This window comes from Argentina silus (assembly GCF_951799395.1).
Source record: "Argentina silus genome assembly, chromosome: 14".
Taxonomy (NCBI): domain Eukaryota; kingdom Metazoa; phylum Chordata; class Actinopteri; order Argentiniformes; family Argentinidae; genus Argentina; species Argentina silus.
The window spans coordinates 11,029,876-11,146,093 of record NC_139668.1 but is presented as its reverse complement, the minus strand read 5'-3'; the positions used below and the strand labels follow the sequence as shown (position 1 = coordinate 11,146,093).

Below are 116,218 nucleotides of genomic sequence, written 5' to 3'. Positions count from 1 at the left end.
CTCTCTCTCTCTCTCTCTGAGTGAGCTAGTGAGCCACACTGTCTAAATAGACGTTTAATGTCGTTAAACTGTACGTCCTGAGATTAAATCCATTTCCAACAGCAAATAAAGAATAGAAAGAGAGAGTGATTCAGATATGAGTCTCTGCTCCTATTTCTGTTTGGTTGACGTCACTGAGGTACAAACTACTGTAATTGTTGTGCTGATTGCACTTCATATCTGTAGTTGGATGGAAAATCAATCCTCCTGGGCTTTGGACATGCACTGTACACAACAGGGGACGATGGTAACTAGGATAGGCAGGATTCACAGGAAGCACTCTGGCGACTTTTGACAAATATGACATGTCAGTTGTGATACTACAGTATCTATACCATCTACATGAGTAAATCATGAAACTAATTGATCATCATTTGTAGATGTTTACATTCACAATACAAGAAGTCGAGATTACAGCAGTTTGTGTGCTATTAGCCACATACTTTGTATTGACACACTTAGATGTATAGTAAGAAGAAGTCATTCTGAATGTATGGTATATATTGGGACAACCATTTGCGTAATTGCATTGCGGTGCTTCGTCAGGGCTTTCACCAGGCAAATGGGCATTAGCTTGAGAAGAAGCAGTTCCTTTAATTATTGGTTTGGATTTCACAGAGTGAAACCATCCCCGGGAGAGGGGGACAAAACAATTTATTCTGCACAAAATCAGCAATAAACAATTGTAATTAAGCCAGAGTAATTATTTAATTCATTTGATTGGCAACCTCCTATTAAAGCCCACTTAAGACAACCCCTTTAAATTGGTAACTGGAAAGATCTCTTTCTGCATACACCAGCTCTTTCTCATTCCAGTAAGTGATGTAGGATGTAGTCTTTAATTTACACCAGACACAGAACCACAGACAGAGAAGAGCTATCCTCTGGTCAAATACACAAAAACCTTTTACCTCAGCAGTGTAATTATGGGTCTGGACATGTAACATGTTCACTCACCAAATTAAAGGGTGAAGACAAACTGTACCTTGCACAGTATTGTAACAGGGTAGACTGGGCTGCTTGGCTTTGTGTAGAGGTCTGTTTGGAATTGGTTGAATATTGCTTGTTAACTGATTGTAATTAACAGGTTCCCTGAGCTATTAAAGCGCCCCTTAAAGCTGCAGTAGGTATATTTTCATTACAGTTTGGTGAAATTGTCACGACATGTCGTCAGCTATCATGTATGTAACTTCTGAGAGGAGATTCAGCTTACATGAATGGCCCTCGATCTGCAATCTCTCTCAAAAAATTGCTTTTTTGTCTGCAGGCAGAATGCATGGAAAGCTAGAAAGAGAGCATTTGTTTCTCCCTCAGTTACTGAGCACAAGGGGAGGGGCTGGGCCACTCACTCACACACACACACACACACACACACACACACACACACACACACACACACACACACACACACACACACACACACACACACACACACACACACAAAGTAGGTAGCAGAGTGGGGGATAAGCAACTTTTTCCTTTTTGCCTCTTTGTTGGTAACATGCCTGATGTTTTATCATTAACTTTACGTTTTGGATAATGAAGTTTGTAAAATGACTGAACAAAGCCTACTGCAGCTTAAAAGAGGCATGCCTTTTAGGAGAGAGGACAGAGATGCATAAAGCATGAGATGTTGAGGGTCATGTGTACTTATTGGAGCTTTAAGGTAAAAATTAAATAAAATGTAGCGTTACCCAAACCCATGGATATATAGTTGTCAGCTAATCCTTCTGGTGCACCACTTCAGACGCAGGGAGCACCCAGAGAGATGAGAGAATGAACCACAGACAGAGCTGTTCTGTTCTGTCAGCTCAGAGGCTGGATTACAATAAGAAGAAGAAGAACAAGAAGATTATACTCCAACAAACTGTAAGCAGCACACAAACAAAACCACTACAATGCCTCTCAATGTGTGGTGATTGATAGTGTCCTCTGACTATTACTTTCATAATAAATATTAGTGTTTACCAGACCCTAATAACACAGAGCCCCATGCTGTGCTAACGAAACGTCCTGTTCAGAGCTCCTTGTCAATTAGTTCAGACAGAGCTTCTGGCTAATTATTTGTTTTCTATCAAATTTGACTGTCTGGCACTGACGTCGGCAGGGTATTAAAGCAACTAGCTGTTTGACATATCGTAGATGTTTCCAGTGTTTCTGCAGGGTAGTGCTGTGACGGTGTGATAGAGGAATATGAGTTATGAGTATGCGTCTGTCTCATACATCTGACTGGAGCCCTCTGAGGTAGAGAGAATGATCAGCTGGTCTGCACCTCCAGCTACTCATAAATCTAATAATTACAGTGTGCCTCTTCAGGGTAGGAGGAAAACTTTTCCCATTAACCAACACTCATTAACCCACTTCCTAAATGTGCAAATGACTAACTTCAGGGCGCTGGGTAGCTAGCAGTAGCTATTTCCATATCCACACAGCCATATCAAACATGGCATATTTACCAGGCCATGGTTTACATGCAGATTATGCTGGGTCTCGGGCGCTGCGTGCCACAGTGGCTGTAAGGGATGGCATTTTGGTGTCAATATTTTATGATGTACATCAATTAACCTTGAACTGTCTGGTAACAAGCCAAACGCTCTCTGGTGTGTGTGTGTGTGTGTGTGGGTGTGTGTGTGTGTGTGTGTGTGGGTGTGGGTGTGTGTGTGTGTGTGTGTGTGTGTGTGTGTGTGTGTGTGTGTGGGTGTGTGTGTGTGTGTGTGTGGATGTGTGTGTGTGTGTGTGTGTGTGTGTGTGTGTGTGTGTGTGTGTATATGCCAGCCAGGAAAAGCTGTGCCAAGTCCACCCTATACCCAGTGGTGGTGGTGATTGACAAGCACATGATCCCCAGGCCATAGATGACGGGTGTTGTATGTGACGTGGTTTAGAAACCCAGTGTAGAGAGAGCATGTTTCATCCCATTACTACACGAGACACATTGCCTACCTCTTGTAGGAGAGGTGAGCTACCGTAACATCACCTCCGTCTCCATCACCTCACAGTGGGAATGGTTATTATATCACAGACAGAGCTGTCAGGATATGACAGAGGGAATACTTTAGTTCCCTGTCTACTTGAGAGATGGAGGGGGCACAAGGGTGTCTCTGATCACCCCAGGCTGCTGATTGGTCTGGAAGGCAGAGGGACAGGAGCAAAGGCAGGGGGGCTTCCATTGATCAAACAGATGCATTATGGGCCAGGAGGACAGACTGATAGGGCAAACTGCTTCTTTCCATCCCCTCCACACAGACAGCCTGGCTTGTTTGTACACAGACACTGCCCTGAGGGCTAGACCTCCTGGCTGCACAGACATTATCATACCTCTGTATGAAAGAAGCAGTGTCTGGGCATGGTCCATCAAATAAACATACAATAGTTCAAAGGTTGCATTGTGAGCACAATTGCATTGTGTCACGGAGGCATTCCTGAGTGATAGCAACCAAAAAAGGTTGTTTGTATGAAATTATGTTTGTATGACATTCAATTCAAATTGATAACATTGATGCCATACGTCCTCAGTACGCAGTACGTCCTGGTACATTCACAAGAACACTTCATACTTCATACCGTACTTACATATATAATTGCCCCTTGTGGGACAAATAAAATATTTAGAATTTAATTGAATTATGCTGTATACTATATTTTGTGTTTGTTATTCTTGTTTTACGGTTTCTCTGAGACCCTCATTACTTGACTAGTATGATTGACAGGCTGGATGATATTGGAAATAATATGCATCTGCTCAGACCATAATAACAATATTTCAATGACTTAACAGTTCCCTCTCACATCAATGAACACAGGCGAGACGAATAACAATACTTTTCGCCGGAAGAAATGGACGGATAGAAGTGCAAATGAGAGAGGTGATATTTCTTAAGGCTTTGAACCCTTTCCAATAACATTGGATTCCAGTGACCTTTCCTAGCAGGGGAACAGCTCACTGAGGGCTCCTATGGATTAAGCACACCATCATTAGAATGACCCTGGCTGGCAGATAGACTGCCCACATCAAAATGTGAGCCAAATACGACAGCGCCTTATGGAGTGTGAAAGGTTAACCAAGTGTGTGGGGGGGGGACTACATGGGGGGAAGAAAATGGAATGCAGCAAACCAATACATTCTAATTCTACACACAATATTGTTCAGAGACTACACAGTGGCAATTACATTTTGTGAGACATTCTTATAGTGCAATATTTTCAAAATTGCTCAGAATATGGAAGCTTGGTCAATTCAGATTTACATGAATAACTTTCCATGACATATTTCCATGCCTCGATTCTCCACATATCTGGTCCAGTATTCACTAGAAGAAATAAGGGCTTCTCGGCTGTTCCTGTGGATGAACCCGTTGTGTCACGCCCTCCACTTCCACCTAGCCCGTGCCAGTATCTCTCTCTCTCCTATCTGTCTCTGTCTGTCTGTGTGTGTATGTCTGTGTGTGTATGTCTGTGTGTGTATGTGTGTATGCGTGAAGCAGGCTCCAGCAATCAGTCTCGTCATCTTCTCCACTTGTTCGGTCTTCACACCTGTGGTTCATCACCTCATCTACTCCCAGTATTTAAACCCCGGCTTCCCGTCCACTCATTGCCAGATCGTTGTTTGTCGTTACAAGTCAGTCTTGCTATCGACCGCTTAGCAGTGCTTAGTTTCCTGTATATTCTCTGTGTCTAAGTATTTTGTCTTACCATGTTCTCTCTATGCTACAGGACCACTTCCCGGTTTCTGCCTGCATAACTGCCTGCCAGCCTGCCTGCCCCTCTGCCTACCCTGTCCTGCCTACCCTGTCCTGCCTACCTGCCCGCTCTGCCTGTCCTGTCTACCTGCCCTACCTGCCTTGTCTGCCTGTCCTGCCTGCCCTGCCTACCCTGTCCACTTGCCTGCCTGCCCTGCCTGTCTGCCCTGCCTGCCCTGTCTCCCTGCCCTACAAAACTGTCCTGACTCTGTGTTCTGCGCTTGGGTTCCTTAGCTCTGACCGGAACTTTGAGAAACTGTTTTTGGTTCCATGTACTGTTGAACCCTTTCCACCAGTTTTACATTTACATAAGCCAAAGAAAGAAAGAACCTCTTTGGTTCCAGGTAGAACCTTCTGAAGAGTGTAGTGCCTGCTGTGGCTGAAGAGGCTGTAGTCCTGTGGCCTGTTTTCTTTGTGTGGAGCTCAGGGAACAGCTCCAGATGGGGAGTCTATTAGTCAGAGCAGTGGAGCCTCTCTGGCAATGTAAATAGCCATGTCAGAGGCTCAATAATTGATATAGATGATAACAGTCTCTCTCTGGCTCCTAGGAATAAGGACCAGGAATACCCCACTAATTGTCAGTGAAGGATGCAAACTGGCTGTAGGTCATCATTTTTCCACAGGCAAGGGCCACTGCAGCCTCTTGTGCTCCAAGACACACTCCTCAGCCCAGGAAACGGAGGTTAATAATGCCATAGTGATATACTCATAGACTCAAGACTCTCGGAGGAAGACAGAAAATACTGTGGTTACAAAAGATTGTTCCGTCTATGTAGTACTGTACTGTAGCTTTTAATTTCTGAACCCAGAATCTCATCTCTCAATTGAATATGAATATTATATCATTGAATATGAACATTGAATATGTTGGTGGATAGAATGCATAGTGCTTGTCAAAATCACAGGACGCATAACCGCCTCCCAGCCCCACTTGGTTTATGGTTCGCCATCAGACTCTCCATTTAAATGGAGAATTTGACTAATTGAGACTATGTAGCTTCATACTCTAAAAAGCTGAAAATTGCAATGTATTCCAAGTATGAAAGTGTAATGTTTTGGTATAGTAAGAGGACCCAGGTGTAGTGCAGATAAAGGGAGGCAGGCGAGTTGGTAGCGGTACCAAACAAAAGGATCTTTACTTAAAGAAGTGCAGACAAAACAGGATACAAACACGGACTTAAATTCGAAAACAAAGGGGGAGAACACAGTCTCCAAAAACAGTATTCGTATATTCAATTAGCTTACGTTCTCGAAGCGACCAACACACGGTGAACACAGGGTGAAGACTCAGCGGGGAGTGAAGGGAAGTGAGGGTACATAAAGCATCAATGACAATTACACACAGGTGCAGGTGATAAGTCCGTGATTGAGGCGGCAGAGTTGATGGCCGGAGGGAGACACCTAGGGACTGCACTGGGGAGTGCGACCCCCATCCGTAACATGAAAGCTTTGACTTCACATGCCAATGTGTAAATGTACTGAGATAAGCTCTCTGTAATGTAATATGTAGGCATGGATGACTTTAAATTGACATTGACATGGATGACTTTAAATGGACATTGACATGGACATGGATGACTTTAAATGCTGCCAAATAGATGCTGAGTGAGCAGTGCCAACACTGAACATTAAACATAACCTGAAAAATACATCAATGCTAAAGAATAAAATGTAGAAAGGGAGAAGAAATCAATTTTAGGAAACATTTTTCTCTCTGTAATTGTACCGTTCAGCACTAAAATTCTGCACTTTTCATACGCCTTTCAGAACCCATCATTACATTGCTATTTTATGAAGCATAAAAATGGTCAGTTTATCTAAATGATCTGCATTTCATCTCTTAGAATTATATCAGTTGTCATGTTTTTGGCTCTCTGAGCTTTTAAACTCAGTGATCCTACTCACCACTGATGTATTGAGGACAAGGGGATATTAATCCAAGGAGGATCCTAAGGGTGTTTAACAATTGTAGACTACTGCGGGATTATCTGTGGCGTGATAGTTACTGTAGATGTGAGTGTTGTGTGTGTGTGTGTGTGTGTGTGTGTGTGTGTGTGTGTGTGTGTGTGTGTGTGTGTGTGTGTGTGTGTGTGTGTGGTAGAGTACATACAGTATGTATGTGCGTGGCTATCCATCCGTATCATCCCTGATTGAGAGGGCTCACAGACAGGGATTTGTTATCTAGGATACATGGGCCTCATACTCAGTGTATTCCATGTTAACTTGGTCTTCTACAGTATTTTGACAGTATCAGTACGGTAGTTTCAAAACAACACAAGTAGAACACAGCTAACACATCGACCAGATACAGCACATTAGCAGTAGTATGCAGTTCTCTCTATAGGTCTTAACTGTATCATCGCATTATATATTCCAGGTCACTGTCGTACGACAGGTGGCGTCATCCCTATGCGACAATCAAAGCTTCGACCGACTGATCAGTGCAGACGGAATCTGACGTGAAACAACGTATTCCAGGTGTATTATCAAGTCGGCCATGCTCAGTGACTATAGAGACCATGCTTTATCAATGGATGATTCTCAATTAACAAGCAAAGTCCTCAGTCGGGGCATCAGCTGGATGGGCATGAATTACAGAGGTTTGTTAAACAGTCAATGAATGGGCTATCAAAGTGTAATCACTGCTGTGAGTGATGGAGCCTGTGTTATTGGGTGGCTCTGCCATGGTATGCTCTGCTCTGCTGAGTGAATCCAGCCTGACTGTCTTCATCCTATCACTGAGACAGACCCTCTCACAGTCAATGATTCCATCTGGGGCTGACAGTGACAGAATACAGGCGTATCCCTCTCTGTCACTCGTAGAGCTCTGGAATGAGCAGTGTCACATGGTGTCTATGTCTGGGGGGAATGAGCCTGGCCAGTGATGGGACTGCACAGAGTTTCTCAAACAAAACCTGTCTTCACATACAAATGACTCTCAACGTCTCATTCTCTGGTTTTATTCTGGTGTTATTGAGATGTCTTACAGGTGAGAGAGCTACAGTATCCATCATTGTCACTTTTAACTTTGGCATTGTGAAGTATGTGCATATTTTTAAATCTTATGTCAGCATATAATCATGTTTCAAATTGCATATTGATGTGCAATGACACTTTTTGTTGATCCTGAGTTAGTTATGAACAGTGGTGATTCATAAAAGATAACATTAATCGTTTCTCATCATCGTATGATTCTAAAAGTATGTTAGGAAATGCAATAAAGTGTTTTTAACCATCTATATTCAAGGCAGTTTGGATAGGACAGCATCCTATTGGTATTGTATGGTGCTTTACACAATATAGTGCCAACCTAAACCATGCTGGCTTCAATATTTTCCTTTCACATGTCCTCTCTGGCACTGTTTCAGCAACTATGGTAACCAGGGCATCCCAGCACAGCTTAGCTTGGTTCAGCTCAGTAGTGTTATTTAGGGTTATGACATTGATGTTTTGTAATGACCGTGGTTATACATTATGTTGGCTGAGAAACTAGTTGGCCAAAAGAGAGCAAACCCTAGAAACTGGGCTTATCAGAAAACTGTCTCTGAGATGAAGCCATTCCTGACTTCACCAGTGACACACAAACAAGATTACCTGGCTGCGGATGCTGCAGCTGCTCCTTTCACTTTTGTTGATATCCAGCCTGTTACACAGGGAAGAACACAATCAACTATGGGCAAGTACACACATCTGGTTATGAAAGAAATCATATACTTTGCAACTGAAGTTGGATAAATGGATGAAGTCTACTTATTCATTTCATCACTGCAAGTATATGAGGTCTTTAAGCAATCTTATAGACTCCATTGCCATTGGTAAATTGCCCTCTATCTACCTCAGCACGTCTAAGTTCTGTCTTACTGCTATTGTTGTTCAAATGATTGTCTGACACCTTTGGAAAGAGAAGAAAGAGGCTTAGGGTGGGATGCTGCTGAGAAAGAAAGGACACAATTAGCTCTCCGATCAATTTGCTGGGGAGAGGAGCAAAAAAAATCAATGCTCTGATTATGCATGTGGACGTCATCTGTTTGCAATGGGTTCAAAGCATCAGTGAGCTCAGCATGAGGCATCCATGTATAGATGATCCATACCGTGTGTGTGGGGTAGGGCTGGGGGGCTGAAATGTACACAGAGGGAAAGCATGCAACAAGATATGTAAATGGAGACAACTTATCTTTACCCAAGAGTCCATGAAATCATGTTCACTTTTAGTATCTCATTTGTAATCAATAAAGTTGAAATTCTCAGTGGAAGCACTTAGAGGTCTCTGTGGGGAGTTAAATGTTTCAAAAAATGAATGAAAAGAGAGAGAGGTCAGGGTATTCTAAAATCTAATCTGTACAAAATTCACGAAAATGTTCTTATCAAGAGCACACTATGACAATATATGCACCACAGAGAAGATTCTCTCAATAGAGCCATGATGTTCTTTAACAAATTAGAAAATGTGATATGTTGGATTCAGGAATTACTACGATATACTGTATTCTGATACATCGTATGCTGATATCTCAGTTTTCATTAAGTAATAATGACAACGTTTTGTGTTTGGACTGACAGGGAACTTGCCAAATGGACATACCTACAGGTATCAATACAGCTACAGTGGGAAACCCAGCAGGCTGCCCCTCATACCCGTACTCATGCTTAGACCATTGCACTGTTGGGAAAGCGCACACAATAATATAAAAAAGGAAACAGAGATTGAAAGGGCTATGCCATTTTTTTTTTCTCCAGTCAGGTCAAAGGATTAAGCCAGTCTCCTTCTTTGTCTCCAGATCTAATCATGGGATGATCCAGATCTATCATCGGATTGTGTGTTGCCTTTATCACTCACATACTTTAATGATAACGATAAGCCCTAAATCACACCCAGTGAACCTTAAACTGATGGGGATTTATTTTTTGGGGGCGTGCATTTTTGTCCATAAATGATTACAGCTTACGTCAAGATATGGCAAGTCCTCTGGGCTTGAACAACATGGACTTCCAGTCTTTTGTTGATGGAGTGAAGAACAGTGTTTGAAAGCGAGCGAGGAAGCCTCACATTGTCCTGGTCCTTCATAGAGAGGTGGGGGGGACCACTCGACAGGGTGGGCCAGATTCTGTACAGAGATGAAAGAAAAGTGCACCTGGCAGACCTTGAGTCTATAACATCTTTGATCCACTGTAACCAACATCAAAGACCCTGTAGGGGGCTTTGTGGGGAAACCAGCCTGTGAAACACTCCAGATCCAAGTGGCAATCTACAATATAAAGAATCCCCACTCTCCAAGGGGTAAAATAGAGCTTGGATATAGTCCAGTGAAATTATAGCAATTGCAGTCTCTAAAGGCATTGCAACTCTGAATTGATCCATCAGTAATGATAGCGAGGGGATTTCACAGCAATTACCCTGAGAGCTGTTTGTGGACATAGAAAACATATTTTATATGGTTTGCTTGAACCATACAAACTAAGAGACTCTTGTACAGATTGTTATTACCATGTGCATACTGGCCTTCATGAATACTCCAGAATGCCTGTTCTAACACCCCACAATCTCTGACACGTCAGTCCATTCAATGAATTCTACAATATGTCGATTCAGTTATTTTCACAATGCCAATTTAAAATGTGATTTAATTAATTGAAGGAAGAGTACAGCCACTGTATTGGTTTTGTTCTTTTATTTGATTCCAATGTATTTGTCTTGATTGGTATGGACATACATTAGAAAGTAAAGAGCATACTGTGTAGAAAATGCAATAAACCACCAAACCCTTTGGGAACAGCGTGTGAGAATGCATTTACAGAACCCACAATGGGAGCAAACAGGGCCAGTTTATTCGACCTGTTGAAGTTTAAATTGCTGGGATACGTTCCATTTGCTGAGGCAGTGGAATTATCATAGAATATTGGATTTCCATATATCAAGGAGAGGGGATATCAAAGTGTTCTGTGGTTCCATCAGCATGGCACTGGGATTGGGTTGAAATACATTACATAAATCATGTTGGTTTGGTAGGTCGCAGGAAAACCATTGTTTACAGTTGAACAAGGTTACATTTGTATCTTCTATTTTGATAATTTAGTCGGCACTCCTTATCCATAGCGACTTGCAATAAGCACATTCAAGTAAAGGTGGTGAAACAGCAATGTTCAGCAAGTTTGGCCTCTCTCTCTAAGGATTAGTTATAATACTATGTTCTAAAGCTTTATCAAGGTTAACACAAAATAATATAAAATGCAGATGCGCATGGATTGAGCAGTGGATACATAGTGAGCAGGTAAATAATATACTCTGCAATGAGTGCCAAGGCTAAGCAGACTGTGATTTATAACATTTTGCTTTTTAAGTAATTAACCGTTCCCCAGGCAAATTGCAGGGCCAGAGTGGGTACTTCATTAAAACAGTTGTTTACATTAAATAACCTTAACCAGTGAGGATCAAGGGTGTCTTTCTGTGATGAATTCCATGCCCCAAAGCTAATTGTTGTTAAATTGCTATTACGAACCACAGAATTTAGGGACTTAATATACAATATTAGCTACTATTCTACTTTTGTTTTGGCCCTAGGCAAGGAAAAAGCTGTCTAAAACATTTACTCTACCTGTATTCCTGATTTCACTCCTATGAATTTCTTTCACGAGTCCTCTGCTGATCTGTGTGGTTTTGGGGGCCCATCTGGCCATGGGTAAGGGGAGATCTGCTGTTATCCCACACTGAGTGATAGAAGAATGGGAGAGAGATGATGAAAATATGCTGGGGGGAAGAGCGGAGAGTTCCCGAGTGTTGCAGAGTGTTCCCAAGTGTTGCAGAGTGTTCCCGAGTGTTCCCGAGTGTTTGATATCTGGAGAGAAATTCTCCAAACTGCTAACATTAACTAAAACAAAAGAATAGTGTCAGACAGTTTCAACATTGGCTTAACTGCAGGAGGACCACTGTCAATGTCAGAGTCATTGTTTCATCAGGTCAAGAGGACGAAACGTCCTCTGCATGCAAGGAAGATGTAAAACAATTCTGTGGTAAAGAATTAATGTCAATTTTATCATGATGACGTTTAGAGAGAAGGGTGTTGTATCAACTTTATTTCAAAGTGTCTACGTAGCTCATGTGAGCTAAAGTCTCTCCAGTCAACAATTAAATGGCTACCACTCTCTTGTAACTCACTGTGATAACATTAGAAAAAAAGGTCCAAGAGATTAATCTCAATTGGAACGTTTTTTTTCCTGAGAATGATCCTGTGATGGGTCACATGTTTATCGAACTGCTAAATGAAAGAGCTGACTACTGTCTCCTGTATAATTGGACATAGAAAAAACTAATCAATGGCATCAATAGCAAATTATAACATTTGTAATTGATCCCTGAATAAATGAAGCATACATTTCATGGCATTACCACAATATTCATGTTACATTGAGCATAATTAGGAACTAATTAAATATCCAAGGAGAGAATCGACTTTTTAACTTGCATGAGAGCACTCACTATTGATCCTTCATTGCTAAAGCAAGAGGTCCTGCTGATGATACAATCTGGATGATACTAAAATCTAATTTCACTGGTTTACAAGAAAGCAGGGGCAGCGAGAGTATGTAGTATAGTCAAACTGTTGGACATCTGTGCTGCAGCTATGGTGTGTATGGACCTGGCTGTCTGAGAGGATGACGCCTACGACACATGTTGAGGAGCCATGCTGTTTGTTCAGCGCCACCAGACAACGCAGGACCATGGACAGCACCTAGCAGGACCACGGAGAGCACATACTAAAGTAGGACCATGGAAAGCACATACCTGTAGCAGGACCATGTAAAGCACATACCTGTTGAAGTGTTTATTGCTTTTCTTACACACTGTGCCTCTATCACAGTGGTGAAGTTCAGGGTTTGTGTTGTTGGTCCAGCAGCTGGCATGTTCTATGCTTGTTGGCAAACCCTCACACTTTTTCATCAGGGTTCTCCTGAAATGATGCTGCACCCTTCACTCAATCCAGTAAATGGATATACGTGGACCCCTTAGATCAGGGGTCTCAAACTCAACTTACCTGGGGTAAAGGCTGGGTGAGGCTGGGCCGCATCAAATATTCCACAAAAAAAGGGTTTCAAGTATTCCAAAAACACCTGCCGTGAAGAGAAAGGTTGGCGACGAGCACAGACAATTTCAGGACAAAATCGCTAATTCGCGTTGGCTAACTTGTCAACAAACACCACCGGAAGCTGTCACGAGCCTGAGCTATGGTAGCCCATAAGTGACAAAAACATATAAAAGGGCAAAGACTCGCCAAAAAGGTGCGTGTGAGAAAAACGCGCGGGCCGCACTAACACTAAACTTTGATGTCAAGTAGGGGGCCACAAAATATCGTCCCGCGGGCCGCGAGATTGAGACCCCTGCCTTAGATTGAGGTTTCTAGCAATGAAAGTTATGGTAGCTATATGCTACCAATTACCAACAAAAGATTACTTTCTCGTTCTTCTCAGTGACAAAAAAAAACAATGTTGTACTTCAAAAGATTGCCTTATGCTAGCTGGCAGTCCTAACATTTAATCATCATCTATATTCAAAACATAAGAGATTACAAAGATAGTGAGTTTTGGGGGATGTGCTATTTATATGGTAATGTTGATTTATTTCAGATATTTTTCAAAGCAAGGTGCATTCAACATTATCATAGAACCATGTTGGCTTGCCGTTTGTTCAACTTTGACGATCAAAAACAACTCATGATTCACTGTGACATTTTTGGGGGGGGTAACACAGGGGTGACACTAGGCTTAAAAAGCATGCTTCTCTATACGTATAGCCTCTCTCTTTCATTCTAAGCCCATGTGTCATAGACACTATGGAGCATTTTGGTCACACTCCATCTCTTCCCAAATGAGGCCAACACAGGAACAGAATCAATGTGTTTTCCCCTGGTCACAGGAAACAGCTGTCAGACTGTCCTGTGGTACAGACCAGGCCTGAGTTAATGCCAGAGACAAGAGAGTCAGGAGGGAGGAACTCAGTCACGCATCCACTTCTACTAACCACATCACCTGAGTGAATTATATTATCCATCCCTTCCAGCTATATGGAGGAGGGAGAAAAACAAAGACCCAGCTGTACTTCATCAGAGTATCTGTTTGAAGCATAAGTGGCATATACTGTATATCTGCAGTAATTAAAACACTATCACAGAAATAATAAAGAGTTTACACCCTCATTTTTACAGCTACGTGTGATTTTCTGTGCAAATCAATTGACTAACTAACATTCAGATATGTTCAGATGCTGGACTGTTGGTGTTTGATATGGTGAAATGGTGAAATACAGGCCAAAGAAGGAGAAGCTGATGAGGATGAGATGAGAGGGGATAGGAAGAGAATGAGATGAGCTTGAGCAGAAAAGCCAAATGCAATTAAAAAATGGGGGACCTGCGTGTAAACCTCAGCCATGGTTTCATTAGTAGGACCAGTCTTGATCTCCCTGGACTCCCAGAAAACCCGCCAGCATGCATAATAGGAGGGAAGTCCTTTGTGACAAATGCTGGCGGCACAGCCAAGACCCCCCCTCCTAATGTAGACCACCGCCCTCCTCCTTTTAACACCAGCACACACCACACACCCGCCCCGCTGTGAGCCTTCCTCCCCTCCTCCTTCTTTCCTCCTCCTCTGTATCTGTATCCTTCTCCATCTCCCCCTCCTCCTCAGTCTCCTCCTCCTCCCCCATCTCCTCCTCCTCCTCTTCATACTCCCTAGTCACCACCCCCCTTGATGTCCCCCTCTCTTGTTGTTCTTTCATCATCTCCTGGTATCTCTGAGTCAGGAAGTGCTGTCTGTAATTGTAATCAGGCACACATCCGCAAACAGGGAGATGGGCTGGGCGGGGCCAAGGAGGCCTCAGTGAGGTTTGTTAACCAAACTACCAGGGAGCGAGGCTCTGTCAATCAACCAAATGAATGCATCATCAAAATGACTTTAATTGTTTTAATTGAAGACAGGGAGCGGTCGGGCGGGCGGGCGGGCGGCCGTGTGTGTGCGTGCTTGCGCGTGTGTGTGTGTGTGTGTGTGTGTGTGTGTGTGTGTGTGTGTGTGTGTGTGTGGAATATATGAGACGTTCATCTGCGAGAGTGAAGGCCATCTTATCCATATTCATACCCCCCCCACCCCCCCACCCCATGTGACCTTCAACTGTAAACAAAGAATATTAAGCAGTGTTACTCAGGAGTAGACTAAGAGTAGAGTAATGAATATATAAAACATCCTCTTTTATCTAAGTCACATATCAAATTAAAGTGATACAAATGTGACTAAAGTGAAACAAGTGTAGAATTTCAACCACTGCTTCAAACATTTGTGCAGAAGAGCCAAAAAGGAATTTAAATCATTTTTGTGTTTTGTTTTCAATAGGTACTATGAGCATGAGTTTTGGGAGAACAGGGATTCCTCTGCCCTTATGTTATAAACCCTTTACAGTTTCATTGTAAGGTAGTTTCTGTGTAGTCTTATACAGGAAGACTATTTAAATGTCAACATCTCCAAACCATCTGTCACAACAAACTTAAAAGCCCATTAATCTTAAAGAGGTGGTGGGGCTGGGGAGTGACTCCTGACTGTTGTGTGTATGGAGGAGTTACACATGATGACGCATAGCTTAATGCAGCCAAGGACACCAGCGTAGCATGACGGTATAGTGAGGTAACTAACGCTGAGGCAGTTATGAGCACAGTGCTAATAGAAAACCTCTGCGGCCCCTAGAAAGTCCTCTGGGACTTACCATTACCCCAGGCCCATGCAAACAGCTGACAGCCCCAGCCTGCCTGGAAGGCTCTGGAAGCTGGAAGTCCTTGAGGCAGACGTGTGGGTGAGTGACCACAGCCTCGTGCCAAGACAGCCCCTCGGACCTTCTCCTCCTACTCCTCCAGCCTCACTAGGCATCTGCTGAGACAGCTGTCTACTGCAGAGAGAGAGGGAGGGAGAGAGAGAGAAATAGCCCCTTCCTTGCTATTTCTTCCTCCCTTTCTCTCTCCATATCTCTATATCTCTATCCTGACTCTCTCTCTCTCTCTCTCTCTCTCTCTCTCTCTCTCTCTCTCTCTCCAAATGAATCCACGAGACAAGTTTAATTTTACTGTGTACAGTCATTTTGTATGTAAAGTATGTAAGTGAAGTTCCTGTCATTGGCCTTGTCTGTCGCTGGGTGAGGAGATATGGCTGTTGGGCTCCCTCTGTTGGTGTTCCTCTTGTCCAGTGTGGACGGATAAATAAGCTGACATGTAGAGTCATATGGGTTGGGCTTGTGGACATGTCTTGTTTTCTGGATGGCATTTACTTTTTTTCTGCCAAAGCTTTTCACAGTGCTTCAGCGTATATCCTCAGCGGGAATTTAAGCACATGTACATTGGCTGAAAAATAGACTCTAGTTATGAAAATGTAATCAAATGAACAAAGCCATGAAAATTAATTTGCACATTTTTGCCCCAAGCTTTAGACATTGTCGTAATGTAACAGCAATATCCATGGGCCACCATTTGGACTATTCCGTTCCCTAAGCAGGTAGTAGGACCACTCAATTCAATCATCTCATATGATACTGGTGTCCTGGTTTGATTAGATATGACCAATCCTCACAATTCCCTAATCATGATGCCACTCAAAGAGCCAACTTCCTAAACACATTTTCCTTGTGATGAATTATGCATGGCCTAAAGCAGCAAAACCCAAACTCATCCATCAGCATCAGAGATAAATAAATAAACAAACAAACCAATTCAGAAATAGTATGCCTTGAATTCTAGTTCAATCATTCAGCATCCATTAGCAATTTTAAGCGAGGTCCAACTTTTATCAGAGAGCCCTTAGGATTCAATTGTTCTTATTCAAAGGAAGTTGTGCATGTCCTTAGCTGAATTTGAGCAATTGAGCCAAGTTCAACAACAACTCTGTTATCAAGAAAAGTAAATAAAATATCTTTCCTTCCTAATTTGCACAAATGTGCCGGATAGGAAATGTGTGCCATGGTGACAAGGACTTGACTTACTGTTGTATTGGTAAAATCATTTAAAGCAGTCAGTCCTCAAAGGAGACTTTAAAGTGTTTGCTTAAGCAGCAAGATCTAAGATCAAAGAGGTGTTGATATAATAATATATTATATTATATAATATATATAACCATTTAGTTATATTTAATACTACCTGTTTTCAAACTGTCACTCCATAAGTAGGGGATTACTCCTATCCCTTTGGGGCCAACAGAAATTGCCAAACTGCAGCTTCTCGAATTTGACACAAAATCTATAGCTACGAGTCAGTGAGTAGATAGCAAGACAGACTTTGTATTTGATTCCTGTAGCGTGTCACAGTAGGACTGTCACAAACCACTTTCCCTTTTCTGATTTCGTTTTCTTTAACCTGCAGGCCAGTGAGACCAAACAAGCTGTGCTTCTGTAAGTACATATTCAGGGCACCTCTGATTGGGCAGGACTAGGAGATTAAGTAGCCAGACTTAATGGAGTCTCACGGCCAAAACAAACCGATTTTGGGTTCTTGTCAACAGCGTGCTGGGGCCTTCAGAGGTGTGGCTGACATTTCAAAAAGGACTGGTGGTTCACCTCTTGCCTCTAATACAAAGCCACCCATCTGCTGCAATATGTATGAATCAAGTGACTGCATGGGTGTGAGTGAATGTTTATCTAAACAGGGAAAGGCAGTTTGAAGAGGTGTTTGTGTGAACCCATAAATAACTTGACTTGGAAAGGTCAAGCAGCATCCATCAGTTTGACAGAGCAGTGTTGCGCATAGAAAAGTGTTAGGATGTGGCGTCTGGCTCGGTGAGGTCCAGAATTACCCTCACAATGACTCCCACCACCCACCACCCACCCAGACTCTTTCAGAAGACCATTTCATTGTTTCTTCATTCACCGTCTACTGCCTATAGAGAACGGCGCTAAATGGTGATTCCTAAGACATGGAAACTGTTTCCAATACTGGTACGAGCATGCAAGTAAGCCACTGGGAAAACCAGCAGGCTCCCAACACCCTTCAGTCTGTCTTTGACCTTTCCTGCCAAGATTGAGGGTGTGTGTGTGTGTGGGGGGGGGTCTTTCAGAGGAGGCCGAATGGGTGATGGAGCGATATCTTTAATGAGGTATGCTGGGGTTGTTGTCTCTCCGTTTAATTAGGCAATTATGCACCATCCTGGGGGAAAGGGAGCATCTGGGGTCACAGGAGAGGGGGCAGACGTCCCGGTCCCCCCCTGCCACCGTGCCACCCTGTCATATAGGTAAGGGGGGGATAAATCACAGGTGAATCCCTCTGGGGTGCCCACCAACCCATTTCTCCAACAGCAAGCCATTATGGGTTTATCCTCCTATTTATATGCAGTTCAAGTCTCTTTGCCTGGCTGTTAGCTGTATAAAATGAATGAGGTCCAATCACATTCAGGAGTTGTCATTTGGACATTAACATAACAGAGCAGTGGGCTAATGCCGTGAAACATTTACTTTAATTGAATTCCTTATTGTCCTGCCGTGACTGACAAAATGTGCCCATATAATCGGAGTAATTGCTCAACCTTTGGCTAGATAAACAAAGACTTTTGAGAGGGTGCCATTTGAAGCTGAGACAAGATCGCATTCCACCAGTCCTCCATTTCGCACCAGAGAATTGCGATTACAGATTCATTGCCATCTGGTCTCCATGCTTGTCGCTGCCCATTTTTCACTGGTGCCAAAGCAGGGTTCAGTTTCTTCCACACTGCTTCGCTTTAACCTCATATCAGCGGTCCCAAAGGATGTGTATAGCAGTGTTACATACTTACAAAAACAAACCCAAAACAACATTAGAGTCCATTGTATGTACAGCTATGCTGAGGTGAGGAGGAGCCTGGGGCAGGTACCGCTAGCTTGATTCTGCTCCTCATCACAACCATAACTCAAATAGATCAATTGAAAGCAATTCAAAGCAATCGATGAATTGATGAAATCGTTCAGAACGACTGAATTACTATTTCCTTTGTGTGTTTTTCTTTTCTTTCGCCCTCAGGTGGTGAGTGTGCCACGTCCCTGTCCAACACACACTAGCTGTCAGAGAAATCTGAAGAAGGATGACTCATAGCAATACAGTGTAGTGTAAAACATCTTGTGACTTACAAAACATGGAATTAACCCCCATGTGAATAACAATGATGGGAAAGCAATCAGCTATCCGAAGGCTGTAGGCTGTAGGTTGATATGACCTTATCTAAGTTTCCCACCAAAATCACAAGTGACAATGATGAAAGTGCCAATTCCTGAATCCCTATATAAGCTCTTGTTGGTGACCACTATACGTAGGAGTACAGGGGTTGTGAATATGCTGTGGGTGAAATTTATATTCTCATCTTGATCGAGAGCATGGTACATCCTCCCAGGTGACCATAAATCATCATCAGCCGCCAATCTTTCCCTGCACATATTCATATGCAATTCTGAAAATGAGCGACATCTCCCATGGAGGTGGTGGCCCAGCAGAAAGCTGTAGATCATTTCTCACTGCTGCCAGTGTGTTTAAAGCAAGGGGAGATACACAAAGCCAAGAACACTCAATCACTCAAACATGAAAACGTACTCATCCCATGATGAGTGAGGTAGAGACACACCCAGTGAAGAACACAATTCATCCATCATTATTCCTCTTTCATTCTCCCGATGTCAGGGTGGGATCTGGACACATCTTCACACACACACACACACACACGTTTATGCAAAACATAACATACAGGGTCCTCCTGGGTGAAAACAAGGGGAATGCCCACCATTTTAAGGCAGGCTGCCAGGAAAAAATACATATTTAAATTGCCACAGATGTGGTGTCACCTAAGCAGTGTATTATGGTCGCAGTGAAGGGAAGAAGCGGATTTGGTACACAACACTGTAGACACCAGCTGTTTCCCTCCACAGCGCCAAAGAGAGACACAGCGACCCATTTTTCTTTTGGCTGCATTACTGCTCACTAACTCATACAGTGGCTGCTGTTCTCACAAGCAGACATAGACGCAGCTCTGTCTGTGAGGATGCAGAGGAGACAGAGTGGAGAGATAGAGGGTTGATAGTCAGGCTCAATGGTTACGTAGCCACGCTTGGACTGCCTCACACACACTGATGAGTCTCCGGTTGTGATAAAAACTGCATGTGAACTAAAGATTTAACTTTAGTTTAAGTGCTGTCCTATTGTAACTATATACAATGACCTGTCCCTCTGTGTATCTCAACATATTTCGGCACTGAGTGACGAACATTTCATTTGAAAAGGTGAATATTGAGTGAGTGAAAAAGTCTTGCTATCTACTCACAAAACACAAAGAGCTACAGGATTTAAAAAATATTTTCAGCCACTAGTTCTAAAATTAGCGCTCACGGGCCAAAGAAACAGGTCCCTACTTTACCTAATTGGGGCATATCTCCCCACTCCCATGAGCATGTGGCATCTCTTTAATGACCAAACTTCTGTCCAATTATTTGTTTGAAAGCTCAGCACAGTTCCACTACTGTATGTCTACCATATGGTAGAACAATGTTGTGAAGACATATTCTCATACCTAAATAGCTGAGCAATTTAATGTAAGCTCACATCCAAAACAACATCAGCTGTTTTGGAGTAGTAGAAGGACAGAGACCCTTTAAGGATTCAATTCAAACAAATCTTACTTCTGCACCAAATGAACGGGCCTGGAACAGGCCAGGAGCGCTTTGCATTGCTGACCACACCCCAGCCCAGCCTATAAAGGCCACTGCAATGCACTGCCATTTCATTCTGTGAACCACCTCTTCACGAAAAGAGGGGCAACTCATCTCTTTCAGAAAATCGGGGTTACATGTTGTAACCCAAACTGGAATGCGCCCGGAACTGCTTTTAGAACTGTATGCCTCCACTATACACTGAGAAGGCACTGTCATGTAGACTTGCTGTGGAGGGGGCTCTAGCATCCTGTATCGTGCTGAAACAAGTTTAGGGCCAAGCCCTCCGAGTGTAAATTTGGACCTCTCATGGGCTAACCCATAGATCCATCAACTCGGGGTGCGGGTGGAATATTTGGCCATGCGATTGGGAAAGCAAGTCACTGTGCAATGGGAGGTGTAACGGTCGTGAAGCTATGCTATTGCCACCCACCGAGGTCTCCCTGGCCAATGTGGGGCAATCAGGAGATAGACCGTGCAACCTCATTCTGTTCAGAGTGGGAGAAATGAGGCCGACAGGAGGGAATGCATAAAGGGGCACGTCTGGTTACTAGTGAGGCAGCGGAACGTTACGATCCTTTATCACTAAAGACAGATGGCAATGCAAGTTGTCCTGTGAAGTGTAAAGATCTACGGTGGCCCTGCCGTGACGTCTCCACATCATCTGGACGACATCCGGGTGGAGTCTGCAAAGTAGCAGTTCCCGTGCTATGGCCAGGAGCTGCTAGGAGGACGTCCCCCCTTGGCGGTTGAAGTACGTCACTAAGGAAGCGTTGTCCAACCTGACCGGGATAAGAATTCCCTGGTGCAGAGCTTGAGAATGTGATATGGGCGGAGCTCATTGAGTCTGACCATATGCCACTTATTGAACATCCTTCGTGAACTTCCCCCCCCCGCATCCCTGTAATGACACATCTGACGTCACAACCCTGTGTGAGAGGACCTTCCACAGCTGTTGCGCCTTTAGGCACGTCTTGGAGATAAGCGCGCATCCATGCCGATGGAGACAACGATCCAGATGGAGTGCTATGACCCATTTTGGAATTCTCGCGTGAGAAGGATGCCAAGCTGGACTACCACTATCAGGAGGCCATTCGCCCAAGTAGCCTCATACAGTACAAGACATGGCTGGACGGAACGCCTCGAAGCATAGGTGAAAAGCCTCTTGTCTGTCCAAGGTGGGGAAAGCTTGAGCTGAGACTGAGACCAGAGTTACCGACAAGGTTTGTCCAACAAGGTTTGTGAGCAAGCTTTTGGCACTATTTATCCAGACGTCTAGGACGAGCAGGTGTGACACCAGGTGTGCTTTGTGCTCTGCTGCCTGAACCGAGGTGACCGCACATATCAACCAATCATTGATGTAAGTGAGGACCCTCAAGCCGTTATAATAATATTGCCCGAAGAAGGCTATCGCTGCTTTGTCATACTTTGTGAGTGTCTGTGGGGCCAGAGACAGACCTAATGATAAGTCGCGCCCTTGAAGGCAAATCTCCGAAATTGCCTGTGTGCAGGATAAACTCTCATGTGGAATAAAAACAGCCTGTTTTTTATTTTATATATATATATATATTTGAAGCGCGAGAGAAAGCAGTCAGGTAGTGGTTTGTAGTAATTACCTTGTGTGGGTTTATTACTAGCCAACCACTCTGTTGTTAGCCAGCTAGCATAGCGAATGCTGACGAGCCAGTCTAATAACAGTGAAGTGGGGGAAGCAGGCTAACAGTTGTGTACCATTGGCTAGGTAGTCAAGTTGTTCAATGCTGCAACCAAGTGTTCACTCATGCGGAAAACACAAGGGGGCAAACTAGAACTTCAATTTACTTGAACACATACACACGCACGCACGCACGCACGTATGCACACACACACATACGCACACACACACACACACACACACACACACACACACACACACACACACACACACACACACATGAACGAGCAGTCACCCATGGGATGATTTGGTTATAATAGTGATTCATAATCCAAATCTAAATGTTTTGCATTGCACAAGACCCTTTGTGGCATATAAATGACTGCATATATGAATATCAATTAGGGAAGGGTTATGATAAAAAAAATTAAAAAAAACACTCATTTGTTCATCGCTTCTTTCAATCCTGCAGCGCAGTATCCTGGGCATTCACAATAATTAATAAGGGGATGAATGTAATCCAGTTTAAGCAAAACACCATATGCCAATCAGTGCACCCATACCCTGGGCAGAGGGGGCCTGAGACCACACAGCTCAGTGGATAGATGTGTGTATTGTATCCTCACGGCTCAAGGTCGAGGTTCTCTCTTGCTCTGCCTGGCCTCGGTATTCCTGCAGCACACTGCATTCGCTCACAGACCGGGCCTTGCTGTCTCAGCTTTCTGTCCCCCAGTCTGCAGATGCTGCCCTCGCCCTCTCAACCTCCCAGAGCTCAGCCTGTCAACCCACATGCACTCACACCAGCCTCTCCACACTGCAGCATGGGAGGATGGAGGACGGAGGATGGAGGGAAAGAGGAAGAGGAGAGGAAAGCAAAAAAAAAATAGGGAGGGAAATGAGCAAAAACTGGTTAATAGAGCAAGAGAACAAACAACCAAAAAGAGGGAAAGATAGAACAAAAAGGAGAAGGGAGAGCGGTTCCTCGCATGTTCACTTTACACATCACCTCAGAGGGCAGACATCCTCACATCCCTTTCACATTCACTTCTTCACCCTTGGCTGCAGGTTAAAAGGAAAAGGCAATTTCCCCTCAGCCCCCAAGCATGCTGCCCCACTCCCCACTGATAAACTGTACTTTTAAAAGGTGTAGAAACCAGGGCATTCATCACCAGGGACTCGGAGGCTCGTCGTCCGCTGCTGCTCCCCTCTCCTCTCCTCTCCTCTCCTCTCAGTGGAACAGTAAAAGCTGGGAGATGCAAGCACCTCCTGATTAATGGGTTTCTCCTTGTGCAGTTAAAGAGCGCGGGGCATGCGTGGCGGGGATACTGTCTGTCAAAGAGGGCCAGCCAGCGATGGGCGCAGCACACAGCTAATTCGCTTACTGAGCACCGGGCAGCTTGCCCACCCACTGAAGACACAGAGCAGATTGTCTCAGGCTGTCAAGACTTTTATCTGTGAGATCCACCATGCGGGGCATGCCAATGAAGACACCAGGGGTCTTTTCCAACTTTAAGCACACTCACCACACACCAGCACAGTGATCTCACACACACACACCACACACCAGCACAGTGCTCTCACACACACCACACACCAGCACAGTGCTCTCACACACACCACACACCAGCACAGTGCTCTCACACACACCACACACCAGCACAGTGCCCTCACACACATGTCTATCTACGCAGGCTGAGGGAAGGAACCTACTGTAGTGTGGGAGTCGTGGGACCTGAGAGAACAAGAACATGTAAGCTGAGGTTTAAGGGTGCTTGTTGATCCTGAAGTATATGTTTTGATTTAAAATGCAAAGGCCAAAAAGGTATACCAGATGCATTGCTTTACTCCTTGCTGCTACCTTATACTGTACAGTATGTACCTCTATCAATAATTCCTTGAAGCTCTGGCAGAAATAAATATACCCAACCCCTGTGAGCCAGATAGCAAAATCAAGCCTGGGAACCACCATAAAACAAAACATGTAAGCATATATATCTCTCTCTCTATCTATTTTTCTCTATCTCTCTCTCTCTCTCTCTCTCTCTCTCTCTCTCCCTCTCTCTCAAACATCACTTCTACTTCAGAGATATGGAGAGAAGCAGTTGGGAGTATTGGAGTGTGATTATTCAGGCTCTCTCTCTCTTCTCTTTCTCTCCATTGATCCTGTCCCATCAGAGCAGGGGGCTTATACATATTTATAAGAGGGCTTTGTTTTAGGAACCTGTGTGAAGATCAGAGAACAGAACAATGGAGATTTCTGGACCTGCAGCCTGAGGAGCCCAGCCCCAGCCTCAGCCTCAGCCCCAGCCCCAGCCCCAGCCCCAGCCCCAGCCCCAGCCCCAGCCCCAGCCCCAGCCCCAGCCCCAGCCCCAGCCCCAGCCCAGCCCAGCCCAGCCCAGCCCCAGCCCCAGCCCCAGCCCCAGCCCCACCCATCTTACCGCATGGAATGGTTTCTCTGTTTTATGTGAAGCATGTGGTTTACAGTGTCACGTTTTCCTGCCCCCCCCCCCCCCCCCCCCCATCCTCCTCTTTCAATCTAGAAACAATACGTTAGTAACAATGGTCATTTCTAGAATAGGAACAGATCGATGATACTGTAGGGCCCTTTTTATGGGAACTTATGCTTGCTCAGCTACAGAGCTTGACTGAAGCATGGGGCCTGTCTCTATGATGTATAGGGCAGTGAGAGGGGGCCATGCTATAGGTAGAAGAGCTCTCTCTCCCTCTCTCTATCTCACTCTCGCTCTACAGGGACAGGAGCACAGCTTAGAGGCCAGGTTACAGGCTACAGGCTACTGGCTGCAGATACGGCCCCCCAGAGTCAGACACTCTGTTAAGATTATCCCCCTCCAACCTCCAACACTCTGACACACTGCAGTGCAGTGCAGTGCTTCACGTCACCGTGGATGAACAGCGTGGCTAAGAATGCTAACCAGGGATGTAGTGGAGGGTAAACTCTGTTTACGCACCTTTTTAATAGTGCTGAATAATAATAGCATATAACCACCTTTTTATGCAAATTAGCGGATTTTGACGTTAGCGTTTATGTTGTCCATATGAATCTGTAATCCATGGTTTAGAGTTGTTCATATAGCCAGTTCTAACTTCAGCTAACTTTAGCCATTTTTTTTGTTTCCCAACTGCCATTGTTTTTTTTGTTAGCGGTGGCTTATGTTAGCTGACGTTGGAAGTGGCTATTTAAACAGCCCTGAACAATGAATTACAGTTTATCGTGGACTACTTTCAAGATAAGGAACCATCTGAAACTATTGTTCAGATATTATATGTATGGACTGTGCTAGGAAGCACAGTGATTCATTTGTCACAACAGAATGCACCTCCTTTGATTTGACACATTTTTTGATTGACATTTGGAAAAGAGACAGATAAAAGAAAAAAAGATCATTGTATTACTGTAAAAACCAATGTAAAAACAATACTGTATGAAACACTCGGTCCTCCATCGTACAGACTGGCAGTTCACGACTGTGGAGATTGCCAACAAGAGATTGACTATATAGCCATGCATATATATACACCACACTGAGTCTGACTATATAAGGGGGGCTTTCCGGCTCTGGCTTAAAGGATCAACCCCATTGAGAGAGCCAGGCAAGGTGTGCACGTGCACTTGCATTTCATTGCGTCTGTGTGCGTGTGCCACTCAAGAACCCCCAGTACGACCTGTAAACAAGGTTCTCATCCGCATCCATCCAGCCTAGGCGTGTGTCCCTGATGCCTGCCATGCATGCGACACGCCAGTACCCAGACCAGTGTCATGCTCCGATAGCTCAATTTAAATGGAAATTGGATGAACTGCTTGGAAGTGATCCAGCCATCCAGAACAATTAACCCATATTACTGGCAGGCCTTGAAGGAGTAATTTGACTTTGAATGAGTATGGAGGGAGAGAGCCAGTGGTACAGTATTTAATACTGGTGGAGAGACAATAGCCTGCAGTGCGGAGATGATCTTATGCTCAGCTTTCTGTCTGCTACTGGATGTTTCTTTAATACTAAACTCTGGCTCTGAATTCTCTAAGCCCCTATTTTCATATTGTTGTGACACTAATCCATTGTAGGATAATATACAACTGTGATTCAAGAGCAAGATGCCCAACCTGGATTGTGACTCATTGTGTTGGTGGGTGTAATCTGACATGTGTACATGTTATAGTGTGTCATCATGGCTGAGAATTATCACGGTACAGTAGCTCTATTTAATATTGAAAAAAGGGTCCAATCAAATCTTCACAAATCAATGAGCACCAAAGAAATTGGAGTGATTGTTTTTTTCTGGAGTTTCAGAAGCACCAAACATACATGTATGATGTGTTGCTGCCTATCCAACCATGTTTATGTGTGCAGGTAGGATCTGTACACACTTCATCATCTTGTTTCCACATGGAAGCAGACTCATTGCACACGTGTATTAAGTCTGTTTAAACCATGATTAAACAATACAGTGAGTACACTGCAAAGAGGGAGCTCACATGCTTTCGAATTCTCACTCATTCCCAACTGATGCTCCAGTGGTACTGATTAGAACAACTACTAGAGTAGTCCCAGTGAGCAGTAGCAGTAGCAGTAGCAGTAGCAGTAGCAGTAGGAGTAGCAGTAGAAGTAGCAGTAGAAGTAGCAGTAGCTACACAGTAGGAAACACAGGTAGCTAGCTAGTGCACAATGCTACCCGTCTCTGAGAAGCCTTTCCTACCCCTGGTTTATAAAAAGCACTCTGGCGTATGTCAAGAGAAAGTCACTTGCGAATCATCAAGCTCCATCTCGATTTCAGAAACAATACACATGGTGTAATACCCTCGACAGGCCCCAATTCAGAGAGAAGTGTAATATCCCAGAGGTTGCCGCTGAGGGCATCCAGACACACTGTGGTAATATTTTAGAGATGGGAAAAATGAAACATGACTCGGACTCACATCAACTCTCGTCATAACAAAGAACCCATCTGATAGAGGGTGCCTAGAAGGGAATGTACTGTAACGTTACCAGTGCCTGCATTTCTGTTCTGCTCAAAAAGGAACAAATAAAGACCTGGGAGATGTTGTTTGATTTCTCTCTCACACACTGATATACACTGACAGACACAAGCACAAACCAAAACACACATGCATGCGCACACGCACACTTGCACGCAAACACACACACACACACACACACACACACACACACACACACACCAAAACATCATCTCCAATATATTTTTCCTTTGAGTGGAACATTTCAAATCAGAGCAGGACTAGATCAGCAGGGACAGAGGCTGGGTGTTGTCACCCTGTTGTGTGGACGAGGGAGAGGGAGAGGGAGAGGGAGAGGGAGAGGGAGAGGGAGGGGAAGAGGAGGCTGAAACCACCATGGTCTCTCTGAATGCAGGGGAACTCAGACCTGTGGGTTTGGTAGTGAGCCAGTAAGGTAATGGGTGAAATTGTGTCGGCTGCATAGCTTATAAATCGCAGTCCTGGGCCGGCAGTATTTATCTCTGTCTCAGACAATCCTACTGGGAGATGGAAACTGCGAAATGAGAATCAACAGCCTGGACCCCCTCCTCCTCACCTCCTGCCAGGTCATTTCATCTCCTCCTTCACCACAGCAACACGGAAAAGGAACCCAGAGATAAAAAGCAACTCCAGAGCTGCCCCTGGCATTCTTGTGGTCTTTTTAATGTATTTGGTCCAAATTGACCTTGTCTAAAGCAGCTTCCCTGCTGCATTTATATGCTAATATGTGATATGAAAGGTATTTGTGCCTCTTTAGAATAGTAAAAATAGTAAAGTACATCCACACACTTTAGGGCAATCCTCATCAGCGTTAATCCTTGGACACACTGGCTCAGACCTTCTTCATTCCTAATCCACAGTTTTCTATGTGGCCAATGGCAGGTCTTTATTCTAAAATACTGCAGATTTTTCCAGCCCCCATCCCAAAAAGATTGCACACAAAGACGCTATCACAACTGTTTGTACCAAAAGGATAGGAATCGGGGTGTGTTAAAACATTAGGATAGGTTTTTGGATGTGACTTGGGAAGGATAGGATGGATGGACACAACAGGGAAAGAACAAAACGGTAAAAAAATAATAATAAACAATTTCAAGCTTCATTGTCATTCTGTTCTCATTCTGGTCCCCCAGACACAGCCGGTGAAGCCGCCCAGGATCCTAATCATGCCTGTTGTCAGACAGCTATACCCCAAGTGAGATTGAGTTGATTGCTTGAACAAATTTGCAAAGTAACGATGCAATTTGCTGCAGCAGAGCCTTATGAGGATTGGAGGTGTATGTGAGTGGAAGCCTCTTTGGAGTCAGACACACCAGAGACTAGGGATGGAAGTCACTACCTTCATCTCAGAGGGCTTCTTGTTGTACTAGATTAATCTAACTCTTAATCAGTACACCTGTAAACCAATCAACAGGTTCATTTAGGCATGGACTCAAGCTTTCCTAGAACAGCAAGGACGTGAAGAGAACATGATTTATTTCCAATCTTTGATATGACATAGTCAGACAACAATGGGAAGTGGTGCACACTTTGTTTTCTTTGTGATTGGAAACGTCTCGGAAACAATTTGAGAGAGTAGTCGTTTATTTTGAACTAACGAGACATGTCATTTCCATTGACTGTAATCACAGACCATAACGGACTGACACTGCCCTCTGAACTGGTTAGATATAGGAATATGAATTAATTAGCAGTGTCTGTCATTTCAGCATAACGATTAAACATTCAGCTGACAGAGTGGAGTACCAAAGAAAAATGGCCATTCACTTACGAGCATGACAGTTCCTATTCTCCACAGTAATTATTCTATAATAGATTTTGACCAGTTTTAATACAGAACAGGTAATGAGGGTAGCGGAGGACCAAGGTGACGGAGAGAAATATATTTCTCTTGAAACAAAGGAACATTCTTAAGTGACAAGTCAATGACTCTTACTGTCTGAAAGACTCCTGACAGGTTGAGAGGATACTGAAAACACATTACTATTCATGCTTTCTATTATACTGTATAGTCGCTGGGCTACACACACTCATACATTATGTCTGAGCTTGGCCCTACACAGGCTGGATTTTAAGATAAATTGCAGGATGAAATGAAAATGACGACAAAGGGTACACATTGTCAATTTGTGTATGTTTTTTTTTTTAAATACACCATAATTGTTTCTCCTTTGCCTGCCGTTTCCTCTCACAGAGATTCAAGAATACATTCCATAGGGAGCTGTTTGTGTGTGTGTGTGTGTGTGTGTGTGTGTGTGTGTGTGTGTGTGTGTGTGTAGTGCAGCTGTAGCGCATGCTGTGGAGATATTTGACGTGTCCAGAAAGCATATCCAGTAATCAGATGTCTTTTTTATTTTATTCTATTATTGTACTGTCACTTTATTTTGTTGTTGTTGTTGTTGTTGTTGTTGTTGTTTGTGATGTGAGCTGCTGTAACGCCTTAATTTCCCCGCGGGGATCAATAAAGTACCTATTTATATATACATCTATCTTATTCTTCCATGTCTCCCCTGGATGAAAACATTTAGCATCCTGCCAGTCAGAGCTCATTCAGGAAACAAAATTAAACACAGCCTCCAGAAAAGCACAAAATAAAACAAGAGGCATGTTGAGAACAGGGAAATGCAGCTCCTAATAAATCTACGTAAAGATATGTCACACCCACTCCCAGAGCAGAGAGGGTTAAGGAACAGGTCCTTTGAACCATTCACTCCATACACATGGGATGAGAAACAAAAGACCAAAACCATGAGACAAACCTTACACTAACAGGAGCAGACACTTGCATTTGCATATGTATTCCCCATGAACATCACCAAAATCAAACTGAATCAATCAAGCAGTATCAGTCATATTGCATGTTATGTGCTGTGCATATAAAACATGTTTAAGTGTTTAAGGAAACATTACCATCAGGCCTGAAGTGACAATTACATATAAAACCCCTGATATTAAATGGAGCCTTACTATATGTTATCAATGTACAGTGATTTGTTGACTATTGACAAGTGCACCACTCATCAAAGTTGTAAAAAGACTACAATGCAAAATGACACATGATAGGATTAGAAAGAGAGACAACATCTTCATTTTGCCATGGAAAGGAGGAATTGTGAGAAAAAAACAAGTGAAAACAAACATGAAAATGTCCACATTAATTCATAGAAGCAGTATTATTTTCTATCCCTGTTTGTCATCTCTACAGTACATCCCAGTTTGGAAGCACAGCAGGGGAGGCTGCTGCTCGGCACGGCACGGTGCAGGCTTTTTTTCCCCATATTCCTGCCTTTCTTCCTCTCCCTCCTGATTGCTGTGTAGTTGATCCACCTGAGTGTGTTCCCACATCTCCTGTGAATGTGGTTGATTTGCTGTGACCTGACTGATGCTCAGAGCCCAACAATGTCTTAACTGATTACCACAAACCACAGATCTCCCAAAGACCCCAAGAGTGGATGAAACAATTAAATGATTTTTTATTTTATTTTTTTCATAAGAAAGGCTGGATAGGGGGGGGGATCATCATACAGAGAAGTGTATTTATGCAAAGCATGAGAAGCAGGGAAAACCAGGGGTATGTGATGTCCTATAGGGATTTATATCATCTCTCACAGACCTTGATACCTGGTTTAAGATGAAGCTCATGTTTGTTTCTTTTATCCAGCCTCCTACTGTAGATTGGTGATTAGATTGAAGGACCCGGCAGTGAAGATATGAGCCTCACTCTACGGAACTGCGAGAGGAAAAGCAATGTTCCACAAGACTACACATTCATTACTCAAAATAAATCTCCATTACACAAATGCCCTATGCATAATTATAGAAATAATTATAATTGTGATTATTTTCTCCGGGAGGCGAACTCTCGAAATTGTGATTGACACCCAGTAAATGTGGAAGACTACCATAGGCACATTAGAATAAATAAACCTCGTCACATACACTCACAAACACTGTATGTCCTTTAGAAATGTGTTAAAATGGAGTTAAATGGAGTCTGAACAGTTTTCTGATTGTACAGGATAGGCATGCTGCCAGTTTGTCGAGAGAAAGGTTTTCTTGTGTTAATAGCCTTTTCTGGTAAACTGTGTTTTATCCTGGTTTAATCTCATCCGTTTTTGAATAAATATATATTTATTTTACTTCCAGGCCAGTAGTGTTTTTAACCGCTTATGTGCATGGAGTCATGGCCAGCTTCATCAGAATTCGCAAAGTGACTGAAGGCAATATTAACGTGGAAGTTAGGAACTTAGATATACTGTATGTCAGGTGTGTGTCTGTCAAGTTGAGAGAGAGACATGCACTCACCCACGTCATCCAACTGCTGTTTTCAGACCTGCAGCGTTGAAACCCTCTAGGCCAGCCAGAACCCACCTTTAGTTTAGTTGTTTCGTTTTTAGTTAGTATTAGAGGTGGTAAACTATACTAAACAAAACTACTGAGGGTCCCTCAATGTCCAAACAGCACTTGCCATGTGTCAAGCCAACCTTGTTGGTGTCCAGGCCAGACTGGAGATACCAGACTCATTGATAATACAGCAGGGGCTCACACCCTTCTCTTTTATAACCTCCAGCCAGGAAGTACACCTGGTGGGAAACCACTTCTGAGCAACACTGCCACCTGGGGCCATGAGGTGTGTAGTCTGTTACGTAGTACCTAGCATAAATGCTTGATCTAATCAACCTAGAGACCTAGGGTTGTAACACCATAAAAATAAAAAAAACACCCAACCACCCCCACTTGAAAAACTGATTCCAGCACCCTTGCAAAGTCCATTACTCGCCAGGGTCTGTAGGATCTTAATCTCGTGGATGAGGTTAGCTGGATCTGGACTCCAAAGCTATCTCTCAGGGTAACAATGAGCAGCTTCCTTCCCTCTCCCTTCTTAACACACCGAGTGGCGGTGGCGATACATACATGAATGAACAGGTGACACAGGCTTCCTTTGCATTTTATTCATGTGCCAGCCCTGCTCCTCTGGCACAATACATATAGCAAAATCAATGTCAGCAGGTTTAATACATATGCAAACGACTAGTTTGCAGGGGTTCTTTTACATATTAATGGTTTTGCCAAGAATGTCAGATTAAACCACTGATTGAAAAATGAGGATTCAATTCAATGGTTCTTCTGGTCCAAATCCAGAATTGCTCTTTGGAATCCAATCTCTCGACCACATGGATGCATGCAAATCAGGCCAAAACCATGTACATTATGTCACTCAGGAAATAACACACACAAGACCAGGAAATTAGATATGTTCACATTTATTTATTGTGCAGTGACTTTTATATACATATACATTTTATACACCTAATTTACATAAAATGTGAAATAAATTAATCTGCTAGTGTTCAATATTCATCTTGCCTTAATGTTGACTTTGAAAGTGCTAACATAACAGAATTAGAAAAAGGAGCACAATGAATGAAGAGTGAACAGTTAAATACAGTAGGCCTATGATATACATTTCAGTTCAGTCTAATTTAGTGTTTCTATATTTTACATGTTTAAATTGTTATAGGTCAAATAACTATTGCACTAAATACATCTGACAAACACATACAAATAAAACATAAAAAACCCACTCATGTATATCTCATGTGTTCTCTATGACAGCATAATGAGCAAATGTGCAACAGCTCCTCAGTAGTGTATATTATAGTGTGTGCAAACAATACAAAACACATCAGAAGGCCCAGGGCCCAACCAGAGCAAAAACATGGGTTTAAAAAAAAAAGAAAAAGGAAAAGATAAATAAAAGCACAAATGCAAACCATTAGAGTGATCCTCTCAAGGTTCTCCCTGTCCCAGGGCTATGATTAAGGGAGACACACACCTGCTCTCAGCTATTCAGTGGATAGAAACGGACAGTCAAAACTGTGAAAACTAATCTACAGTTATCTTATAGTAGATACACACTGATACTGACACGTGTGACAACATGCCTCACAAACACTAAACAACAAGAAGAGATTTCAGCTCCCCTTCACCATACAGTAGCACATATCTACTATGATACAGTAACAAAGAGTTCAGCACTAAACCGCTGCAGTACAAGCAGCAAGTCCCCTTGTTATTACTCTAAGCTATTAAAACATGCAACGTGTGTGTGTGTGTGTGTGTGTGTGTGTGTGTGTGTGTGTGTGTGTGTGTGTGTGTGTGTTGGTGAGGTACTACAGTACTATTTGGTGGTGGTGGTGGTGGTACCACGCTGTGGTGGACTGACTGGATGGAAACTCCAGGACACTTATTTTCGAGGGGAAATTTAATTCTTAGGAATTACTGTTCCTGACCAAGAACCACTGGACCAATTTTTTTGCCAGGCCCCCTACATGAAGACAAACCGCCCCTACCCCTGTGGTCTGATCCCCCAGCAGCCATCTCACCACCACCACAAAAGGAAAATCTGATTATTGCACACAAGCACTGAACTTGCAAATGTTCATGCAAACGTATGGGGAACACCACTAGGTACACTCCAAAATCAGTGGCGCTTACTAATATGACAGAGGATCATACACTTCTTTGGAAGACTAAAATACATTGTTTGGGGGGGGGGGGGGGGGTTGGGATCATACAATTACATGACACAACTTAGGCAGGCCCCTAGATGGTTAGTGTTAAGAGTGAAGTTGGGGCAGGAGTTGAAGCTGAATACAGGGTAATGACGTGTTGGAAAACAAACCCCAGAACACTCGACTAGGTTCTCAACAGTGATTGCATTACCCTCTTGAGACTGTATGGGAAATAGTCGCCTATAATTGTACCGAGAAACAAATGAGATATGAATCATCGATTTGCAATCTCCTCTTTCCCCCTCCTTTTGTGTAGGAGCATTTGATTACATTTCATCTACGCCCACCATACCAGATGTAGTCTATGTTAAAACACCAAAATATTGACAGGTAGATACAGTAGATCCCAGTAAGAAAATAAAACACGGGTGCCAAGGCTCATTCATTTTGAGTATAAAGCAAAGGAGACTTATGCAGTACCAAAAAAATAGAAAAACGACTTAGCGATCACTAGAATGGTTTTTTCAGTAACAACTCCATGCACTAGTTAAAGGACACGTGGACAATCTTCACGGCAGGAACGTAAGGCCAAACAATGAGCTGGTTGGAGGGTGGGAGTGAGGAGTGAGTGGGGGGGGGGGGGGCAGGGTGATGGGTTAGCTTGGTGTGGATCCTCTCCTCTTCTCTTCTCTTCATGGGGACTGGGAGCCTGACCTGTAGTTCTTGAAGCTGCCCAGCAGGCTCTGGACCCCCAGCTTGACCCGGCGTGCCACAGAGTCAGCGGGGGGGGTGGGCAGACAGGAGCCCAGGCTGGGGGGCCGTGCATCCAGACATTTCTGGTAGCGGAGCTGTGGACAAGTACACAACAGCATGAGAAAATCACTCACAAGTCCGACCCATATTCATGTGATCATGGATGCCCTAAAGGTAAGGGGCAGGACTAGGCAATAGGACCAGGACATCTGATGAAATGAAATGACAGAGTTCTACAGGTCACAATTACACCGCTAGCAATGGATGTCAAATGAATCCTTTCAGATCTACACAAGCGTCTAGGGCGTTCGGGGGTTAGGGGTTGTTTCTGGATAGGACCCTATTCTCCTGACTCACCATGCAGGCAGCTTGCACGGCCTCACTCAGACTGGCAGCGTTGGGTTCACACCAGAACATGTGGCAGATGAAGTCCCCGGGGCCCTCGGCCATGATGAAAGCAAAGGTGTGGACGTCCTTCCCCACGCCCATGAAGGACAGGAAACGCACCCTGCACTCAGACAGCACTTCCTCCGTCTGGGAATAGTAGGACAAACAGCACAGTGAGGGACAGTGGGGTTCTTCCACCAGTTCTACGAACTGTCACAGTTGAACTGATGGGCTATACACACCGCAGAGTCAACCTAAACCATATTGCTTTGGTTTGGATATTTTGCTTTTCACATTGTATGTTCCAGCACAGTTACAGCAACTGTGGTAGATGCATAACCAGGCCAGCACAGTACAGCTCAGCTCGGCTTGGTAGTGTGAAAAGGGTATGAGGTGGAGTTGTTCTGGGTGGTTTACCTCTCGTGTGAGTATGGTGAGAGTGGCAGGGGCCACATTCACAGACACTGGTTTCCAATCGCGCTTGTCTTTGCCTTTCATAGCCACCTCCAGAGCGTCATTGACTGTGTCCATACCTGAGAGACACACCAACACAAGACGGCAAGACACTGTTAACAAAACAATACATGATGAATGGGAGGGGAGTAGTAAGATATTTACTAGGCATGAGATAAAATATATCAATACGCGTATCGTATTGTGTATTGTATCATATTGTGTATTGTATCGTATTGTGTATTGTATAGTATTGTGTATTGTATCGTATTGTGTATTGTATCGTATTGTGTATTGTATCGTATTGTGTATTGTATCGTGCATGGTATCGCAAACCCTGCATTGTGTCTTATCGTATGGTGAGCTCATTGCATCGTCCCACCCCTACTAATTTACACTACACAGCAAAGCAAACCAGAACACAGCAAAGCAAACCACCATCACACACAAAGCGCAGGAAGATGTTATATTTTTTTATTATTATTATTTATCCAACCTTTATTTAGCCAGGATGTCCCTTGAGATGAATTATTTTGATTTCAAAGGGAGACATAGCCACGACAGGAGCTTCTACAGTCAAATGCAATTACATAATACTGTTGAAGCTGCCATCTTGGCCTGCGACATTGGAAACCAGGCAAAGCCTAAGTGCTTTGTGAATAACTACTATGTAAAAAAAGGTTTTCCTTACCCATGCGTCCCTTACCTACTGGCTTAGCCACAGGCACGTTACCAAGGTAATACACAAGGAAGCGTTGGAAAAGCTCATTTTTTGGAACAGGAAACTCTGGAAGAGGAAGGTAGAGGAGGGGAATTCATGAGAGAGATAAAGCATGTTAATATCTTAGGCCAGTAATAACATAAAAATACAAAGAGCTTGTGGAAATCTTGTTACATCTCCATAAAGAGCATTACCTTGAACAGTAATCTCCATGGGTTTGCAGGAGTCAGAATTGAATGTGTTCAGGTAGGGCTTGGACGACTTCCTCTCTACCATGATCTAAGGACAAAGGAACAGAGAGAAACATGCGGTGTTCAGTAGGTGTTCAGAATCCATTGTGAAACCGGTCATTCCAGAGGATGAAGAGAAGAGCACACGAGAGATGTGGGTAACAACTGAGCTGAACACCACTTACAGAAGGACTTCATTATACATTCATAAGCCATTTTAACATATCTATAAAACATTACAGACTATAAGTATTTATGAGAGACTCCTGTCATCAACCAAGAACTTGTATGATGCTTTAATTGCGATCACCTCGGTTGTTGATATAAGTATTTCATAAATGCGTATGTATTGCTTATGAATGCGTTATAAAAACACTGTGTTACAGCTGACTCACCCTGGAGCACATCTCATGCAGGCTGGTGGCAATGTTCTTGGCAGGGGAGTCACAGCGGAACACGTGACACTTCAGGACTTGGGTCAAGTTGTCTCGTGCCACATAAGCAAAGTCTCTGTTGTAACAAACACACAACAACACACACACACGCCATAAACATGTGTGTATGTGAACACAACACATGCATTACAACGTAACAACCCTCAAGACAGACTGGCATGAACACAAAGCTTACAAGGCACTCTTGTTAGAGTGTAGGCCTGACAGGGAATCATTTAAACATGTTAACGAAACACAGGATAAACACCATAGAGCATAGAAGCATGAAGATGACATGACACCAAAGAAAATCTCCAAATAATCATCGTTGTACTTTACCTTTCCCTTTATATGACAGCGGAACGCAGCATGAGAGAAAATAAAGGTCAATTGAAATAAACCACAAAATTCCACATTAAGCACAGGAGATAATACATCAGCAAGGGCTTTGTGTTTCAGTCGAACCTGCAGCAGACAAAAATAACTGCCATACCATAAGACAACCACTAGAGGCCAGTGGTGTATCAAAGTTGGTAGAGCCATAAGTAATACCTATGGCTCTGAGAGTGGGGAGTGTTACAGCATGCCAACTGGGGATTGTAAAGAATGCAGAGCCTTGGCTATGACTCATAATGACTCACACAGCTGGCTATACATTACTGTTAATGGGGAAATAACAACTCTGTGCAAACTCAGCAGGAAAATAGTACCACATCAAGCAGTCCTGGATGAGGAAACTACCTAGAGGCGTATGTGGATTCAAATGTTTTAGTAATACTTCAGCATACAGAACTAATTACCACCATTATAGGCTTACTGGGCGCCTAATATCACTAAATGAGTTGTAAATGCATGATCTAGTAATTGTTAAGTAAATATTAATGCAGAATGTCATATAATGACTTGACTTGTAATTTGTGCCTTTTGAAAGTGTACAGAGTTAGTAGACTCTTCTGTTCCAGGGCCAGTACACTGGCCCCAACTCTCCTAAAACTTTGTCTGGGTCCAAATTATCCTTCTCTCTTCCCCAAAGTGTACACTTGTTCATTCCTCTACAATTGAAAGCTTATGATTGGTGTAAAAGCAGATGGTTATACCAATCCTACATGGGGAAGTGCAGATCTTCATGGAAAAAAGATGGCTAATTGGGACCCAAGTCTGACTGTGTGGCCTAACAGTGGCTGTGTTCCAAAATGCGTTCTTGCAGTCTATCTAGTGCGTATAGCGTAGATGGTATACTAGATAGAGTGCAAGAAGGCATCTTGGGACACAGCCAGCGTCTCTCCCAGGGCTGACGACTGACCTGCCGTTGTCTCTCCCCACACCCCAGACACGAATGCTGGCGATGGGCTGGGAGTGCAGAAGAGTCTGGCCCAGTGGGTCAATCAGGTTCATAGTGTCATTCTCCAGGACCATCAGCATGTCCTTACCCTATGGACACACACACACACACACACACACGTCACAATCCTCCGAACGCACAACCCTACACAATATGTAATATTGAAAACTAGACAAGCTTGTTTTTCTGAAATGAGGATTACCTATGCTATTACCTTCAGCTGAAGTTGCAATGTGTACATATCAAAGGACAGTGAAAAAAATCAGTTGAGAACCATTCACGTTCAACCAATTTACAATGAATTCGTAACTTCCCACAGCTGCAGAGAATAGCAGCAAATGTGAGAGACTATTTCTCAGTAAATTAAAAAGCGCTAAAAGCATAAAGAAATGCCATGTGGAATCCTTCTGGGTTCTATGTAGAACCCTTTCTGGCTGTAGGGAAGAAAAAAAGAATTCTAAGAGTGTATGCAGCCTGTTCTAGACATGAGCCCCGCCCCTAGACATGAGCCCCGCCCCCAGAGACTTTGCTGTGTGGTCCTCACCTCTCCCCAGATGCCTGCTGTGTCGTGGAGGTTGTGTTTGTGGTAGGACAGCTGTCTGATGCAGTTGTTGACAGCAACGCTGCTCTTCCCCGGTGTCATGTCCTTTTCAGACATCTCCACCCAGCCCAGAGAGCGAACAGCAAAACACTGGGAACAAGAATCCTTCATCAAGAACTGTCACTCCAATAAAAAAAGATTCTCGTGCTTGCTCTTTCTTAAAATATCTCTCGACCTGTATTTGTTGTCATGTTTTGTGTATTTTTAAGTCTGAGTGATTGCTCTTATTTCATTCCTCCCACTGATATTGTCCGTGTATTTCGGTTTTAATTTGTAAAACTGCCATGTCGGTATCGCTTAAGCTTGACAGAAAGCCCAGGCCATGGAGAACACAGGGTGTGCATTAGTGTTCGTACCTTGGCTTCCATGTCAGTGCAGAGTGGGCCGAGCTTCTCCTCTTCCTCAGATGGTTTACAACTATAACTGTGACGAGAGAGAGACAAGGACACATATTAGAACTTATGAGGATGTGAAAAAGACACGACTATCTGGCGGAGGGTATAAAGACGTGTGATCCGGGGCTAGGAGATCACCTACTTCAGGTTGATAGATGCATAGCGCAGGGTTGCTCCCTCAAACTCCTTCAGGCTCTGGTCAGAGGCCACCTCGCCTTCCTGAAACCACCAACAGGACACATGTAAGAGGAGACCAATTGTCTTATTCACAGCTGAACCTTCTACCAAAAAATCATGGTAGGTGATAATGATATTCTGCTAGGAATGTCTTTCTGAGTATCCTGCGTCGAACAATTAGTCATTTCAGTGTGTTGATGTGCAGAGGTATTTATTCTACAGGTCAAACTTTAGGATTGTTTTTTTTCATCGATTTCAATGGAGCACTTCCACTTCCTACCTCGCTGGAAAATGGGAACAATGGTGAATGAATGAACAATAGCCACGGTTTGAATAATGTAAAGAAATAACTGCCGCTGTCGTCAGATGTCGAAGGTCCAACAGATGTGTTGTTGGCTAAAAGCCACTGTTTCTCCACACCAAAGTATTGCAGAGTCAAAGGATTAAAATGGAGAAATATAAGATTGCTCTCTCATTGATCAAATTGTTTTACGGTTTTATGAAGGCTTTATAGCTTTACTTATATCCCTCAGCTAAGTAACAATGCCAAGACAGTAAAAACTCCTTCCAAGCCTCAGCCATACTTTGTCCTCTATGCCATTTTAACTATTTCACACTCAATCATTATTTATCTGCATTGAAACGTGATCATCTGGTGAGGGTTTACATTGAGTGTATGCTGCACAATGTTTTTTTTCAGTATTATCCAAGACATAAAATATCCAAGACTTTCATACCTACTAATAAGCTCATAAGAAAACATATTCTATTGAAGAAGCCTAGCTGTAATGTATTTTCATGTATGTAACCAGCAATTACAATACAATACAATATTATAACAATAACCAGCAATCCAATTGGACTTAATTCAAAGCAACTCATATGACATTTTCTTTAATACACTTGAACAACTCTGGATTAAGGTAGATAATGTTTCATATTTACTGTAGGGTCAGCTCAGCTATGCTCAATGGATATGGCAGATTTGAAGCATTTGACAATGTCTCCATTCTTATTAGGACCCATTGACTCTTACCTTCCACAGCTCTCCATCGCCAGTGACTTCATCTGGGTTAGAAAGGTCACCCCATGTCTCCTAGGAGAGTAAGACAGCGGTAAGAAAGCAACATGACATCTCTCTTTCTCTAGATATGTGAAATCAGAACACACAACTCACAACAACTCAGCCCTGAACCCAGGATGTTGCCACACTGACGCATCTGTTTATCTGTTCAAGTCATTTCTACTTTTGATGTACATAAAACAGACAAACAGGATAGCCAACAGTAGTTACAACAGCAATGCCGGATCGGCCATCTGACATTATCCATCCTTTTTTGGGAACGTCAAAAGTAGAACTGTTTCACAGATTAACCTTAACAGATCACCTCTGTCTGAATGGCGCCTTAGGCGTGTCGGTAAGGGGACCTCACCTCTGACTCCTCGCAGGGTGTGGTCTCCAGAGACATACTGGAGGACATGATGGAGTCCCCCACCTTGTCCAAGGGCGAGGGAGGCTCCCACTGAGTGGTGCCTGTAGGGATGTGCCAGTAGTAGGTGCCTGTGGTGTCCCGAACACGCATCCAGCCTGAGGGCAAGTCTGTGTCCGTCTCAAACGCATTGGAGTCCCAGAAGGCGTCTGAGAGGAAGCGAGTGAAGGGGAGGGGGGTTAGAATAAGGAGTTCCGATAAGAGACAGGAGCAGGTATGGAGAGGGCGACTCCCATTAAAGACGTCTAGTCATTTTCAATACAGAGGAATTGGTGAATTGGGAAAAGTTGATGAATTGGTCAAACATTGCGGTCACAACTGATTTCAATGAACCCCTCTGCCACCCACTTACCTTTGTTTCCGTTGGGAGAGCCATCCACAGTGCTTTCCTGAGACAGTGCTGGCCAGTTAGACTCTTCATCACTTGGTGTTCCATTCACATTAGAGAAGAGCAGACAGGCACTTCTAGTGCCCCCCCCAGCTCCCTCTCTCTGAGGTTCCACATCATCCTGCTCTGACTCTTTCTCCCCCCTGGTAGGATTTAAGCCATCTTCATCATCCTCACATTTCTCCTCCTTCTCTTTGTCATCCTCTTCATCCTCCTCTTTATCACCTGGGGACTCCAGTGTGTCGATGAGAAGCGGCTCGTTAAGGATGTTCTTGGCCTCCTCTTCCTCGTTCAAGCCAAGGCATCTCACAGACTTGGGAGACTTGGTCAGCACTTCGTTTCCCTGTTCCTCCACCTGAGAGGTGTTCTGGTGGGGGAATTCCCCCTCATTCCCGTTCTGGTTGAAGTTGCAGTTGTGGTCCGGGTCCTGATGTTTCTCTGCTACCTTTCGAAGTTGGTTCTGGCCCTCCTTGACCCACTTAGCATTGTTGCCGGTGGACTCTTGGTCACCCCAATGGCTGCTGCTGTCGTTCAATTTGTTCTTCAGGTCTTCATCCTGACGTTGGTTATTGACTACATAAGACATCTCCTCATCATCATGGCCACCCATGGTACAATGCAGCAGCTCTGTGGGGAAAGCATAATAAGGTTAGCTGACAGAGAGGAGATGGGCAAATGCCTTTCTTAGACCCGGCCTTAAAATAGGCATATTGTTGCCTAAAGTAGGCAGAATAGTTTAACATTGGCATGAACTAGCTATCCATGACATTCTAAATATACATTGCTTGGCAAATGCTAAAGTTTTGACGCAAGTAGCTGATAGTAGCTAGCTAGAAAGCAAGCTAGCGAACATTGCAGTTAGCTAGCAAGCTACTGTTAACTAGCTAGCCAGCTGAATACTTTACTGCATTAGATTGGATTGATGATGTATCTATTTTACCAGCTAGTATGTCAAGATAAACAAATCAAGTTAGACAGCTAGCAAGCTACACTAGCCTCCTTGCTAGCTAGCCTAGCCAGCAGGAATAACGGGGGTCCAGCATCATCATCCGCCATCATCAACACATATAAAAGATAGCAGGAATAGGAAAAGCACGACACTTTAAGTCACACTAATACTAAAACTTCCCACTTACGTGTGCTGTCTATGTCCTTCGTTCCAAGATATTGTTGTTAACGTTACATATTTCCACAATTAAAGAGAGTATTGAGGGGGTGTTTATCTGGATTACCAGACAGATTGCCTAGCTAGTGTTGTGGAGGAGGCTGGGTGGAAGATGGGATGGATGAGGTCGTCGGATTGTACGTCACGGATTTGTCACGCAGAGTTGCCACAACGGGAACATTCTTTGTTGGGAATGATTGCTGATCTAAATCGTCAAAACCATCACTTTATTAACGTTTTCCTGCGGTAATCTGACCAGTACACGAGTGACATATTATTAATATATCATAAACGTGGCTCAATTTAGATTAAATTAGACTTAAGTTTGCGGTATATTCTGCACAACTGGCAACCCTCTGTTCTCTGGCAGCCCACTGCCTTATCAAGTTCAAGTATCAGTATCATTTGACGGAGTCAGACTAGACTCATAGAAATCAAGTGCAATTTGAAACACACCAAAACAAGATGCAGAGTTTTTATTCTGTTCTTTTTAATATACTTATATATAAATTACATACACTTGTATAAGACATGCTTGGTTTTGGCTTTTACCGCTGTGATTCAGCACAAACAAGCAAGCCGGCGGAGGCACAGAAATAAGGCATGTTATAAAACAAAAACACAAATAAGTATGGGACAATAAACGTGGGAATAACCCAGAGGGATGGACACAGCATAACATTTAAATCGAATGCAAGCAGAAACAAACAAAGTGACAGATAGCAGAATGTTAACGTTATCCCCTTAATGTCCATTTTAATCTTCTTTCTCTCTCTCGAAATGTTGAGAGTTGCTTCTGGCATAAATATTGCCCCAGAATACCTCAACAAAACTGGGAGTGTATGAAAAAATAATTCCCAAGGATATGAGGACAGAATGTTTCTACACAGAGGAGCGTTAATCTAATGAAATATAAACAAACAACCAAAGTGAGCCAATGATGGCTAGATGGGCGATTTGGGCTACAAGCAGGTTGTCTCAGTTGGCCAGAAAAATACCCTAATCACACTAGAGCTGAACCGAGCTGTTCTGGCCTGGTTATGCATCCACACCAGATTTGCTGTAACAGTGCTGGAAAGGACAATACAGTATGAAAAAAAAAGTTCAAGCCAGCACAATACGGTGCGGGTCGGCCCTGGGACGTTTAATGGTCGGTTGATAAGAGGCTTACAGAAGAAGCAGTCATACAGTACAACCCCATTGCAGACTTAGGCTGACAAAATGCAAACAACTCCCATGAAACAACAAAACCAGAAAAACAGCCAGTTTTTTCACATGACAAGTTTCAGGATAATACAACATGTATTGTTTTCTTAAGAGTTTCCATTCTCTGTAATAATAGGGCACAGGTCTCTTTACAGTGTCTGACTGTTAGATAGTGAGCCCCTCCAGAGGTAAAGAAAGATCAAAGGTCAAAATCAAAGGAAGCAGTGCGACACAGACTGTCATCCTGACCTCCACAGGTTATTCAGTCACAGACAGAGAGACATATTTAGTACACATGATTACAACAGAACAGTCTTGACAGTCAATTCTTAGCTCCTGCAAGGACGTATGGTATGTGAAAATACAAATAAAACGTTGTCTTGATAAGTCAAGAGAAGATAACAAAAATAACATTAGAATCAAGAATAAAATAAGTGACTGTTGCTGTTTTTCAATTCAGGGGCTTAAGTTACAGTGGCGTTGAGAGCAGCGGTAAAGTAGTGAGAGTTAAAAGTTTAAGGCAATACTGGTAAGCACCACATCTCTGGAAGATATCTGGGGCAAGATATCCTGGGGTTTTGGGGGGGTTGGGGGGGTGGCAGGAGGGGTTGTCATTCAAGGGGAAGCAGAGGAGCGGTTTCACTTGTCCTGCATTTTCTCCAGGATGGGCACGATCATGTCAAATTTAGGCCTCTTGGCGGGATCTTCGTTCATGCAGATCTTCATGAGCTTGCAGATGTGGGGTGAGATGCCGGGGGGGATGGTGGGCCTCAAGCCTTCCAGGGCCACCTGAGAGCAGAACAGAGGGATAATAACCATGTAAGAGACACTCAGGGAAGGTTAAACCTGACCAAAAGCACTAATCAGCATGTGTGTAGAAATAGTTGTGAAATGTTCTGATTATTCCTGTGAAACAAAAACATGTTGTTATCTGGACCAGACCAAATATTTACAAATACTTTGAGCGTTTGCTTGAGTCTGGATGGATTGCCAGATAGGTGGGGATAAGGGATGTGAAAAATCATCGATTCCGCAACACGACTAATGGTCTATTTTCTTACTTTGTACTTTTCAAGTAAGGATTTTTCCTAATCGATTATGGAGTCCAGGTACTCATAATCGAGTACTCAAGTGCATGTTCACACCCCTTGTGGGGTTTACAACATGAAGACTATTTCATTGGTTCCTTTGTGCCAGGCAAACTCTATCAAGTACAGCAAAATATCAGAAATTATCTCAAATACTATTTGAACCCTGGACTGATCTGGTGCCCTTAATGCCAGCTCTCTCACCTTCATGCCAATCTCCATATTGGAGAGATCAGCAAAGGGCACCTCCCTGGTCACCAGCTCCCACAGCAGCACAGCGAAGCTCCACATGTCTGCTGACCGCCGGTTGATCTCCTCAGGCTTCTTCTGCAGGGCTGGACACAGAGGAAAAGGTAAAGAGTAGAGCCTCATTTACATTACAGAGCCGAACCAAGCTAACCCTAACCATAAAGATCCACAATGGAAGTTTCATTGCTATTTTCTTTACCTAATTTTTTTTTGGTGTTGACGATGGTTATCACACTCCGATGATATAATATCAGTCTGTCTTGCCTCATTAAACCACACAATCATTAGATATAGGCTAACAAACAATGAGGTAATTTCTCACTATTTAGGGGGACCCTTTTTTGTCTCAAGAGAACCCCCAGTTGCAAAATCTTCCATAATGTAACTTAAAAAAAGCAACTGTGACCAAAAACGTTTGTGTAAGGTTACCTTCAGGGGCGACCCATGCTGGAGAGTACATTCTGCCAGGACACTGGAAGGAGAACTTAACGTCTGACATGCTGATCCTGGCCGTCATGTCTTCATCAATCTATGAACACATATCACGTGTGTGAGTTTCACTCAAGTGAACACTAAGGATGTCACTCAAGGCAACAGAAGCTGTTTGAATAGAGCAAATAGTAAAGAGAATTACAAGGCATCAAGCATAACTATTTAGAGAGCTCTTGATATCACAAGACTTAGAGTTTGTGTACTCAAGCCGTTGTGAGTGAGAATGGATGTGTGTGTGTGTGTGTGTGTGTGTGTGTGTGTGTGTGTCTCACCATGACACTCTTGCTGTTGAGATAGTGTCGGGGGATCATGGGCTCCAGCGTGTGCAGGAAGGCCATCCCACAAGCGATGTCCAGGGCAAACTTCACCGCCTGAGTCTGATCCACCACAAAGTCTGACAGAGGGAGGAGGAGGACAAAGACAACACAACACACACATACAAGCAGGCACACACACACACACACACACACACAAAAACACAGGCAAACACTTGTCATTTCTGCACACGACAACAGCAGCTGCTGTAATAACACTGTCATTGTCCTCTAGTAAGCAGTCATAAGAATAGCTAGATCAAATTCCTAATCTACCTAGAACCCATCTACCCAGACTGCACTTTAAATAGATAGTCACATCATTGTAATAAGCGACCTATGCTGAAGGTAGCACTTCAGAAGGCTCGTGTGCATGTTTGTGTGGCCGTGATACTCACTGGTGCCCTCATGAAGTACATTGTAGAGGGAGCCATAGGGCATCCAGTGTGTGATGACGATGGGGTGAGGGGCAGGAGGAGACTGACACCCCCCCAACATGGGCAGCACATTCGGGTGGGAGAATATCCTGGGATGGGCCCAAGGAAGAGGGATACAGGGGGAAGGAGACAGACAGAAAAGGAGACAAACGTGCATATAGGATTGGACACAAAAAGAATGGCATGTACAGAATGTCAACAACGCAAATAAAAAGACAACAAAAGGGACAAGAGACAAATGGACTTCCACAGAACAGGACACAAATACCTTCATTACACTAGAGGGCCGAACAGAGCTAGGCTGTACTGTACAATACTGTGCTGGCCTAGTTATGCATCCACCATGGACACTGTAACAGCGCTGAAAAGGACAATGTCAATATAAAACATGCAATCAAGCACAGCATGGTTCTGGTCGGCCCTGTATTGTGTAAAGCCTAAATGAGGCCTGGACAGAGCCAACTGAATACCTTAGTTTGGGATACTCCTCGTTGAAGTCTCTGCTCTTCCTGGTAGTCCAGTCACGAACCTTCAGAACCTTCACCACTATCTCATTCCCTTGCCAGCGCCCTTGCCACAACTAAGGCAAAACAAAAAGGTGTGAAGTCAGTTCAACCACAGACTTGGCAGACACACACTGAGCCTATGCAAAATAAAATGTATTGTATGTCAAATGTAGCAGTTTTGCCACTGTCAGTGATATTCAGTATTTTAAAATAATGAAATATGCCCATTGCTTATGATGAAATGACTTCTAAATATTTTAATGGCAGTAGAACAACACACTATATAGTGGATATAATCATCAGAACTTGCATACTTCTCCAGACTGGTTCTCGTTGATCTTGGCCAGCAGGGAGAGCTGTTTGAAGTCAATGCCTGCATGTTTGTTCAAAGTGCCGTTACCTGTAAACATACACAGAAGACAGAGCTCAGGAGACTCACTAGCCTGACAAAAGCACATTATTCAGTGAGATTGTTCACACATCATTAGTTTCTTCAGGTGCTCAAAGGAAAAAGGAAAAAAACCCAAATACTAGTATTTCTGTGACATTTAGCATGCTGAAAGGCAGTGGAAATTTAGATTTTCCAGAAATACCTCAGTGGATCATTGTGCATTTGTTAATTCATACAGTGCCTCATATTGAGGACTAGTAATAAAAACTAGGCAGCTTGTAAATGACTTTATGGGTGAGGGGGGACTTACGGGGTCGAGTTCTGGTGGTGCCTTTCCAGAATGTGTCCTTGAAGGGAACCTTGGTCAAGCTCTGTCCCAGCTTCTCTGCCTTCTCTGAGAGGAGGGGGGGGAACATAACAGAGAGAGGTGAACACACGCAAAGCACATCATGAACAACAGTTTATTAAAAAAGTGAGTTCACAGCAGACCTGGGTTTTGCACATTGAAATAGTTTGTGCGTTTGCTTGAGCCTGCCTAGAGTGCCAGGTGGGCGTAATATTCCATTGCTTCCATTGTGCCAGGCAAACTCAATCGAGCACAGCTAAGTATTTCAAACGATTTCAAATGACTATTTGATCCCAGATCTGGTTTTAAGAGTGAAAGTTCGTATGTACCTTTGAGGAGTTCCCGAAGGTGAGGTTTGGCTTTGTCCAGAGGAGTCTCTCCATACTTGTTACAGATGCTCACCTGAGCCCCGTTAGTCACCAGGTCCTGGAGGAGAGGGAACATGTCATCAGTGTGATGCTGCGTCGTAAACTCCACACTTCCCTTCTTATGAAGTATGCACCTGTGCATTTCCCAACATGGATTTAAAAAGTATAGTTTTGGTCTCAGTCTGGACTCTTACACCAATCCATTCCCATCGAAAGAGTTAAGGGACACAGCATGGCTCAAGCCAGATACCGCTACACATTACAGGGTGATCAGAAACAGTGTCCAGCCAAAGACACCAGAGGGCGTACTGACCTCAGCAACTAGGTCCTGTCCCCAGAAGCAGGCATAATGCAGTGGTGTGTTGCCGTGCTCGTTGGCAGTGTTGGTGTCTGCTTTGCACTGGATCAGCTAGGAGACAGAAGAGAAAACCACAAGATGACATACAAAACAAGGCTGTCCAGAGATCCTGTTTGGATTACACACAATGACGGTAGCTAAGTAAGCCACCTATGGCAGGCCTGAAAATCACTTCTCCTGGCTGCCACCACATTCCAGAGGTATTGTGACATCATGTTGAATATTAAACCAAATAATAACCCTTGCCTGCAGCACTTCAATAAACAGACAACCTGAGACCGCAACCCTTCATTCCGCCATTGAGTACCGTCAAAGTTCTAGGTTTAAGCAGTGCTGAGAGACATTTCACTTTGATAACTTTGAGCAAATGTTCACGTTGCGTGGTAAGCTTCGGTAAGCAAAAAGAAAACACATTTGATTTTGAATTGCAACGGCATGAGTTTTGAGATAAACCCTGTGTTGGCAGTGGGCAACATTCAAAGCCAGGCTTCGAAAAACAATATCAACCCTCCGCCATCTGAGGACTGGTGCCAATGTTTCCCCCTCTGCGGCTGATCTCAGCGCTGCAAGAGCAGACACTTTTTGGTCATGCAGTTATGGGTGTTGGGCAGCCATCAATTAAGGTTTCATAAGATCTTGAGGTTTAAAAGGAACGCTAAAGGAATTGAGCAATAAAGCAATGAAGTCTCAATGAATCCCTGTGTGTGCATGTGTGTGTTGTGCATGTATTTGGTGTGTGTGTGTGTGTGTACTTGAACTGAGCCCCACCTTGCCTACGATGTCCCGGTGGCCGTGGCTGGAGGCCAGGTGCAGGGGCGTGTCGTCTCCGCGGTTCATGACGTTGATGCGGGCCCCTCTCATGATGAGCATGTCCACCACGCTGGAGCGGCCCTCCCTGCACGCCCAGTGGAGCGGGCTGAAGCCATGGTCATCCCTGAGGACAGAACAGCACTGCTTTAAAAAGGTGCACTGAGAAGTTTAGTTGTCGATTCAGAGTTCTCCCCAAAGAAGGTCGGAGGGACGCTGCCACCTTGTCGACTTGGTTCTGCCACTACAGTATGTCAACATTTCAGAGCAGCATAGCCCTGAACAATGCTTCACAGGAGATAATGTACATTACAGCATATTCCAAAACATAAAAGGTAGGTAAGAGTTAGGGTTTGCTTGCTAATGGCTTTGGAGTTGATGTCTAGGCCAAATAGCATAGATACAAACACAAAGTGCCTGTAAGCCTTCGAAAGGTTTCTATCGAGAGAAAAAAAAGCTGAAAATGACAATATCAGGTGGTGTGGGGCAATACAGTACAGCAATGTCCAGCAGTGTGTGGAGAATGGAGAACAACTGACAACAGTGGCTCCTGCCTGATACTGCAATTCCGTCAACGTCCAACATGAAAACAGGAACCACATGCCCAGTCAGGGACAGAGGGGATGTGTTGGCTACCATCCCTGTCCCACTGGCCTCAGTGACAGAGGGCAGTGTGGCTTCTCCCCGTCTGTGACCGGCTTGACAGAAACACATGTAGGACAGTGGCCTCAATGACAGGATGGAGTGACGCCTGCCTCCTCCGTCATGACCACAGCTGTGACAATGACAGCCCACCAGAAAGGTGGGAGAGACTCTGTGTGTGTGTGTGTGTGTGTGTGAGAGAGAGAGAGAGAGAGAGAGAATGTTAAAGTGAATGTTGCCTGTAGTGTAGAGGAAGTCAGGAAAGGGGAGGGGTAAAAAACAACAGCGGGCCAAGCATTCTCTGCAGGCCCTATAAGGATTGAGGAGACTTCCTTCACGATAGTGAACGCACGCACACACACACACGTGCACAATGACTCCCCAGCTGCTGTGTGTCATTATGTCATCCTGCATTTCTCTGGCTCCTGCCACCACTCACCTCTCACCGCTGGCCTTTGTCACACACACACACACACACACACACACACACACACACACACACACACACACACACACACACACACACACTTCTGCTCGCCAGACTCTTCAGTGCAGTCCCCTCCCCTTCCTCGACTACCAGCTCCTTCTCTCACGGTCTGAGAGCAACAGCTGGAGAGGAATTTGCATTTAATTTCAAATTCCATAGGGCTTGGTGTGCTATTTGTGATTTACATGCACGTCTGTGAGAGCTGAGGGGGGCATTTCGATTAGGAGCCATACACACACGCACGCGCACACGCACGCACGTACGCACACACACACACTGTGTTCCAGTAAAAACAGCATCAATGAGGCTCACAGAGTCCCTCCAGACACACACTCCATCTGTATGTCTGGGTGACCTGCAGACAGACATGGCCTAGATCTACTCTGAGAGCACCACGTCTTCTTCCAGGAGGCCTCTAGCAGACAATCACCTGAAAGAGAACAACAACAACCGTGACACGTTAAACCAATCAAATACCTTGCTTGGACAGAGCTTTAAAAAAAAATAAACAGAACAGAATTCAGTCTTTCCTTCAGGTCATCTTCTATTTTCTTCACTGTTGCAAACTAGTATAGGCAACAACTAGTAATAAAATAGTCCTACCCAGTCTGAAAAGACAACACAACAAGAAACAACCATTGTACAGGCATGTGGGCGGATGGTTTTGGGAATGTAACATCCAATGAAATTGCGAGCACATTCTCCCATCGCTCTGTCCAGTTTAATCCAAGCAAGATCTGCTAATCTTAAATTTCCCAGACCTCCAAAAGAGGTGTGAGGACAACACAATTTGGAGTTGAATTATGTATATGTATGTATAGAGAGAGAGATCTCTATCTATCTAGATATTGATATATAGATGAAGATAGGCATAGATATAAAATGGTATATATATCAAACTAAATCTAATCAAATATTATCATTAGTAGTCAATCAAACACAATCAAGAAGAATGGATAAACACTTTTCACAGTGGGCAGCCGCTCAGTAGGCCAGATGCCTAACTCTGTCCAATGAGTCAGTGGAGAGGAGAGGGGCTGTCTCTATCCTCGCAGCATGGCTGCTCCAGGGGGCTTTCTCTGGGTGGGGTTATTTCAGGCACATCCACCTGCCAACAGGGCTCAGACTGGCAGACGGAAGAGCCCCTGTCTGCACCCTGTAGGTTACTGCACTGAGCTCATATGACAGATAAGACAGATGGAACGGATGGATACAGATTCACTTCTTTCTAGCCTGGTTTCCCTAGATGTGTGTGCTGTGTAGCCTACTCCCACAGTAGTTTAGTAGTTTAGAATATGTAACATATCACAAACAGATCTGGGGCAACCAGGCTACCATCTATCCACTTGTCACACACTGGAAAACACCCATGTTCGTTTGAAGTCGCCAATTGAAGACGCCTTGTGTCATATGACCTTGATTTAAGAAACCTTGCAGACCTGCCTGTTAGTGTCCGTAGGATTAGTTGCAGCTGGCTGCAGTGGGAACAGTGAAGGCATGATACTCTAGTCTCTAGCCAGCTTCACATCCCACTTCCGGACCTGCCCCTCTCACACAGACACTACATAGTGACACCCCCCCCCCCGCCCGGACCACTGTCTGCCCAGTGAGATTCACTACAACCCCAACCCACCTACCCGGGGGGTTAAATATAAACAGGATTCTCCTTGTACACAATCCACCCTCCTCACCAAACATAGAGCCTCTAACTCAACAACATGGTATTCCACAGCACAGAATGTAGGGCTAATGACATGTTTTCCTACACAGTACAACTGCACAGAAATAGCCAAAAGAGTGAACTAAAACAGACATTCATGTTTGTCTAGGCTAGGGAATCTCTCTTGGATCTGATTTTACTATAAATACAGATACCACATACCACAAACATGGCTTTTCACACTCCCTTGCCACCCAGAACACTGGAAGAATCAGTCCACTATATTATACACACACACAGACACACAGACACACACACTATGAGGAGTGGGGGTTGGGCAAGAGGGTTCAGAGAGTCACATTTGTAATGTTTTATTCTGTTGTAGTAGGCTTTTTACATTCAAATTTAACCAAAACTACAGATAAATATAATTAAACAAACTATACTGTAACTTCACCTACACGTAAGTAGTACCTTAAGTTCATGAATGTTCATTAATAACATTAATTTACAGTTTTCAAAAAGGAGACCACTTAAAATGTTTTGGGAGGTTAGGGTCAGGACTAGGTGAGAGAGAGATACGAGAAAAGTCATAATCCTTTTTTTTTTAAACAATACAAATACTCTTTCCCTTGTTAGCTTCAGAATTTAATTATCTGCTCATGAAGAAACGTTGAGGGGAAATGAGTGGCACTATCTAAATACCACTGGGAGACGAGTACAGGAAACAGAAAAATGTTGAGAGGAAGGTGATATGCTCTGCCAATGCCTCTTGTGCATTCCTTCTGTTAAAAAGTCAGACACACATACTTCCCTCACACACACAGTGGAATTCTCTCTCTCTCTCTCTCTCTCTCTCTCCCTCTCTCTCTGGCGTCACACACATGCTCACACACATCCTCAGGTCCTGCCCACAACAATCCCCCTCACTCTCCTCCCCCTTTCTCTTGCTCATTTTTGGTGAGTTCAGTAGTAGACTGTTCCCTTGGGGCTTGCCGCGCGTTATTCCTTGTAAGGTGATGCAGCATTCCAATACTACGCTCTCTCGGTGTCCTGCAATTACATCTGCGCACATGTACGCACTGACACTGGCGTTGATCAACCCCCCCTACTTTCACTACCATGAAGTTATTGATACGTGATATGTTTTGGGGAAGGTAATACGGGATGGTGGGATTCAACAGGGAAGAAGTGTGTATTGTAGGCTATATAGTAGAGCCATATAGTACTCTCTCTATTATTCTCTATGTGACTGATAAAAACCAATGTAAATCACAGTTTTTGCAGGAGCTGAACCCCAGTATGGTTGCGTTTCTTCCACTGGTTAAAAAAAAAAATATCAGACCAGACCAGAAGAGTGAGGGAGAGATTTGACAGGTAATCAGCTAATGGAGGAGAGCAACGTATGGGCGTACATGCACTGCACTCACACAAATAGAAAGAGATTTTTTTTTTAAAACTAAAAACAATGAAGATGAAACAGTGAAAACAAGTTCGGCGAGGCATTCTCAAACCTGCATGTTCTCATACCGTCAACGAAGGTAGTAAACAATCAAGCCCATGCATGAAGGACAAGGCAGAAGAACAGCTTCAGAAAGCATGCCTCGGGGGCAATAATAAATGACCTCATTCTTTGCTCATTGTGGATGCCGCCAGAGACACCAGGCTAAAACTGGGACGGATGGGGGTTAAAAAAGACAACTTTCAACTTTCCACAAAAGTCTGGGAGACGAGCTCCATAGTGACAAGGTGTGCCATGCCAACCACTGGGTGCCAACGTGGTGCTGCTGTGGAGTCACCCGAGGATACAGGAGAGGAGATTAGGACTTCTGACATACTCTCCTTAACATAATGACTGGCCCTCTAAACACGGGCATTTGGGGGATAGCCTGTTCTACTTAGAGGTGGCACTGATATCATTTCTGCAAACCAATTAGACTACCATGGACTCTTTTGTTCATGATCGGCCGATACAAGCGCTTAAAAAAAAAAAAAGAAAAAGGAAAAAAAAATAGCTAAGAAGTTGCCAAATCTCTAAACAACAGAGAAGCGGTCACATGAAAAAAGAAGACAGCAGGCTTCCCATTCCGAGACATTTGCCATGCTTTTGCTGTACTTTAGGTTCACATTCCAGGCCAAGTCATGTGTCCGGAAGGAAATGGGTTCAAATCTTAGGTCATGATCACAAGAGTTGGGGATATGGGCACAGAGACGGCCTGCCCCTCGAAGCCCTCAACCCCATCATCAAAAGACACAACAATGGCAATTAAGCTTCAATGTTTGCCATCAGCTTTTGATGTTGTGTGTGTGTGTGTGTGTGTGTGTGTGTGTGTGTGTACACATATAAACCACAATAGATGTTGTTCTCTTGTGCATGGGGGAGCTGTGGTGGGTTCTCTGGAACCGTTCCTGTCTCATTTGTGTGGAACTAATTATCTGCAGAAGACTCAAGGCTCAAAACATTACAGGGAATTGGCAAAGAATAGGGTAAAAGGTATGAATAACCTACATGTACGATCTACAGTCCTCTATCCACCCGAGCACAATCTATTTGTAATTTTATCCAGTTATCGCCTATAACCTTGCCATATAATTTGCCTTGTCAGAGATTGAGCAACTGTCTGTGTCATTGGTGTTTCATACCATGCTGGAACAGTGAGTGGTTAGTACGACATTAGGGTGTGACATCCTGTTTTAACACTTCTACAAGAGGGTGTGTGTCCAACTGATCGGTCTAAAAGAAGATCACAAAACTGCGATACAGCAGAGACATGCAGCCATCATTCCTGTACGTGACACGACTATGACAGCATCCACGGACATGCACTTCAACACCTTAAACAGTTAGCCTACCTACGGCAATTATGAAGCTCTAAGTGTGCGTGTCGTACCATTTCAGCCTACTGAACATTCCTTTTCAAACAGGGCTGATGACAGACCGACTCACCCCTGATTGAGGTCGTTCTCTGTGTTGTCCAACCATAGACGAACAGCTACTGCGTTGCCTTCCCGACACTGGGTAAAGATATCATCCATGACGGCTCTTCACTGTTGTTCTTCTGTTAACTCACACTCTGGGATGCGGGTATAGGACTGGCGTGGGAGGACTGGGACAAACGAGGGAGGCAGCCAGAGGAATTTAGGGGTGGCCTGGAGAGCATTCGTCCCTCAGCACGGAGAGAAACAGCTACAGTCAGACAGGGACACAATGGGAGATGTCCAGCTACACTGTAGAAAGGCACTCACAAGATCCTGAAAGACATGAACATAAAGAAATATAAATACAGTGTGTTCAAGGAGTTCTCAGTCAAAATGTTTTTAAACTGATTCTAAAGTAAACATGATAAAAAGTTTTAAAACAGCTGTTGTGAAACCATTGCTGAAGAAATCAAATTCAGATAGTGAGACTAACTAATTATAGACCAATATCCAATCCCTCTTTTATTAGCAAGATACTTGACAGGTTTTGCACTTTTTAGTGGCCTCCCAAAGAAGTCCAACTAATTAAAAACTCTGCTGCGAGGCTACTGACAAAAACTAAGAGGAGAGAGCATACCACTCCAGTCTTAACTGCTCTGCACTGGCTCCCTGTATCGTTTAGAATTGACTTCAAAGTCCTTCTACTCCGTATTTAAAGCACTAAATGAGCCGGGACCATCCTACCTTACTGATTCGCAGACAATCTATACGCCCTCAAAAGCACTCAGGTCCTCAGCTGCTGGCTTATTGAAGGTTACTATCAAAACACAAAAGAAAGTTGGTGATGCAGCATTTATTAACTATGCCCCTAAACTGTGGAATACGGTACCTCAAGAAATCAGGGAAGCAAGTAAACATCTTTAAGCGCCAGTTGAAAACCTCTCTCTTCAATTTAGCATTTATCTATGCTGCTATCTCTGCTGATTTTATTGTATTGATCAACTATCTATGCAACTAGATTGAGTGATGCTACTTTTATTGTATTGCTTAATTATGTTATAGTTGTTTTTGTTTTTAATCTGCTCTTGCACTGTATTGTACAGCACTTTGCTGATGTTTTGGTTGTTCTTGTTTTCCTTTTTTATCTGTTCATTTTTTATCAGTTCCTTTTTTCTTTCTTTTGTGCAGTATTGTACAGCACTTTGAGCTGCATTATTATGTATTAAAGGTGCTATATCAATAAAAGGTTATCAGAGGCTGTCAGAGACACTCAACAGTCTCACAACAACACAGCTGTCCAGTAGTCTTGTCTAACTGTCAAGGGAGAGACACCCTTGAGGTATTAGCCAATCCTGTCTGCATCAATTGCACCGGGTGGGTAAGCTGTCCATAGGTTAGTGATTCATCTAACGCCTGGTCGTGACTCACTGACACCCACTGTTCTGGGACAGATGACAAACTCTGTTATAACTTACTCACTCCCTAGCTTCAAAGTTGACATGTTTGAGCCCAACTAACAATTTCCAAGTGAAGCTCAAAAAGTATAATGCTATCCTCACATCTGAATTACATTAGTTCTGCTATGAACATGAAACATGTTTTAATTGATGTTTGTTTAACATTTCCCATTCAGTATTATGTATTACAGCTAATAATATACATAATACATACAAAAACATAACCTAGCAATACTATATTCAGAATCAATTTCAGATGACCTGATGTTAGCCTATACGAGGAGAATGGATAGCTTGATTTACAGAACTGACTTAAATAGAACATGTTTCATTGATGAGTTTACATTAAGAGACACTCAACTGATTGTGTTGAAAATATTTCATTCATGCGAATTGAAAGTGCATTCTTGTTGGAAAAACTTAGCTATGCTACAAAGGTCTACTGTCTGATAACAGAAGGTATAGATCGTTAGCTTCAATCCTGTAATTCATGATTAAGCATCAGGACTGTAGGCAGCCCGGGGCAGCCAGATAACGTTATCCTGCAGTGCTAACTCTACCTACAAGCTAGTACTACCAGACGACTGCACTGAGGTGGTTAGCAAAGTACACACACTAGCTAGCTACTACTACTACTACTACATCTACTACATCTACAGGCTGGTCAAGTTAAAAACGCTCAACACTACAGCAGCGACTTAGTTCAAATTCTAAAAATATCCACAAGCCCCAGAGAAGAAAAGACAGTTTGTACTGTGGAAGTGATTTCAACCAGTTTGGGAGCTAGCTGACGCTTTGGCCATGGTCCTAATTTTCTCCTTCTTGACTTGAGAACCGGACGCATCGCATGAAGACTGGCTAGCAAACCAACCGGGAAATAGCAAGATTTCTTGGTTAGAACATAGCTGCGTAAATAATTGAAGACAATCGTTTAACTTACCGGATGGCTTTAAAAGGGCGTTTATGAATTATTGATATTGAAAAGAAGTTCGCCAGTTGGCTAAATCTGCTAAAGATTGTGTAGTTTACTAGAAGCTACGTCCCCAGTGTCCACACCCTCGTCGTCGCTCTTTTACGTGGGAGAGGAAAAAAAATGTTTTGCCTTCGGCCTCGTCCACTACCAAATTTCATATTCTATCGCCCTCTGTCGGAAAACACTTCACCGAACATTGTCATTCCTCCAGGGCATGTTTTCTTGCAAAAGCAATCTGGTCCAAGGCAACATGTTTCTCTCTCATACTTGCAGGATCATGTCTTTTTTTTTTTTTTTTTTTTAGAAAACAACATGACATGTTGATGCGCACATGTGGCTGGCTGAATAACCAGAACAAATATGGGCCAACAACATAAATATTGATCATTGTTGCTATGGTCTATGTAATAAATGAACAATCAATTTGGATTGGATGTTACTTACAGTAGACCTAACCATACTACCTAAAAAAAAAAGCTTAAAAAGAGACTGAGAATAACATCTTCTAAAATATTATTTATTTTAAAACTGCAGATGCAAGTAAAACACACAACATTGGCAGCTAAAAACTTAAAGACAAACTACAGTTTCAACGCATGTGTACAAGTAATAATATCCAATTGCTATCGCCTGCTGCAGGTAGTTAAGTTCTATAAATAAAGCTATCCATCCTCCTCGTATAGGCTACCATCAGGTCATCTGAAACTCATTTATTAAGCTCAGCCAATAGAAACACATTTCACCAATGCAGTGAATGAATTGTAGAGATTGAAACGGTTTTAAATGTACAAAGACTTTTGTTGAGGGTTTGAAATGATAGAACACATTATTGATAATTGAATAAAAAAAACATAAACTTGCTCTTAGCAGATCATAAAATTATGGATGTCTATGGTAAATGTCACTGCTTCACACTATGTTGCATTTATCAAAATTGTTTAATGTTAAAATAAGCCACACTGTATTTCTGCATAGCAGTATGGATACTCACCATAAACATAAAGAATTTCCACATGCAAATAGACATGCGCATAAAACTAAATTATGCAGAAATTGTGAGTTTACCCAAAAACTCATATCCCATCATCCTTTGCGGTAATGTTTTCGTCATTCTCCTGCGCTTGTGTTGCTCCTTCATCCATGCGTTGGAAAGAAAAAACAAACGTGGGTTGACGAAATAAAGTAATACAATAAAAACACATATTATCTCGAAAACCAAGATATTTGATCAAGTGCTGCAACTACTATCTTGTGTTAAGAAGTAATCTTACAGGTGAGTCATGTTGCTATTGCGTTGTAAGTAGCTTGATTGCAGTTTTGAAGGTACATGCCATGGTTTATGTGACTGGCTAGCTGCTACTAACTATTGTCAGCCTGTTCTCTAGAAGGTATTGCAGGCATTGCATGACATCTGTCAATTATTCATTGAATACATGAAGTTAATGCGTCACTTTGCCCGATCGCTCTGCATTACAGCTGTCAAAAGTAGCTATGTTCGCTGTGGAGGAGGAATGGAACGATGAGGAGGAAGCCAAAGCTCTGACAAAGGCGGTCATCGGCAGTAACAAACAGCCCGACAGCAATGTCAAGGTAATTTCATACCTCAATCAGTATTCGGCTATGATATTCACCTGTGTAGTTAACCAGAGCTCTGTTTGTGTCTTCAGCATCCAGAAAAGACACCGACAGAGCTACAGCTACTGATAACTAAGACATCACTCACACTGTTGTTGACCACACACTTTCAAGTTTAACTTTAGTTCTGAACAGAAAGTGTTGACACTCTAATTCTGCTCCTCTGCTGAACAGTTTGGAAAAAGGAGCAGCCTGATACGGACCCTCCAGGCACTAGGCTCAGTACCAGATTGGAGCAATGATGCCCCACAGGTGGGCAGTGACAGTGAAACCGAAAATGTCCCAGCAGTACACACCAAGAGGAAGAAGAAAAGAAGCAAAAAACGTAAACGGGGAGCTGCAACAGGAGAAAAGGCAGAGGACACTGTAGAGGACACTGTGGATGACACTGTGGAGCTGGGTGGTGAGGAGGAGCAAACACTGACAGTAGCTAAGAAGCCAAAGAAGAAACCGATACATTTAGGTCAGTGTTGTCACAAGCAAAAATGATTGCCCCTTGTTGAAAAGGTGAATAAAAACATTTAATTTAATGTTATTCCTTTCTTTTAAGGGTTCACGAAGATGAAGAACACACAGTTCAAGAAGGCGGGAGGCAAAGAAGATTCAGAGGCTGTGATGGAGGAAGGAAAAACTGGGGTGAATACAGTGAAACTAAACAGAAAGCAATGGAAAAACAAGATGAAGAACAAGAGAACATGTAAAAATAAATTTGTTGAAAATGGAAATCAAAAACAGAAAGTCAAAAAACCAGACAGTGCTCTGCAACAGAACCCAGAGGAAGTGGTGTCTGATTTGAACAGCAACAGTCCCAAAGTTGTCCAGTCCCAAACCCAGACAAAGACAAACAAACTGCAGAAGGAGGATGGCGGTAAAGCACAAAAAAGGAAAAAGGTCCAGGAGGGAAAAGAGAGTAGTACTTCCACTGTAGACACAGAAACTGTCCAAAATAAGAAGTTTACAGAGGTACAGAAAAAGACTAAGGGAGGCAACCAAGTTCAAACTGGCTCACTTAAGGCCTCAGGTAAAGAATTACCCAAGCCAGAAGTAGAGAGATCTCAGGAGGAGATGAGGGAGGAGAAGCATCCTGAGCCCAGTAAGAGAAGGAAACAGGAGAGTCAAGTGCAGGGTCGCAAAATGGAGAAGCTCAGAAGAATGCTCCATGGATCAGACAAGAAAGAGAATCCTGCAGAGCAGCAGGAGGAGGAGGGGACACACACCAAAGAGGAGGTTAAAGAGGTTCCTGAAGACCGCTCGGCTGCATTGAGGTCCCGCATGGAGCAACGCTTGGAGTCGGCTCGGTTCCGCTACATTAATGAGGTTCTGTATACGACATCCAGTGGGGAGGCCAAACGCATGTTCATACAGGACCCCCAGGCCTTTGGGATCTACCACAGGGGCTTCACTGCACAAGTCCAGCGCTGGCCAGCCAATCCTGTGGATGCTATCATTGCCTACATACACCACAAGTGAGTCATGTTTAATGAATTAAAACATTTTGTTTGTAAGGAATATTATTGTTTACAGTGTTCTAATGTCTTGCATGCTTTTTTGATCCACGCTAAAATTTTGTTCCAAGTTTCAAAATGTTTGTACAAGTTTCTTTGTCAGACCTTTTCTGTTTGTTCCAGGCCAGCCTCTCTGGTAGTGGCAGACTTTGGCTGTGGTGACTGCAAGATTGCACAAAGTGTCAAAAACAAAGTGCACAGCTTTGATTTGGCACCCATCTGTAAGCTTGTCACCGTCTGTGACATGGCCAATGTAAGTCTACCATATTTCTAATAGCCACGGAAATAGAAGAACATTAGTGTAAAGTGTTTAAATTACCTGGCAGGTCATTTAATAATTCTTTCTGTACTCTGTTCTTGACACCCCTCTGCAGGTCCCTCTTGGTGACGCCACAGTGCACATAGCTGTATTCTGTCTCTCTCTCATGGGGACCAACCTTGGCGACTTCCTAATGGAAGCCAACCGTGTGCTGGTGATGGGGTAAGAGATGTTATGCAGGAATAGCACTTCAGTTCACCTACGCTTGTCTCGTTCATAAACACGGTTTATTTAGCTATATTTATGTGCTAATGAACATTTTTGCACCCTTTTTTCCAGGGGTGTTCTTAAAATAGCAGAGGTGGCGAGTAGATTTGAGAATGTGCGGAGCTTTATGAGTGCGCTGTCTGGTCTGGGATTCAAGATGGTCACAAAGGTACGTCAGTAAACATGGAAAACAGTGATGAGCATCTGATCATTACATTCTGATTGATTGGAGTGAATTCCTTTTTAACTCTTGTTTGTTCTCATTAGGATGAAGAGAACAGCCACTTCTACTCATTTGAGTTCATCAAGACAGCTAATGCTCCAGACCATGCGAAGGCAGGACTGGAGCTGAGGCCGTGTGTGTACAAGAAACGATAGGTATAACAGTGACCAGGATAGGAGAGAAGACTCAGTGAAGAGTCCAGCAGGATGGACAGCTTGTGGAAATAGCTTGATGTGACTGTAAATATGAAAGGAACGTTTCACAGATTGCTTGTGATTTTGAACCTCAGGAAATGTACTAAAGATGATTATTTCACATTGTGCTTTCCACTGTCAGTTTAAAAGATGAATGTTCAATTGATTCATAACATACTTTTTTTAAGAAATGTCATTTTTAACCACAAACGTGGGTTTATGTACAAAACAATGTTCATATGAATCCGATTTCTTATATAAACATATGTTGTAAAACTGTCTTTTTAATGTCTCTTTTTCTGGATATAAGTGACCGAAAAATAAACCACATTATTGTGTCTGCTGGGCCCAGTATTTAGCCTCTGCTGTCAGAATAATGATGAACCTCAGTCATGACTCAAAGGGTACTCACTAGCCTGACTCTTCTCAGTGTACACAGTACAGGGTCTAACTTGGCCACAAGGGGGACACGGGTGATGATGTTAGCTTCAGCCAGACCCCAGTCTCCATTCTCATGCTCTTCAGCTCTATCCACATAGAGAGGACATTGGTAGAGGGGCAGGGAGGAGGCATTACAAGGGGGGCTGTCAGGGTCTTGTACAGTGTCAGTGTTCCTCACCCGCGCTCTGACCCAGAGAAGGGGGAGCAGACAGGGCTGGGGGGAGAGGGTGTCTTGGAGGGCCCCTAGCCGTGTGTCCCAGAGTGCCCCTCTCAGCTCCAGTCCACACAGGTACACACCGCTCAGGGGAAGAGAGGAGAGGGATGTTGCAGCACTCAGTACCTACAGGGAAGGAGAGACCATCAATGACTAATGACTCTCTTTCTCACAAGGCCTCTGCATCTGACTGCTCATATTGGTAGATCTGGGGGGGGGTAATGACAGATTAGATTTTCTAGTCTACTTTTTTGTTTTTATATATTAAGGCATCTGAAATACGTCAAGCAACAAGTCACATACAATATACAAGTTCTTCACCTGGAAATGCAGAGATACATTACTGCTGTCCCTATGCTTGGCATGGGCAGCCTCCCGTATGATAGCAGCCAGGAAGCCTTTAGCGTTGAGGAAAGCTGACAGGCAGTATGCATTGGGTGGCCCACTGGAGGCTTCATCCCACAGATATGCCCTGAGCAGCTCTGCTCTCCTCTCTAAGCCGGACAGGGTTGAGAGGGTGAGGGGGGAGGAGACGGTCGACTTGTGGTTTATGAGAGGCTGGTTAAGCTCTGAGAGGAGTGAGGACACCAAGTCTACAAGTCCGTCCCACTCAGCCTGGAGAAAGTGGCGTAGGGGACCCAGGGATGCGGTGCCCACACTCACAACCCTGCTATCCTCCTTGCGTCCAAGACTGTCTTTCAGGGCCTGTAGTCTGTCCCGGGCCTGGGTGAGGTCTGGTAGTATAGCAGGGTGAGTCAGTTCACTGGGGCCGCTCCTGACCCTGCCAATGGGCGTTTGGGTGTCTCGAAGCAGGATGTTCAGGGTGTGACTCTGTACCTTCACCAGCTCCCCTGCCATACCTGCGCTAAAGCCCAACACCAAGGGGTCACTGGTGTTGGCCAAGGCCTGAACACGGTGTTCCAGACTCTGTAGTAGGCCTGCTACGTCTGCGGACCAGACGAGACATGTCACGGAAATGCTCAAACTACTTATTTAGAACAGATTAATTCATATTCATATGAACTGCTGAAATCTGGACATGCAGTAAACAATACATAATCTTTCTGTATGATCTATAAACTAGAATGTACTCTACACACTGTAACAGGTTAGGAGTGGGTGGTGAAGTGGTGTTTCAGTACCAAAACGCCCAGGGGTGTGGATGATATCTGCCAGAGTGTGAGGGCCACTGCCCCAGAGAGGAGGTGCTGGTCTAAGGCAGGCTCTGGCCAGATTCTCCACTGCCTCCAAGTCTGCAGAGTCCTCAATATGGCCACCGTACACCAGGTTGGCTGGGAGTAGGATAGTGCATGAATTAATTAATTCTACATGAACATTCTAAAATACATATAAAGTTGCTTCCGCAATGTGAGTCAACAATAGTTAATGAATTACAGATACTCTCATTACTCTACTTGAGTAGATTCTTTAAGAATTGGTATATGATCAATATGATCTTTAATTTCCATAAAGTATCTTTCCACTGATAATGAAAAATAGACAATGTCATACTAACAGACTTTCGTCTCTATGTAAGACTACACTTGATTATAAAACCTGCTAAAAAGTGAGGCAGATAGCACAGCCATTTCACCAATTCCTGACGGGATACTTTACAAATGTTGTATTTGCCTAATATTAACCACATATACTGTCCTTGGAAATAAGTCAGAATGCCTTTTAATATCTTAAATCATTTCTGTAAGCCATTTCTTTGGAAAGCCCTGCTGATACAAAATAAAATATTTTATGGGACTGGGAGCTCTCCTGTATATAGATTATCTGATAATACACACATTGAAAATCATTGATTATAAAAACACAATAAAATAAACAGACTTGTGTCCATTGTGGTCCTCACAGGTAAAAAAAACATGTGAGGTAAACTAACAGTAGACAGGGTAATAGTAGCTAGAGTAATTTGACCTGTTATGTAGGTATAAGTGTGCAGCCTTACCTGCTATGTACTCCAGAGCCCCAGTCTGGTCGTCACAAAGTTTGGAGATGCAAACTTGGGCATCTACCAGTGCCAGGAGGTCCTCCTGCGTCCTTCAGAACAGAAAAAACCTGATACCATGCTACTGTATATTGAATTGGAGAATGATTGTACTGTCGTTTCTAATCTTACCCGCAACAGGATAGATGAAGACCAATAGTCTATATGTGTGTGTCTCTGGGTGGGGATTGGGGATTGATGTACATTTCCAGTGGACAATGTTGTTTAACACTAATGATAGCTGACATATCTCACCAGTAGTAGATGTTGCCCTGACCCAGGTATTTGTAGGTCTGTCGTTGCAGTAAGACAGAGTGCAGGATGGCACATCGTAGAAGGGGCTCCATGGTACAGGCCGTGACACTAGATGTGGAGACAGACAGTGCTGAGGCAGATACAACCTGGCGCAGGGAAGAGCACAGCTCCTCCTTCACATCCCAGGGAGAGTCACACACCAGGCGCAGGGCACACACACGCACCGCCGCTGGCCGGGGAGAGAGGGGGAATAGTATGTTTTAGTCATGAAGTCCCAAGCCAGAAGGCCAAGTCATGAAAAATGTGTTTAAAAAAATGAGAGGTGAGAGGTGTAAAATACTGGTTCTCAAGAGGTTGAGGATGGAGAGCTTTGCACACTCTACTCCCAATTGCATACAGTTATTGAATCTACTTTTCGGCACCCAGTGCCATAAGGCAATATTGATCCCATTCCAACTGTAATACCTGGGATGGAGAGTGGGGTATATCCTCGGGTGATAAACCACAGTCTGAAGCGGGGGTGCACCTGACTACCAGCACACAGCCCCACAGGGATGAGCCCCTCCTCAGCCTCCACATCTGTTTGGCGTCCTAGAGATTTACAATGGGAGAAAGCCTATCAATCCATGTCCGCTCTCCATTAAAACAAAGAATCTGGTGCAGCCAACTTTTTGTCAACTAATATATAATCCAACGTGATCTACACACATATTTTCAGTCGCTTGGCTTGGGTACCTTACCTTTGGCTGCACCAGATACCAATTGATTAAGTTGACACACCACTTCATTATCCCATTGTTCCAAAAGATGACAGTTGTTAAAGACCAGCCAGTGGCCCTCCTGAACAGCCATGTCTAATGCTGAGAGGATGGCCTCTTTCTGGAATCTGGCTCCAAGTGAGATGACTTCTACCTTCACCTAAATAATGATAATGATAATTAGAAGCATATTACTGTACATAAACACAGATGTTGGTTATGGCAGCCTTATTGAAATACGTAAAACATATTATGTATGATAAATCAAGTAAGACATAACTATTACCCCTTTCTTGTCTGCTTGGTACTGGGCCACTTGTTTCAACCAATGAAGAGGTTGGATGCTGGCCCAGCCCTCCTTGCTTGGGTTGGGGAGCGTGACCATGATCGGCCCCTCGTGTTTGGACAGGAAGCGGGAGAGGGCCTCGGGGGAACCAGTGTGAGGAGCTCCGGCTACTGCCGAGCGCACCGGCTGGCCCAGGTGACATGCTGCCAGGTCCTCGGCCACCGCCGCCAGCCAGTGGGGGAGCATGGTCTTCCAGAGGAGGGCCCGCTGCAGGGTGGAAAGATGGGAGTGGGAGCGACAGGGGACGGGCCCCACCACGGTGGAGGAGGGAAACCGCAGGTACTCCTGCCACTGCTGGGGAGAGCTGGCTAGTGAGGCTATCAGCCCTCTGAAGGCTGGGATGTTCTCCAGGCGGAGGAGCTCTGTATGGGTGGCGGGGGGCACCCAGCTAGGGAGCACAGGCTGAGATGTGAGTGGAGAGGAGGTGGAGGGTGAAGGAGGGAAGGCCTGTGTGGATGCAGCAGCGTCTACTTGTAGGTCGAGGTCTCCCAGGCCCTGGAGGAAGGCCACCCGCTCCACCTCGGAGCAGCTCTCGCTGTGCAGGAACAGGGCCACAGACACCAGGAGCCTTAGGAGCGTAGCATGGCCCTGGGACAGGCAGGGTCGGTACTGGGCCAGGACGTGAGATATCATCCTGTGGGTTATCTCTGCCATGACCGCCCCCGTCACCACCTCCCCGCCGCAGGTCACATCCAGTCGTCCCTTCAGAACTAAGGTCCCCCACACAGCAAAGAAGAAGTTGCGCAAGGGGAAGAAGTAGAAAGGGGAGAGGCGGGCGACCTCCTGCAGGGCCCGGTAGAGGGCGGTGGCCAGGCCTGCCACTCTGTGGAAGTCAGCCAGCAGGGGCTTGTGACGCTCCAGCTCCAGGCTCAGCTCCACAATCTTCATCTGAAGTATCTGGGAGGCTGTCTGACAGGCAGACACACGAGGGAGGAACTCAGGGTCCTGCAGCAGAGGGGTGAAGGACTGGAGGATGTACTCCATAAGACAGACCTGAGAAGACAGAGGGGGCCAGATGAATCATGATATGGTCACAAAGTGGTCAGTACTTGCGTTGTGGCCCCAGCAACCCTGTTTCAAAACCGGTTCATGACAATATGGGTTCATGACAAACAACAACAAAGCGGACACCCCATCACTTGTTTTGGTAAACAGCTGAGGTGTGGGGCTGGAGAAATGTAACCACTCTCAAATTCATAGACGGAGCTATGGATGCAAGGACTGACCATCAATGAGACCAAAGTGATAGTTTTAACAATGCTATACAGTGTTTGTTTACAATTAAGTAAACAAGTTTGAGTAAAACAAGCTTATATTTTGGGTTATGACAGGGTATGACAGTTGAACAAAGCTCATGAGGCATTCTTCAAGAATCAATAGCTATATACTGTATCATTCATTTAAGAGTAAACAAATTGATGCAACGCTACTGTACATGCTTTTCATCCAAGCAAACACAAAGCTTACTGCATGTAATTGAATTAAAAGCTGTTTCTTCTGATGACATAACGTACATGACCCCCAATTTATACAAACATTCCATAACAATATATCTCTGTCTCTTTCAATTTCCCAGTACCTTGTGACTATCAAAAGACATCTAAAAAAAAAAAAAAAAACAAGAGAAGAGAAGTACATGCAGTATGAACAAGAGAAGTACAGTTCAGGTCTTTTCATTGAGTTACCTCTTCCTGGTACAGTTTGTCCTGCAGTGCCTGTTTGTCAGTCTTGACCAGACAATGCTGAACCCACAGCTCCATACACTCGGCCTGCACAAGCTCTGTCAGCATGAGCTCCTGCACCTCAGCCGAGCTCAGAGAGAGGTCAATGATCCGCACCTCTGCCAGAATAGTCGGGTGGATCTCTATGGGAATAAGAGGGTCAGGGAGATAACCTTGGGCTCCATTTTGCTTGAACAAAACAGCAAATTACAGTGATATTTCAAATAGACAGGGTGGGATATTCCAATGGAAGTAATCATTGAGTTTCAAATACTGCAGCTAGCCATTTCACAACGGGCCATTATTTTACTTAAGCTCCATTAAATAATCACTTGTTTGTCAAAAAACATTGTTAAAGACAAGGCCCCAACCATATAAACGTGCTGCTGCTGTTTAGCTTAAGTAACATGGAGCCCTTCAGCTGTTCCCTCCTCCTCCTCCTCCTCCTCCTCCTCCTCTCCTCACCATTGAGCAGCAGTCTGACAGGCAGCGTGGTGCTTAGGAAGAGGCAGAACTCTGGATGGGCGGTCTGAACAGGCCGTCTCAGACCAGGGGAACGGCTACCCGCAGGCCGCACTAGCATGTCCATGAACTCTGGGGTAGGGACTGCTCGCTCCACATGAGTCACCAACACCCTCAAACCTGCACAGACACAGTGGGTGGAGTATGTGTCCCGTGCAAAAAAGAGAACAGTTAAGTCGTGTTCACATTGGCAGTAGACTGAAATCCTAATTTTTCCTATATCCGTTTCGAAACGGATTTCTTTCCTGCAATCAAGCAGTCAAAAAACACATGGAGTCGGATATTTCAAACCACATACATACGTAGATGGTTTGAAATCAGATACACGATTCCTGGCCATGTGACTTGTGTCTGAACAGTCAAATCCTATTTTTTTGCACTCCCTATGCAACAGTGTTGTCTGACATCAACACTTCATGACACAAACAACAAACATGGAGGACGAGTTTGTGGAGTACTGAAGAGGTGTGTTGCTTTCTGTCACTAGTCATGATTCTCCAGAGAAACAGAGAAAGCAACTGGGAAACCTCCATGGCAGACATTATTGTCACCCAACTGAGTTAGAGGAAGCACAAGCACCACACTGCACTATCATAGCCATGTCATCTTAAGACTACTCTGTCTGATCGCACACAAATCTGATTTGGTCACTTGTAAATGCTGTTTGAACAGTCAGTATTCCAAAACGTTTTTTTTTTTAAAAACAAAACAGATTTGAGCATTAAGGCCTGCAGTGTGAACAAAGCTTTAGATTAGACTACATTAGTTTAGATTAGATTACCTTTATTGTCCACTTACAAAAAAAATCATTTTGTTCAGGTCAGCATATACAGCCCAGTATACAAACAAATTCACAGAAATCACAGGCAACTTACAGTCACACACTAAATAATTCACAATGTCAATATGAACAGTTTCAAGTGTGAAATATGAAAATGTTACACTGGCTGGGCAACCAGACTATCAACATGTACGTCCAGTACTCTACTGTGGCCTCACCTTTGTCTGCACCCTGGCTCACTTTGTCCAGCAGGTTTGGGTCATCGGCACTGACCATCAGGCCATACTCTCCATCTCTCTGACATGCGGCATCCTCCCTGGGAAGCTGCCCTGGTAAGAGAACATATAGTACAGGGATAACAATACACAACATTCATTATTTGTATCGACTGTCAAGAGTTCATAGTGTTGACAACATGTAGCGTTGTCCACTGTAGTTGATGTTCACCTGCCAGCAGCATACCCTGAAAACTGATCTCTTCGTGCTGCTGCGCGTCGGCCAGTAGGGGCCAGTGTTGAGCCCAAGGCCCTCTATACCCCCACAACAGCAGTTTGAGCACCAGGCGGGGAGGCACACCCTGGACCAGGTGCTGGTCCACCCCTACAGCCCGAGCCAGCGCCATCTGAAATTCCGTACCCATGGGGATGGGCACATGGCTAGGGGGCGTGGGGGGCACAGGGGGCAGGGAGACAGGGTCAGAGAGTAGTAAAGTGGTTCTGGGGTCCTCAGGGTTGATGTTAATTTTTCCACATAGACACAGTTCCCGCCACTTCCCCAGTAGTTCTAAGCGCACACCTGGCACGAAGGGACCCAGGTAGGTAATGGTAGCAGCCAAGATCAGAGCATCCCCAGATATGGTCTGATTGTTCATCTCAGTCTCCTATAGAAAAGAAGATTATTAAAAGAACATTATCTGTTATTTCAAGCAGAACATAATATATGAAGATAATAGAAAAAAACAATAACTGCTAAAAGAATTGTGAATTGATTTCAACTATATTGCTAAGAAAGAAAGAAAATAATGGTTGATTCATTAATAATTTTGTTATTGTCTGTTGCTGTTTGATGTTGTATTCTTGTTGTATTGTTGTTATTTGTTTATTTACTCTGCACATAGTATTGCTTTTGTTTTTAAAACTCTGTTTTAAAACTTTGTTTTTTAACTGGTGTGTTACCTCTGCTGCAGCATTCCAGTCGGTGATGTGGCACTCCACCTGCTGGACGGCAGCTGCAGCCTCTCTTTCCAGGGTCTCAGCTATGCGTAGCTGTACGCTCAGCTCTTCCAGGTCCCGTTTGAGAAGCTGCTGATGCTTCTCCATGTTTTCCAGGCGCTCCCGGGTCTCCTCTTCCTGCAGCCTGGCCACTCGTAGCCGGGCTCGGCTCTCTGCCATGCGCGCCTCCAGCTGGTTCTTGCGAGCCTCCTGCGGGGCCATGTGGCGTTGGATACAGGCGTACTGGTACACTGCCCGCACCCAGCGGCACAGAGACTCAGCGGCCCTGCTCACTCCACGTATGGACTCCGGGAGGAATGCCGGTCTCTTCACGATCTGGCCCAGGTGATGGAACAGGTCGTCCTTCAACATGGAGCGGTCGAAGAACTCCAACTCCTGAAAAAAGAAAGCTCGTGAAAAAAGAAAAAGAATAACAAGGAATAACTCCTGAGCAACCTTCAACTTCAATATGAAGCTAAGCTGCAAAGTCAATGTGCAAACCATGAAGAGAATCCCCCTCAATCAAAATAACCTTTAGGCAGATCTGACTGGTACACAGTAAAATAAATCTCATTTGCCTCTGACCTGGAAGAAGTTGGCCTGGCCCAGCAATTGTTTACTGCTCTCCCAGTTGCGTGGCCGTTTGAACAAGAGACATATGGCATCCATGACAATGACCACTCCATCTGGGGGGAAGCGGTAGTGACGCACTTCATCCAGATCAGACTGGCTTAGGGACTGGAGAGCATCCAGGGCTGTCTGGTACAAAGGGCTCACCTAGAGTAGGTGTGAGATTAAACAGAACATATCATCTGCATCTACATATGTGCTTCCTTCCTTCTTCCTGCTTAATCTCCATATGACCTCACTGCTCAAATAAAGCATGAATACATAACATTGATACATAAGACTTCTTAGCCTAACAATCCATCCTAGTAGTCCTAAAGAGGTGAGGGGGTGAGTGGGACCTCCTTAAAGGTGTCGTCGGCCTGCTGCTGGGCCTGTTGGGCCTGGTCTTCCAGATGGGAGAGTCTGTTCTCCTCCACCAGACAGTGCTGCCGAGTGCGCTCACACAGGGTCCGCTCTGTTTCCACCGCTCGCTGCAGCTGGCACTGACACTGGAGGGCGGACAGACAGACAGACAGACAGACAGACAGACAGACAGACAGACAGACAGACAGACAGACAGACAGACAATGAGACAGGCAGGCAAGCAGATATGATATGGATAGGACACTGGTTAAGGTCACATCTATAATCATTTCCACACACATGTATATTTGATACTATATCATTTTCATTAATGTGGGTTTACATATCGTGGTGCAGTGCACACTAAAGAGATGTATGTATGTATGTATGTGTGTTCACTTAGTGCCTCACATAGAGCCCTTGTAGTAATTACAACTAAATGTTTAGGTTTACCTGTTGTGTTTCTGCAAATTTGGTCTTCAGTCTGACAACTTCCTGGCTGTACTGCTCAGCGGTGTCTGTCATGACTTTCACACGGGCCAAGATGGTTGCCACTCTGATACAGTCAGATGGATGAATATAAGACATATGAGTTAATTAATTAATAATTAATCTTATTAATTAATCATTTGACCATTCTAAAATACATATCAAGTTAAGTTAAATACAATAGGTGAAATAAACAATAAACACACATTAACATTTTATCCATCAAGGATAAAAACAGAATAAAGTCAACTTGATTTATTCTTTCAGGAATCTTTTGTACTTCAAATAATACTAATTCCTGACTCCTAACCTGTTGGCCTGACCCCGTCCCTGTTCACACAGGTGGCTGCAGAGGTGAAAGAAGTGTGCTATCAGCTCTACATAGGTCTGGGGGCTGACGGGCTGGAGGCTTTGGAGGAGGATCGAGGCATATTTCCATGTTGACTGATGGATGCCTGCCATGGCCTGGGCAACACTGGCCACTAAGCTATCTCTGTCTACTGCAGAAATCAGAAAAGAAACAAGAAGGATCATACAAATGAACAAGAAACCTGGAAATAGCCTGGTCACCCCAGATTGCTTTGTGCTACGTAGTCAAAACCAACAGTCGTTTCAGCACCATCCGTGACGCCATTTTGGAAATTCTTGCTTCTTATTGGTGCTGGTTTCACGGATCTCTACAGGAGTCTGAATAATGTCACACTGCACAGAGACATAAAATGTTAGGTGCTTGAGAGGGATGTCAGGATGATGAACCAACCTCTGCTCTCTGAGTCAGGTATCTGCAGGTTCTCTTTGAGACGACGAGAGGCTGCCTCTACCAGGGATCGGGTGGACCAAGGCTGGTACACCTCTACACAACAGCAAAGGCTGAGAGCCTTGGTCATGTGTGCCAGTGCCACTGAGGCATTTTCAGGCTGCATCTTGCTGTTGTCCGGGGAAACAGGCAGCAACAGGAATACATGCACATTCCTTTGGATCTGTCTGAAGTATCTGCGTAAAAAATAATAGCTTTCAAATATGTATCAAGAAAAATTATGAGAATTTAAGAAAACAATAATGGAAACAAGACTTAAAAAGTTAGCAGTAGCTAGTCTGTAGCAGTTAGTAGTCGTCGTTGAAAGATTTTGTTAATTACTTCTCAAGGGCCTGGTCATCTCGTAGGCGATTGCGTGAATTCTTGACGAGAGCGTTGATTCTCTGCACCAGATTCTTCAGCTCCTCATCAGTGTAGAGCCCTGGAAAGGTCCCGTTGGCCATCACAACCAGTAGTTCATTTCTGACCACCTGACTGGTCTCCTCATGGACCAGTATCACCACATTGCCACCATGCACACCAGCCTGACTGCCTGCCTCCCTCAGCATCTCACGTAGCTTACTCTCATTCCCAGGATGCACCTCCATCAGCTGGTAGCCTGTTAGATAGGCAGCTAAACGCACAGTGGTTTTCCGGCCTGTGCCCCTCACGGTACCTAACAGAACTCCGTGCCCACCAGGTATGAGCAAAGCTCGGAGGATATGCAGCAGCTGACGCACCCTCTGGCTGTGGACAGTGTAGCTGGAGGTACTGCTGTAGTTATCATCAAACTCCTCCTCTTCCTCCTCTTCTTTGCTTTTAACCACAAAAGCCAGCTGCTGCACCAGAAGCCCCAGGTCTCTCTCCTGATAGGCAGAGTTGCGTTTGAAATTGTGCTGCTGAGCCATGGAAGGCAGTGGCTCAAAAAGCTCAGGGCTGTAGACAACATTGTGTAGAGTAGACTCCATGTCCTGCAAAAGCTGCAATGGCACAAGGGGCTTGGCTGGGCTAGGCTCTGCTGGATCGGTGCTTTCAGTTTGTGGAGACTGTTCAGCAAGTTTATGGCCCCTCTTCCAGTCTGAATGGTTGGCTGGTTTGGGCCCTTTGGGTGGAGACGGGCTCAGGGCTTGTTGTGGGTTAGCAGTCATGTTATGTGAGGCTTGGGCATGAGACTTATCTTTCTTGGGGATTTTTTTCACTAGCTTTTTCTTTTTTGTTTTGTTTTCTTGTTTCTTGGGGTAGATCCCGTCAAATAAATCGTCCTCACTTCCACTGCCCCACGTGCTAGAGTCTGTGCTGCTCAGTGTATCAGACGTCTCCACCTCCTGTTTCGTGGGTGTCATAGGCAAGTGGGACTTGAGTTTAGGGGTTGAGGCCCCACTATCTCTTGTGTGTGGTGTGGGTGGATGCTGATGGGTACCCTTAGGGTAGCCTGTTGCTAGAGGAGACGATGTACATACACTGGGGGTTGCAGTGCTAGAGATGTCTTCCGCTTTCATAGTCTGGGGCTTATCTGTCATTTTACTGCTGTAATTTCTCGCTGACACCTTGGCTATCAGCAACACCAGTGCTTGGCTCTCGTCCTCCGAGCACAAACGGTCTCCAAAGGTGCGCAGGCACTCGTGCATCCAGAGGCGGGCTATGTTGAGGATGTTTGCTGCAGGGCCGAGAGTGGCCGGAGCAAAGCATGGCAGAGCAGTGGAGGAGTGATGGTTTCCCCTGAGGCTAACATTTTTCTGAAGCGGTTGCCTGTTTGATATGCGCGGCGCCCACAAGCACATTCCCTGAAACACCTTCTGCAGGTCATGCAGTGAGAATAGAAAGTGGGGCCTGTGCACGTTAGGTTGGAATCGCTCACACACTGCATTATAGAGATCTAGAGTTGCGGTGATGATGCAGTGTGCCATATCTGCATACCTAGGCATGCATGGGAACTCTTTGAGCCAGTGTTGTATACGTGGAGAGTGGATGGAGAATAGAACATCTACAGACAAACTGGGAAGCACCAGGACTGAGAAGTGGCGGGAAAGGCGGGACGAGATCCTGTTGCAGCTGCTGTTGCCAACGCCAGAAGTGCTGCAGGTACCCAGGTAGCTGATGGCTCCAGAACTGAAAAGCTTAAAGTGATAGCCGTCCGAGGTAAGAACGCCTCCCCTTGAGATACATTGTCGCAGAGTCTCCAGCGCCATGGACGTCTTTCCAAAAGCATCTAAAAACAAGATCAGAAGTTTAGAGATTGAGTCATCTATGAGGAAAAACTAAATTCAATCTACATTAGACATACCACAGGGGGCTTCATGTAGGTCATCCACAAAAAGCAGCAGCCCATGCTGTTTGATCATGGAGCCCATGGTGCCCATTCGGGTCTTGTGGCACCCCATGCTCTCCAGCACGTTGCGCAGGTCTGTGGATCTCAGATGTGGGCTGGCGGGCAGACGCATGTGTGGCCTGTCCTCACTCAGCAGAGATTGACACAGTATGGTCTTCCCTGAGCCTGCCTCTCCCACCAGCAACGCTGGCTGGTGGGCCTCCAACATGAAATCCATCAGATATGCATATTTCTCATACTGTGTAATTAGACAGAGGACAGACATTCATGTATTACAATACAGGTGGGATAGGGCTAAAATGTAAAAGTACTGCTGTGTCAACCCTCTGCTAAAACTAATTATATTTTTGTCACTAACAATTCTACTAATCTCTACTAACTTGTACTTCTACTAACCCTACGAAGACACAATGCCACTTGCCACTTATATCTGCACACAGTAGCTACATAAAACACAGAATACATGAAAACAATAGGATATGTACACATTGATTCATGTTTGACAGTACTGACAATGCCCTCTAATTGCCCCTCAGGGATTAATATTGTTGAATTTAATTGAATTAAAGGAAGGACAAACTTGGGGGATAGTCGGGTAGGACATCGCTGGGCTCTTGCTCCTGGAACAGTTAACAGTGTTGCTAGAGTCTCCCATCATCCCCTCACTCAGATTAAAGAAGTGCTCAAAAACAGTTCCCTCAGCTGGAACCTCCACTCTGTACCGGCTCTCAAACAGTGCCCCACGAGCTAGAAGGTCAAACTGTGACCAATGTCTATAAAGAAAAAAAGAGGATTATGCATCCACTATCATTACTGTAACATTGCTGGAGAGGACAATGTGAAAAGAAAAAAACGGAGGCAGCAAAGTACAGTTCAGGTCTGTCCTGTACTGTGTATAGCTCCTAACAACCTCTCACCTGGGATGTAGGTGTCCACCAAAGCCCCAGATGTAGGCCACCAGAAACAGGTTCCTGGACTGCAGCTCCTGCTGAGTGGAGGGGATCAGAGCATCTGTGCATGGTGGCTGGACTCCTACAGGGGTCACATCTATAAGAAGAGAGAGAGAGAATTTGGGGTGCACAGATTACACTAAATAGGATATTTGACTAAACTAAACAAACAGTTCATCTCAGTTCAAGTATTTAAATGGTTATCTGTACTTCTTATAGATGTATAGTCTGTTAAAATATAATTTACAATACCTCTTTTGTCTGTCTGCCTTGCTGTAGCTTTTGATCCACGTCCCTTCCCAAACTGTTCCAAAAGGGCATGGAGAATCCTGATGAATGACATCACTTCCTGCAGTCCATATGTGATGCCTTTACTGAATTTGTTGACTCCATCTCCCTCACTACTGTGCATTACAGGTGTGAGGGCCTTATGCCTGAGGAACGTGAGTGTGCTGGAGAAAAGGTCTTCGGCTAGACGGCTCCACATCTTCAGGGTCCCTTGATCCAGTGTGTGTTCCCTGTAGAGAGCATCCATTTCAACTTTCCATACAGCCTGCCACAGATCCTTCGAGGTGAGATACACCAGGTTGCAGCGCGTCACTGCAGAAGGGGCCGCATCCCCCAGGTCTGTAACCTCTGCCAGTAGTTTCAGTTCCTTGCGGGATGGTCGAACCTTTTCCCCCGATGAGAGGCAGAGAAACGGGTCCTCAGGATTGCACAGAGTGCTGAAGGGGTCCAACCAGCCAGGTTGCCCTAGAGGGTCCCCATCCATCACCAGCCACTTCACCTTTCGCATCTGACCTCTCTTCTTCTTCGTTTTGGAGGTGGCGGTGGCTGAGAAATCATGCCGCTCCGAGTCTCTCAGTACTTTAGTGAAAGCTCCATCCCACCAGGACCCCTGCTGTTCGTAGCAGCCTCCAAAGAGCTCGTCATGGGACAAAGCATTGGGGAAAATTACCACGGTGTCAACAGAGCTCCAGTTGGAAGTAGGGGATTGGTGGTATGTCTCTGCGATATCTGCTGCGTTGGTGATGTCCTCATCAAACTCAGCCTCCTCTGCCCTGGCTGCCAGTTTGCGTAATGCTCCAGCCAGAGCCCGGTAGCAGGTGGTCTTCCCACTGCCAGCAGGGCCCACCAGCAAAACCGCCTGTGACAGCTTCATGGCCTGATAGAGGCTGAGGGCATTGTGAAGCACTCGTGCATCAACATGGAACCCTGTTTGCTGCAGCTCCTCTGTAACAGCGGTATTGAGGAGGTTCTGCTCCCCCTCCTCTGTGTACTGTTGGAGATTAGGGAAGGATTGCGCCGTTGGGAAGATTTCATAAAAAATGGTGCGGAATTGCGATACTTTCTTTTGTACAAAGATGGCCGATAACAGTACTGATAAAACGCCTTTGACAATGGCTTGCTCCTCGACCACAGCTTGGATGTACGCGGCAGACTTAATAGCACGCTTGTAGCCAGAGGACTGGGGACCTCTGTCTTCCTCAGGCTTGAGAATCACATCAAGAGGAGGCTTTCCACTGTCAGGTTTGTCATGTAACACTTTCTCCTTATCGATCACCTCTTGACAGCTGGTGCTCTGTAAGTGTGTACCAGAGGCAGTGATGACGTTTCTGAGAAGAACAAGCCAGGAGGTCTGGTCACCACTAATTGAATCAGGCAGGCAGAGTGAGTCTTTGGCCAGGCTGAAGAGAGAGATGAGACGACGGCTTAAAGATATGGCCTCTGAGAACCCCAGGGAGGCTAGCAGGACTTCTGTGATGATCCTGTAGTTGGGGTGGGTCAACGAAATCGGCCTGGTCGACACACGAAGGTTCTCTGGAATCTCGGTTGTATACCCTCTTGATGAGATGATAACACAGCCATAGCTCAGTTTGGCAAACATGGTTTTCCCAGCAAAAGACATCTGGCACTCCAGCTCATCAGACTTCTTGTACCCTTTCCCCATGTCTTCACAGCTGTCCCTTGGTGAAACTGTATCTTCCCTATTTGGAAAGGAAAAATTGGTTGATAGGTCAGCAGTGTATTGGTCAAACACTTTGTGATGTGTACCTCTCTGCAGGAAGGAGAAGGATTGGTGGATGTCTGATAAATGCTGTCCCAGTAGCGACAGCACCCCTTGTGTCATCAAGTCTACAGAATCCAACACCAGCCAAGCCCCAGTCTGTAGTGTACCAAACAGCATCTGCTGGACCACAGAAGGGCTCGTATTGACACAACATCGTAAAGAGATGATCTGCCGCCCTAGTGCTCGTCCTAACTGAACCACTGTCTTCCTCTTTCCTGACATGCAAGGCCCACTCATCAAGCCGCATCTGTAGCTGGTCAGAGCCAGGAGAATTCCCAGTATGGCCCTATCTGTGGAGGGGGTGTTCACTATCAGCCAGTGCTCTGGACCAAGGTACTCATAACCATAGGGCAACTGAGTGCCCAAGATTTCCACATAGCACGACTGTTCCTTTGAGTCATTGACCTCTTGTGCTCGAGTTGACTGTGACTTACCCTGACTGTCTGAAATCAGGTGGTACTTCAGCAAACTCTGCCACTCAAAAGATGATTCAAGGTCACCTTTCACTTCCATGAGCCTTGATAGCTGCTGTGACTGATTCATTGTGAGCAGCACCAAAGCACGCAACACTGTCACCATGCGATGGGTGACCAACGATTTGTCAATGGCGTCTGTGACTCCATCCCGGATGACCTGACACAAGCTTAGAAGCTTGGAGGTGTTTCGTGCTTTCATGCGGGTCCACTTGACTGGGGCTGAGGCCTGGTGAGCCTTTTGAACTTCAGTGCACCATATAGCCTCCTCAGCCACTAGAAGGCATTGCAGGGGGTAGTCAGAGAGTACATTCCACAGAGTTGGCAACTCACTTACTCCTACTGCTTCTTTCCCCTCTTCCTTTCTAAGGAAGCCTGATGAGCTGGAGAAGCGAAAGGGATCAGGTGATGGGGTGTTGCCAGTTTTCGTCTCGCTCTCCGAGTCCCTGTCTAATGGCTCGACCTGTTGGCATGCCACGGCGCACTGCTTCATGAGCTGCATCATGGCTTGTTGTAGCTGCTGCTCCAGAAGACCGAGCCAAGCCAGGGGGTTGAGGTTGGGCTCCAGGGGACACAGAAAGGGCACATGCTCTCTGAGACTCCCATAGACACCCCGAACCCACATCTGGGTGTCTGAAAGATCCAGCCCACTACTCAGATCTGTCATGTTGTGGGCCGTGTCACTGTTGTTGTCCACTTCCAGCCAGCGCACGCCTCTGAAGCACTTACGCACTAGAGGGAGTAGTGCAGAGGGTGTAGGATGCAGAGAGAGGAGTTTGATCACCTCCCCATCACTCAGGAAGCAGAGTCTAGGGAACTCCCCACGGGGTGAGTCCAGGAGATAAAGAAGCTGGTTGGATATACCCTCCATTGTGGACAGACCCTCTATGAAGAGCACACGAAGGCTAAACCCGTAGAAGCGGCAGTTCTCCGGTTTAGTCTTCCTGAGCCGAACAATGTTTAACACATGCGGGTCACTCAATGTAGTCTGAATCATCTCCCTGAACGTCTTGTCCACAGGACAGAACCTCTCCAACTGTAGTAAAGAGAATGTGTAGCAATTTACATTAAAATTGCCCCTATACCTGTATAGTAACACTGTAATTACACTAGTCACAACACTGTACTGACATATTGTTACATAAGTACCTGCATGCTATATGGAGTGGAGTGGCTTGTTTTATTACACAATTGGTATAAGGTACATTCCTTATTATTCCACTTCAGTAATAACACAAACCTCTGAACTAATTTACTATGCAAGTACAAATGTACTATGTAACATCATACAATCAGGGATGGAATTATTATTTTGGGCATTGGCCAGCTGAAATTTCTACTAGAAATTAGTTTTTTTTCTAGTCCAGTTCTAAAACCCATATGTCGTAGTTTAAGCACACAAGTTAATCTTAATCATCACATCAATATAAGCTCTGCACATTGAACAGGGGACAAGTACGTGAGAGATTTCCCTCTCAACTCACCAATTCTGCTTTCTGAACACTGACGGTCTTCTCATAGAACATTTTGCTCAGGAAGACCCACTTCTGCTGGTACCTTTCACAGAAATCAAGCAGCTCCTCTACAAATGAAAATAATGCAAGGTGAAAAGCCAAAAGCAAGGTACAGTACATTTAGGCTAAACTATATGTCTCAATTTAATGTGTTACTGAAAGACAAAGGTTATGACATTGTCATTAAAGTGTCATAAAGTATCACTAAAATGATAGATGTCCATAACCATTAAGAAATTATGGATTTCTGGTCAAATCTAGTCATATATATTTAGATAAAAATGAATGAATGCTTTACTGAACTGTAAAAGCGTGGGATATGTTAATTACTGAACAAGCTTTTTACAAGGTAGATCAGTTAGGTCTCCCTTGTAAAAGAGGTCATCCGGCCTCAATGGGACTTCCTGGTAAAATAAGGGTTAAATAGATGAAAATGGGATTTTTTGTTTACTTCACATTACCAAGTTCTTGCAACAGCTGCACCCACAGTTCCACCTCCTGCCTGAACTCAGCAACATGAGGGGAGAGCAGCATGTTGGATAGAGTCATCACACTGTCTTCTGTCTGGGCAAGCAGCGTCTCCAGACCTAACAAACAAGGGGTCTCAGTAATATTGTGTCAGGAAAAATATTTCCAAAGACAGTCACTTGCTATAAGATCTCAAAACAAGTACCAATCCTGTTTTTGCTAAAATAGTAACAACATACCAATAGTAATGTTGAGTCTTACCAATTATGGTGAACGTGCCACTGTCACTGGAGTGCTGTTTAGGGGACTGGTGGTTAGACTCTAGGCCATTAGATGGCTTCTTTCTTCGTATGGCACCAAGTTGTGGCTCTTCCTTCTGCCACACTGTAACAATGAACTTGGCCAGTCGAAACAGAGCCCCCTCCCAGCTCCGCTGAAGCTTCCGGAAGGCTTGCTCCATGTCCGCCTCGGCCTTTGCTTCCCGGCAGACCTGAGAGGGTGCCACACAGATATAAAGCTTGAGTTTGCATGGCACAAGAGAAACAATAGAATAGTCCCAAAAATATCACCAATATGGCACTCCAGGGAGGCTCAAGCAAACGCAAATACTAATAATTAAAGGTACTTTTTATTTATACCCATGTCTGATATGAAGTGTGCAAGAAAAAGTTTGAAGAAAAAGTAAACACTGAGGGGCTTAGGATAGAGCTTGACTGTCCTCACCTTACTGATCATTTTATGGTGCTCTATCAGCTTTTTTGACATGAGGTCAGCCACAGTCAAGTTCCACTCTGGGGCATACAATAACCCCATGCCTACAGGAAGACAAGGAAGAAATGTGGTAATATGTACATTATGCAGTTGTGCAATGTTGACTGCTATCCAGGTAACTAGTCAGGTTTGTCATTAACACTCTAACCTTTGAAGATGTTCCTCCAGTGCTTGTGTTTGAGTGTCGGGCTGCTGAGTTTGACCAGGACTGCCAGTTGAAGGTTAAAGCGCTCCAGGACCTGCAGGGTCTCTTGCAACACAGCGTCACGGGAGGGGATTGTCCTGGCTAGAGATACTGCCTGCTGCAGCCACTCCTCTATCTTCTCTTGGGCCCTCGACACCACAAACTGGCACATAAGACAGAGGCTAAAGAGTTAGGCATTGCAATATCATGATCAGAGAGGCTCTTAAGTTAAAACTACTGCACAGTACATTATAAAGTTTGATTGAAACTGTTGAGTCACTTCTCTATGATTATAGTTTGCTGATCAGTAAAGAGGCCCTTTAGAACAGACACCTTGCTAAAGAGAAGCAGCTTCCACTCTTGGATCAGGGCGGTGGAAACACTCATCAGCTCCCACAGTCCCTTGCGAGCTTCAATCTTCTGCCTGGCAGTTGTCACAAAGGTCAAATCTAATGGATTTCCTGAGGAGAGAACACAGATGTAGTATTACATGGATAGTGTAGAACAAATTGGCATACAAAACACTTGTAGCTTTTGTCTGTACTGCATAATATATAATACAGTTAATATAGAATGGATATATAGTATATAAAAAAGCATACACAGGCAGCCTCCCTCTCTCTCACCTCTGAGACTTTTACTGGTCCTGCTCAGTTCTTTGAGTCGTGCAGAGATTGCATACACTTGTCTGCATACAATATTGAGCTTGGTAAGCATCTGTGCGGCATTCTGGGTAGGGTCCAGATAGGGCCCAGAGGTGGCTTTGGACACCATTTCATTCAGGCCATGGGCCAAGGAGGAGAAGGTATTGTCCAAGGTGTCAGCCATGGAGGGAAGGCGCTCACACACCATTTCTGCAGCTCGCTTCAGGAGTGGAACGAAGAGGTCCCATAGGTCCATCATCTAAACACAGAGAACATACACACAGAGCACGCACAAATGCACACACAGAAACACACACACACACACAGTGATAATTAAACAGTTTTTAAGTAAAGTATAGTAACAAAGTAAAAAGTGAAGTAACAGCTAACTGCAGTTTTCAAAACCACCAATATCCCGTCTATTTGAAATCTATGGTTATTTTGGGCACATTTTCTTACTGTTTTAACTTAGGGCCCTGAGCAGCTACATGTGCTGCCTGCTAACCTGTTCCTCCAGCTCCAGCTCCTCTGGCCTCATATGTCTGTAGTTCATGCGGATGGTCTCCTGAAGAGAGTGCAGATACTCTAGCTGTTGTTGCATGTCATCAGACATTTTCTCACATCGTTTCACCTGAGGCAAGAAAATATGACAGCAAGGGAAAAATTAATTTGCTACTTAAATTAATTAAATTTAAATGTTAATTAAAACATATATAACATTTTACTGTGTTCATATTACAAACAGTATCGAACAATACAATGATAAACTACTATAAATAGGAGAATATTAACATTGTACAGAAACATTGGACAGTACAGTATAAGGTAACTATTAGAAACACAGATACATGGGTTATACTTTGGCTGTCAGTAGGGTCCTGAGGGAGGTTTGGGGTCTGGTTTAAATCCTCTTATATAAAATAACAAGAAAACTGCACTGTGCAATACCATGCTGGCATAGTGGGTGAAGTCTTTGAAGTCTGTGGGTTCTGTCTTAAGCCCCTCCACAGCTCTCTTTAGCTCTGAAATCAAGTTTTCTGAGCGGAGCTTTAACTCCCCCACCAGAAGTGTCGAGACATCTTCCTCAATAGAGTTCAACAGAGGCCCTGGTGAAACAGACAAGCCAGTGAGGTAACACACAACTACAAAGGAATAGGTGTCCTCTCAGTGATACACCGGTAATACATTAACACACACACACGCATGTCACACACATACACATACACACACACACATACACACACACACACACACACTCACACACACACACACACACTCACACACACACACACACACACACACACACACACACACACACACACACACACACACACACACACCTATCTTCTCCTGGATGTGAGAGCAGTGGACGATGAGGAGCTTGTTGGAGGTGGTGAGGGAGGGGGGCACTGTGCGGACCCTATCTGTCCAAAAGCGAACCTTCTGAATATGCTCCTCAAAGTGTAAGGCAGGCATGCCTCTCATGGCCTCCAAAGAGGCTGGACTCCATTGGCTAGTGAACATATGGATGTCCACCAACCAGGAGTGTCCCTCACATAGCTGTTGGAACTCAAGCAGAGCCTCCTGTCCAGGGAGAGTCAACAACTCCACTCAGAAATCAGATATACACCCACTGTTTTGCAAATGCAGAACTTCTTATGGATCCACTCAAGGAGACCAAATTGTATCTGATAGAATGAGAAACGACAAAATTACCTGTGTGATTCTGGCTTGCTCTCTCTGTACCTCCTTTGCCCCAGTGTTAAGGCTGAGATGCCACTCAAGCTGTTTCCTGGACAAGGGGTAGTACTGCCCTCGCAGCCTTTGGCCCTGCACCCTCAGAGAGGTCAGCTTGGGCAGCACCAGCCTGGGAGCTGTTAAGGGTCGAGGTTCCCTCTTGCATGAGAAGCTGCTAACACCAGTGAGCTCACTGTCCTTCTCCCCAAGAGCTGAGAGGCACACACAGAAGGGGAAAAGCAACAACATATTCTATATGAAAGCTTTATCGATATACAGTATAGGCCTACTGTACATACAGTATACTGTATATGGACTGTGACGGTGCAATGGAAAAACTAGTATCCTGTTTACCTTAACCTGTGATGGAATAGAATAGAATAGAATTTCCTAACAGATAATAAAGTATTCTATTTTATTTACCTGTGATAGCAGATATGCCACTGGTACAAGCAAGGCTCAGTTCAGGGGTTAACTCCTGAGCAGCACTGGTGAGAGATGTGCTGGCAGTCACACAGTCCGGGGAGAAACTGCAAGTGTCAAATACCTACCAGAGTGTAACCAGAGAAATATTGAACACTCAAACTGGGAACAGATGATAACAAACTGGGAACAGTTGATAATCTTCCTGTCTTTACAGTAGTAGTTTTGTAAGCTTTCTATGGTTCTTAATTCCTGTTTTTATTCAAATCGTATTTACATAGTTTTGATTTGATTTGATTTAGTGTTGTTATTAGTGTCTCACCTGGAGGGCGGAGTCTGCAACTGACAGCAGGGCCCCATGCAGCACTTCCTGAAACAAGTGCATTGGCGGGAACAGGGTCAGCTGACCATCTGCTCCGAAGATCAGCTCTGCTTGGAAGAGACTGCCCTGCTGTGGTTGTTCTCTCTGACAAGTGCAACATAACAATAATAATCAATAGAATATATGAATAATATCACAATCAAATAACATCAAAACCTTTCATCCACATTGAGTTCAATAAAACAATTTTAAATGCAAGATATGGACACCACCTAGTAAAAGGAAAAGGCCCCAAATCCCCTGCCGGAAAAAAATGTGACTGATGAGCTGGCCATGATTAACCTCTCTTTGGAGCGATATGGAACATGTAGCCAAGGACAGGAAAATATGGAGGGGCTCATTGTGGCCTTTAGTCTCATTGGGGATGAAGATGATTTTGTACAGTAGGTAGGTAAGCTTTGTGCTCTCTTTCCTCACTTTCATGACGTTGTTGAGGAAAGAGTTGACCTCTCTGTATGTGATGGTAACAAGGCTTTGCACAATCATCTGGTCGACTACTGCGGCCATATTGCCCAGCTGCTGCAGGACGTATTCCGCGCGACCCAGCTCTCTCCTCAAGTCGCACAGGTGAGCCAGCTGAAGGTGCAGGGGCTGGCTGCGCTGGTTCAGCTGGGAGCGTTCCACACGCAACTGCAGCTCCTGGTGGGCCCCATAGCTGTCTTCCTGGACCTGGCAAGAGTACATCCGTATCAGTCATTCAGTTTCATTAAATTGTCATTCCTCTTGTGTCTTTAAGAATAAGGAAAGTTGGGATACCGTATTCAGGATGAGAGCACGATACTGCAGGAATCTCTCCAGTAGGCCCCGGCATTCCTGGTTTTTTTTCATGAGTGTATTCTGGAAGTCCAGAAGTGTGTACGTCTTGGATTCATCCTGTGGCAACCAATGAACCCCTTTCAGTTCTTCAATCAGTCTGGAAAACATGAAAAATGTACAAAGTATTACTATCATAATTCTTATACAATCTCAGAAATAATCATGGACCAAAATGAACATGTTACGTGACAGTGGTGTTGATGTTCTGTACAAAGCAAATGATGAGATGCAAATCTCTTGGATCTCACCTGGAGAAATGAAAAAGTGCATCTCTGAACTGGGGCACCGCCATGAGAAGTAGACCCTGCAGTACCTCACACTTGCGCTGAAGAGTGATCTTGCGCACGTTTCTGTGCCACCTGGACATCAGAACAGCAACAAAAAGGAGACATAAGTGCCGGGGTCAAAGTTAAAAGTCAGTGCCACTCAGACTGCACTGTGATATATACTATAGATTTGTCTGGTAATGTGATCATGTAATATGAATGTGTCCATCTGTGCTGTACTGTTTTTCTTCTCTTGAATTTAAATACAAATGTATCACAAAGCATGATACTTGTGAGCAGTTAGGCTGCTTTGTGAAGTATATGTGTAGACAATAAAAATGGACAGTAAGTCTACCTTGTGAATGTCTTACGTAGTAGATAGTCTCTGAAAAATGGGATATCCTGCAGGGTTCTCCACATCAAGGCCTCGCTGTACCATTCTGCCAGCGTCAGGAATCCAGCACTGCATCCATCCCTCACGTGGAGCACAGACGTAGGGGAGAAGATGTGATGATCCGAGCCTGCTCTGCTGTGGGGCACCACGCGCAAGTCATACGGTCTACAACAGAAAGAAAGTTGTTGATTTTGGTTGTGGTTCATTTTGTCATGTCTGTTGTTATTGATGATGTTGTCTGTTTCCTTTGTCATTTGAATATCCTACATCATCATTCCAACTGAGACTCAACTGTAAATAAATAAAAAGCATTATAGACAAATTCTATAACAAATATAGCAACAAAAAATACAATAAACAGTACAATTGTGAATCTCTCAGAAGACTCTCAGAAGATAAAACTGCTTAAGGTCTTTATTTTCAGGCCATGATGGATTGACAAGAGAACAGAACAGACCAATGAAAAGTATGTAGGCTAGATATTCTAGGATTCTAAACCTGCATGATGTCCAATACCTGTATTGGCCATCATCCACAGCTCGCAAGTGGAAAAACTGGAGCTTTCCCAGATGTCTTTTCTTTGCAAAGATCTCAACCACCTCCTCCCCGGTGAGAGGCTCCCTGTGTTTGCTATCTTTTCCACTCTTAGACTCTTGATCAGGGGGCTTTTTCATAGAAACCACTTTGTCTGTAGCACTGTAAACACACACAAAATAAACTGTGACTGTTTGTGTCACTTAATCTTATAGAAAGTCTTACTTGCAATGATTGTGATGTATAAAGTTTCGTCACTTACTTTAGACTAATGCATCTGTATAAGAGCATCTGCTAAATGAGTAAAATGTAATGTAAAATCTAACAATACAGTGAAAGTAAGTAGTTCCATGTAGGTTACTCATATAAAAGACCAATGTCAGACACAGGAGGGAACTAAAACACAACAAAAAAAAGGTTACGCCTGAAGTGAGCATGCTCATGGCATACAAACCTGTCACCTAAGGACTCCTCAATTGACACCTCAGTCGCTTTGACAGGGATATTGGCACCCAGGGCTGAGGCCATCCGACGAGGTCCCTCCAACCACCTGCACTCCTCCATTGCCATCCCAGGGCCCACCTCTGCTACAATGCGGGGGAGCTCCACCACTCTTAAAGTAGTGGGACCTGGGGAGAGGTTTCCAGTGCTGAGGGGACGACCAAGCAAGGGGTCGTTCATAAAGGCTGGAGAGAAGGGAACGAGTTCCTGGGACTCCAGTGGTGGTAGTGAAGGTACAGAGGCCACATTGACCAATGGGATAGGGTCATTCTTCCCTTCTCTGCTGTGTTCCAGGGAACTATCCCTGACCCTGGCAGTGCTCCTTGCACCACTGTGTTGACTGTCTCTTTTAGGAGCTGGCATTGTTGCAGGTTGTTTTGTATCACTTGTTTTGCAATAACAATCCAAGCTTTAGCCACTCTTTTCTTCTGTTCAGATCAACTTCATATTGTTCTGCCAAGCACATCTCTGAAAACAACCGAGAATTCCTGCCTAAATGAGGCAAAGAGCGACCTCAATTAGGGGGATGGATGCCACATTTTGCAACTACCAGCTAGGAATAAACTGACAGTGATTTTGCAACGCTGTATTGTTAACTCGCTATAAACAGTAATTTTTGCCATAGCTTGTCTTATTATTGTCTGCAAAACATTGTCAGTTATTGACTTTGCGTTTTGACAAATAATTAACCTCTTAAGAAATAGCGAGCGAACGAACTTTTAAAACTTTCTCTTACCTGCGTTACCACATCCTGAAGTTAGTGCACCCGCAAAGCAACTCGGTCTCGTTCCCATAGTTACAAGCGACAATTTTAATGTCACATGTTCTCCAGAGGGGGGCGCAAGAACACAGCGAAAGGTAGGCATGATGATGAGAAGAGAATGATAGTTCAAGCAAAGATCCCTCAGATCTGGTTCATGTCAAGGCGCTCTCTTGTTATAAGGAACAAGGACGTGCATGACTCTTTGTTTATGTCCACAATGCTGATATGTTTTGTTATCAAAGTTGTGATAAATTAATCTAACTGTATCCCTCCCTGGCTACAGTCATAAGAAGGTCCTCCTCTCAGATCCCATGGCCTGTTAGTGTGAACCAGTTAGCCAAAGCTGACACTTTTGGGACTATTGGTTGACATTTGGCCCAGGCTAGTCTAAAGTGGTGGCAAAATTTGACATTGAACCACTGCTCAGCCTCACATAGGCCGTCTTTCTTCCATTCCTGGTCCTTTCGCTCTTTCTGGTAATTTTAATCAATGTTTCAAATGATTAATGTACTGAACATCAAAAAGCAATGATGCCATGCATTCAGGCTGGGTTAAATAATGAATTGATAATGAACCTGTTATGAAATTATCTTTTAAATTAAATCATTTTCTTAGCTCTCTCCACATTCAATGTAAAAAAGAACCATGAAAAATTACCCACAGGACAAAAACACAGATGAACCTGCATTATTATATGTAAACCTCCCAAGCATAGATATATCATTTCAAACAGTATCTACTTCAGCAGTCTGAAAAAAAAATTGCTAATGTACAAACTCATTATGGCAAGGAGCACTGTTGTACAAATTATGCAAATACTGATCCAACCTGATTTTTTTTATTCCCTGGGATGTGTATGTGTGTGTATGTGTGTGTATGTGTGTGTGTGTGCGTGCGTGCGTGCGTGCGTGCGTGTGTGCGTGTGTGCGTGCGTGCGTGCGTGCGTGCATGCGTGCAAACAAGGTACACAGAGTTTAGAAGCAAAATTATTGTAATGAATTTACAGCACCAGTCTTTAATGGTAATGCTAAGAGTTTTACATCATAATATAACCAAGAGGAAAAAAACCTTTCAAAGTTGAATAAGAGACAAAAAGTTAATAACAGTGCTACGATTAGACTCAGAGTACAGTATAATTTCTATCAAATTGTTAAGTCTAACAAAATATTGCATTATTATTCAAAGTACAAATGCATGAAATACATAATTCAACTCAAAATAAACAATCAACAAATTAAGAAAAGAAAATCTAAATGATATGACAGCCTAGAGCAGGAATGACCTGATTATAAGACTATTAAAGACTATAAAAGCCATTCCATACAAAGTAAAACAAGGCTTACATAAAATACAGTACTTGCAATATTTTTTCACAGCGATTTGTATGACTGGTAACTCCACAAGACTTAGAGAAGCTGCATACAGTTCATGAACCATATTGGAATGATGCTTCGTATGTTGCTTCGTAGCTGGTCACCAGGGATGCACCTGAGTCACCTGAGCGGTCTTAGCAAGCCTGGACCCCAAAGCCTCACATGCCCTACATGCCTAAATGGCAACACGCAATAAATCCAGCACCCACATAATTCTTACGTGAAATATGTTTGGGAGTTTCCTTTATTTCAAGCCTGGTTGCTCACACAGTGGACTTGACGTCAATGACGATGGAGTAGCTGACCAGCTGGGCGTATTCCTGTCCTCCCCCTCTTCCCACCTGTACTGCTGTCTTTCTCAGGTCAGGAGAACAAGAATCCTGCAGCAGACACGTCAGGGCCGCAAGGGACTCTTGCTTCTGACAGGAGGAGCAAAGTCACAAAGGGTTAGTGGGCAAAGTACACACAGGTTTAGCTTTGTTAGATAGATTTGTTATATGGACAGAGACTATTGTAAGAGAGATGAAGAAAGGTGTGGCGAGCCAAGGTCTAGGTAGATTAGATTTAATTTACTAGACACTACATAACTGAGACAAGAGGGCAATGTTGCTCATACAGTGCGTCCCTTACCATCACGTGTACTTCCTACCTGAAGGATATAAAAGAGAGGCCGTGGCCCGTACTCACTCTCTACCATTTCTCTACCAAGTCACTTGGATTGTTTTCTCTAGTTTGGCCCAGAGATCAACAAGGATTGTGTGACATTGATGGACTTGACATGTGGGACACAAGTCCCTTCCATCATTTTTACTCATCATTTTATCATGACTACTTACCTTAGATGTTACACGTTCTTCTCCATTTATTTTGCTGCAAAGCAAAGTCAAATTAAGATTAAGATAACATTATTGTCCATTATCACAAGGTAAACAACATTTGTCTCTTTGCATACCTGAGTTGCAGGTGTTTGCATGTTGAGTTGTGTGGCCGGTGGGTATACTATCATCATCCTAACTCTTGATAATGTCAGATAATTTCTAACCTGCAGGGCCAGGATGCACCCCTTGGAGGCACTGTTGTATGAGTGAACTCCTCTGAATCCCTCTACTGCACAAGTGGGAATGCATGCATTATGCGACTGGAATATCTAAACATAATTCTGGTGACCCCAGACATCATCATTGATCTCTGTGTTGTCAGAAGCAGTGGCTCACCTCGTACATCATGACAACCCACCCCACCCCCCCACCCCCCTGCCAATGAAGACCAGCTCTTGTCAAAATGTGTTCCTACAGCCCTGGTCGGGGGGTAACGCAAATCTCAAAATAGCTCCTCTCTCCAGGGGAGTCATGTTTTCTCTGTGTATGCTGTCCGAGTCGACTGACCTTCCCAAATTAGCCTGACAGGAACCTTCCCACAGGAACAAGAGATAATGGGATAGAGAGATTCGTTGGACCAATGGCACCTTGACCAAATACACAACTCATCAAAGAGACAAACCTCCTATTGAAATAGCCTCTGAACCAACATTTCAGTTCAGTGTATACTTCTTTGACTTGTCCCTGTAGGAGAAACTTTTGACGAACCCTGGAACCCTGGTGCCATATAGAACCCTTGGTGCACTAAAAAGGGTCTGGCACCCAAAGTTGTTCTTCAAAGGGTTCTTCTAGGGGGAAGAAGCTGAAGAACACTTTTTGGTTCTAGGTACTGTAGAACCTTTCTTTTCTAAGAATGTCTATACATTAACTGTATCTTTACACAGAAGTTCTGACAGGTTAATGTTATACCATGATGTTTATGGATCTGTAGAAACGTTTAGATGCTTTGGAAAGCTTTGGGATCACCAAGTGCTGTTGTACTGAGACACTTGATCCTCTGATCAGATCCAATGACAGCAATAAGATAAGTCTGCTGTATGCATTCTCTCAGTCCATGATGAATAGCAACTGAGATTTTATGACAATGCAACTTCACCAGCTGTCACTACTTCCAGAGTAAGTGATTGTAGGTGTTGTGTTCCACAGTGAAAAACCAAACCAAAAAAGGTTTGCAAATGATAAATGGGAACAATTGTAATTAATTCAGATAACACATGAAGATAATATTATTGTTATATATCATCTCAATATGTCATGTTGATATATGTAAAATGTATAATGCCCATTCTATATCAATGTTATAATCCCACTAATTTTGCATGTGCTCAATAAAAAAATGCTAAAAAATAAAAAATAAACGATGGAAAACCGTTTGTCTGTCATTTCATTTGTCTTCACCACAAAAGCAGTGAGACACGGTGTGTGCTAGCAGACTAGCAGATGTGGTAGCAGTAGTACCTGTCTGTTCCAGCCACAGGGCTTCCTGTTTATGAATAGCACCCAGCTACTTTGGTCATGGTGAGCCACCTAATGTGCAAATTCAAAGACCTCACTTCCTGTTTATCTCATCACCTGCGAACCTGCACTTTCCTGTCGTGCTATAGCTTCACCTGTCACCTTCAAGAGCATGCCACTCACCAGAACACCCAGACAGCGACGATGACGATGACTGCGATCGCTGTAGCCGAAGCGAGGCAGACAATGACGAGTGTCCCTGCAGACACACAAACATACGCACACAGACAAACATACGCACACAGACACACACACACACACACACACACACACACATACGCACACACACATACGCACACAGACAAACATACGCACAGAGACACACACACACACACACACACACACACACACACACACACAGGACAGTCATCAGATTACACAGAAATGCACAATCATCAAACACACTTATTGTGAAAGCTGGGTAGATGCAAATAAGATACAGCAACACATCAATTTCCAAAAAGAGATTTATTACTTCAAAGAAAAATGTCTTAATCTTAATCATAATCGATCTTCATCATACTGTAAACTTTTGGCAAAAGGTTCTACCTTGAACGAAAAAGGCTTCTTTGACTATCCCTGTAGAAGAACCCTTTTTCCTTCTAGGCGGAACCTTTTTTTGTAAGAGTGTACAGTATATTGTAACTTTATCATTGCTGTAGGATTTGATGCATGAAAAGGTGAGCGAACACTTACAGAGCTGTTTGTCCTCACTAGTGATCTCCACCTGAATGAGGACTGTGGCCTGGTGGTGGTAGAATGAAGCGTGGCAGGTGTAAAGGCCCGCCTCCCGCTCTGTGACCTTGGATTGGATGATCAGGGCCGTGCCCTCCATCTGGACCAATGAGCCATCGCTCCTTTAACACACAGGGACACAACACCTATTCACTGGCTAAGTGATGAGCAGCAGAGTATTACCATCAGGCGCATTCCACAAAGGTATAGCTGCAACAGATCCGTGTTGCCTTTACTGATGTGGCATATAGTATATGATGTCAGTAAGTTGGCCATTGCTTTTTATCGACTCTATTTACAACTTCTGTAGCTATATTTAAACCCAATTCAGTTAAATCCACCATGCCAAAGATGTGCAAACCTTTTAACCAGGATGACTACACAATTGATGTGGATTCTTGTGAGGGTGTGTGTGAGGACACACAGATCTACTGCTTTATGAGTCACTCTGATAAAGGGTTCTTTAGTGTCATCGTGCCCGCTCTGCCAGTCAAGACAACCCTCCTCGCCTACAACAGCGGAGGCCTGATAATATCTTAATTACCCATAATGACAGCTTTACGACACCGCATACTGATTCATTCTCTTGTTAAAAGCTCCCAATAAACTATAAAAATGAGAACTTCCATCTGGACAAGAACAATGTTCTCACAAATCATGCCCTGTGAAGTGATAATATTAACACAGTGCCTCTGCCTACTCTCTCTTCTGTTGCAGCTCTCTCACTTGGCCTTCACAGTTCAGTAGGTAGGAAAATACACTGAGAAAAAAAAGGTTCTTCAAGACACCTTTGAAAAACCCTTTTTGGTTCCATGTGGAACCAATTCCATTGAGAGGGTTCTACATGGCACCATCAACGGTTCTTCAAAAGGTTCTCCTGACTTACAGGGACAGCTGAAGAACCTAGTTTGGCTCTAGGTAGATCCTTTTTATCTAAGAGTGTACAATGGTGTTTTAGAGTTCTGCACGCCACCTGTTTTCTTACTGTCGCAGAGCACAGAGAGTGGATTACCTGAGACAGGTGAGGTTGTAGGTTGGCACACTGCCGTAGACTCTGAGCAGTATCTTCTGGTGTTGGAGATTCTCCTGGAGGGCCAGTCTGTGTATGACAAGATGGTCCCCATAGGGTCTGCCTTGCAGTGGAGTGGTTTGGTTCAGCACTCTGAGAGATGAGATGTCTATGTATAGAAAGAAGAAGTGATAAACCACAAACAATCTACAAGATACATGTAGTTGAATGTCATTCTCTTTTTGTACTGTATGTAGAACAGTATTGTACTATATTACACTTACAATATTGGGGAACATGGACTGTCCTCCTCTCGTTTAATCCATGGTCATTTTTAATCAAGCAGGTCAGGTCCTGTCCCTCATGGAGGACCAGTGGGAACTCATAGGTGAGCTTGGTCTGAAGTCCCATCCCCTCATACTCAGAGTGGAGAGTGGTTTGGCCTGTGGTGTTCTCAGGTAAAACCCAAGAGAGGTTGACCGCAAGCCCTCCCCCACTGTACTCACACACAGCCAGCCACAGAGGAGAGTCCCTCTGCCCCCTAACAAACACACGCACCACAGGGGCCTCTGGGAGAGGAGAGAGAGAAAGAGAGAGAGGGAGGGAGGGAGAGAGAAAAAAAGAGGAAGAAATGAGAGAGAGATAAAAGGAGAGAGAGATGTTTTATCCTCCAAATTATTATTTAGGGAGACAGAGACATGCCGTAAAGAACAAATGAATACCCTTTAACAGACACCTCTATGGTCTGTGTATTTATTACCACTCACCCAGTCCAGGCACTAGTACATCTCTTCCCTCTGGCATCCCCAATGCCAGATGCTCAACAACACAGGTCACAAACTGGCCAGAGTATGTGGCAGTGGGGACTCGCACCGTACTATGGACTGTGACAGAGCCGTTGGCATGGACCTCAGGCTTCTCCTGAACCCCCTCCAGCTGAAGGGTAGTTTCATCACTGTCTCTGTCCCCAATCCTCCAGGAGATGGTGGCTGCAGGTCTGTCACTGTCCACACGACACAGCACCAGTGTGTATGCTGTTCCCTCCTCCCATTCACCTCTTGACTGGATGGTGATGTTAGGAGGATCTGCACGGAGACAGAACAGAGATTTATTGTGGGATATTACAGGTGTTCATTGCAAATAAAGGTAAGGACTTTAGAACATGAGAGGACAGTGATACTAAACTGCAGACTTATGACAAGAGGACCAATGGCTCAAAGAAATGATCACCACGTTAATTTGATTGAACATACCACACAGGTGGAGTGTAATCCTTCTGCTCTCTGGCTTCTGAAAAACAGGATGATCTACCACACACTCCACACTGAGCTCCTGGGGTAGGCAGACCGGCAGGACTAAAACACTTGTGATGGAGTGTGTTCCATTATGGGAGGTGAAATTGGACCATGAGTGCCTAGACACACCCTCAGGTAGAACCCAGGACACATTGGCGGCGGGGAGAGCATCTGCAGCCAAGCACTCAATAATGATGCTGTCCTCCAGTCTCTCCTGGATACCAACCCTTATGCTGGGAGGAACAGCCACTGAGACACAGAGGACCAGAGGTTAGAATAAACATCCTAAATATAAACATGAAATAAAGACCCTTATCACTAATCAATTAAACCATATGCAACATCACTGAACACTGACTCTGAATACTGAATAATGTACAACTATCCCTTATCTAAACATCTTAGCTTGTTGAAAAATCCTAGACTACCAGAGATAGCATTGCCAGGTGTCAAATGATGTTTGTGACAGATGTCAACAAGGGTTTCCTCATACCAGGCTGCTTGACAGTGATGTCCAGTAAGAGGGAGGCTCTGTGTCTGTTGTAGGAGGCCTCACACTCATACAGGCCAGCATGGCGAAGTTCCACTGGACCCCAGACCATGATAGCACTGCCAGTCACCTCCACGCCCTCAGGAAGAGGCTCAGCATCTCTGGGGTAGATATGGGAAGACGTGGAAATAAACTCAAAGAATAAAAGACTCTACTGTACCTAGAACCTGAAAGGGTTTTTCAGCTTATCACTGTAGGAGAACCCTTTGAATAATTTATTTTTGGTGCCATGTAGAACCCTCTCTGTGGAAAGGGTTCTGCATTTAACCAAATAAAATCAATCTCCATGATGAGCGGGAGTTTTAGTTCTCAGATAATTAAATGCAATAATTAAATGATAATGTCACCAACTTGATGATTGCTATATTCATGAACTTTTTTCAGTTTGAGTAGGATGTGTGTGCCTGTGAATCTATTGCCTGTGGTTTTCAACCAAACGTATCATCACCACAGCCAACATGACATGTAGGTCAGGTTCACCTCTATATAGTGAAACATATAGCAATTCAATAATTGACAAGAAAAGGTATTGATGCATACTCCTAGATTGTGAATCATGACAGCTCACACCATGCCAAATCATATTGGCTTTGATACCTAAATCAATAAAAAAACAAAAAACAAAAACCATAAAATAAGAATATAAATTCTTACTTAGTGCATACAACACTGTAATGTGGTACATCCCCAATGACTTCCAGCCTGATGGTGGCGTTGTCCTGTCCCTCCTCCAGCACCATTAATTCCATGGCTTGACTCTCATTGTTGGAGTCTGAAAACCCTGAGCTCAACAGTCGAATTGCAGACAAATCTGTACACAGTGAAAAGACAAGTTATTAAGTAACTTATCACTCTGAAATCCGTAATTATCAGTAATATAAGTAACAGTACTCACAATATCTGGGCAGATTAACAGTCCGTAGCTTCCTGGGTGTAAACATGGGGTGGTCAAACATACAGGTGATGTTATTCCCTTCATGAAACTCAACTGGGAGGGGGTATGAAGTGACCCACGTGTCTGTACCCATACCATCCTCCCTCTGCAGCATAGAACTGTTCCCCACGTCGTTGGGAAGAGCGAAGGTGATGTCATCATCGTTGGACAGAGCCAAGGTGATGTTAGCTCTTGGTCTCCCACCGGATGCCCTGCAGGTGACTTCCCACAGCTCCCTCCCCTCATCCCCCACCAGCCGTGTTTCAATACTCACACTGGGAGCAACTGCAAAGAGAAGGAGATAGTTTCTACCATAAGAAGGTGGAAATGGTCAGTCAGTGCACAACTACCGTAATCACACTACTGGGCTGTGCCAAGCTGAGCAAAACTGGGCTGGTTTGGTGTCACATCCACCATAGATGCTGTAACATTGCTAGAAAGGATAATGTGAAAAGAAAATATCAGAGCCCGCACAGTATGCTTCGGGTAGTGGCCCTGTAGTGTATAAAGCCTCCACAACAGTTTTACCTCGACTGGCTTTAATGGCTCAGGCTGTGGTTCTGGGGAGGCTGTGTGAGGAGGGGGTGACTAGAAGCTAAACACAGGGCACAAGAAACCTGCCGTTTGGGGTTCAGAAGAGTTGCTGAGTCTTTTCACCTGTTCCGTCTGTTCAGCAGGCTACAGCTGAGACCAGATGTCTCGCCCAGCTGCTTTCAGTGACACATTACATCTCAGAGAACAGTTAGGACTCATATCTCAATACAGAGAACAGCTAGAGAGCCCCAATCCCGCAGCTCACACTGTACTGTACATGATGAATGCCCTGATGTGGTACAGTATGCTGTTGAAATGTGATGAGAATGCATGTACTGTACTGTGCTGTGGCGGTATGATGTATGATCTCTCTCTGTGGCATGGCAGCTGATTGCAGGGGCTATAATAACAGCAGAGTCAAACTAGAGAGAGGAGAGACTGAACACCTGACGCAGAGTGGGGAGATGGTGACCATATGGGAAAAACAGACTGAAGGAAAGGAACGACTCTGTCCCGCTGTCAGTAACCCATGAGCTCAGTTTAGTGCCAAAGAGCGGAGGTGGTTTAGAACCTGTCGTGACGGGTAGCCCGGCGTGAGACTTACCGAAGGTAACCACTCCCACCGTGATGTGTGTGGGATCGGGCAGCGTTGGGTGGCGGACCACACATGTGACACTGTCCTGGTCCTGGAGATGGGTCGGGAAGCGGAGGACGCTGGTCACAGTAGAAGTACCATTAGGGTGAGTGGTGTTTCTCATCTCCACAGAGAAGGAGTCGTCAGTGGGAGGGCGGCCATTTATCTCCCAGCTGATACGAGGCGTGGGTTTGCCGTTAGTCACAGAACAGGTGACTGACTGGTAGTGAGTGCCATTGTCAGCATCCTCTGTCACCAATGTCTGGATTTCAGGCCGGGCTTGAAATAGAATACATAAAACACATAATAAGTGGTCCTACTAATTATTAATGACGCCAACCAACCCCAAAATGCCTCCAAACAGCTACCCCAAACTACCTCAAAACACCACAGGGGTTATCTAACCTCCATCAAAAGGCCAGTTTGTTTTATTGTATTACTTTAACCTTGTTTCCATTACCATTACTGGTGTTAACCACGACGTTATAAAGGCAGACTTACCCAGGACAGTGAGAGTCATGCTGTCGGTGATATCCTCCTCGTCAGAGACAAACGTACACGTGTACTGCCCTTCGACCTCCAGGCTGGAGATGTTCATCCTCACTGTGAGGTTTGTGGGAGAGGCCGGGACAGAGAAGTCTGTATCTTTGTTGAAGGCTTTTTTACCATTGTACCCTGTCAGTCGCTTTGTCTTCACTCTGGAGTCACTCTGGCGTTTCCAGAGGGCATCGACTATGTCATTCTGTCCTAGGTATCGACAGCGTAAGTACACGTCTTCTCCTAGAATTCCAGTCACGCTACGATCAATCTCCATATCCTTTTCCTCCACATCTGAGACAAAAAAGCAATACCTGATTTATTCACTCATTGTGTCACCAAAATGAATCATATCATTTAACACGTGCTTCTTTGATTGATTTATGGCGGGGAAGTTCATTGATTCTTGTTGCTAGAACCCAAACACCAGCGAATCAAATTTCTTTTGAGGAGGGACAAAAACCACAGATGTATTTGGCAAGAGGAGGGGCAGTGAAATGATGTCTATGAGTGTGACTTCCATGAAAGAGCTCAATGTCCATCCCATTGTCTATTAGTAGAGTAGAGCAGAGCTGTGATGGTTGGATGGATGGATGGATGGATGGATGGATGGATGGATGGATGGATGGATGGATGGATGGATGGATGGATGGATGGATGGATGGATGGATGGATGGATGGATGGATGGATGGATGGATGGATGGATGGATGGATGGATGGATGGATTACCAAGTACTCTAGTATGTAGATTGAGATGTAAACCTGATAATGATAGCCAATTGTATATGTAGTGGTAAGTGGTAGTCTTATCTTCCTACCACTTCCATGGGGTTTTTGTCTTGATGTAAGGCTAAAGACAGGGGAAGAACAACTCCATGGACAACGTGACATTGTCCTGTGGACTCCATTATGATAATGAAATGAAAACAGTCCAAAAGATGTGCTCTGATCCCCACACAGACACTACCCACACGCACATGCACGCACGCACATGCACACACGCACATGCACGCACGCACACACACACACACACACACACACACACACACACACACACACACACACACACACACACACACACACACACACACACACACACACACACACACACACACACACACACACACACACACACACACACACACACACACACACACACACACACACACACACACACACACACACACACACACACACACACACCACAGTCTGCGACACTGGCCACCATCGACTTCAGTGAAGGGGACATTTTATAAACCCTGACAGTTTTTAGTGTTTGGAGACAGCAGACAGAATCCAGTGCATACCAATTCAATCTCACCCTTTTTCCCCTTTGGACATTGAGGAAAATTGAACTTGTGACTTCTGAGCTGCTTAAGTGCCGAATGATGAACATTAGTAATGTAGAGCATTAGAGTCATAGAAATTACTTGGAGTAGGCACCCAGTCTAACACTTACAATCACCAATCCTGTCATAAAAAGTGCCTGTTAGAACGCTCTGGTGAAGACACCAGTCACGGCTCTAACTAAATACTCTGGTACCTATCCCTCACTGAATTAATGGGTGGAGTACCGGGTGGTGGGTCCTACATCACGGCACATGGAAACAATGTTCAGCAAAGAAAGAGAGAGAGACGATATATTATCTCTTGTGGATTTATGATTCATAAAAATGGAAAAATGTATGCCCTTGCAAATCATTACTAGAATTAAAGTCAGCCAAGCATAGCCCCATAGGCACACTTAAAGGATACACTGCAAGTAATCACAGTAACAGTCTGAAATCATACAATCCTTTCTCCTTAGACACTGTTTCACACACAGCAACCACTCACCGATAAGATTTATTAACTATTTCTGTTTGGGAGTTTAGTTTACTACCGTACAGGGCCAGTACATCATGGTATAGACAGTCAAGTCACAAGACACGGTGATTTCATCACAAACCCCTTCCATGGCTTCTATGCAGTTAACTTACAACTAACTTGAGTGCTGTATACCATATGTACTGTAGTTGAGAGAGTACAGAAACATGAAAAAAAAATGCTAATAACCATAAAAGTGTACCTGAGCATGGTTGAGTGACGCAGCTCACAGCACGTGTGCAATCTCCCACTGGAGACCAGGGTTCCCCGCCCCTGCCTTACTACTATCCCTACTATCTGTCCCTCTATCTACCCCCCCCTCCTCCCCATCTACTTCACGTCTGTCTGAATAAAGACAAAATATGGATACCGTAACTAGTAACACTTGACATTAAGGTCCTTGGATTCAGTGGTAGTAAGTCCTGTACACGTAACTTTGTCATGTCTCATGTACTGTAGATCTGTCCTCTGCAAACTTTGTCGCAGTGAAACCCTAAAATTGTCATAGTGAGATCACACATCACCCTGATCTGGATGTTTCTTTTACTTTCATCTACAACTGAAAGGCCCAGAAACATGTACTTCAAGAACACATACACTGAGGAAGTTCCTCTAACAGATCACTGTGTAGGGTTTCTGACTGAAAACAACAGCACACAGGGTTTTCCCCATCATGAAAAGAACAGGATTGTACACAGTCAATGGAGCCATTGCCGTCTGATAAATAGCATCCTAGAAGCAATAAATGAAATTTAAATGGTCATAAAGCGTACCACCATTGGACAATAACAGCACAATGCAGTACTAAACAGCACAATGCAGTACTAAACACATGTGTAAGCAATAACATATTGTGCAAAATAATTCTCATTCATGCTCTTCAGTGTTTTTATATGTTTGTCAAGATGCATTCAGATTATTTCAAATTGATTCTGCTGAAGAATAAATTGCTTGTAAGCCTTTGTAATTGGACTGATCAGTGAGGGAAACTATTGCCCCACTGTTCAGTGTAAATGCCACAGGTTCAAGTTAAATGTCTTTAAGGGGTAATAAACTAAACCAATAAACAGAGCACACTCACAGATGGATTGTAACTCTGGAGACTTACCCAGGATTTCCAAGCAGTAGGCTATTTTTAGGACGAAGGCCAAGATCAACAACTCTGAACATCCCATGTTGGTGTCATTGAAATTAAGATAATTTGACTCCACTACACTGGGAGGGTATTTAAGTGAGTGGTGTGGTGTGGTGTGGTGTGGTGTGGTGTGTGTGTGTGTGTGTGTGTGTGTGTGTGTGTGTGTGTGTGTGTGTGTGTGTGTGTGTGTGGGTGTGTGTGTGAGTGTGTGTGTGTGTGGTGTGGTGTGGTGAGGTGTGTGTGTGTGTGTGTGTGTGTGTGTGTGTGTGTGTGTGTGTGCGTGCGTGCGTGCGTGTGTGCATGCGTGCGTGTGTGCGTGCGTGCGTGTGTGAGTGTGTGTGTGTGTGCATGTGTGTGTGTGTGAGTGTGTGTGTGTGTGCGTGTGTGTGTGAGAGAGAGAGAGAGAGAGATAGCATGTGCGTGCTCCTTACCTAAAACCTCAGGGCAGAGCTGCACACACACACACACACACACACACACACACACACACACCTCTTTAGTCTAATTCCTCTTTTTGTTTCTGCTGAAATACAGAAATGTGCTGAAATGAACTGTTGTTACTAGTTTCATTTGCATGTCTATCACTGTTTTCACTCCTCAGCAGAAACAGCTGAATGTGTTGCATTGCAGGATGTGTCTGTTGAGGTCCTCAGTTACCTCATATAACACAGTGCTACAGTCTAATGCATCACCCAGACCATCTCATCCATGAACCAGTCCTCATAGACACACTGTCTGCAAGTTAACCACTTGTTCTCACACCCTGCTGGCCTGGAAACCAGTCACTTTTAGGCATTGTTTTATGACACAGTATTTCTCACTAATTCACTTCATTGCTGTGTTTTGTTTGAGTCAAACTTGGCAATTTACTGAACATAATTTGTCATTGGAATACCCTGCAGGGAATATCACAATGGGAAACAAATGTGGATGAAAATGCACTTGGAAAAACGACTTCTCAGTCCTGCAGCTGCCTACTGGGCATTTTAACAACAACAACAAACATTTATTATCTGTGAGGAAAATCTGCTCTGTGCATTTAGAATGGGTGCGGTCTGGGGTTTGTTCATGAGAACTTCTCAGTGAATACGTTGAATTGGCCAGATCTTGCTATCTTCGATTTCCTGTCAATGCTGATTCACTTTTCCTGACTCTCAGTACTTGTGTCAGTTACACAAAGCTATAGACACTAAAGTGGTACTGAAGTAAACGAAATGGCACAACTGAAAAAAAAGAACTGAGTCATTAGATGGTATGTGGTTTGTACGTTTTGAGTCATTCGGTGAGATATGAAGACCGTTTCACCACCTCGGCTTGTACTTTTCTCAGACAGTTTGTCAGGTTGTAGCTAAAGCTGTTTTTTTCAATGGACTGAAATTACTACACTTGTGTTATATGCTAACTAGATGTTATGTCTCTTTCTTCTGCTCTCTCTCTCTCTCTTCTCTCAATAAAATGCATGCATGCATATGCAGGCTATTGATATATGTGGTGCACCCAGCCATGCACACACGTACACACGCGCAAAAACACAAACCACCAACTACCTGTCTGAAGTAAACAGGATGAACTCAATTCAAGTATTAACTTGGTTTCTTGTTGAGCTTTCTTTAGGAATGAATCCTGACATTGAGCAGAGAAAGAGCAGTATGCATATCTGATGCTGTCATTCACAATTACTGCAGTCATGATTCACACGATGAAAAATGTATGATTTCATCTTCAGAAATGAAGCATACTGCATCTGTAAAACTTAATTGAGTTATATGGCACATTAGCTTTCATAGCAAATACTTAACACAGAGTTAGCTTGTCTCTCTCTCTCAACCCTGAACTAATGTGCATAATAACATCAGCATAAAGCCTGAAAGCTGTTTTCCAGCAGATGAAATTACCTTCAGTGTTATTCATCAGAGTTGAACAGAGGTGGAGTTAAGCTCTGGGAATAGTCAGGAATCTTACCTACTCCCCATTCTCATTAAGATATGTGGTATGCATACTGTCTGCATCCTGGCTCATTTTACTAGTGATAAAACATTTACATTTGGGGACGTTGTGGTATTTATGAATTTCACAGACGTATTGTTGGCATCCCTCTGCAGACACACCCCGTTCTCTCTCTCACACACACACATACATACACACAAACAACACACACACACACACACACACACACACACACACACACACACACACACACACACACACACAATTGGATAAGAGAGTGGAAAAGGTGGCTGATGCTCAGACCGGTAATAATGTGGATGGGAGACATCAGTGAGATGTGTCTCTCAAGGCCTGTGACAAGCCACTTAACCCAGTGGAAAGGAGCATACCATCATTCTTTCCAGAGTAGGGAAAAATCATTGAAAATTCCTCTCCATATTTCTGCACTCCCTTGTTCCCCATTTGAACCCACCACCCGCCTCCCCAGACATGGTACTTGATAGATTCCACATAGACTCCAGGCTAGATATGCTATTACTAAGTGAGCTATCTGTAGTATGTGGAATGATTAAGGAGGCACATGACATTTCTGGAGCTGGTCTATACTGAGAGATGAAACACAGTATCCTACTGGGATATCAATATCCACAGCATGTACATCTTACAAAAATACATCTTGAGAGAACACACTAGGATATTATGAGGATCAAATAATCCTATTTCATTTGTGTTGGAGATTGCATACCTGTCCAGCTGTAGGATTTGGTGGCTTAGGTTAAGAGTACATCTTGACCGGGAGTCTGGCTCTCTTCCCTTCTCCTCCATCTCAGGCTACCTGTTTACACTCCAGGTCTTCAAAACAAAAGCTGGGTGGAGGAGTCTATGTCAATATAAAAATATGGAGGTATTTACTTTAGGGCAGCGTAGTAGCCACTTGAGACCATTTTGGTTCTTTCTAATCCTCCCTGGTACTTCTTTCCTATAAGCATACGACAAGGGATTGAGGCACGTCAATGCTTCACTCACTCCTGTGGGCAATACTCCATTACACGCTCCATCTAAACACTCCGCTCCGCAACATGAAATGTTCCTTTAGTGCTTGACAGTTATTTAGTAGATGGAAATGACTCTCCCACAGACTCCCCCACAGTGCCCAGCAGATCCTGTTGACTAATATACCATTACAGTAAAGTGGTAGATATAACAGGGATGAGCATTTATGGTAAATGGACCTGCATTATGCGAAGCTACTCCTCCTGCAGTCTCAAGCCATTTAATGAAGTTGGAGGTTATGGGCTACATCATTGCACTGTGAGTCCAGGATGTGCCATTTTGAAATACTGTCCAGTAAGGAGCAGTCTGTATTTCAAAAGGAACTTACTGATATCCATTCACTGCACATGATTCAATCTGACAGCAAACTTTATAGCTATCGTATATAAAAGCAGGAGGCCATACCATAGGGAATGGGTGTTTGTTGAGTGGTTATGCTGCACTGCCAGGCCAGCTGGTACAGTACGGTACCGAACTGTTAGGGAAAGCCCAGGTGGCTTGTGTGTGTTTGTGTTTGTGTGTGTGTGTGTGTGTGTGTGTGTGTGTGTGTGTGTGTGTGTGTGTGTGTGTGTGTGTATGTGTGCATGCGGGTGTGGTTGGGTGTGTGTGTGTGTGTGTGTGGGTGGGTGGAGGACTACAACTCCTGGGGGGAAATATGGCAGGCGTTTGGCAGATAGAGTATCAAGATCACATGGCAGTGAAAATTGACACCAGATGGAAGTGGTTTTGGGGACTGGCTGTATGTGTGCGTCTGAGCCTGGCTGAGACTGAGGTGCAGGGTGTAGCCCACCATGCCTGGCACCACTACAGCCTGGCATCGTCCCCTGCCTTGCTGTAGGACTCTCTCAAGAGCAGGCTGAGAACATAGAATTAGAATTAATAGAACATATATTACCTCTCCTGGTATCATATCCTGCCTTGCTGCAGGGCTCTCTCCAGAGCAGGCTGAGAGTATAGAATTAAAATTCATAGAATCAACATTCCAATTCAAATCAAATTGCCACGGTCTGAGGGGGAATGTCCGTTCTACGAATTCTATTTCTATGGCTGAGAGCCCCTTTTAATGTTCATGCCAACCTACAGGTACCACAGCATGGAGGAAGAGGTGACTCACTTCATCCCATGCAAGAGCTGATGGCATATGGACAGACTCTTTTACCCTAATCACACTATAGAGCCTGTGCTGGCCTGGTAGCACATCCACAATAGTTGCTGTAACAGTGCTGGAAAGGACAATGTGAAAGGAACATATTCTAGCCAGTATGGTTTAGGTCGGCCCTGTAGTGTGTAAAAAGCTATCGAGAGCTAGTGATAGGTTTTGTTTACAGGATTATTCACAGTCAAGAAAGACCCTTTGCAGCTTGGATATTTAGATTATGTGCTGTGATTATTTTTGTCAAGTACTGTAGCATGGTCGCAGAGTACAAGGGAGTGACTTTTTCAACCACAATGTTTTGAAGCAGGGAACAGTGGGACAACACCTTACAGTAAGTTAGGCCTACTCCCAGGGTTAAAAGGTTAGTCAAAGGGTCATCTCTGTGAATCAAGAACAGAAATAACAACAAAGCAACATATTCAGCAAGCAATCCATTGAACGGGTCATTATTGCATAGAGGCAAGTCCTAGGATAAATAAATAAATAAAATTAAACATGATATGTAACATGTAACATTCCCTGACATCATAATCAACATCTTTACGATCTGCTTGAGTGAATTATCTTATGGTGTTGTCATGAAAATGGACGGGCACACACTTTTGCTGAGCTCGATAAATTTGCCCCTTTGCAGTTAGGAGATTTCCATTGCTAGAGGGGGCGTTAAATGAGTTAAAGATGTTGCTTTCCTTGACAGCAAGCTCATCATTAAAGGAACTGTAATTAGAGTTTCATCTCCTCTCAAGCGAGCCGGGCACTGCCGGTACTGCCGCGCTAAGCTCAGCTGACACAACAGAAATTTCACACACAACCTAAGACCTGGGGGAGAAATTAGTCCAGTACTCTGGCCAGGACGGGGGCCGTCCGGGGCCCTGGAGCGAGGAAGGGAAGCAGCAAATCAATACTGTTTTATAGGCCTGAATCATACATAAATGTTCCCTCTTAGCATTGCTACTTTCAGTCATCTTTGATCTAGTCTCACCAGGGGAGTAGTGGCTCCCACATGCAGACTGGTGTTGGACAGATTTAACTGTTCTCTCTGTGATTGAGACTCTTATAGTTTTCTTTTTATTACTGCCATGGGCCATTGGCACTGCCATGGGCACCCACACACAATAGTGAAATTTACCAGGTCATTAAATACGATGGGTCATCCTCCCAAGCCCAGTTTTTATAACAAATATCATTATGTGTTTTCATGTTCACTCCTGTCAGAGGACCAGACTAATAACTTGACAGTTATTTTTATTTTTGCATCTCAAACAGCAGTTGAACTCAACTCATGGCTGCCATCTGTAGGCAGGCTGTCACTGACTGACATTTCTGACATGAGGAAAGAGACAAAATACCAACAAGACAAACAAGAACTTTCACTTTAAAACAGTTGATCTCAAAAATACTAAACTCACAAACATGACGGGTTAACAGAAATAACATAATAATATACAGATATAGTGCAACTCTGTCAAATAAAGAATGGTGAATGTGCTCTTCTGCTATACTGCATGTGCAATATGTTTGATACATATAAAACTGCTCCAGTTGAAGATAGACATTACATACATCTAAAACACAATAAAGTCTAAAGGGATTTCCATTGTGGTCATCTAACAGTAACAGAACAAAATATAGTTCACAATTTTAGTAGAACATTCCCTATTTGTCTTTCAGAAGAGAAACCATAGGACCTGCTCCTGCTATCCACAGAGGGGACAGGGAAGTGGGTGTATTTATCCAAAATGCTGTGTCATCCTAACTTCCACCCTCTCCTCCTCGCTCCAGTTACCTCAGGGCATAATTAGCATTATTGATCAGATCATAATGAAACTAAAATTAGCCCTAAATCAGCCCAGCATGCCAAGCAGTAGGAATACATATTTGAAAGCTCTCTTGATTGTGATAATGGCATCGACTCCTGAGCTGGAAGTGCAGAATGTTGGCTATGGTGACCATGCAGGCAGGGATGATCCAAAGTTCTGTGTGAGCCAAGAATAAACAGGGATGACCAGATCTCCCAGAAATCCCCCATGGCGCCTCTGTGTGTGTGTATTCACTGACCGCTCAACCAACGCATTCCTGCAACAACACGCTGTACTCTAGGTCTGTCCGTGTTGATACGGGGATCATCAACACAATGACAACTGAATCTGCACTGGAGAGGCACTCTGTCCAATTAACCTTTAACCTCCAAGCGGCAATAACCACTGCCACGGCTGAGCAACACACAACCATTCACACGGTGCTACTCATTCACCATCATTCATCATTCGTTTCTTGCTAACCCTGAACTATAGGCTCACCCTTTGCCTATACAGTACATATACTGTACATATATTATATAGCCTGACCTCTGACCTACATATGCTGAGTTAGATTTCACAAAAGATGATGACAGCTCACTCTGTGTGAGAGGCATTAGATAAACCTCAAACAGCCATCCTGCATCGCCAGTGGTCTATCCGCCATCCTCTCTTTTCAGACCTGAGCCCATAACCCTCATCCATCCTGGATCGTTGTTGATAGAGCCAATCGATTTCCTTAATGGTCCAAAGTCATTAGTCATGTTCCTGCACTTACTGTGTACAGAGTCGTCAACTTGTATCCCAGCCCCATTGGTCCTATTGCAGTCCATGCAACAACAGTACAGAGTGTGCTCGCTCTAACATAACAATGATATGAAATACTGTAAGAAGGATATAGCATATGGATAGATTTCAAACTTAATATTCGAATAAGGTGACAAAGTACGGTATGTTTTATACAGTACATGATGTATTTTATACTGTATTAAAAGTACCGTTCTCATAGTCAGTGTCAGAGACAGGTCAATAGGAAAAGTCCTTTCATAGTCATGTTATAAAGTGCTGCAGAGTGGTGGACCCTGTGGATTGGCTCACCTGAATGTCAGGCAAAATGTCACAGACAGGGAGGTTTGGCACCACATCACAGGCAGACGTAGGGGTACACGCCCACGGCCACCCCCACCTGATCCATACATAAACTCCATTCTTCCCCAGGCCCACTACATCATCAAAGATAAGGAGAGAAAAAAAAGCTTGAGAAAGGTCATAATAGTTTTGCCTCGCAAGAGAATCTGTAGTCACCTTTAATTAAGTTGCGTCCTTTACGACACTGTGACGTTTGGGGGCTCTTGTTACACTTGAGACTAACATGCAAACATAATTTTAAGGAAACAAGGTCAAGAGAAGAGAGTTCTGTTTCAGTGTGACTCAGTCGTTGGCATTCGAAATGGAAGATGGTTAAACACTGAAATAATAATATCCCTCAGTGAACTTTATGGTTTTGGTTCCTTTAGTATACACGGGTTGTTGCACATTATGATATATAGTACTTGATGCGGTTCATATTCCAATGGTTTTTGATTACACCTCAAATAACTTCAAAAGCATTTCAATTTGAAACTACTCTGGCTTCTCTTGACCTGACATTGAGTTGCTAACACACTTCCACATCTCACAGTCTACACAGTACCAAAACAAAAAAAAACTAAAACGACTCTACAAACTTTTAAGGCGTAAGAAAATGCCTAGACACAAGTCTGCACAGGGCCAGGGTCCCTATTCGCCAACCAATGCAGCCTGTCTAAACTGACCTCTGTCCCTAGCAACAGGATAACTGGAGTCTGGGTTTGGTACGGATTCCGCTCCTCATTAAATAGAACTTTCACTCCTATATAATTAGTGACTCACTCCTGTCCAGAGTCTGCATAATGACATCCAATATTTCTAGCAAATGGAGAGAAGGGGCTCTAAACTTTTATTTCTAGACACATTCCCCCTCATAATCTTTGGGGGCAAAAGAAATTATGTCAATAAAAATCTGGAGCCAGACAAGGGGCCCAGACAGTTTTATTGCATTCTGGGATTAGGCTATACTAGTGGGAAGAAATTAAAGTGCATCGTCACGGCGACCAGACAGACTCCCTATCCTCATTGTTGGAGTGACATAAATTCATGACCCCTCCAGGTAGCCACCACAGCCAGGGGTAAATTCAATCACGGAGCTGCGAGCCCAAACACCAGCGCAGCCAAAGAGAGCTGCCACATAGCCTTTGTCCACAGGAGACATTGGATACTAAACCTTTTATGATGTTACCCTTGAGGACTTTGACATAACCATCACAATCAGTATGTCAGTTTGTGAAGGCATACTGTATGACTGTATCAGTCACAAAGGCATCATTTTTTTCTCTTCAGATAAAGGGTTAGGGTTACTGTGACTTAGCATGTGCCCAACATATTGTACTGTAGCTATGCAGTCAAATTACTCAGAATCACAAAATCTACACATCACTCTTACTAATAAATGCAGCCATCTCCTATCATCTGTACTTGAGGACATCACTGGAGAGTTCAGAACTGACAGTGGTAGACCAAGTCTGACAGCACAGGAAGAAGCCAATGCAAAGTTTCAAAATATACAATCCAATTACCTTGGTAAACATCATACCTTCGCACCCAATATACTGTTGTATATACTAAACTAAAGTCTCCATCTCTGGCCCTCTTCCAAGTTCCATTCCTTATTATCTAACTGAACAGCAGGCGTTAGCATGTGATTGGTCAGCAGGGAGTAGATTGGGATCATTATAACCAATAAACTCAGTGTGCATGAAGGTTCAACCTGACAGGAGTAATAAGAAAATGCATGATTTGATGGAATATTCCTCCCCTCTCTGCTGTACGACAAGCCAAGTTAAGGCAAGGCCAGGATGTAGTTGCCTTCCCTGACTTTACCTAACAAGACAATGGAATATCTGCCTTTATTTTCTCTCCGTTCCTTGGCAGAGGAGGTGAAAACGTCCTGTTATGCCCAGATTCTCCAACCTGAGTGCCTCTGACTGCTGTAGGAGGGTCAGTCTCCACTACTTCCTCTAACAGCAGGAGCAGCCAGCTCCAACCCCTGACCGTCGCAGCAGGAGTGCAGTGCAGGCCAGTGTTAAGTCCCTGTAATTAGGACTTCATGCTGCTTGCCTTTAAAGACTCCTAATGGGCCTCCTACAACCCCCCCCCCCTTTTCTGTTTCATGCAATTTATTAGGTTTGACATCAGTTGTTTCACCTCATCCTCCCCTTTACCATAACACACTTCTGCGTTGTTGTAGAACAATGGCATTGCTCTGCTTCTATTGTGTGAATGTTGCCTTTGTCATCTACCAGACTGTATATGATCATGGTTGTATTTAATGAAGTCAAAAGTGCCTCTGTCTTTCAATGGACAGGCCTTCAAACAAATAGACTTGACCTATCTGTAAGTCAATCTAGTAAAAAATGGAAGAACCAGAAAAGTGCTTGAATACAGCTGGTCCAAAATCAGTGAGCGTTCCCTGATGGATTAAGACTTTGACAAGGAGGCCCCATCTCATAAAAGCTATACCAAGACATTGCATGCCTTCAGCAAACCTTTGCCATTACATGCAAATTGACACAGTTATACAATAATGATACAATAATCAACCATTATAGAATAAGTGATATAATTAACTCTCTGAGGCATATGTTAATGCGAGCACATTAGGGGGCTTTGAATTGCTATCTGAGAAATCAATCTAAAGTGGTGCTCCAACCTACAGTACAACTCTCTTGGCCAGGGGCCTAGATCGCAGGAGTCATATGACCGCCATCTTAACTTTGTGGTGCTGCTACCTGCTTCTCTTTTGAGAGAATAATCTTCATACGATTATCCTGGGTAAGCACCTCAGTACCCTATGATGACCATTGTTAGCACCAGCATTTTTGTAATAAGGGTTACGGTTAGGGTTAATACTGTCCGTAGATCAGAGCAGTAGGTCATTCAGAGGAGGGATGACCCCCAGGTCAGGGAGTGGTGTCAACTGTCTCCTCCTGTGGTCACTGTTTCTCAGTCAGCTGTCTGTGAGCGCAGGGATTGCCGGTGTCTTTACTGTCTACTCCTGTGGTCAACCTGCCCCTCCTCAGCTGTCTGTGAGGCCCAGCCCTGAGAGATAGCCACAGGCCAGGTGAAATAAACACAGCCTGCCTTTAACACTCAGATCTGGGAGGAACAACATGGTGGCAACACAACCTTGCACACACACACACACACACACACACACACACACACACACACACACACACACACACACACACACACACACACACACACACACACACAGAGGGGAATCACTGGACAGATGGTGCTCACTGTCTCCATCTCTGACATGCTGGGTTATGTAGGACAATAATGCCTTATATGTATTATGCAGCCTATACTCTTAATACATTTCATACAAATGTATACAATATTCATAGAATATCTACATATACGCACATAATTATAAATAATGTGTATTCTAAGCCACATACAAGATATCTTACAAGGTATTTTAGGTCCATTACTGAGGAACAGGACATAGAACATGATTGTCAGCTCCGGGCCAGCCCATCTTGAGCAGAACTATCTATCTATCTGAGCCTCCACGTGTTCTCTGTCACTAAGTGCCGTTATTTCTTTTCTACTCCATGGACATTTCCCAGGGAGCATTGCATTGTTTGGGAAGGATTTAAATTGAAGCCGGATTATATCTGCTCCAGCACTGGAGAACAATGCGAGGGGGATATGGGGGTCTTGCTGTCATGTCCCCAGTAAGATGACTGAGTGCCCTGCCCACCCATTCTGATCACAGCCCCTAGCATCCCATGAACCCAATTAGAGGGTCTTAAACCCTCCTATGTACAAGCATGCAGCTCTCTGCCCCGCCACTGGAGAGGCATGCTCATGCTTTTGTCTCGTAAGCTGCCATTGCAGTGCCTGTTGCAATGAATGGGATGGAGGGATGGAAAATTCTGGGAGTGGGTCAATGGGTGCTTAATCTCAGAACATACACTTCTAGGGCCCCATATTACTTGAGCAAAGCTGCCCAAAATAACCTTAATATTTTAAATTATACATAATACAATGTGAATGTTGAATGCTGCAGCTAGCCATATCATGGCGTGCCATACATTCTCACACTGTTTACTTCAACTCTGTTGAATGATCACTTGTTTCCATAGTTAAAGACAAGGCACCCTAAACATTATGCTGTATAGTATTATGAGTTTTTAGTTGGGTTTTTTTGCACATTTCAGTGCTGTTTGGCTCAAGGTAAATGGAGCCCCTAAGGTTGCTGAAGAGAGTACTGACTGTACAGTACCTCACTTGAACTCTTCACCTCACTTATGCTGTCCCTTCAGTTCATTATAATAATAATACAGGCATGCTGATCCCTGTAGGTCAGAGTTCCATACTGTACACACTGACGCTCCCAGCACTCTCCACCCTCTCTGTACCACTCTGTCTCAGTAAGGGACAGAGGAACACAGACTGGCCCCTATGGCTCAGAGACACAGCGAGCTTTTCATGCAGCAGGCTGGGAACAGAGCTGCTAATCTGGGAATGGGCTTCTGAACAGATCTAGAGTAACAATGGAGCTCATCATTGAAAACCGTCATTGTCTTTGCTGTCAGCCTCAGAGGAGGTGCTCAGAACAAAGGGGGCTTTTGTCCCGGTGTCCTTCTTCACTCAGTCTTCTGACGAGTTACAACCCTCTATCCTGAACACCATTGATGTCCACCGAGTCATTCAATCAATACGTGCCACTTCTTTACTGAATAGCCTCGTTCATTGACAGAGTAATCGTCGGAAGATAACACAACAAAGTTGCACGCATGCAAATGACAAATGCACTCCACATTCAGCCACGTGTCTGATTTCAAAACGCTGGGTGACGGGGAGGGAGCACAGAAATGTATAGGCAACAAGTCACAGACGATTTCCAGGCTTATATGACCGTCTGTCTGCCAAACACGTAAAGAAACTAAGGATTTTATAGGGGAAAATGGTGGAAAACAAAGCAGCCCTGAGTTTAAACCCTCTCGGCATGCCTTGGCTTGGTTTATGGAGTGCACTGAGCCGAGTCGCCGTGGAGACAGCACTTCTGTGCTGATGTAAGGGGAACCTCGTCAATCCCGCTCTCCCCCAGCGCAGCCGCCCCGTCTCTCTCCCACGGTCAGAGCAGAGGTGCAGCACTGACCCATGTGTTAATCTGGGAGAGAGAGAGAGGCTCGACTTTCCAAATGGGAGTACAGACAAGCTACGACACACACCCGGCAGAGAGCTTTTCTCACTGATTTGGAAATCTGCTCTCCTAAAAAGTAGCCCCGTCTGACACTTGTAAGCATGGAAGATGCCCCTCAGACCACAATGTCCTCTTTGTGTAACGGTATGCATTTGGGGCCTGGCGTACGGGAGACTTGGGGTTCAATCCTTGCCCGTTACATCTGCACTAGTACGGTGTCTGTGCTGTTGGCTCTGCCCTCTGCAACCTTCATCACTTCACACCAAAGGAGGGCCGAGCAGAGGCCATGTGACATTTTTGTTGTAACTGCTCCGTACTCTCCCACCCTCTGCACTTTGTTTCGTTATTTCCGAACCCATGAGCTCAAACAATTTGTCTGTTCAGCTATGTCAGCTGTGGCCTTTGATGTTAGCTCCCTGGTGCTCTGCTCGTGTTCATTAGCTAACAATTGTTTGGGGGGTGGGGGGGGGGGGATGGTTGGAGGCAGAGGCTGGAAGTAGTCTTCACTTTCTCTATTCTTTTCTAAATTATTGAAGCAAAACATAGTAAGATAGAGAACTCAGAAACCTGGGCTGCTGATCTGATTCCGTCACTGATTAATGGTGCATTTCATGATTTACAGCAATGGCATCAGTAGCATGACATTGCTCTACTGCGCATCTAAGCAACCGATGCCATTTTACAGGCATAGTTGCTGAAGGCGATATAGCCTAGATGCTTTAACTTATCAAGACTCAAACATTGGGTGGGGTCTTCACCAAAAATGTTGCCTGCTGTTTTACGGGGTAACAAAGCTAAACAGATTTGCTGACAGATTCATTAAGTGTGACAAAAAACAAACCATCTAAAAGACAGCTGCAGCTAGGCGCAAGAAAGAGAGAAAGAGAGCTAGGTGCAACTCAAGCCCACCAACACAGATCTGTTTACCCACACAGTCCTGCACAAACATGCAGATAGTAACAGTGATGGATTAGAGTGGGGTTATCCCAGTCAGACAACGTGGCAGTAACAGAGCGAGAGTGTTTGGGCCAGGGCGCTGCGGCCGCACAGGTGATGAAAGCAGAGCAGGAGAAGGAGAGATTTCTGCCTGACATGCCAGAGAAGATTAAAGATCTGGTTACTTCTCTCCCCTCTCTTAATCTGGGCTAGAGGGGACCGATCGTCACTCTGCTGAACAACAGAGAAGGATACTCTTCAGGTCACCTCCAGAAGCGGGTTAACACTGAGGATTAGATAACAACACTTAGAGAGGAAGGAGCGGCAACTGAAGAACTTGCCATGCGAGTGACACGTCCAACAAAAGATCTATTGTGAACAACATGCAGTTTGATAGGATACATTTCTTTCGTATTCAAGTCGAACAGATTGTTTTATGGTCAATATAAAGGACACTGCTGTAGGACGTAAATATATAACATGTTTTCACTTAAACGTTCAGTCCACAGATTCAACTTTCACATCGTGTTTGGCTCATTTCACCAGATGAAGTCATCAAGAGAATGTTATTCTTCGCAATGACTCGATGGATCTCAGTGATGAATGTGTAATGGGTGTGAAGACAGGTTGATGTCACAAGGTGGACAGGACAACCTGGGAGGCATGTGGGTGGTCAGCAACCTTCACGCAGGTCCCAGTACACGTGTGATCAGTTCCATCATCACAAAGGATGCAGGCCTATTCTCTGTGCCAGTGATGGAGTGGGTGATGATGACTAGGACTGGGCAGAAAGGTTGGTTTGATGGGTCACTAACCTATAACCACAGGTGTGGACAGTGGAAGCTGCTGAGGTGACAGAGATTGATGGTTTAAGACCAATACCTGGTGGGAAATAGACAAACATCTGTGTCCCTTTGGTGCAAAGAGTGCTACTTTATTTCATGGTAGCTAACATTTTAGCATATTTGATTCAAAATGGATCTATATTTTAACTATTCAACCTCCTTTTCAAATATATAACATTTTTAATCCGATGACACTCGTGATCACAAACCATGAGAATGAATATGTCCTCTTGTAGGCCATAAACAAGGAACGGTCAAGAACATATTATCTCATTACATACTATACAAGACAAGGAACACATTTACCAAATATAGGTGGTGGAACCATCAGGGTAATGAAAAACAAAGCAAAATACTTATTCTTATTCAATTATTCATTTATTAGAAAACAAAATCTGGTTTGCTCCAGATATGTGATTTGAGGCTAAAGGAGGAGGACAGATACAGCATCACTACAGAGGGCATATGGGCCAATAGAGCAGTGAGACTCTAAATGCCCATTTTTAACAAACAAAGAAAATAATAGAATCTGTCCCTTGTTTCCAATGTGATTTATGAGAAATAAATCATTTGCGCAAAAACAAAGTACAAAATAATTATTCACAACCTTTTCAGAACTACTGTAATATTAAATGCAGCCAAAGTCTTCAATAACATCAGACTGTTGCTCCTTGATGCTCATAAAGTAGGCTTAATCTAAATGCTCCGGGACAATTTCATATCATCATATAAAAAATACATTTTTTTTTTAATAAACAATAAAAAAAAAAAACAGCCAGCATATTTACAAAACAATAATATTTACTATGATTCTGGTCTGTTTAGTTTTCAATGTACTACTACCCCATTTCCAGTGAAATATCAATTAATACAATTTTCTGGTTCTTTGTAACTGAGCTGCTACATGAGTCTTTTCATCTCTATAAGGCATAATAACTTACCTTAAGTCGACTGTGCTTGTTTAAAAAACAAGCAACAAATTCTTAAATATCAAAACGGAAGACATAAAAAAGTCCTCTTCACTGATAATAACTTTATGGATTCATGTACAACAGGTAAATGTTATCTGTGCATTGCACAGGCCATCTAAGGCACTAACCTTTCTCTAGAGGGCTTGAGGGCTAAAAGGGATGGTTCGTCATTTTGATACAGTTTGTTTACTTTTTTTTTCTATCTGGTTAGTCACAGAATGTAAGTGTCAAAATAGCGAACGATCCCTTTAAATGAGCACTTGAATCAAATGTCTGTTGACAATCAGTCTGCTATTAGACATGAACCTATAAACATATGTACATATACATGAGCACAAGCATAAATCATAGATGATTCTACAGAAAGAAAGGAAGGCACAAAAATAACTTAATCTCTTTCCAGTCCGAAGATGTTAAACTAAAAAAAAAAAAAAAAAAAGTAAAAAAAAAATATAAAAAAAAAGTAAACATTCAATCATTTCATGTCAAAGATCAGTCTTTGGACACATTTACAAAACAGAAAGACCAAGCGATCCTCATAGGGTGTCCTGTACACAGACAGTCAAAGGACAAGAACATTTTATCCCTGGATAGTACCTTGCCTACATGTCCAAAAGCTGACCTGGGTGGACCTCGAAGCAGTAGCTGAAAAAAAGCAGTTTTCACACAGAGTGCTTTGTCCATTTAGTCAAGAATAAACTGACAGCCTTGAATCAAACAAATCAAACAAATCAAAAACATGAAATGTGCTTTCAGGTCACAGATGTTGTACACATCGCTGAGGTCAAACACTCGCCAAGTCTGTCCAGAGCAAAAAACCTTTAATTAAAAAGCTAGAACGTTTTGAGGTGAGGGCTTCTCTTTGAGCATGGGCACGAGTGGAGCAGATGTGTGTGTGTGTGTGTGTGTGTGTGTGTGTGTGTGTGTGTGTGTGTGTGTGTGTGTGTGTGTGTGTGTGTGTGTGTGTGTGTGTGTGTGTGTGTGTGTGTGTGTGTGTGTGTGTGTGTGTGTGTGTGTGTGTGTGTGTGTGTGTGTGTGAGTTGTGTGGGTTGCGAGTGTATGTGCAGCCAGGGTGGAGAAGCAAAAAGTGAATGAGGATCAAATTAAACAGAGTGTGCCCTCAATCTGTAAAAACTCCATGAGAAACAAAGAGACCTCATGCTAAAACCACCACCATCTTGCTTTGCCACAGGGAGATCAGCCCCCCTCCTCCAACAGTGTACTAAGATACATTCTCCTTTCTGCCTTGAAGGAAAGCTTTCTCTTTTAATGGTGAGGCTTTAGAGGGGTCACTTTGAACCTTCCCTCCCATTCCTCAGGTTGAATGTAGCTGCAGGCTGAGCAGGGAGTGCAAGGTCAACTCAAGCAAAGGGACATGAGATCACTAGTTTTTGTCAACTCTTTAGATCAACATCATGTCATGGTGCTGGACGTGAACCGGAAAATCCTAATGGAATACCATCACATGGACAGCACTGAACCAATAGGTTCTAGATGGGAAAGAAAAACTCATTTCTACGAGGTTACTGAGATATAATTCAT

The 116,218-nt window shown here is 44.1% G+C and overlaps 5 protein-coding genes across 7 annotated transcripts; 1 reads left to right on the top strand and 4 right to left on the bottom strand.

The window, feature by feature from the left end:
* Window positions 1-32,398: 32,398 nt before the first annotated feature.
* LOC310815170 (amyloid beta precursor protein binding family B member 1-like) lies at window positions 32,399-42,251 on the bottom strand. The gene is made up of 14 exons (XM_083684843.1): window positions 42,142-42,251; window positions 40,970-41,632; window positions 40,561-40,766; window positions 40,164-40,223; window positions 39,093-39,169; window positions 38,912-38,978; window positions 38,499-38,645; window positions 37,916-38,043; window positions 36,574-36,688; window positions 36,143-36,227; window positions 35,919-36,014; window positions 35,192-35,307; window positions 34,745-34,921; window positions 32,399-34,482 (listed from the first exon to the last, which is right to left on the bottom strand). Exons 2-14 carry the CDS (start codon window positions 41,613-41,615, stop codon window positions 34,327-34,329), a joined length of 2,076 nt encoding a protein of 691 aa, XP_083540969.1. The 5' UTR covers window positions 41,616-41,632; window positions 42,142-42,251; the 3' UTR covers window positions 32,399-34,326.
* A 392-nt stretch (window positions 42,252-42,643) lies between these two features.
* On the bottom strand, window positions 42,644-56,964 carry LOC310815086 (scaffold protein ILK). Of its 2 annotated transcripts, none has more exons than XM_083684706.1 (13): window positions 56,838-56,964; window positions 54,469-54,773; window positions 48,694-48,859; window positions 47,881-47,976; window positions 47,529-47,625; window positions 47,164-47,247; window positions 46,777-46,862; window positions 46,427-46,536; window positions 45,918-46,045; window positions 45,478-45,599; window positions 45,143-45,242; window positions 44,669-44,799; window positions 42,644-44,165 (listed from the first exon to the last, which is right to left on the bottom strand). In XM_083684706.1, exons 2-13 carry the CDS (start codon window positions 54,555-54,557, stop codon window positions 44,016-44,018), a joined length of 1,359 nt encoding a protein of 452 aa, XP_083540832.1. In that variant the 5' UTR covers window positions 54,558-54,773; window positions 56,838-56,964; the 3' UTR covers window positions 42,644-44,015. The 2 variants fall into 2 exon arrangements, with proteins under 2 accessions (XP_083540832.1, XP_083540833.1); XM_083684707.1 differs by lacking the exon at window positions 56,838-56,964 and adding an exon at window positions 55,185-55,258.
* A 1,038-nt stretch (window positions 56,965-58,002) lies between these two features.
* Window positions 58,003-61,233, top strand: rrp8 (ribosomal RNA processing 8). Its single transcript, XM_083685380.1, has 8 exons — window positions 58,003-58,143; window positions 58,347-58,460; window positions 58,680-58,968; window positions 59,056-59,971; window positions 60,134-60,263; window positions 60,385-60,491; window positions 60,609-60,705; window positions 60,804-61,233. The coding sequence occupies exons 2-8, from the start codon at window positions 58,362-58,364 to the stop codon at window positions 60,912-60,914; spliced, it is 1,749 nt and encodes a 582-aa protein (XP_083541506.1). The 5' UTR covers window positions 58,003-58,143; window positions 58,347-58,361; the 3' UTR covers window positions 60,915-61,233.
* A 40-nt stretch (window positions 61,234-61,273) lies between these two features.
* Window positions 61,274-86,275, bottom strand: dnhd1 (dynein heavy chain domain 1; the record flags this gene model as incomplete). The annotated part of the gene is made up of 43 exons (XM_083685095.1): window positions 61,274-61,734; window positions 61,930-62,555; window positions 62,751-62,900; window positions 63,566-63,657; window positions 63,860-64,088; window positions 64,325-64,450; window positions 64,600-64,777; window positions 64,904-65,365; window positions 65,435-65,956; window positions 66,649-66,827; window positions 67,150-67,326; window positions 68,206-68,316; window positions 68,435-68,867; window positions 69,163-69,594; window positions 69,784-69,975; window positions 70,167-70,316; window positions 70,624-70,726; window positions 70,970-71,159; window positions 71,420-71,586; window positions 71,798-73,650; window positions 73,729-74,022; window positions 74,365-74,557; window positions 74,702-74,831; window positions 74,987-78,314; window positions 78,763-78,860; window positions 79,254-79,379; window positions 79,522-79,750; window positions 79,984-80,075; window positions 80,180-80,378; window positions 80,549-80,676; window positions 80,842-81,118; window positions 81,365-81,490; window positions 81,808-81,965; window positions 82,200-82,443; window positions 82,606-82,808; window positions 83,020-83,143; window positions 83,342-83,485; window positions 83,819-84,070; window positions 84,158-84,314; window positions 84,466-84,576; window positions 84,839-85,042; window positions 85,394-85,573; window positions 85,866-86,275. The coding sequence occupies 43 exons, from the start codon at window positions 86,273-86,275 to the stop codon at window positions 61,351-61,353; spliced, it is 14,163 nt and encodes a 4,720-aa protein (XP_083541221.1). The 3' UTR covers window positions 61,274-61,350.
* A 1,373-nt stretch (window positions 86,276-87,648) lies between these two features.
* On the bottom strand, window positions 87,649-99,713 carry LOC310815093 (uncharacterized protein). Of its 2 annotated transcripts, none has more exons than XM_083684716.1 (14): window positions 99,645-99,713; window positions 96,634-96,963; window positions 96,103-96,411; window positions 94,926-95,249; window positions 94,685-94,841; window positions 93,974-94,131; window positions 93,439-93,729; window positions 92,953-93,270; window positions 92,470-92,754; window positions 92,189-92,354; window positions 91,138-91,298; window positions 90,565-90,640; window positions 88,885-88,918; window positions 87,649-88,467 (listed from the first exon to the last, which is right to left on the bottom strand). In XM_083684716.1, exons 1-14 carry the CDS (start codon window positions 99,709-99,711, stop codon window positions 88,312-88,314), a joined length of 2,832 nt encoding a protein of 943 aa, XP_083540842.1. In that variant the 5' UTR covers window positions 99,712-99,713; the 3' UTR covers window positions 87,649-88,311. The 2 variants fall into 2 exon arrangements, with proteins under 2 accessions (XP_083540842.1, XP_083540843.1); XM_083684717.1 differs by having other exon boundaries at window positions 87,649-88,464.
* Between the last annotated feature and the right edge of the window lie 16,505 nt (window positions 99,714-116,218).

Coding starts and splice junctions, on each gene's coding strand:
- rrp8 (XM_083685380.1), top strand. CDS start 58,362: ATGTTCGCTGTGGAGGAGGAATGGAACGATGAGGAGGAAGCCAAAGCT. Junction 58,461..58,679: donor AGCCCGACAGCAATGTCAAG/GTAATTTCATAC, acceptor TCTGCTGAACAG/TTTGGAAAAAGGAGCAGCCT. Junction 60,492..60,608: donor AACCGTGTGCTGGTGATGGG/GTAAGAGATGTT, acceptor CCTTTTTTCCAG/GGGTGTTCTTAAAATAGCAG.
- LOC310815093 (XM_083684716.1), bottom strand. CDS start 99,711: ATGGGATGTTCAGAGTTGTTGATCTTGGCCTTCGTCCTAAAAATAGCC. Junction 96,964..99,644: donor CTACTGCTTGGAAATCCTGG/GTAAGTCTCCAG, acceptor TTTTTGTCTCAG/ATGTGGAGGAAAAGGATATG. Junction 91,299..92,188: donor TACAACCTCACCTGTCTCAG/GTAATCCACTCT, acceptor TGTGTGTTAAAG/GAGCGATGGCTCATTGGTCC.
- LOC310815086 (XM_083684706.1), bottom strand. CDS start 54,557: ATGGATGATATCTTTACCCAGTGTCGGGAAGGCAACGCAGTAGCTGTT. Junction 47,626..47,880: donor GACAGGACCTAGTTGCTGAG/GTCAGTACGCCC, acceptor CCTCTCCTCCAG/GACCTGGTGACTAACGGGGC. Junction 44,800..45,142: donor AGCATGGGTCGCCCCTGAAG/GTAACCTTACAC, acceptor CTCTGTGTCCAG/CCCTGCAGAAGAAGCCTGAG.
- LOC310815170 (XM_083684843.1), bottom strand. CDS start 41,615: ATGGGTGGCCATGATGATGAGGAGATGTCTTATGTAGTCAATAACCAA. Junction 40,767..40,969: donor CTCTCCCAACGGAAACAAAG/GTAAGTGGGTGG, acceptor GCTTCCTCTCAG/ACGCCTTCTGGGACTCCAAT. Junction 38,979..39,092: donor TATGCATCTATCAACCTGAA/GTAGGTGATCTC, acceptor CTCTCGTCACAG/TTATAGTTGTAAACCATCTG.